We start from the raw sequence: 144179 nt of genomic DNA, 5'->3' as shown, positions 1-144179 counted from the left end.
GCAGGAGAATGGTGTGAACCCAGGAGGCGGAGGTTGCAGTGAGCCGAGATTGTGCCACTGCACTCCAGCCTGGGTGACAGAGCAAGACTCCATCTCAAAAAAGAAAAAAAGAAAGAAAACAAAAATGTTGCTGATTTTTATACGTTGATTTTGTGTTCTGAAACATTACTGAAGTCATGTATCAGTCCCAGGAGCCTTTTGACAGTGCTTAGGATTTTCTAATTTAATAAACATTTATGGAAGACCCACTACATGCAAAGTTTAAAGAACATGAGGCCGGGCATGGTGGCTCACGCCTGTAATCCCAGCACTTTGGGAGGCCAAGGCGGTGGATCACCTGAGGTCATGAGTTCGAGACCAGCCTAGCCAACATGACAAGATCCCATCTCTACAAAAATACAAAAATTAGCCAGGCGTGGTGGTACGTGCCTGTAATCCCAGCTACTTGGGAGGCTAAGGCAGGAGAATTGCTTGAACCTGGGAGGCGGAGGTGGCAGTGAGCTGAGATCGTGCCACTGCACTCCAGCCTTGGCGACAGAGCGAGACTCTGTCTCAGAAAAAAAAAAAAATCACCTCAGTCACTCAGAGTGCAAAGTGAAGAGAAAGTGCCTGAAATTTTAGAGTTTATAGGAGATGTGACAGTGTCTAATGCAAATCAGCAATAATTTGGAAAGAGTTCAATAAAGTATTTTTATCAAATGCAGAGTTGCCAAAAATCTGCCTTTCTGCAAACCCATCCTCCACACTGTCTCTGGAATGGTTGCTAGGTGCTAGTTGTATCAGAAGCAAAGACTCACTCACTCAAACCTTTTTAAGAGAAAAAGGTTTTGTGGCAAGTTCACATGGACTGGACCTGGATCTAAGGCTGGTCTAGGGCCAGCTCTTCTGTCTGGATCCCACGGTCTTCATGCTCCCACTACAGTACCCTGGCCTCCTCCCTCTACCCAATGGACAATGTTGTCTTTCTTTCTTTTTTTGAAATGGTCTCACTCCTGTTGCCCAGGCTGGAGAGCGTGGTGCAGTCATAGCTCACTGGACCTCCCAAGTATCTGAGACCAAAGGCATGTGCCACCATGCCTGATCCAGTGTTGTCTCATCCTTGCAAACTTCAACATGGAAGGAGCCAGGTTGGCTGGCTTAGTAATGACCATAGTCCCTATTGACCAGAACCATCCTTTCAGGCCACCTCAAGGTCCTGCCCTGGATCAGATCCTGTGGTCCCTCTTCCCTGATTATGGTCAACCTTGTCCAACTCAGTCCAAGGCAGCTTCCCAGAGCAGGGTCTGTAGGCAGGTTGGCTTCATGTAAAAGGGGAAGTTGGTGTGGAAAGTCCTGTATCTACCCGACAGACAGGTTCACCATATATTTTTTAAGACAGAAGATTATGTCATGGAGCCAGGTGTGGTGGCTCACGCCTGTAATCCCAGAACTTTGGGAGGCCGAGGCAGGTAGATCACTTGAGGTCAGGAGTTCAAGACCAACCTGGCCAACATAGGGAAACCTTGCCTCTACTAAAAATGCAAAAATTAGCCGTGCATGGTGGCTCACGCCTATAGTCCCAGCTACTGGGGAGGCTGAGGCAGGAGACTCACTTAAGCCCGGGAGGTGGAGGTTGCGGTGAGCTAAGATTGTGCCATTGCACTCCAGCCTGGGCGACTGAGCAAGACTCTGTCAAAAAAAGAAAAATAAAGAAAGAAAGTAAAGAAAGAAAGGGAGGAAGGAAGGAAGGAAGGAAAGAAGGAAGGAAGGAAGGATGGAAGGAAGGAAGGAAGGAAGGAAAGGAAGAAGAAAGAAATAAAAATTATGTCATGGTACTCCTTTCTCAGCATCTTTTGTTTTTTCTTTAAGTCTTCTGGGTTTTCCACCCATCACCTATGGTTATAGTTTCCAATCAACAATACTTGGGGTGATGCTTTTTGACTCCACCAAATCAGTGGCCTGAAGAATAGAACCAAGAGCTTGCTTTCTTTTATTTTTAAAGCAAAGGTCCCAAAGTCTTAAAATGCATCTTATTCATTTTCAGTGGCTAGCATGCTGGCTGGCAGAATTGACAGCCAATAAATGTTTGATGAAAACAGAACAAAACAATAAGGCTTTATTAATCGATCATAACACAATAGACTAAGTAGGTGAAAACCTCCGCCTACTTCCTTGTTCTGAAAAATCTTCCTCATTTCCATTCTGTTTTCTTCAGTTCCCCACTTGAGAGCCACTGATAGCTCAGCCCGGGGCTGCCCATCCCATTTTCCTCGTCTTGCCCTCAGCACAGGTAGAGATAGAGAAAGGATCAAAGCCCAGATCCTTCTCTGTCCTCACATCTGCACATACCTGCTGAACACACTCAAGTCCGTAAAATCATCCTGCATCTATTAGCCTAGAGCCAGCGAAATCCAGAACTGGGGTAAGCGAGCTCCCTAATGGAACCATAACCTACTGGAGCATGGTTCTGCAGGAAGAGAATGTGGAGCACGTTGCACCTCCTTCTGAAGCATCACCTTCATATCTTCCCCAAGAATGGTAGAGATGAAAGAACCCAAAAGAAATCACAGTTTCTCCACAGTCATCTGTAACAATACAGTGTTGATAATAATAACCTTTTATTTAAAAAGGCTTTCAGGGCCAGGCACAGTGGCTCAGGCCTCTAATCCCAGCGCTGAGAGATGCTGACGCAGGAGGATGACTTGAGCCCAGGACATCAAGGTTACAGTGAGCTATGATTATGCCTCTGTACTCCAGCCTGGGCAATAGAGGGAAACTATTTCAAAAAAAGAAGAAAAAATGCCGGGCGCAGTGGCTCACACCTCTAATCCCAGCACCTTGGGAGGCCGAGGTGGGTGGATCGCCTGAGGTCGGGAGTTCGAGACCAGCCTGACCAACATGGAGAAACCCCGTCTCCACTAAAAATACAAAATTAGCTGTGCCTGGTGGTGGGCACCTATAATCCCAGCTACTTGGGAGGCTGAGGCAGGAGAATCACTTGAACCCGGGAGGCGGAGGTTGCAGGGAGCCGAGATGGCACCATTGCACTCCAGCCTGGTCAAGAAGAACAAAACTCTGTCTCAAAAAATATGAATAAAATAAAATAAAATAAAATAGGCTTTGGTGGCCCTGCATTGATTAAATGGCAAACTTCACACTTTTGTACCTTTCCACGTGGTAGAGTACCACCTTCCTTCTCTGACTGGGAAACTTCTTACCATCCTGTCCCCTCCAATACTCAGCTGGCTGTTCTGGGCTTCCTTCCTAGGCTCTCCAGGAAGAACTGGCCCTGGTGTTCCTTTTGTTGTTGTTGTTTTTAATTGAGATGGGGTCTCACCATGTTGCCCAGGCTGGTCTCCTGGGCTCAAGCGATCACCCTGGGCTCAAACTCCTGGGCTCAAGCGATCTACCCATTTCAGCCTCCCAAAGTGCTGGGATTACAGGCGTGAGCCACTGCACCGGCCCATGGTGTTCCTTTTGTACCCGCGGGCACAGCATCACCACAGGGCCCTACTGTTGATCAGCAAGATGGCAGGTCTGGTCCCATGGTTGACTCGCCATGTTACTCTGCATAAATTATTTAACACCTTTGTGCCTTGGTTGCCTTATTTGATAGCGATGTAGAACTTGTGATATGGTGGATTATATGAACAAAGTACTTAGAATGGTGCCTGGCACACAGTAAGTATGGACTAAATGGTAGCTCTCATTCGAGTATCTCTACCATAGCTTCTAACGTAGGATAAGCAAGCGTCATGGAATTTCTTCTGGAATAACTATGTAATCATAGGTTTTATCTAAGTAAATTAGTGGTGGAACTCCGAAAACAAAAACAGAAACAAACCCAGGGCAACTGCTTTTTAAATCAGGGTTTCCAACTTTTCCCAGCGGTAGGAATTGTGCTTTTAGCAGAAGGAGACCCTACCTTCCATTCAACAAGACGGCAAAGGCCCTAATGCAGTTGCTTGTAGGTGTCAGTCTCTCGTTATTCTTTTTTTAAGACAGGTATTTTAGTAAAACTATGGGATGCAGTAAGAATTATTTGCATTTTAATAGGCTTGGTCATAAAAAGTATTCTTCTGGCTGGGCGTGGTGGCTCATGCCTGTAATCCCAGACCTTTGGGAGGCTGAGGTGGGTAGATCACCTGAGGTCAGGAGCTCGAGACTAGCATGGCCAACATGGTGAAACCCCATCTCTACTAAAAATACAAAAATTAGCTGGGCATGGTGGTATGCGCCAGGAATCCTAGCCTACTGGGGAGGCTGAGGCAGGAGAATCACTTGAACCTGGGAGGCAGAGGTTGTAGTGAGCCGAGATTGTGCCATGGCACTCCAGCCTGGGCAACAAGAGTGAAACCCCGTCTCAAAGAAAAAAAAAAAAGTATTCTTCTTCCTGTGCCTTCCCTTTCCCTAGAACACAAGCTGAGATTTGAAGTTATTCAAATTTACACTATGCTTCTGACCTTTGGAGAAATAAACCATGGAGACAAGCGCAGTTTTCAAGTTGTCTAGTTCCTCTGAAATTATAATGGGTAGGTTTGGTTCTAGAAGAACTGTCAGTTGAGACATCCTTTTTTTTTTTTTCCTGCAGCATGACTAATAATGGCAGTTTTTAAAATTGAAGCTAAAACACCTAGAATTAAGATTTTGGCAGAACACACTGAGACATTCCATGGTTTTGAACATTTTAACTATATGCCTTGATTAAATGTTCACTTCTCACTTAACAGATTTTAAAAGCAAGAGGTGGAAATAAATGATAGAAATCAAAGTTATATGACAAATGTACTTCAAATGCTTCTCCTTCAGTGAATTTTAAAAGCAAAATTAGGATTTAAAAAAAGGATGAGGCCGGCACGGTGCCTCATGCCTGTAATCCCAGCACTTTGGGAGGCCGAGGTCAGTGGATCACCTGAGGTCAGGAGTTTGAGACCAGCCTGGCCAACATGGTGAAACCCCGTCTCTACCAAAAATACAAAAATTAGCCAGTCTCAGAACCTGGTCTCAAATAAATAAATAAATATTTAAAAATTAAATACAATTTAAAAAGTGTTACTATGTGCAAATTGATGTTGAAAAATTATACTGCTGCTTAAAGCAGGGGTTGCTTTATTTGGGACAATTTTTGTTTCCATTTAGTCCATAATCATTCGAGTCCCAATTCTTACACCCTTCCTTACCACTGGCCTTGCTTGCCTTAGTTCCCTTCCATCCACTGATCTCATGTGGCATGATACGTTTTTCTGTTATCCTTACAGAAATTTTGGGTTTTATCATAATAGCTATTCATCAGTCACCTTCCATTGTTACTCTAATTTTTCACGAAAATTCAAAGCATAATACTTCTTTAAAGATTGATCCATTCCCAGTGCCTACTTCTTTCCTTTATCTCAAGTGAAACAAAGATTCTAGTTTTAGACTAATAAGAAAAATGCGCCAGGTGTGCGGTGGCTCACACCTGTAAGCCCAGCACTTTGGGAGGCTGAGGCAGCTGGATCATGAGGTCAAGAGATCAAGACCATCCTGGTCAACATGGTGAAACCCTGTCTCTACTAAAAATACAAAAATTAGGGCTGGGCGTGGTGGCTCACACTTGTAATCCCAGCACTTTGGGAGGCCGAGGCGGGCAGATCACAAGCTCGGGAGATCAAGATCATCCTGGCTAACACGGTGAAACCCCATCTCTACTAAAAAAAAAACCAACACAGGCCGGGCGCGGTGGCTCAAGCCTGTCATCCCAGCACTTTGGGAGGCCGAGACGGGCGGATCACGAGGTCAGGAGATCGAGACCATCCTGGCTAGCACGGTGAAACCCCGTCTCTACTAAAAAATACAAAAAACTAGCCTGGCGAGGTGGCGGGCGCCTGTAGTCCCAGCTACTCTGGAGGCTGAGGCAGGAGAATGGCGTAAACCCGGGAGGCGGAGCTTGCAGTGAGCTGAGATCCGGCCACTGCACTCCCGCCTGGGCGACAGAGCGAGACTCCGTCTCAAAAAAAAAAAAAATAATAAAAATAAAAAACCAACACAAAAAATTAGCTGAGCGTGGTGGCGGGTGCTTGTAGTCCCAGCTACTTAGGAGGCTGAGGCAGCAGAATGGCTTGAACCTGGAAGGCAGCGCTTGCAGTGAGCCGAGATCGCGACACTGCACTCCAGCCTGGGCAACAGAGTGAGACTCTGTCTCAAAAAAAAAAAAAAAAAAAAAATTTTGGCCAGGCGTGGTGGCACGTGCCTATAGTCCCAGCTACTCGAGTACCTGAGACAGAAGAATCTTTTGAACCCAGGAGCAAAAAACAAAAAAGACAGTTTTAGGCCGGGTGTGGTGGCTCAAGCCTATAATCCCAGCACTTTGGGAAGCCGAGGCAGGTGGATCACAAGGTCAGGAGTTCGAGACCAGCCTGGCCAACATGGTGAAACCCCGTCACTACTAAAAATACAAAAATTAGCTGGGTGTGGTGGCAGGAGCCTGTAATCCAAGCTGCTCGGGAGGCTGAGGCAGGAGAATCATTTGAACCCGGGAGGCAGAGGTTGCAGTGAATCGAGATTGCACCACTGCACTCCAGTCTGGGCAACAGGCAGTCTGGGCAATTCTGTCACAAAAAGAAAGAAAGAAGAAGGAAAGAAAGAGAGACAGAGAGAGAAAGAAAAAGAAAAAAAAGAAAAGAAAAGAAGCTTCAACTAGCCCAGGAAGTTTTAAAAAAATTAGCCCGGCATGGTGCAACAGACCTACAGTCCCAGGTACTTGGGAGGAGGAAGTGGGAGGGTCACTTGAGACCGGGAGGTCAAGGTAGCAGTGAGCCTGATTTTGCCACTGCACTCCAGCCTGGGCAACACAGGGAGACCTTGTCTAAAAAAAAAAAAAAAAATAATAATAATAATAATAAAAAGAAAGATGCTTCAGTGAGAATGAGAATATCTAAGAGAAATTCTTTCTTAAAAAGTATCTTCAGAAAGTTTCCCTAAATTATGCAACTGATAAACTTTTTTTTCCCCAGCAAAGCTCAATATTAGAACAAAAGATGCAGACAAGTCAGATATCTAATATTAAAAGATGCCTGTACAATGAACAATAATGAAAATAGTGGCCAGGCACAGTGGCTCACTCCTGTAATCCTAGCACCTTGGGAGGCTGAGGCAGGCAGATCACTTGAGGCCAGGAGTTCGAGACCAGCCTAGCCAACATGATGAAACCCCATCTCTACTAAAAATATTAAAATAAATAAACATTTTTAAAAATAAAGCAAATGACTGAGTGTGGTGGCTCATGCCTGTAATCCCAGCACTTTGGGAGGCTGAGGCAGGAGGACTGCCTGAGCTCAGGAGTTTGCTACCAGCCTGGGAAACACAGTGAAATCCCATCTCTACTAAAGTACAAAAAATTAGTCTGGCATAGCGGTGTGCGCCTGTAATCCCAGCTACTCAGGATGCTGAGGCAGGAGAATCGCTTGAACCCAGGAGGCGGAGGGTGCAGTGAGACGGGATCAAGCCACGGCACTCCAGCCTGGGTGACAGAGTGAGACTTCATCTCAAAAAAAAAAAAAAAAGAAAGAAAAGAAAAAAGAAGAAAGAAAAAGAAACAACTTTTGGCTGGGCGAGGTGGGTCACGTCTGTAATCCCACCACTTTGGGAGACCGAGGTGGGTGGATCACAAGATCAGAAGTTCAAGACCAGCCTGGCCAACATGGTGAAACCCCGTCTCTACTAAAAATACGAAAAGTAACCAGACGTGGTGGAAGGTGCCTGTAATCCGAGCTACTCTGGAGGCTGAGGCAGGATAATTGCTTGAACCGAACCCGGGAGGTGGAGGTTGCAGTGAGCCAAGGTCATGCCACTGCACTCCAGCCTGGGCTACAGAGTGAGATTCCATCTCAAAAAAATAAAAGCAAAAATGAAACAATTTTTAAAGGAACATAAAAGAATCTTCTCTCTCTCTCTCTTTTTTTTTTTTTTTGACTTTTCTGAGTTTTATTACCTTTTCTCTGTTAACTTTTTTGCAAATGGCTATTAATGTCATACACCAGTAGAGGGCGATAAACCATTACTTTTAAGTATTATCTTAAAACCAGAGTGGAAAAAAAATTTTTGGATAACTTTTCTTTTGCCCCTTCACAAAAGAAAACGATCGAAGACACTGACAAGATGGAGAAACATAGTTCAATTGGAAGATCAAAAGTAACAGACAGATTACCATGACCTAAATTTGCAGAAGAGAGAATCATCATCTGTGTAAAAACTATCATGACAGCTCTGTTTAGAACGGTTTATGTCTCAGGCAGACAATCTTTTGTGCTAGCTCGCTGACACTGCATAACAACTGTGGGCAATTATGTATGGAAATCCTTCAAGCTGAAACAAATTGCAAAACTTAAGTGCACCTAGTCTGCTATACCTTTTGTGGATCTAGAATACGTAATTTTAAAAATCTAGATCGCAATAGCTTCTAGATAGATGATAGTTTGGGCGTGAACCATTTAGCCATCCACTCGTGGCGTGGCAGGAGTATATGGTGAGGAGTGGCCAGTTAACATTCTCAGGGGTCGGGGTGCCATGTTTACATGGGCAGGCTTCATTCCTGGAGGCCCAGCTCATTTACCAGAAGGGCAGCCAATACCATGAATAAATCTGGTCCTGAAAAAGTAAATGCTCTGTTTCTTGGTTTATTTCCATCAGACAGAGGGGGACAAGAAAGCTTATGTCTTTCCCTGTGGCCATGCAGCACAGCTAGAGAATGTGCATTGCGGCTGGCGGGTGGCTCACGCCTGTAATCCCAGCACTTTGGGAGCCAAGGCAGGTGGATTACCTGAGATCAGGAGTTCGAGACCAGCCTGGGCAACATGGTGAAACCCCATCTCTACTAAAAACACACACAAAATTATCCGGGCATGGTGGGGGCGGGTGCCTGTAATCCCAGCTACTCGGGAGACTTGAGGCAGGAGAATTGCTTGAACCTGGGAGGTGGAGGTTGCAGTGAGCCAAGATCGCGCCACTGCACTCCAGCCTGGGCGACAAAAGTGAAACTCTGTCTCAAAAAAATGTAAAAATAAAAAAGAGAGAGCAAGAATGTGCACTGTATTTAGCCTAGACTGGCATTGTGTTTTGCAAATTTTAGTAGTATGGAAGTAAACTACCAACACACAAAAAAAGAAAATTCCTATGGTTCTGAATATGTTAGGATTTCTATCAAACACAGGGCCCAGCTCAGCCAGTTCCCAGTGGGGTAGGCTTGGCCCTCGGTCCCTACCAACACATTAACTGCTCTCCCCACAAAGTGATTTCACTGCACCGGGCGCAAGATGAGATGGTTTAGATGCTGGCATTGGAGCAGCTGCAGTAATATGAGCTGAAAGGAATGCAGTTGTATGTCGAGAGTGCCAATTTCCAAAGCAGGTTCTTGAAACGCTGTTTCTCTCCTTATAGTGAGGGACCTGTGCTGTTATCAAGACTAGGAAGGAGATTCATTAAATGTCATCATCAGCCTGAACAGGTGGTTGGCAAAGGAACAGAAAGCACTGAGATGAAGTCTTAGAGATCGGGGTGATTGCCTGCAACTAACATTATCAACTGTGATTCCAAGAGGCCCCAGCTGTGGGAGGCCTGGAGGAAGCCACAGAGGTTATCTGGAGGGCCAGAGCTCACAATCTGGATGGACTGGATCCAGCTGAAGCCATCTGAGGCCAGCTCCAGGAAAGGCAGGTCTGGTATTAAGTTGTACAGCAGACCATGGCGGGTGGGGAGCTCAAATTGTACTTACGGGCAACCGGGTGTGGGGAGGACGGTGGTACGGCTCTGCAAGCATAGATCAGGTCCTATGGCTATCCCTCCATGACATAGTGGGAGGATATCCTTATGGGGGTTAGCCATAAGATCTGGTCTAAGCTTAACTTGAATTTGAATAGGCTGCCTTTTCCTTTCAATGAGCCCTCCTCACGAATACTTTCCATCCAAAGATTCTCCCCTTCTAATGTTCTAAGGGCTGCCAGCAGCCTAGTGCAGGCTCTCCAGAAGCCTAGGGAAGAGGTAACAGGGGTCAGGGAAGCGTGAGTTGGGACCTCTTTTTTCTCCCATTCTTACCTGTGTTCGGTCTGGTTTACTGAAAGCAAGAGGTAATGCGCCTTTGTGGATGAGTGTGGCTGAATCATTGTGCATTACAGATACAAGATGATCTGGAAGAAGCCCCTGATGGAACCTAAGGCCCTGGTGGAGTTTCTTTGAATATCATCAAATGGAACTTGGGATACAGAGGGGACTGCAAACAGGCCTGCATCGCCTGGGGCTGATCCCACAGGCAAGCACCTGTATCATTATCTCAGGTGACCCCCACAGCAGGAAGATATTATTATGCCAAGTACTTAGATAATGAAACTGCCTGGAGGAATAAGGAGTAGAGCCTGAATTTGAATTTACCACTTTGTCCTGCTGAGCATTTGGTTGGTAAGGGAGGGGTAATAAGCATTAGAGCTATTAACTAAGGAAGCAGCATGGATTACTGGTTAGAAGCAAAGCTGTGGCTCTAGCCTGCCTCGGTTTGTATCCCAGCTGTGCAAGTAACACAACCTCCCTGTGCCTCAACTGCCAATAATACCTGTCCAGTAGGGTCTTGCGAAGAGTAAATGAGTTTATACGGAAAAGTGCTTAAGGCTGGGTGCGGTAGCTCATGCCTGTAATCCCAGCACTTTGGGAAGCCAAGGCCAGCAGATCACTTGAGGTCAGGAGTTTGAGACCAGCCTGGCCAACATGGTGAAACCCCGTCTCTACTAAAAATACAAAAGTTAGCTGGGCGTGGTGGCATGTGCCTGTAATCCCAGCTACTAGGGAGGCTGAGGCAGGAGAATTGCTTGAACCTGGGAGGTGGAGGTTGCAGTGAGCTGAGATCGCGCCACTGCACTCCAGACTGGGTGGGTGACAGAGCAAGACTCTGCCTCAAAAATAAATAAATAAATAAGCTTAGAACAATACCTGGCACATAGTCAGTTTTCCTGTACGGTGCTGACTGTGCCGCTTTGTTAAGCAACCGTGCATTAGGAGAGTGGGTTTGGTTGAGACTGCCTCTAAAACTAGTGCTTTATTTGCTTAACTGCCTCCCTGAATTAGGGTCCTTTCATTCCTCATGTGAATGTTAAAAACCTAACTATGTTTGAAAAAACGTAATTGATCATACAGTCATTGTAATTTGCGAGGGCTTCCCTAACAAAATACTACAGACTGTGTGGCTTAAACAACAGAAATTTATTTTCTCACAGTCTGGAGTCCAAGATCAACGTGCCAGCAGGTTTGCTTTCTCCTGAGGCCTTGCTCCTTGGTTTTCAGATGACTGCCTTCTCCCTGTTCTCACGTGGTTTTTCCCCCGTGCAGGCATCCTTGGTGTGTGTGCCTCCAAATCACCCTTTCTTATGCGGACAGAGGTTTGATTGGGTTAAACCCTCAGCCTAACGGTCTCATTTTCACTTAGTCACCTTTCCAAAGAGCCTGTCTCCAAATACAGTCATATTCTGCCTTAGTGGGGGTGAGACGTTCAGCATATGAACTTGGGGAGGAAGAACACAATTCAGACTAGAATAATCAGGTTCCTCGAGGAAAAAAAGAAGAATTTCGATGTGCTAACATCAATCAAAGAATGACAAGTATCACTGAAAGGAAGAAGTTGAGCGCCTGGGAGCAGCCTGGTCACTGGTGGGTATCAGAGCTCATGATCATGTGTATGTATGAGAACCACAGCACGCTTCGGGTTTTCAATTGAGTAAGAAATAATTATTCAAAAAAATTTCCCTAGCTTTTTTTCTTGTTCTTTTTCTCAGCCAGCTAAAAGAAGAGGGAATGTGGCACAGGGCTCCTGGAGGGAGGTAAGTTAAGTGTCTTCTGTGATCCAGCTCAAGAAAGGCCCCTGAATAGCTCCAGGAGACAAAAGAAAGTACTTTATCCATTATGACCATTTTAATAAAATCTCCATCACGACCCATTTAAAAATAATTTTTCATCCAGGCAGAGCGACTCACGCCTGTGATCTCAGTACTTTGGAAGGCCGAGGTAGGAGGATCACTTGAGGCTAGGAGTTTTAGGCCACCCTTGGCAGTACAGTGAGACCTCATATCTATAAAAACGTAAAAAAATTAGCCCAGCGGCCTGGCGCGGTGGCTCACACCTGTAATTCCAGCACTTTGGGAGTCCGAGGCCGGCAGATCACGAGGTCAGGAGTTTGAGACCAGCCTGGTCAACATAGTGGAACGCCGTCTCTACTAAAAATACAAAAAGCAGTCACGTGTGGTGGCATGCGCCTGTAGTCCCAGCTACTCGGGAGGCTGAGGCGGGAGAATCACTTGAACCCGGGAGGCGGGGGTTGCAGTGAGCCGAGATTGCACCACTGCACTCTAGCCTAGGAGATACAGCAATACTCTGTCTCAAAATAAATAAATAAACAAACAAATAAATAAAAATAAATAAAAAATAGGCTGGGCACAGTGGCTCATGCCTGTAATTCCAGGACTTTGGGAGGCAGAGGCATGATAATCACTTGAGGTCAGGAGTTCTAGACCAGCCTGGCCAACACAGTGAAACCCCGTCTCTACCAAAACCAAAAAATTAGCCGGGTGTGGTGGCATGTGCCTGTAGTCCTAGCTACTTGGGAGGCTGAGGCAGGAGAATCACTTGAACCCGGAGGCAGAGGTTGCAGTGAGCCGAGATCACGCCGCTGCACTCCAGCCTGGGCGATAGAGACTCCATCTCAAAAAAGAAAAAGAAAAAAAAATTAGCCAGGCGCAGTGGTATATGCCTGCAATCCCAGCTACTCTGGAGACTGAGGCAGGACAATCACTTGAACCCTGGAGGCAGAGGTTGCAGGGAGCAAGACCACACCACTGCACTCCAGCCCGGGCAACAGAGTGAAATGCATCTCAAAAAAAATTTTTTTTAATAAAAAAATAAAAAACAGGCCAGGCTCGGTGGCTCGTACCTGTAATCCCAGCACTTTGGGAGGCGGAGGTAGGTGGATCACTTGAGGTCAGGAGTTTAAGACCAGCATGGCCAACATGGTGAAACCCTGTCTCTACTAAACATACAAAAAAAAAATTAGCCGGGCGTGGAGGCATGCGTCTGTAATCCCAGCTACTCGGGAGCTGAGGCAGTAGGATTACCTGAACCCGGGAGGCAGAGGTTGCAGTGAGTGTAGATCATGCCATTGCACTCTGGCCTTGGCAACAAGAGTGAAACTCAGTCTCAAAAATATAAATAAAAATAAAAAATAATGCTTTCATTATGACCTGTTTAAGAATTGATCACCAAAGGTAGAACTAAGAATGTCCTTGCTAATTAAGAAAAAAACAAAACCCTTTCACACCTTTAAGTGTTTTTTTGGTAACATTTACAATATAAATTTTTACCTTGACTGTGTAATTTTAGCAGCTTCTTTTGTTTTTAAATTTCAGGTTTTCCTGGTTTCTAATTTAAGACGTTTCCATGGTTCTCGTCAATTTGTGTTTATTAGTGACTGAATTTGTTGTATGTTTTAATTGGGCTGTGAAAATAAGGTGGCATTTATGATATCTTTTAATAGAATTATCGTGTGTACACATAGTTGACACGTGGTTTTACAGTACAACTGCCAAGAATAACTAATCTAGGAATAACTGCAGAATCTGCCTTGTTAGAAATAATTCGTCTACATGAAAAGACATGAGTACTTTTTAATTTTAAAAGTGAACATTAAAATTAGGCTATTGCGTTCTTCCTAAATAAGAATTTAACTAGTCTTAAAAAAAGAAATCACGGCTGGGCGCAGTGGCTCACGTCTGTAACCCCAGCATTTTGGGAGGCTGAGGCAGGTGGATCACCTGAGGTTAGGAGTTCAAGACCAGCCTGGCCAACATGGCAAAACCCTGTCTCTACTAAATATACAAAAAATTCGCTGCCTGTGGTGGCAGGTGCCTGTAATCCCAGCTGCTTGGGACGCTAAGGCAGGAGAATCGCTTGAACCCGGGAGGCGGAGTTTGCAGTGACCTGAGATAGCGCCATTGCACTCCAGCCTGGGCAACAAGAGCGAAGCTCCATCTCAAAAAAAAAAAAAAAAAAAAAGAAAAAAAAAAAAAGAAATAAAACCCAGAAAAACAGATCCCAGACTTAGAAGCCATTATATTTCAGTTCCCTTCAAGTCATCTACTTTTTGTTGTTATTGCTGTTCTATATGTTTTGCTTTTCTTATTTGAGTTAATTTTGTTAAGATTTTAAAATGTTTATGAGACAGTCACTTGTCTCCAATATTTGTTTCTCCTTCTTCTTCTTCCTCCTCTTTCTTTTTTTTTAATTCAACTCCCAAGCTTCAATGATCCTCCCACTCCAGCCTCCCAAAGTGCTGGGATTACAGGTGTGAGCCAATAAGCCCAGCCCCAGTTTTTATATTTCTTAAAGCAACATCTAACTCTTACAAAAAGCCTTGGGGTATCTGAGTGGGTTCAGTTTTTGAGAATTTTGTCCAAAAGAAGAGCCACAGAAAATCAAAGGATACATTGTATCAATTCTCTTTTGCAATTGTTTTAGAGAAATTTGCATGATTGTTAACGTTGTTGTGCTGCTTTCTATGATAATATTATCTGTCAAGCTGAAGCTACCAGTACCATTGTCAGCTAAACTCCTGAAATGAGTCAGCTAATTTTATTTTTAACTGCTTTTTAATTGCCTGCTGAGACTATCAAGAATAATATGAGGATTTTTAAAGCTTTTCTAGCAAAGTTTTGGCATATCAGATCATATAAAAAGATGGATCAAAGATTCAAAATTCTCAACTTACTTCCATGTAAAACTCATAGCAGCTAGGTGTGATGGCTCACACCTGTAATCCCAGTATTTCGGGAGGCTGAGATGGGGTTTAAGGCCAGGAGTTCCAGACCAGCCTGGGCAACATAGGGAGATCCCATATCTACAAAAAATTTAAAAAATAGTTGGGCATGGTGGCAAGCATCTGTAGTCTTCACTCCTAGGGAGGCTGAGGTGGGAGGATCACTTGAGCCCAGGAGTTTGAGGCTGTAGTGAGCTATGATCGGACCACTGTGACTCCAGCCTGGGTGACAGAGCAAGACCTTGTCTCTAGAAAAAACAAACCAAAAAACCAACCATAACAACAACAACAAAAACCCTCAAAGCTGTAGGGCATGAATAGGTAGTAACAATCCCTGAGATTAGAGGCCTTCCTAAATTCTTGCTACGATGTGCCATGCTTATACATATTCTCTCTAAATTCACAAAGGACCGGTTGGATTTGGCAACCAATGTGCCTAACACGTGGATGTGGAGAAGCTGTGGTACAATTTAGAACAAATATCAGTGATTTAGAAATCACGTATTTACCAGAGTTAAAGTAATTTGTATACTAACAAAAACCTACCCACGAGGTTGTACTAATGTCAGAGAACAAACATTTTATCCCTGTTTCAAAGTGCTTTAAGACATTATTTTAATCCTTACAATACCTCTTTGAGGTATGTAGGTGGCAAGTCATACCAAAATAAAAATTCAAAATACAAAATAAATGGAACACTACTTAGGGAATAAAAGAGGTTCTAGTTGATCATGCGTTGTTGATTTTCTGCTTTTCTTGGAAGATCTGTTTGTGATTTCACTTTATCATATTTTGCATATAGGACCAGCATCATGGCAAACTTGATGAGGGGTTGCTATGATCTGTAAAGAGCCCCTGTGTTCCCATTGCCTTCTCCTCACCCCAGTCATGGCTGGAGATGACCGAGGGACTCAGGGTGTGTTGTCATGTCCAGAGGACAGCAGGGAGGAGGAAGCATTCTTTTTTTTTATTATTATACTTTATGTTCTAGGGTACATGTGCACAACGTGCAGGTTTGTTACATATGTACACATGTGCCATGTTGGTGTGCTGCACCCATTAACTTATCATGTACATTAGGAATATCTCCTAATGCTAGCCCTCCAGGAGGGGGAAGCATTCTTTTCCTTCTCCACCCTACTTCCCCAGACCTCTGTCAGGCTCCTAATTTGGCTATGTCTACAATGAAAAGAGAAAATCAAATCATGAGTCAAATACGTAGACATTAAAGAAGAGAGATAATATATGGAGATGCTTAACTGGTTTTGTTTTACTGGGTTATCATATAACGGTTGGCGTTCATCTTCAGCATCTACTGATGCCAACATCAGTGGATGCACAGGCCAATGGCCAATGGGCCATTAAAACTAGCACATCTCCTGGAGATGGAAAAACACCAAGGAGTGATTTTCCTTTTGTGATTTAGTGGCAATTTCAACTGTTCCCACCTGAAAGGAAAGTGGCTGGAGATAAGCTCTTCTGACTAGGGCTAGCCTCTTGTCTGTGATTGATGGGGGCTTTCCATGCTTCTCTGTGATGTGAGGCTGAAGGAAAGAGAATACAACCTCAACTCTTAGCTGAAGGAAGTTTTACTTATGCTTTTCATGAAAACTGGGTATACTGACACCTGATTCCACCCCATTTCTTTTGAGACGAATTCTCACTCTCTCGCCCAGGCTGGAGTGCAGTGGTGCGATCTCGGCTCACTGCCTCCCAGGTTCAAGCAATTCTCCTGCCTCAGCCTCCCGAGTAATTGGGATTACAGTTGTGTGCCACCACACCTGGCTAATTTTTGTACTTTTAGTAGAGATGGGGTTTCACCATGTTGGGTAGGCTGGTCTTGAACTCCTAACCTCTAGTGATCCTCCTGCCCCCGCCTCCCAAAGTGCTGAGATTAGAGGTGTGAGCCACCTTGCCCAGCCTCCAGCCAAGTTTTTCTTTTTTGAGACAAGGTCTTGGTATGTCGAACTTCTGGGCTCAAGTGATCCTCCTGCCTCAGCCTCCCGAGTAGCTGGGACTACAGGCGCACACCACCATGTCTGATGCAGTAACTTTTTCTAAAGGTGCTTTAAAAATATTTCTGATATTTTATGCCCACTTGGTGGGAGAGAGGGACACTCTGCAATTCAACTTTGAAGCCAGCTTCGAAATAGGAACATAAGGGCTTTGTTTGTTTGCTTCAGTTTATCGCCTCATGAAAGTAAACCTTATGGCTCTGCCGAATTCCCCAGGAGGTCCAGGGAGTGGGGTGGGTTACATATTACTGGAATAAGGCCCACCGTCTGAACTGTAAAATACATGTTCACTTGTTCTAATCTAACTCCAAGCTTCTGAAACTCAGCTGAGGACTGGCTTTTTGATAAACATCCAATGCTAGTCCCTTTTTTTTGATGGAGATAGAGCTCAATATGGCTGTTGAACTTGGTTTGATGTGCCTTTATTCAGGATAAGGAGAGATTTGGAAAGAGTTCCAGATAAACCAACCATTCTGGAAGAGCTGGCTGCTCTTATTGTATATGGTCTTAGGCTGGTTGTTTAAATAAGCAAGTGCTAATGGCTTGAAATCCCCTTACATGGTTTGTCTTATACACATGCAAACATCAGCATTATTATTGTTATTTATGTTCTGTCTCTGGGCTTCTATCATTAACATAAACTGAATTGGCTTTAGGCAGAGATGACTGCTGACATAGATTACCCCCCAAAAAAGTCAAAATGTCAATTTTCTGGAAAAAAAAATTGAAACCTTAAATTAACCTCTCCATTTCTTGTCCTCTAGAAAAACCCAACATTTTATAGAGGCAGAAAGTGTCATGTTAAACAGGAGATGAACTCTGAATTTGGATAAGAAGTCTGATTATAATTAGATAAGCTTCTAAGATAAGACCTCAGGTAAGTTTCTTAGCTCTTTGTACCTTAGTTTCAATTTCTATAAAATGTGAGTCATAATAACTCTTATATTATTGGGTGACTTGGAGGACTGATTCGGATAATAGCTGTAAAGTGCTTGGTCCATAGTTAGTGTTGGGGAAAAAAAAGCAGTTTTTATTAACACTGGAGCATAAAGAAAACTTTCATGTGTATATTCTCATTCTGGGTGAAAAATGATTTACAGTTTATAACTGAAAACATCTTGAAAGTAGACTTACATTTATTGACTTATAGCTCATCTTGTGTCAGATGATCTGTAAATCTGAAAAATGAGGAAGAGAGCTTCTGGAGCCTAGTCTTGGATTATAGAAAGAATTTTTCCAGGTTGGAATGCTCTAGAGCTCAGGCATGCAACATAGCCGTCAAATGTTCTGTTTTCAGTTTGTTGTTGAAACACAAAATTATTTAAAGTACACATGGCATCACACGAGACAAATTAATCTTTCCTCCAGCACTATATCAGTAATCAGCTAATTAGGAATTCCATTTTTAAATGTTAAACCTTAGAATATAGAATATTTCAGTGTGTTTTAAAGGCTGTATTCACCACAAAGTAGAAACCTGATATCCCAGGGAAATACTCACTATTCATCTATGTTGACTCTTTGCCAGAGTAGACTTTGCATATGGGTGGGCCCTGTGAGTCAGCCAAATCTGAAATGTGATAAACTCTTGCCTCCTGTTTTTATACCCTAGCTGACAGTCAGTGACTGGAGGTACCATATGGAAAACACATGTACTCTGACTACACAGTTATTACCTCTTGTTATTGATTTTTATCAACGAATGACAAGCAACTTGGTTAGTTACTATAAAATGCTAACAGTTTCTTCCTTCATTCCTATCCTGGATTCTCTTAGTCAGTAGTTTATTTACAATCACAGTTGACTCCCTTTCTCTGCTATCATGGTATGGAAATAGGGCGATTAGATTGGAAAAACTGATTATTGTAAAACAGCAATTAATTTCTTACTGCTTTACTTGAACATTCATGCATATTAGTTTTCCAAGTAAATAAGTTAAATGCCTTGTTAAACTTCCTTTCTGCCAGAAACGTTCTACCATCTGTGTTCGACATGGCAGCATTTTCTTATTTAATACATATGTCCCCCCTTTTTTGGAAGTGTGTTAAGAGCTTTAATATGACAAGAAACAGAAATAAAATAGTGAAAACACATTGTATTTCAAACATGAATGTAAGATTCAGATTTGTGACATTCAGAGAATTTGGAATTTCATGTACCATCATTAATGTTATGGCAATTCTATGAGTTCTCAAAATTAGAAAGAATTTTAATTCGAATGTGTATCCCCTTTGCGGCTTGGGAAGGCTATTTTATTTTATTGTCGCCTAGGCTGGAGTGCAGTGGCATGATATCAGCTCACTGCAACCTCTGTCTCCCGGGTTCAAGTGATCCTCTCACCTCAGCCTCCCTAGTAGCTGGGACTACAGGCTTGCACCACTATACCTGGCTAATTTTGGTATTTTGAGTAGAGACAGGGTTTCAGGGTTTCACCATGTTGGCCAGGCTGGTCTGGAACTCCTAACTTCAAGTGATCCGCCCGCCTCAGCCTCCCAAAGGGCTGGGATTACAGGTGTGGGCCACCCTGCCCGGCCCAAAGATTTTATTTTAAATGGTTGTGTGAAATTCCACCTTATAGATATGCCATTATTTATTTAACCATTCTGTATCGTTGGTCATTTAGGTTATCTACAAATATGTGTTAGTATTCCTACAGAGACCCACAAGTAGTCTCTCACTAATACATAAAGTGAAGGACTAGTTTATTGAAGTTGACAAACACTGGCCCTTCACAACAGAATTGACTAAAGAAGTGGTTCACTGCTTCCCTTCTGTTACAGGTTAGTAGACAGATAACCAGAAGTAGTCTCGTCTTTTGTTTGTTTGTAATAAGATCATCCCGACCCTGGGGCTTAGTGGTCAGAACTCATACTCCCAGTGCCTGTGGACAGTGCATTTTTAAATCTTTTCCACCTCATCTCATTATTTTCCTCCAAAATGGTGACTAGATTTCAATTTTTCCAGCCTTAGCATTTCTTTTATCTATTGAAAACCTTTTTTTTTGTAATTCCTCCAAATAAATATTGCCACTCTGCATTGCTGATTTGAAAAGAACAGCGTTCTTAACTCTGATAGCAAATATCATATCAGGGAAAATAAACCATTTTGGAGCTCAAGGAATTTTCCATCAAAACAATGGACTCTAAGATGCACAGCACCTGGCATATATGTAGGAGGTGCTCTGTAGATATTTGTGGAATTAGTGACAAAACCCAAAGGAAATTATCCCTTAAGAGAAACGAATGGTTACTTCTAATCTTACTACAGCGACCAGTTAATATGCCAGCTTTCAGGACATTGGTTTAAAGACCCGAGGCTATATATATATATTTTTCAGATTATTACTTTCTATGGGCTAAGTGAAGAAAGGCTGTTTCAGGTTGATAGCAGTACCTCCTAATAATTCAGACAAAGGTTTGGAAACGGAGAGTTGTTGGGGAAAGGGAATGTGAAATACGAAGTGAAGTGCCCTGACTGAAAAATCAGCATCTAAGTTTTTCACTTACTCATTAAATAGAATTTAAATTATCTATTCGACAAATAAAAATTTAAACCAGACATCCATCATGTGTTACTGAGGGGTAAATGTAGAAATTTCTGCCTGGGAATTGATCAAAGGGAACCATCCCTCAGTCTTCCTGTTAAGGACGAGGCAATAGTTACCCTGAAAACCAGGCCCAGAAAAGAACATCACATAGTTTTGTGAGATGGGCTTTATAAGGATAAATTTCCTTTTTCATTTTAATTGTCCTTACCTGACATGAGACATTTTTCTTCCCTATTTTCTTCCCAGTTCAGACACATGCAGCAGCTGAGTGATAATCAGTAGAAAATGCCTTCAAAGCAAGCTGCAACCACAAAACACAAGGAAGGAGAAAAGAACTTTTTCTCTTAAGCAGAACCAGGGATGACCTAAATACTTTGTCACCCTTCAGAGACGGCAACGTTTACGTTTTTGACTAAAAAAAAAACAAAAAACTTCTTTTGTAATCTCTTCTTTCAATCTTATTATCACTATCATTGTTTTATGTCTGTTTTCTTGATCTTTTATTTTTTATTTATTTTTATTTTTTTGAGGTAGAGTCTCACTCTGTCGCCTAGGCTGGAGCAGTGGTGTGATCTTGACTCAATGAAACCTCTGCCTCCGGGGTACAAGGGATTCTCCTGCCTCAGCCTCCTGAGTAGCTGGGATTACAGGCACCCGCTACCACGCCCAGCGAATTTTTGTATTTTTAGTAGAGATGGGGTTTCACCATATTGGCCAGGCTGTTCTGGAACTCCTGAACTCAGGTGATCTGCCTGCCTCGGCCTCCCAGGGTGTTGGGATTACAGGCACGAGCCACTGCACCCAGTCTATTTGGTCTTTTAATTCAAACCTTGATTTGGTTCAGTGGAGTTCGTCTAACTATGATTACTAAGATCTGCGCGTTGACTGGAAGGAAATACACCACGAAGTTATAATGGTTATTGTTATAGTGGGATTACAGGATATTTATAATTTTCCATCTGTGTTTTGAGAAGGTTACTGATAGGAAAGCAAGAAATTAGAGCTATGGCCCTGGCATGACCCCTTTTATTATGGGAGCTGGGGCAAATCGGCCTCTCTGCACCTCTCTTTTTCTAAGTTAAAGGGGGTCACCAAGGTGATCTCCAAATTTATTTTCAAGTTTAACATTCTGTGGGTCTAATGGAAAAGAAAGTTTAGCTTGATATAACCCTTGTGGAGGGCAATTTGGCTGTGCCTTTCAAAATTACGAATGGGTATACCTGCTGACTCAATGACTTTCATTTCTGGAAATTCCTCCTGTATATATACTTCTACAGACATGAAATGAAGTTATGCAAGGTTATTTCTTACAGAATAGTCTGTGATAGCTAAAGACTGGAAACAAGTGAAATATTCAACAACATCCTGGGGTTCAGTAAATTGATATTTAGATACAACAGTGTGGTGGTTAGCTGTAAAAACCCTTCAATATATATTTTTAATCCTTTGGACCTATGTGTCAGGGACATTGGTATTATAGGTTCTCTGTGCCTGCCTCGTCAATTTTTTTAAAGAAAGACCAAATAAAAGTAAACTATCACATCACATTTGAAGAAATAATTGGGCAGGAGAGCCTCAAAGATTTCAAGGATTTGGGGAAAGTCTGTAGGAAGACTCCTTTAACCAAATAAATATTCTTCTCTGATTGACGCCCTGAAAAACCGGAATAGAAATGAAGGCAAGGCCAAATTTGAAGCTGGCTTCCTTTGCCAAGAATTATCCACTAGGGCACCGCCTATTTTTAGGGTGCGGCTGTCTGGATCAGGGGCTGCTTCTGCAGAGTGTAATTGGAAAGGATGGGGGAAGCAACAGCTGTACTTTGGAGCCTGCCTTTGAGCTCATCATCTGGGTTACTGAGGTCCCCTAGCGGCTGGCAGAGGAGGCCCAGATTGTCCAAATTTGCTAGTAAACGTGAAGAGACCACAAGACGAGGGTGGGAACCAGCCTCCGCCTGTCCCCAATCCATCCGGCTCAGGCTCCCCACCCCACCCATCCCCAGTATCAGCAAGAAGCTATTGTGATAAATGGATTATGAAGAAACAGGAGCCCAGACTACAGAGACGATAGTTAGAATATAAATGAAGAAACAGATCTCTCTCTAAATCTTTTTAACTTTTGTAAGAGGCCTCATTTTTCCCTTTTTCCCCTCTTTTCTATTTTTTCAACAACCTCTTGTCCAACAGACTAATTTTCTCTAGATGCTACTTTTTCCATTGCAGAATTACTTGTAAGAAAGAAAGGGGAATTAAAAAAAAGAGTTGGAAGCTGTCCTTTTGGACAAGATATTTAAAACCCTATTGTCCATCTTCCATCCTAAGTGGTCCCATCTTTCTAAAAGGAAATGCCTTCGATATTCTTCCTAAAAAAGCAAAAGCATAACAAAACAAAACTGGAAAACTGTTTCTTCTGCTTGAGACACAAGGGCCATTATTTTCCTACCTTTGGCCCCACTGATCCTCGACAGGATGTCCTGGACCTGCAGCTCAGACGAGGAAAGGTGGGGTGTGGGTGGGGGGTTGATTGACGCACACAGCAAGTAGCCTCAAGGAACTTGGGGATGGGGCAGGCTGCGCCCCAAGGCTTTGGTCCTATCCCCCGCCCTTGCGTTTTAACTTAACACCCGATCACTTCCGTTGTAAATAAAAAAGAAATAACAAACTGTTAAATTTAATTAGGGGTAAGTAATAAAGTGACCTGGTTCTCGCTAACTGCGCTCCTGAGCCCTTCGCTGCCGGCCCTGGACTCAGTGGACGAAGCGGGAGATTCCCGCCCAGGGGAAGAGGTTCCCACGGAGGGCATGCGGTCGCGGGTGCCTTTGGATCCGTGTGTGCGGGGAGGCGGGAGAATCTCCTCCTCGCGCGGGGGCCCCTGTTCCTCATTTCTAGCCTTTTAAAAAAGGTCAAGAATACAGTGAATCCGGTTGGGGGCTGCCTGGCTGGGTGACGCGCCTCTGGCTAGACCGAATGGCACAGGTTGAGCCTGGGGGTGCGGACAGGTGGGCACCGGGCGCGGAGAAGGGTCTCTCAGCGCGGACTCGACTGCAGGAGCCGCGGCGCCAGGGGCGGTGGTCTTGTGCCGCCCGTGAGCGGGCCGGAGGACTTGACAGATCGCAGCGAAAGAAAACACTAAACCAAAACAAAACCCACCGATTCCCCACGTCGTTTAGCAAAGACATCGTGGGTGGAGCCAGGAGGGAACGATTGAGTAGAATTCCGCGCGGCCGCCTCCACCCACCCACCCCGCGCCCCGGGTCCCCGGCCCCCTGCCCTGTCCGCCCGCCGGGCTGGGCCCGCAGCAGAGGTCAAGGCGCAGCGAGCGCCTCCTCCCACCCGGGCTTCCAGAGTACTCGGCTCTGCTCCTCTGTAGTAAACAAAGTGTCGCCGCCGCCTCCACGCTGCTTTGCTTCCTAGCAATCAAAACACTGAGAAGGCGAGAGAATCACAGAAACACTCGAGAATTACCAGAAAATAATAGAGATCCCAAAAAAAAAAAAAAAAAGGAGGTGAGTGTGTGAAAAAGAAAAACACTCTACTACCCCCCACCAGCCCACCGCCGCCTCCCCGTGGAAAACCGGGCCCCGCCCAGCCCGGCGCCCACTGGCTGCCCTGGCGGCGGTGCCGCATGCCCATTGGCCGCGCGGGCTGTCGGTCAGGGGCGGGCCGGCGCGCGCGCCGGCGCGGGCGGGGGGCGGCGGCAGATCCCGTAAGTCGGGCGGCCTGGTAGTCGCAGCAGCCGCTGCCGCCGCCGCCACATTCAACAGGCAGCAGCGCAGCGGGCGCGCAGCCGGGGAGAGCGAGCGGCCCGCGGCATCCGTCTGTCCTTCCGTCCGCGGCCCTGTCACCTGGAGCGCGGCGCAGGCTCTGCCCCGGCCCGGCGGCTCCGGCCAGCCGTCCAGTCCGTGCGGCGGACCCTGAGGAGCCTCGATGTGGATGGCCCGGCGAAGTTAAGTTCTGGGCTCGCGCTTGCACTCCGCCGCGCTTTCCTCCCAGTTTCCGTCCGCTCGCCGCACCGGCTTCGTTCCCCCAAATCTCGGACCGTCTCTTCGCGCCCCCTCCCCCTCCGGCCCCCGTGCTGCGTTCTCCCCTTCTTGGCTCTCCCGCGGCTGGGGGAGGGGCGGGGGTCACCATGGCCGAGGCGCCTCAGGTGGTGGAGATCGACCCGGACTTCGAGCCGCTGCCCCGGCCGCGCTCGTGCACCTGGCCGCTGCCCAGGCCGGAGTTTAGCCAGTCCAACTCGGCCACCTCCAGCCCGGCGCCGTCGGGCGGCGCGGCTGCCAACCCCGACGCCGCGGCGGGCCTGCCCTCGGCCTCGGCTGCCGCTGTCAGCGCCGACTTCATGAGCAACCTGAGCTTGCTGGAGGAGAGCGAGGACTTTCCGCAAGCACCCGGCTCCGTGGCGGCGGCGGTGGCGGCGGCGGCCGCCGCGGCCGCCACCGGGGGACTGTGCGGGGACTTCCAGGGCCCGGAGGCGAGCTGCCTGCACCCAGCGCCGCCGCAGCCCCCGCCGCCCGGGCCGCTGTCGCAGCACCCGCCAGTGCCCCCCGCCGCCGCCGGGCCTCTCGCGGGGCAGCCGCGCAAGAGCAGCTCGTCCCGCCGCAACGCGTGGGGCAACCTGTCCTACGCTGACCTCATCACCAAGGCCATCGAGAGCTCGGCGGAGAAGCGGCTGACGCTGTCGCAGATCTACGAGTGGATGGTCAAGAGCGTGCCCTACTTCAAGGATAAGGGTGACAGCAACAGCTCGGCGGGCTGGAAGGTGAGCGGTCTCGGCGCGCGGCCGGACCTTGGGGGCGCGGTGGGTCAGGCGAGGGCGCAGCTGTGCAGGTTTGCTCGGCCTGAAGGTGCGGGCCAGGAGGGCAGCGCGTTCCCAGGAGGGCGGGCGAGAAGCGGTGGTCGCGGTGACCTCGCCCAGGTCCGGTCGGGGACGGCAGTAGGTGTGCGCGCGCGCCAGTCAAGAGTTCGCGTGGGACGCGAAAAGGGGAAAAGGGGCTCGTCGAGGAACTAAGTAAAGAAAGTGCGCCAAGAAGTGGATATCAGAGCGGCCGAAAAGTTTGCCAGTGAAAGGAGAAACGGGTTCGCTGGGAGGGGCACTCCCCCGGCCCGCGCTGACTGCTTCGACTGCCCCTTCCCTCCCGGACCTCCGCGGGGGGAGGGCGGGTCCTCTCCGGCCGCGCTGCGGAGCTGTTTCCGCCGGGCGCGGCGGGGGAGGGCGCGGCGAGGGGCCCCGGAGTCTCCCTGTCCCGGGACCGGGCTGCAGGTGGAGGGGACAGGCAGGGCGCGACCGGCCGTGGACGGTGCAGGGCCAGCCAGGCAGTTTCTGGAGGCGGTGCGCATTTTGCTTTGTTTTGGTTTTCTCTGGAGTGGCCTCGAGTGCCGGGGGCCGGGCGTCCCGAGCCCGAGGTGGTGCCTCCGACACGTGCGAAGGGGCGGCCACCGCCTGCGGAGCGCCGGCGCCTGGCTGCGCTGGGCGAGCTAAAGTTCAAGTGTGACCCTCGGCGGGGGCGGGCGCGGGCGGTGGCGATGGCGTGGGAGGGGCCCCGGGCGCAGGAAGCCCGCGCCTTTAAAGGGCCAGCGCGTCCGGGCCGGGAGCCGTGGGGCCAGCGTTTCTCCACGAGGGGAAGCGCCCGAACTTGGTCTTGCCCCTGTTAGGAGGCTTTTATTGAGAAACACAGAGGCTGCCCTGGGGGGCCGGGGGCTGGGAAGTGTGCGTCTTTTCCTGCCTTGCCACCCTGTTCTTGAGAATGGAGGTCCAGATGAGGGACCAGGCGGGGGGCTTTGCGACCAATGTTTTGAGGGAGTCGGAGTGGCGATGGGCGTCGAGGGAGCGATGCCTCAAAGGAGGATTTTTGCCATTTTTGCCTTTTAGAGAGTGGCCAGTAGAGACTTACCGTGGGGGCAGGCATTTCCCGACTCCGAGGAGAAGGCCCGGGGCGGGGGTGGGGTGGCCTCGGCCCCGGGGAGGCTTCCCGGGGGCGGGGTCCAGTCGCCGCGCGGCCTCCCCAAGCTGACAGTTTCTCTCTGTCACCGGTGGCGGAATTGCTGTAAAGGCTGTCTAGTTGAGCTAAACACCTTTTTTTTTTTTCATCCCCGCTCGGAGACGGAGTCTCGTTCTGTCGCCAGGCTGGAGTACCGTGGCGCGATCTCGGCTCATTGCAACTTCCGACTCTCTGGTTGAAGCGATTCTCCTGCCTCAGCCTCCCGACTAGCTGGGATTACAGGCAAGAGCCACCACGCCCAGCTAATTTTGGTGTTTTTAGTAGAGACGGAGTTTCACCGTGTTGGCCAGGATGTTCTGGATCTCCTGACCTCGTGATCCGCCCGCCTCGGCCTCCCAAAGTGCGGGGATTACAGGCGTGAGCCCCTGCGCCCGGCCGAGCTAAACATCTTTTTAAACAAACCTTTCCTCGCCTCTCTTATTGACTCCACAGCATAATAAAGATTGGTCTTTGCTGCGCAGTTGTTAACACCAAGGTTATTTTACATACAGTGTCATCCCTGTGGTTAATGCGTGTCAAAGAGGTTAAGTTACTCACACCATATTGAAGTTCCTGGAGAAGGAAAGGAGTTCAAGATTCATTTTATTTTTTTCCAAAGTGTGTTTTAGAGTAAAGGTATCACTTGTCGCTTCATTATCAGGCATTGCATGCAATTTTACCAAGTGTTTCAAAAGGTAAAGTGCCTTCTTACCTTTAAGCTCGGCATATATTCTATTAAGTCACAAAATCGAAATTGTCTGCTAAATCTTGTTTTACTTAACATTTTAATTTAAGTACTTACTTGCTCATCTATCAATTCCACTTCAACTGTTACAGAGTATTAGCCATTTAAAAAAAAAATTCCCCCCCCTTTTTTTGCATTGAAAGTACAGTGTGTACTTACACCATTCTTCAGTCCTTGGAAATGGATACAACCTACTTCAACTTGCTGGAGTGCCTTTCTTTAAAGATAAAGGCAGTGTTTTGGGATATTTTTAGTTTTGCGTCTCAAATGGCATTGTCAGAGTGTTAATCTTAAACTAGGAATGTGACTTACACTTTTTAAGATTTAGGTTTTTAAAAAATAGATTCTGATGTTAAATCATCTTTACAACCATTTTATCAGGTTCTTGTTCTGATTCTTTGAAAAATGCAAGAATAATGTAGTTTTTTTTTTTTTTTTTTTAAATTTCTTTGCCAGAGCTAGGAGACCTGTTAAATTATCTGTCTGGAATTGGAGGCCCTTGGGCAGCTCCCAGTGGGAGCCTAATGGGGCTTTGCTTTGGAGTAGGCTGCTTTTCTCAAATGAGTAAATGTTTCAGGTGTAATGTCAGTTGGTTTAAGTCGGATTACAGCAAGTGCATTTTCAGTTTGAGTAAGAGGGTATTTTAAGAAGAAAAGAAACAACCTGAGCTGTTGTAACTCATAACTAGTCTTCTGGTTAGAGTTTCATAAAAATGAGTTACTTGTTAAAACTGAGTTTCACTCTCAGATCTGAAAGACTCCTGTTCTAAGAGTCATAAAAGAGAAATTTTACTATGACTTTTTACTTAAATCCAGTTTTTAAATGCAAATCAACCAAAACTTAACTGTTTTAGGACTGAGGAGACGTTGCTTTGGAACAAAATATTTCCTGTGATTTACTACTGGGAATTAGGCTGAATCTTTAATTAAATAGTTTCTTGTGTGCTGCTTCCTGGGGCCTGCCTGAAAGTTTGAGTCATTTGCATAGGACAAACCAGTTGGAAAACTGTTAGTGAATTCAAAAACTTTTAATGTCATTCTTTAGATAGTTAAGTGCTGGTTATATTTGAAGGATATGCATTTCGTGTTTGTGGGGATGGTATGTTAAATGTCTTACACTTGTTTTAATATTGCCTAGAAGTGCTATAAGGTCACACACAAAGTGGAACCTAAGACTTTGGAAAACCCGGGATCTTCTAAATCTAGTGCAGTATTTATAAATAGTGAAACTTCATTTCCATGACCTGTTTTCTCACATAGAAAGCCTTCTAAAGCTTGGGAAGTGGTATTGTGAACTCCGATTTTTTTTAATAAATGGCAGTTTTGAGTTGACTCTTCTGTTTTAATATTATTTAGAACAGTTTAGATTAAAAGAATGACTATACCACTTAACTCTTGTTACATAAATTTTTAGATTGTTTTATTAGAGGCATCCTCTTTGATTTTAATTAAAGATAAATATTTATTTTATTTATTTATTTTTTTGAGATGGAGTCTCGCTCTGTCGCCCAGGCTGGAGTGCAGTGGCGCAATCTCGGCTCACTGAAACCTCCGCCTCCCAGGTTCAAGCAATTCTTCTGCCTCAGCTTTCCAAATAGCTGGGACTGCTGGCACGCACCACCACGCCTGGATAATTTTTGTGTTTTTAGTAGAGAGGGGTTTCCTCATATTGGCTTGACTGGCCTCGAACTCCTGGCCTTGTGATCTGCCCGCTTTGGCCTCCTGAGGTGCTGGGATTATAGGCCACCATGCCTGGCCCCAAAGCTTTTTATTCTTAAGATAAATAATTGGGAGTGATGTTTCTTATTTGGCCTATGAACTGACAGTGGATTTGCTTATATTTTGAAATAAATATTTATTCTGTAATTTGGGTATAATCTGTAGGTGAGTCATTGAACCAGCCACAGAGATGCTGTTAGAAGGATGGCTGCTTTTCTGTTGCATGGTCACATTTGACTTAGAGAATCCTGGTGAGACCGAGTGGTTAGAGGATCTGAGGCATCTTTCCTACTTCTGGATTGTTACTGAAATTACCTTAAAGGAAGCCTTGATAATCCTGTATATGTACCTGGGGAAGCAAGAATGAGGAAATAATTTAAAATGGATGGGGGGATTATACAGCTAAATGTAGCATCATATTAAAGGCTGAAAGTTACCTGAATATGTCTGACAGCTAAAAGATTTTGTTCAGAAATTCCAGAATAGATGCCAAATTGGAATACTTTGTTTCATACTCCCAAGAACTTTACTTTTTACCAGGGTTTTGTGGCAAGTCCGTGGTTTAGGGGATGGCGAGAAGAGTGGCCTCTTTTTGAATGATACTAAGTTTTTGTTGTTGTTGTTGTTTTTCTGAGATAGGGTCTCACTCTTTTGCTCAGGCTGGAATACAGTGGCTTGATCTCAGCTCACTGCAACCTCTGCCTGCCCCTGGCTCAAGTGATCTTCCCACCTCAGCCTCCTGAGTAGTTGGGATTACAGGCATGAGCCAATGCTTATGGCCTAGTTTTTTTTTTTTTTTTTAAGTGACAAACACTGAAATACTGAAAATAAGGCATTTTAATTCTTATGTAAACTTAAAAAAAGGTAAAGGTCTTCAAGACCCCAAAATCGCTGAAAAGGTGTCACATTGGCAGCAGACACATAGATTTCATGCTCCGCACACACAGGGAATCTTCTCAGAGGTGATATGAAATGGGGATGAAGGGGAAGAATATTCAGTGGCAAGTTAGAATCCCTTGTAGACTCTGAACATGTTGCCTGTCCTTGTGCTTCTAACCCCTTCATCCAAGCATCTAAACTGCAATTTTGTATTAGACTTTCTAAGATAGCAGCTGTATTTGGCTGGAATTTCTTTGGGGAAGCATGAATGATTTGCATTTTTCTGGAACACTCTGCCCTTGGAAACTACCCAGTTCCCTGGCATCATGGGAATTTACCCAGCCATTCTTTTGTCCTATATGTGCTGTAGCTTTGGGACTTTCTGGGGATCCTCTTGGAAGGGCAGTGTAAATACCACATAGTGATTGGGGAAGGCAGAATTTTCAATTGTGTGGGAGTTGGTCTGCTTCCCTGCAGTTCAAGATTTGCCTTTGCCTTTGTGGCAACAACTTGCAGAGACTTGCCCAACCCCCCAGGATCTCCCTGGGGTGGTATAACCAACCACCTTTTCTTGGTGCATACAGAATTCTGTTGCCTCTGGTGGTGTTTCAGCTGTGAAACAGAAGACCACATGTACTCGAAAAAGTAGGTATTTTGGTGCCTAAGGGATATGCTGTGTACAAATACTTAAAGTGTAAATTGTGGAAGACATCTTCCTCTTTGCCAGTTGCTGATGAGGATGAACAAAAATTAAGTCAGTGGCACAGAAATTCTTTGTAGGTATGACTGCTTGTTATTTGTAGTCTTGTAAGGAACATATGAAACATGAAAAATACATTTTTGTATGTTGACTATTTTATATGGTTCAGCCTTTTAAAAAACTTGCTTTATTTATTAGCATCCCAGTTTACTCCACTCAGTCTTCTCCCTGTGGTTTATCAACTTGTAGGTTAAGTACCGCCAATAGTTGAATCTTGGGTTGACTTTTTCTTGCCACTTGGCAGGAATTTGGGCTACTTTTTTTTTCTTTCATCCATTTTTGTATAGTTTTGATAAAAGCTAAAAAGGAAAACAAAAAAGCAAGTTAGTTTTGATATTAAGCCAAATACAACTGAAAAGGTATATCTGCAGCTCCTTATCATATAATTTAGTGAATTTTACCTTCACTTACTACTTTAAAAGGGCATAAATTCAAAATGTGTCCTTTATTTCAAGCCATATTGATTACAGGAAAAAAAAAAAAATCAAGGGAGAGCTGTTTAGGGAATTAGCCTATGTAGCCCCCAATTCTGGTTTTTGTTCTGATGATCCCTGAAGCTGCAGTCTTTATGGGAGTTGGGGGCATGTGTGTCTAAGTCTTTCTTTTCTTCTTCTTCTTTTTTTTTTTTTTTTTTTTTTGAGACAGAGACTCGCTCTGTCGTCCAGGCCTGGAGTGCAGTGGTGTGATCTGGGCCCACTGCAACATCTGCCTCCTGGGTTCAAGTGATTCTCCTGCCTCAGCCTCCCGAGTAGCTGGGATTAGCGCCACCACACCCAGATAATTTTTGTATTTTTAGTAGAGACAGGGTTTCACCATGTTGATCAGGGTGGTCTCGAACTCCTAACCTCGTGATCTGCCTGCCTAAAGTGCTGGGATTACAGGCGTGAGCCACCGTGCCTAGCCTGAGTCTTCCTTTTCTTTTTCTTTTTTTTCTTTTCTTTTTTTTTGAGATGGAGTGTTGCTCAGTTGCCCAGGCTGGAGTGCAGTAGCGTAATCTTGGCTTACTGCAGGCTCCACCTCCTGGGTTCATGCTATTCTTCTGCCTCAGCCTCCCGAGTAGCTGGGACTACAGGTGCCCGCCACCACGCCCAGCTAATTTTTTTTGTATTTTTAGTAGAGATGGGGTTTCACCGTGTTAGCCAGGATGGTCTCGCTCTCCTGACCTCGTGATCCACCTGCCGTGGCCTCCCAAAGTGCTGGAATTATAGGCGTGAGCCACCGTGCCCGTCCAGGTCTTCCTTTTCTTAACTTTGCTTTCAGAAATCATTTCTTATCTTGGATTCCATTACAGTGGTCCTCCTGCCATTTGGCTTCTCCAGTGGGTTCACTTATTTTCCCTTCTCCTATCTTCATTCATAAGTGTACCTCAGGACTAGTTGTGGACTTTTTCTCTGTTATTTTCTTAGATAACTTACTCTCTGTTGCCTTGTGTATCTAGTTACCTAAAGGCTCTGGATGTCCCACTTTTATCTCAAATCCAGTATATCTAAAACTGAACATACTGTATTTCCCCCTGCCCTCAGATGGCTCATTTCAAGGTCCCCAGTTGGGTTAATCGTCTAGTTAGGTCTCCCTAGTTTTCAAACCTTGATGTCCTCCTGAGCACTCTACTGGTGTTTAGTGTTCCCAAGTCTGTTAACTCTTCTTTCTCAGGGTCTGTTGAGACTTTCAGTTCCTACCCCCTAACCATTCTCCTAGTTTAGCTTTTAGTATTTCAGGCCTAGACTCTCCTGTCCCCAGAGCTTAGATCATCTTGTGCCCCAAAATTCTGCAGATCTTGCTCAGTCTGCAAGGCTCAAGTCAGTTCACCAACTTGCAATCTTGGCTCCTACCCAGAGGAATTTTTGTCCTCTGAGTGAATATTTGGTTATCTTTTAATTCATGCTGCTGTGTATTATATATAATTTAACTTTAATGTCTGTATGTCTTGGCTTCTCAGTTATATTGTAAATATGTTAGGAAAAAAATTCTTTCTTGAAACATGGGTCTTTTATATTTCAGCTTCCTGTGTGTTGAGAATATCAGTCTGTATCATGTGAGAATAATTTAAGAAGTAATATAACTAAAGAACAGTTATTTTATTTTCAACAGATTGTCAAAGTACTTTTTTTCCATTTATTTGTTGAATGATTACTGTGTACAAGATGTGCTAGGTACTTTTGAGTGGTAGCGATGACTCAAAACATAGATCCAGTAGGAAGACTAGATGCAACGTGTAAATAACTATGATATGCAGTGGGAAGAGTTAAGTGTCTTAGAGAAAAATGAAGTTCTGTATTGGCCATTGAAGCAGGCATTGAAAATGGGAGATTGGGCCGGGCATAGGGAGTCACGCCTGTAATCCCAGCACTTTGGGAGGCCAAGGTGGGCAGATCATTTGAAGTCAGGAGTTAGAAACCAGCCTGGCCAACATGGCAAAACCCCATCTCTGCTAAAAATAGAAAAAATTAAGTGAGTGTGGTGGCATGCATCTGTAGTCCCAGCTACTTGGGAGGCTGAGGCAGGAGAATTGCTTGAACTTGGGGCAGGGGGTTGGGGAGGGCTGAGGTTGCGGTTAGCCAAGATCCCACCACTGTAGTCCAGCCTGGGCAAGAGGGTGAGACTCCCATCTCAAAAAAAAAAAAAAAAGTGGCGGGGATGGGAGATTTTTCCCTTATGATTTTGCTATGAAAATTTTCAAGCATTCAGCAAAGTTGGAAGAATTTCTGCTACCTTTTCTACTAATAACATTTCATTATGCTTGCTTGATCATATATCTGTGTAAATGCACATCTTTCTGTCCATTAGTTCATCTTATTTGCAAGATACATTTTTGGGATGGTGGACTGGTATTCATAAAGGCCTGAAAATTCGAAAAGTATCAATTTCTCTGAGTGCGAGGTCGGGAGATCGAGACCATCCTGGGTAACACGGTAAAACCCTGTCTGTACTAAAAATACAAAAAAAATTAGCCGGGCCTGGTGGCAGGCGCCTGTAGTCCCAGCTACTCGGGAGACCCAGGCAGGAGAATGGCGTGAACCCAGGAGGCGGAGCTTGCAGTGAGCTGAGATGGCGCCACTGCACTCTACCTTGGGCGACAGAACCAGACTCCGTCTCCAAAAAAAAAAAAAAAAAAAAAAATTTCTTGAGTGATAGGCATATGAAATACACACAAAGTTTGAGAAGTATAGGTAGGAAGGACATGTTATGAAAATAACGCTGTGTTACAGACCAAATTTATCAAATGATATCTTTGTTTTTGCCAAATAAGAAATTATGAAAATATGATTACATTAAAAAAATTTTAAAATGCAACTTCTTGAGAACACACTTGTGTAAATATGGAGTCCTGTGGAATGCAGTTTAAAGCCAGTGTACTGCAGTTGATTTTGAAACTGACATACGGAATTTGGCAATATGTAGAACAGATTATGTAATTGACTTAATGTGAATAGTTGGCATTTATAATGTATTTAGCTTTTTGCTTGATCTTTTCTTTAAAATTAACTTCAGTGAGGCCCAGTGTCCTGGTAGCAGAGTGATTCAAATAAATATTACTGTTAAATGTAAGTCTTGCTTTTTTGAAAAATGAGAAATTCTGAATTGAAGTTAGCAATTTCAAAATATATTTAAGGCAATTGTGAGAGAAGGTTATATTGGCTTGAAAAGATACTTCAAAATGTAAATGTCAGTTCTAATATTACATTAGCTAAATATTAGATGTCCTTGATAGCTTTCTCATTGTAATATTTATCTTCTCACTAACCCAAATGCAAGAATGAAGATTATAATGGGGTATTTCAGTAGATCCAGAGGAGGTTAAATTTGGATAGGCCAAACCCAAAATTGACACCATGCAGTCCAATAGGACTGAATATATTCAGTGTTAAGTGTACTTGGAGTGAGTCTGACTAGCTCATGTTGAACCAAAAGGTTTATGCAGTAAAAGCGGCATTGTGGCACATCAGAAGGCACAGATGCAGATTAAATAACACTCATCGGCCATTTAGAAATGACAAGTGTTTAGGAAAGCTGTCTCGGCATGGTGGCTCACACCTGTAATCCCAGCACTTTGGGAGGTTGAGGTGGGTGGATCACTGGAAGCCAGGAGTTGGCCTGGCCAATATGGTGCAATCCTGTCTCTACTAAAAATACAAAAAATTAGTCGGTGGTGGTGCATGTCTGTGGTCCCTGCTGCTTGGGAGGCTGAGGCACAAGAGTCCCTCAAACCTGTGAGGTGGAAGCTGTAGTGAGCTGAGATTGTGCCACGACACTCCAGCCAGGGCCTGGGTGACAGCAAGACTCTGCCTAAAAAAAAAAAAAAAAGAAATGTAGAAAATTATTTTACTAATATGTTTATCCCTATAGAAACAGACATTTTATTTAAAAGGTACACTGCTGATGAGGGTCGGGGGGACAGTTAAATAAAAGTAAATGAGAAAGCCCACTACCATGAAGTTTTATTACGTGTCTAAGTTACCTTCCACGTGGAGAAAATAGCTTTCAAAGCGCACCAGGATCTCATGCTTGTATGATTGTTAATGATACCGGGCAAAACTAGTCAAAACCAACCAGGAAACAATATGGAATTGGCCAGTCTAATTTTTTTTTTTTTTTTTTTTTTGAGATGGGGTCTCACTCTGTCACCCAGGCTGGAGTGCAGTGGCCTCATCTTGGCTCACTGCAACCTCTGCCTCCCAGGTTCAAGCGATTCTCCTGCCTCGGCCTCGCAAGTAGCTGGGATTACAGGCACACCTGTAATAGTAGAGACCACCAGGCCCGGCTAATTTTTGTATTTTTAGTAGAGATGAAGTTTCACCATGTTGGCCAGACTGGTCTCAAACTCCTGACCTCAAGTGATCCGCCCACCTCAGCCTCCCAAAGTGCTAGGATTACTGGCATGAGCCCCCGTGCCCTGCTGACCACTATTGATGTTTGTAGATCCAGTGAAGTTCAGAATTACAGCTCATCTTTGGTCTTTTACTTTCTGTAAGTAAAGATATTATGTAAAACATATTCATCCTTCAACTCCTTTCTCATCTTGGTTCTAATTTTGAAGGGAAGAAATGTAGTAGGGTCTTATCTCCCTCAGGGAAGGGAGGTAGATCATTTCTTTCAAGATAGCCTATCTCTGCTGACCTTAAGTCATAGGAGTTCTTTAATTCTTAGAGACCTCTGCCTTCTCAGAGGCCAGTACCACCTCTAAAGTGTTGTGGCCCCTTGGTCTACACTGTAGCACCCCTCATCTGGGAAGTGCTGTTACTTCCAACAAGCCCCACTGTATCCTTTATACATCTCTGGCCAACCACATAGAAAACTTTCCAGGCTGTCAACTTTTTCAGTGTGACTTGGTTCCAGCATCTGTATACAGATCTTCAAGACCTAAAAAAATCTTTTTTCTGCCTTCATGTATTTTTCTCCCCAGATGATGTTTGTCTTAATAACAATGTCATTCATTCTTTGTGCAGTTGAGTTACAGGGCTGGTCCTAATGATATACCCCATGAGCTTAAGAGCCCTGGAGCCCCTACCCATCATATCTGATTAAAGCGAACCTGTGATGAGAAAGAGGGTGAAAGAGAGGCCTTCCCTTGTATCCTTTTGTTCTTTTTTGTTTAATTAAAGATATTTCTTGGATAAACAGTTTTTCTCAATTGCTGTTCTAACAATCTGGAAAATATAGGTCATGGTTTTGTGAATCTCTGCTCTTACCATGTTAGAGATATGATAAAGCATCCAAGTTGAGGGGAAAATACATGTTTCTGTTTACAACCATGGTTTCCCCATCTTGAAGGTGTTAGAGTACTGCCTTTGCAAGTACTGCTGAGTACTTACAAAGTACTTACAAATCTTAAAGTAGCTAAGTGAATCTGGCATCAGGAAAGGGAGGGAAGCTCACTGGTTGCATTTTGTAACTGCAGTAAAAAAGCCAATGTGCATGATTAATCTTCTAAGTCTTATTTGGGCATAATAAGGAAAGGAGGAAGAGGGAAACCAGTTTGGATTATGTGGGAAGATAAAGATTTCTTCAGTGGTTTGGTATTCTGAAGAGTTAGCTGAGGTCTGGAGGCACTGGGCTTTGTCTCTTCAGTGTTTCAGCCCTCTCCTTTCATATTGGTTTTCCTTTTTTAATTAAAAAATTAGTGCATTTCCTCTGCGGGTACCAGGCGCAGAAGCCTGCCATGCGAGTGGCTAAGGGAAAAATCCCTTTTTGAGTGAGGAATTCCCATTTTTGCAGCAGTGGCAAGGGTGAGAGTGAAAAGGCATCCTGCCTTCTGTGTCTGAAAAGAAATGCATTTAGAGGTTCAGCATGGTGGCTCATGCCTGTAATCCCAGCACTTTGGGAGGCTGAAGCAGGTGAAGCAGGTGGATCATGAGGTCAGGAGTTCGAGACTAGCCTGGCAACATGGTGAAACCCTACTTCTACTAAAACCACAAAAATTAGCGAGGCATGGTGGCACGTGCCTGTAATCCCAGCTAGTCAGGAGGCTGAGGCAGGAGAATGGCTTGAACCCAGGAGGCGGAGGTTGCAGTGAGCTGAGATTGTGCCACTGCATTCCAGCCTGGGTGACAGAGCAATACTATGTCTTGGGGGCGGGGGGAAGCATTTAGATTCAAATTAAGTTTGGAGAGATAAATTATAATTGAATCACCTAATTCCCAGGCTTGTGTAAATATTGTGTCCTTCAAAGCTTGAAAACAAAATAACCACATAAATATTTGGGAGTGGTCCATACAAGTAAACTTCAAATACTTGAGACATTTTGGTTGCTTGGAAGCAAGGTCAAAGGAAATGGTTTGCATATGGTTTAGCTAGAAGCTCTTATTTTGGCAGATTCTTGAGGTAGTAATAGTCACAATGTGGATTTTATTCTATTTTGACATGAGAAAGTTTTTTTCTCTTCTAACCTTCAGCATAAGGTTGCATAAGTAACATCAACATAAGTATGTTCGGTCACCATAATTTTGTATCACAGATGATGTGCCTTAATGAGCTGTGAGGTTTAATTTGCAGAATCATCAGTTTGGGCTGGCACGGTGGCTCATGCCTGTAATCCCAGTACTTTGGGAGGCCTAGGCAGGTGGATAACCTGAGGTCAGGAGTTTGAGACCAGCCTGCACCATATGGTGAAACCTTGTCTTTACTAAAAATAACAAAAATTAGCCAGGCATGTTGGCGGGCCCTCAGGAGCCAGAGGCAGTGAGCCAAGATTGTGCTGCTGCACTCCAGCCTGAGTGACAGAGAGAGACTCCATCTCAAAAAAAAAAAAAAAAAAAAAAAAAGAATCGCCAGTTTGTCACACCAGTAGCTTTCAGCCTGCCATCATACTGTACTGTGATTTGAATATAGGAGAAAGTGGACTCTCTTGAGTTACAATTACCTCGTCTGTTTGCGGCAGAACTCTCTCTCTGCAGGGCTACCTCCTAAACGGGGAGGGAGGAGGGAGGAGAGGGGAACTTGCAAAACTTGTAAATATCAACTGGGGTTGTTTGTGTACTTGGCACCAAGCTGGTTGCATTGGAAACTTTTCTCTCTGGATGGGTAGGTATGTAGGCCATCATGAAATTTACATGTGATGAATGGGAAAGCTTCCTGTGGATCATCCTACCCTGAGAGTTCTGTAATCTGTATGACTGAATTGGTCTCTCCCCTTCAACCTTTTAGGATTTAATTTTCTCTTCAGTGGCCCATTATGACATTTACATACGCTGAATTTGAAAGATTCCCATACTCCCAGTCTCTTCTGTTACCGGTGTGCCTGGAGCAGTTTGTTGAACTTGTGAAATTTGTGAGATAGAATGAATTTTGTAGGACCTGGATTTACTTATAATAAATTATATTTATATTATAAGTAAATGTATATTTATATGTCATATATTTGTATTAATATGAAGGCTTTCTGATGATAAAACACTTTTTAAACATTTAGCAGTTGATGACTACATTTTAGAGGTTATCAGAATGTTTTTCTTACTGTTTTTTTCTCTCGAAGTATTTGGTATAATTAAAAAAAATTCATGCGAAGGAAATTTATCAGGGTTAAAGATTCCTGTAATTAGGCATGTTTTGATGTTACTGACGTCCTCCTTTCTGGTTTTGGAGTGGATACTTTCCCTGCTGTGACCTCTGTGCCCTGTAGTGGTTCTCCTAGGGAATTACATTCCAGTAATTGTGGATATTTCTTTAAGGTGCTTTGTATTTCTTGAAATGCCATTTTGATACTTTCAATGTTCTGAACTATACCTAGAATGTACTTTTTATATTAAAAAAAGCAGAATCCGTCCAGGCAGAGAGAGTAGTGTGTCTGCCTGTAGTCTTGCCTATTTGCAAGGCTGAGACCAGAGGATCCCTTGAGCCCAAAGGCCAGGCTGGGCAACACACCGGGACCATGTATCTTCTAAAAAAAAAAAAAAGCAAAACTAGGCAAGGCGCAGTGGCGCACACCTGTAATCCCAGCACTTTGGGAGGCCGAGGTTGGCAGATCACTTGAGGTCAGGAGTTTGAGACCAGCCTGGCCAACGTGGGGAAACCCAGTCTCTACTAAAAATACAAAAATTAACTGGACGTGGTGGTGGGCACCTGTAGTCCCAGCTGCTCGGAGGCTAAGGCAGGACAGTTGCTTGAATACAGGAGGCAGAGGTTGCAGTGAGCCAAGATTGCGCTGCTGCACTCCAGCCTGGGCGACAGAGTGAGACTCCATCTCAAAAACAACAACAACAACCAAAGCTAAACAAAAGCAGAATCCAGATTATTAAAATAACAATTTAAAAAGCATGATTGTCACAGGCTTCAAGAATTACCTGCCTGCTCTTGAGTGTTTGGTTTGGAATCGACCTGTCCCTGTGCTTGAGGAGTAGACCCTCAGGGTGTCACTGCCCTTCTTTGTGATCTCTTTTTAGCCTATAGTTCTTCGTGTGGTGCCTAACTCAGAAATAAACATTCTTAATATGTTTAGCTTTTTTTTTTTTTTTTTTTTTTTTTTTTTTTTTTTTTTTTTTTTTTTTGAGACGGAGTCTCGCTGTGTCGCCCAGGCTGGAGTGCAGTGGCGCGATCTCGGCTCACTGCAAGCTCCGCCTCCCGGGTTCACGCCATTCTCCCGCCTCAGCCTCCGAGCAGCTGGGACTACAGGCGCCCGCCACCACGCCCGGCTAGTTTTTTGTATTTTTAGTAGAGACGGGGTTTCACCATGTTAGCCAGGATGGTCTCGATCTCCTGACCTCGTGATCCACCCGCCTCGGCCTCCCAAAGTGCTGGGATTACAGGCTTGAGCCACCGCGCCCGGCCCATATGTTTAGCTTAATTGAGATTCAAACCTCTTAAAAAGTAGTTTTGTCAAGAAGCATGTGAACCAGAGAAACTCCATTTTGAATAGGAGCTGGGTAAAATGAGGCTGAGACCTACTGGGCTGCATTCCCAGATGGTTAAGGCATTCTAACTCACCGAATGAGATAGTTGGTCAGCGCAAGATACAGGTCATAAAGACCTTGCTGATAAAACAGGTTGCAGTAAAGAAGGCAGCTAAAACCCACCAAAACAAAGATGGCCACGAGAGTGACCTCTGGTTGTCCTCACTGCCACGCTCCCACAAGCCTCATGACAATTTACAAGTGCTGTGGCAAAGTCAGGAAGTTCCCCTATATGGTCTAAAAAGGGGAGGCATGAATAATCCAACCCTCGTTTAGCGTATCATCGAGAAATAGCCATAAAAACGGGCAACCAGCAGCCCTCGGGGTTGCTTTGTCTATAGAGTAGCCATTCTTTTATTACTTTACTTTCCTAATAAACTTGCTTTCACTTTACTCTAGGGACTCGTCCAGAATTCTTCCTTGCGTGAGATCCAAGAACTGTCACTTGGAGTCTGGATTGGGACTACTTTCCTGTAACAGTTTGAACGTTAAAGTTTGTGCCATTGCATTCATTGGTGTGATTGCTTTATTTTGAACTAGGGGTGGAGAATATAGGGATGTGGAATAAAGTGAAGGGAATATATCAGTACAGATGGAGCCTATAATTTATTGTGAATTCTGCTTCCTCACAAACAATTGGAGGGTATATGTTTGAAGTCAGTCAGTTTCTGAATTTATTACCTAATTTGATTGTATGCCTTATACATTATATTTCTAAGAAAAAAATTAAAATAATTACGCTCTGCGATCTCATTTAACGATGTAGATGATCTTGGGTCATATAAAATGCTGAACATATAGGAGGACCCTACTTAATCATTTCCTTTGTGATGAAAATAGGGACACATTTCAATCAAAGACAAGCTGTTGATGGTTATGTTTCTTAGACTAACCATGACTTCCGCCTGTGTTTATGGCAAGAAGGGACAAGAAAAACACTTTCATCCACGGAAGTCATCATCAATTCTGTCATGATTGACAACTTGGGGGCCTCCAATTAAGCCTCATTTACACTCCCCACCCCCCCATTTTTGTTTTAGAGAATTCATTTTAAAAAGGGTATTGGGAGGAAGAAGTAATTAAGTCAGAGAGATAAAATGAGAACTTGAAACACTTCAGATTCTAGGGTAATGCATCAGATTGATTCTTTTCAAGACAGAATTGTCTGTGATCCTTAACTGTGTGAATACACTCCTGGGATTTGAAATGAAGACACCCCCTTTCCACTTAGTCATGTGCCCTATGAAGCTTGTTTCTGTGTGGCTTGCTGAGACTCACTTAAAATGACATTGACTTTTATTAAATCTTAAGGTTTGTGATGGGCTTTTTGCACAAAAGCCCACTTCTCCAGGGGACATCCCTGCTCCCTCAGTTTGCTGTCTTGTTACTCTGGCCTGAAACAAGTTAGCCACTTTTCCGCAGACCTGCACAAGGCACATCACATGAAAGGCTGTTGATTAGAGCATAATGACTCGTTTGGTCATATTTATTGTGCAAATGAACCTGAATGTTACTAGGACAGCATATCCATGTAGGCTTAGAAAACTTAATTTTTAATGCCTGTTCTATCTTTCATCAGGCTAAAGCTTTTGGATTTATGGTTATTCATACTAGCTATAAATATATTAATAGTATTTTGGGCTGGCCAGATATGGGGTATGACCTTTGACATCCTGCTTGGCTATGCCTGGGAATTTGACATGCTTAAATTTAGGTGGAATTCCCTTGTTTTGTTTCCTGTGGTAGTGTGGGGAAATACACATTTTGGCTCCTTCAGCAGAGGAAGACAGGAAAAAAGTAAAATTGGAATGCACTAAGAAAGTATTAATGATTTTATTTCTGCTGTGTATAGTTGAATGCACATGCTTTTTATGGAAGCCTGAGCCTATGAAAATAGTGCACAATAATGAGAAAATGCTAACAATCATATTTAGGTTTTGTGTTTTTTATTTGGATTTATTTTTTGACTAGTTTGACATTTTAGTGTTTTTGAACTGTTTTGCATCTAAGTATACATGGTGGAAAGAACTTTTTGTGATGCCTTTACTAGTATTGTCAGTACAAAGTATCAACAGTTGGGAAGAGCTACAGAAAGGAACTCTTAGCCAGTTTGTATTTTGACCTGAGGAAGGGAGTGTTCTGCTGCTACCAGCTAAAAGTTTATGAGTGTGCTTCTGTTTCCTGAATGTAATCAGAACCTCCATCAATAATTATCCCTGTGGGGGAACACAAAATGGCTTTCCTCTACTCTAGGTTCTTTGACTGAGCCAATAATTAAATTGACATAAGGCAGACTTAACAGGATAAAAAAAATTGTAGTTTCGTATGCATTGGTGACTCGAAGAAGAGTCAGATGATTGAAGCTTATAGAGCATCTTCAGCTATAAGTTAATGGGGATTATACAGATAAAGGCAAAAAGAAAAAGAGACTCTTACCACTCTTGCTTTGAGCAGACTCTGCAGGCATAGATGTGGGAGCCCAATGTGGTAAAAAGTTTTAGCTGCAGCTGGTGTTTGTCAGGGTCTCAGGATCCTGCAGCTGGAACAGTCCTGGAGCTAGTCGTGTCCCAGCCAGTGAAGGATGCTCCACATTGGGCACCAGAAGCTATATGTTAGGGAAAAATGGCTTCCCCCCATACTTCTAAGTTCTTTGGGCTGGGCCGTGATTTAAATTGACACTAGATAGCTGGGCGCGGTGGCTCATGCCTGTGATCCTAGCACTTTGGGACGCCGAGGCAGGTGGATCACTTGAGCTCAGGAGTTGGAGAGCAGCCTGAACAACATGGCGAAACTCCATCTTCACTAAAAATACAAAAACTAGCCAAGATGTGGTGGTTCACGGCTATAATCCCAGCTATTTGGGAGGCTGAGGCATGAGACTTGCTTGAACCCAGGAGGTGGAGGCTGTAGTGAGCTGAGATCAAGCTATTGCACTCCAGCCTAGGTGACAGAGCAAGATTCCATCTCAGGGCAGGGGAGGGGAAGAAATAAATAGATTGATACAAGGTAGACTCTTACAGGAGAAAATGTCATTTTATTTATACTTATGTTTGCACAAGAGTCCCCCACAATATATAATGCAGGTTCCTTGATTGAAGCTTATATTGTATACTGAGCTGCAGAAAATAATTAGGGTTTGAGGTTTTTGGTGGAGTGGTGGCCACACAAGTTATAGGAAGATGAGGGGAAGAATTATATGGTGAATAACAATTGTCTTGCTCTTGGGGATAAAGTCTCTCAGGTAATAAAAGTTGTCTGAAGCAGCCCTATTCCTGGTACAGATACTTTATTAATGTAGATTTCCTTTATGGATGCAAATTTCTTTTACAAAAGGACAGCTTTTCTTGTCTACTCTGGTGTCTGCAGTTTCTCAGAATAACCAGCTCAAAATACGCCAAGGAAGTATATTTTGGGTGGCATATTCTGCTCTCCTACAGTCATATTTTGGGGTAGTGTGTCCTGGGTCCCAACATCCCTTTTGAATTGTTACAAAGTTCAGGCCGGGCACGGTGGCTCACGCCTGTGATCCCAGCATTTTGGGAGGCTGAGACAGGCGGATCACTTGAGGTCAGGAGAGCGAGACCACGCTAGCCAACATGGTGAAACCTGTCTCTAACTAAAATACAAAAAATTAGCTGGGCATGGTGGCACATGTCTGTAATCCCAGCTACTTGGGAGACTGAAGCAGGGGAATCGCATTAACCCGGGAGGTGGAGGTTGCAGTGACCTGAGATTGCACCACGGCACTCCAGCCTGGCGACAGAGCGAGACTGTCTCAAAACAAAACAAAAATGAATTGTTATGAAGTTCAAATATCCAAAAGTCGATGAAGCAGAGGGAAATTGCTGAAGCTAGAATTTTATAATATTCACCTTTTAGAAGTCACAGTAGTTGGCTGGGTGCCGCGGCTCATGGCACCAGCGCTTGTAATCTCAGCACTTTGGGAGGCCGAGGTGGGCGGATCACAAGGTTAGGAGTTTGAGACCAGCCTGGCCAACATGGTGAAACCCCATCTCTACTAAAAATACAAAAGTTAGCACTCCAGCCTGGGTGACAGAGCGAGACTCCGTCTCAAAAAAAAAAAGTCACAGCAGTCAACTTTTGCTTTAAAAAAGAAAACCGTAATTCCCTCACACCCCCCAAATAATCAATTAATAGGCTTGCTTTTTGTTCATTAATTTTTTTCTTTCTTTTTTTTTTTTTTTTGAGACGGAGTCTCGCTCTGTTGCCCAGGTTGGAGTGCAGTGGCCAGATCTCAGCTCACTACAAGCTCCGCCTCCCGGGTTTACGCCATTCTCCTGCCTCAGCCTCCCGAGTAGCTGGGACTACAGGCGCCCGCCACCTCGCCCGGCTGGGTTTTTGTACTTTTTAGTAGAGACGGGGTTTCACCGGGTTAGCCAGGATGGTCTCGATCTCCTGACCTTGTGATTCGCCCGTCTCGGCCTCCCAAAGTGCTGGGATTACAGGCTTGAGCCACCGTGCCCGGCCGTTCATTAATTTTTTCATTTCCCATCTAAGGCTGATATCCATCATAGACTAGTTAAAAATGTAGATTGTGGGGAGTCTATCTGTTCTTTTCTCAATTATTCACTAAATGAAGAGTGCTATGACTTTTTTTTTTCTTTGATACAGAGTTTTGCTCTTGTTGCCCAGGCTTGAGTGCAGTGGCGTGATCTCAGTTCATCACAACCTCCGCCCCCTGGGTTCAATAATTCTCCTGCCTCAGCCTCCCGAGTAGTTGGGATTACAGGCATGTGCCACCATGCCCGGCTAGTTTTGTATTTTCAGTAGAAATGGGGTTTCTCCATGTTGGTCAGGCTGGTCTCAAACTCTCGACCTCAAGTGATCCACCCGCCTTGGCCTCCCAAAGTGCTGGGATTACAGGTGTGAGCCACCGCACCCGGCCAGTGCCATGACTTTTGAGGGTGCACATCTAAATGGCTGACGTTAAAAATGAGTACTTTTTGATAACCTCCTACTCCCCTTCCCTAGTTTTTCATCTCTTCTTTGCTTTCCTTCTCATTTTCAGCCACCTCATTTAAAATATTTGACTTGAATAAATTTCTCTAACTTTAATTAGATGAAAAGTTTTTTTAGTCATTGCTGGTTGCTGGTGTGAATTTTAAGTTTGCTACAACAACCCTATTTTACTTATTACTGCCTTTAGAAATAGTCATTGTTATTAATAGAACTGATCCCATTTAGAAATATTTGCAGGTGGTGATGATACACTTGAGCCTGGGCATGCAAGTCACCTTAAGGCCCGTAAAGAGGAAATCCACAAGGAGGATGACTTAGGGGAGTGAGCTAAATAGAAGTTACCTCTGTGTATTTTCACCGTTTAAACTGAAAATATGTAAGTATGTGTTTGTCTTACCGTAGTTTTACTACCTTCATTGTGTCCTGGTAAATAGGACCTTTAAAATGGGCAAGGAAAGGGAGGGAAACAGTTTTTCTGGCATCTGATAGTCTGGAGGTATAGATGTAAATTTCTACTGAAACTGCACCTACCCAATCCTTTTCCTACTGTGACATGTTGTTAACTCACACTTGACTTTTGGGAGGAGATAACTACAAACTCATGCAGAAATACCAAGGTGTGAGGTAAGAAATCATAGCCATTTCAGTATTCTAGATGTGCATGTCACTGGCTATTCTCATTGAGCTAAATGCCTTTGTGTTTTCAGTGTTGTCTCGACTCTGTCGCCAGCGGTAGTCTGGTTTACCAAATTCTGCAACCTTCCTGCATCATCTGTGTTGAATGCTAAGATTAGTAACTTTGAGATGAGTAGTGTTGGCTGCCTTCACATTCTGAAGTTCTTTTTTTTTTTTTTTTGAGACGGAGTCTCGCTCTGTCGCCCAGGCTGGAATGCGGTGGCGCGATCTCGGCTCACTGCAAGCTCCACCTCCCGGGTTCACGCCATTCTCCCGCCTCAGCCTCCGAGTAGCTGGGACTCCAGGCGCCCGCCACCACGCCCGGCTAGTTTTTTGTATTTTTAGTAGAGACGGGGTTTCACCATGTTAGCCAGGATGGTCTCGATCTCCTGACCTGGTGATCCACCCGTCTCGGCCTCCCAAAGTGGTGGGATTACAGGCTTGAGCCACGGCGCCCGGCCTGAAGTTCTTAATTTTAACTTCTAGCTTAGAGAATATGAGACCATGGACTGGATGGAGAAGTCTCTTAACGTTAGTAAAAGGAGTTAAAATTCTCAGGGTGGTTTGGTTTTTGTGCTTGAATGAGGATGGGAGAGAATACTGCCGTTCTCTGTGTTTGGGTGAATAATCCCAAAGACATTTTATATGTTGAGAGTATAGAGGTTTGACCCAGTCAGACCGGGCATTGTATAAGTGGGATGTCCAATACCAAGCTCCTGTAAAACACTTTAGAAGTTCCTGAGCCATCATTGTATGTGTGACCTGGTATATCTCACTGGACTCATGTGCAGATCTTATGTTGTGATTTTTTTCTCCGGCTCTGGTTAGATTTGGCTTTTACTCTTATCTCTGGCTTCTAATCGGTCCTCCTTTCATTCTCCCACCCCACTTTTCTCTCCCAGTAAATTTTTCCTTTCTGTTAGAGGCAGTTAAGTCCTCACTCTTCCTTGTCAGTCCACATGGAAACTTTGCCTATTTGGCTCCCCTTGGGGTGTGGTGAGGTGAGAGGAAGAGTCTAGTCCTGTGCTAATCGCAGATTGTTGGGGATGTGTGTTTCAATTTCCTTTTGTCTCAGTTTCCCCACCTGTAATTTTGGAGCATGATAATGGGCCATCCAGTGCTAGTGTCTGCAAAACTTGCTTCGAGATCACTGGATGAAAGGTGCTGGTTAGATGTATTTACTGGCATGCCCTGGGAGGATGTCTTTAGATCACTACGGTATTTCAAAACCCATGTTGGGGTCACATCAGAACTATCGGAATTCCCTCTAGCATTTGCTCTTTATAATGCCCTCATGAGCCTAACCTAGATCTGTAATTTTGCAGTAAATATTAGGAGTTTTTGGTTCTGTTTCTACATTGGTAACCAGATAATTCATATTTAGACAAGTCACATCACTGCTGTACTAGCGTCGTCATCTGTAAAATGGGGATAATGATACTGCTGGGAAGTACTTGTAGGACAAGTTGAGGTGCTGAAAGGAAGGAGCTGTGTAATTATGCTGTATTGCATATTTTAGCACTAGCCAAAATACTTGGACTTAAAACTTAGCAAACCTGAGATTCTGGGGCTTTCATTTTTTTTTTTTAAATTTATAGACATTAGGATTATATAGAACATTTTTACATAAAAACATAAGATCAGAACCAAAGAAAGAATCAAAACCTTTAGACCTATCTTTCCTGGCATTCCTAGTAATTGTGTAGCAAGTTTGATGAGGGTGCTCTGGCAGACTTACATTGTTTTTGTGCTTTGAAAGAACTTCTGATGGGATGGGGAAATAACCTGGCAGCATGAGAAAGTGGAATATAAAATTGTATATCAACTGATTTCAATTATGTGAAGTATCTTAGGCTCTACTGTATAGCTACACTTGGGAGGAAATACACCCAAAGTTTGCAGTGGGTTGTATTTGGAGTGTGTAAATATGGGTAAGTTATATATGTATGTATGTATGTATCTCTTTTTCTTTTTTTTTTTTCTTTTTGAGACGGAGTCTCACTTTGTCACCCAGGCTGGAGTGCAGTGGATTGATCTTGGCTTACTGCATTCTCCGCCTCCTGGGTTCAAGCAATTCTCCCATCTCAGTATCCGGAGTAGCTGGGATTACAGGTGCCTGCCACCACACCTGGCTAATTTTTCTATTTTTAATAGAGACAGAGTTTCACCATGTTGGTCAGGCTGGTCTCAAACTCCTGACCTCGAGTGATCCACCTGCCTCGGCCTCCCAAAATGCCAGGATTATAGGCACGAGCCACCACGCCCGGTCCTGTATTACATTTGAAGTAACAAACACTTCTAATAGAAACATTAACAATTTTGAAATGAAAATGCTATTTGTGGTTTTCATACTCTCCTCCTTGAGAGAATTTTGGATTCAAGGAAGTCAAACTTGAGATTGTTTATATTTTTTATTTTTGAGACAGGATCTCACTCTGTCTCACCCAGGTTGAAGTGTAGTGGCATAGTCTCGGCTCACTGCGACTTGCACCTTCTAGGCTCAAGCCAGTCCTCCCACTTCAGCCTCCCAAGTAGCTGGGACACAGGTGCACGCCACCACGGCAGACTACTTTTTTGTATTTTTGGTAGAGAGGGTGTTTTGCCATGTTGCCCAGGTTGGTTTCGATCTCCTGAGCTCCGGCAATCCACCTGCCTTGGCCGTCCAGAGTCTTGGGTTTACAGGCATGAGCCACCCTGCCCAGCCTATTTATGTTGTTAAAGGGAAGAGCAGAGGGCTGGAATTAAACTTTTGAGGGTCTTTTATGGGATAGACAGTGAGACAGGACTGAGCTGATCATGTTAGGATTGCAAAGGGTAAGTTTGCCAAGCTTATATCTGTCATCTGATAGTCTGGATGTATAGATGTAAATTTCCACTGAAACTGAAATTTACATTTATATGTGGTGACAGGCATGAGAGATGCCTTTTTGGAGTATAGTTGCCAGTGCATAAGTGAAGACAGACTGGTTGAGGGAAGTACACAGTGTACACAATCCATTTTGAGAGGGCATTCGCTGACTGTATGTCTAGATTGAGGTTTGGTTGCACTTGATACACATCCTAGCAATTCTTAAGAATGTGAAAAAAATCTGTAGAATTAGACCTGTTTTTCAAAGCAGTGAAGTTACACTGTTTACAGAAAAGAAGCTGGTATTTATTGTGTGCTTACTGTAGCAGGCACTGCTATAAATGCCTTTTATGTATTATTTAGTCTCATAAATATATAATGTAGATATTCCCAGTATCCCCAGTTTGTAGATGAGGAAACTGAGATACGAAGTTGAGTAATTTGTTGAATGTTACACAGTAAATGGACTCAAGATGCCAATGGGTATTTATTTATTTATTGAGGTAGAGTATTGCTCTGTCTCCCAGACTGGAGTGCAATGGTGCGATCTCGGTTCGCTGCAACCTCCGCCTCCCAGGTTCAAGTGGTCCTCTCTCCTCAGCCTCCCAAGTAGCTGGGATTACAAGTATGTGCCACCATGCCTGGCTAATTTTTACATTTTTAGTAGAGAGAGGGTTTCATCATGTTGGCCAGGCTGGTCTTAAACTCCTGACCTCAAGTGATCTGCCTGCTTTGGCCTCCCAGAGTTGCTGGGATTACAGGTGTGAGCCACCACGCCCGGCTGCCAATGGGTTTTTAACCTAGGTCTCTGACTCTTAATCATTTCAGTTTGCTACATCAAAAAGAATAATTTGGAATTTTGGAGAGAAAAACTAGGACTTAAATTTGAAACTGGAAATAATAAAGTAAAATAAAATTAACAGATAAATAATCAGTTAATTAACAGAATCTAAGCAATTAATGCACATACTGACAATCCTATGGTAGAAGTCTTACTGGCTCATCCAGCTAGTTAACTAGACTCTTAAAGATGAAAGATAGATAGATATATATGTTATGTAATATATATATATATAAAATGAGATATGAGATTTATATCAAAGTATTAGTGAATTCTCTTGTTCGCTGAGGAGGAAAATTCAGGTGTGTTTGTGGTGATGATTAATGAGCAGTTGGGAGGAGTTGACCAAGTAGCCCTGTTGTGGCTCATGGTGTGGTGAAGAGGAGTTGCCTGTGGTTTCCTCACCAGATGGATAGGAAGGGCTCTGTTTAGTTGGCTTCACAGTTGGCTCTGTCACCCCCTGCACATACTGCCTAGAAGATGGAGGAAAAGAACCTCCTTTTACAGGGAATGGAAACTTGTTCTTGTTGATACTGTGTGTTGGCACATAGAAGTAACAAACACTGGCCGGGCACGGTGGCTCATGCCTGTAATCCTAGCACTTTGGGAGGCCGAGGTGGGTGGATCACCTGAGGTCAAGAGTTTAAGACCAGCCTGGCCAACATGGTGAAACCTTGTCTCTACTAAAAATACAAAAATTAGCCGGGTTTGGTGGCAGGTGCCTGTAATCCCAGCTACTTGGGAGGGTGAGGCAGGAGAATTGCTTGAACCCAGGAGGCAGAGGTTGCAGTGAGCCCAGATTGTGCCATTGCACTCCAGCCTGGGAAGCAGAGCAAAAATTCCATCTCAAACAACAACAACAAAAGAAATAACAAACACTGACCTGTTTGGACAGAAAAGACTTTGTTCTTGGGGTGAGATTAAGCTTCAGGAAGGCTACTGATCCTTCAGTTAAGGGACTAGAACAAAATGAAATCCTTAAGCTGTCATCCACATTTTACTAAGAACAGGTCAGCCCTTCCCATTAACTACTGTCTCTGTTGCATGCATAGGAAACTGAGACCAAGAGAAGCGAAGTGATCGGCTCCAGACTGGAGGTCTGAGACTCAGGACTTGGGGGATGCTAAAGCTGCCCTTCTAACTGGATCATCAGCTGAGCAGAGTGGCACCCAGGAGGGCCCTCATTGAGAAAGTCTTTTGGTTTTGCTTTGGACAATACATAGAGAGAGAGTGTAGTGTGTGGTTCAGAGGCGGTGGTAGCCAGGGCTGCCTTCAGAGCCAGACATTGCTTGGCTTAGGACTCTGCTTCCAAATAATGTTCATCCTCCCTCCCTTTCCCTTTCCTTATCCTTTAAAAGAAATCACAGTGGCCAAAAGCATTTCTTTTAATTCCCTTTACGTATGATGCTTGCATGAAGTGTGGCCCTTTAGCTTTTTCTTGAGTAAGTAGTTCCTAATAGACAGACAGGGTTTGTGCTATTTTAGTGTAGGATTATCTAGAGTTATTAATGTTTGTTTTATTCAAGGAGTGGAATCTGTGGCCCTTTGGGGGCAGAGTTTCTGTAGTGTTTAGAACTTTGAGTATTGTCACCAAATCCATTCAAGCTTTTTTAACTTAACCTTGGACAAATTAACATCTAAGTATAGGTTTTCTCACCTGTATAATGAGGATAGTACTAGCTGAGATTGCCGTGAGGGTTGAGGGATTAGGGTTGCCACATAAGGCAAAAGTTGCTCTCTCCCCTGTCCTCAGTTGTTTTATTTTCGAAGATTTTTCAGATAGAAGGGAGAAAGGAAAAAACTTCTATTTAGGTCTAAATTCTTCCTCTGCTGAAGACTGGGCTAGCGGTTCTCAGCTGGTCCCTCTGACATTTGGCAATTCAAGAAACATTTTTTTTGGTCACAACTTGGGTGGGGGTGTGTTGCTACTGGCATCTAGTGATTAGAGATCAGGGATGCTGCTCAACACTGTGCAATTCATAGGACTGACCTCCCATAACAGAGAATTATCTGACCAGTAGTGCTGGCCACTATGTATATCAGTAGTGTTGAGGTTGTGAAACCCTCCCTGCTCTAGACAAAATTATTGTCTATTTTTTTTCTGCATGAAAATGCCTTTGTTCCTTACTGAGTGATTTTATTTTTATTTTTTATTTTTATTTTTTATTTTTGAGACGGAGTCTCGCTCTGTCGCCCAGGCTGGAGTGCAGTGGCCGGATCTCAGCTCACTGCAAGCTCCGCCTCCCGGGTTCACACCATTCTCCTGCCTCAGCCTCCCAAGTAGCTGGGACTACAGGCGCCCGCCACCTCGCCCGGCTAGTTTTTTGTATTTTTTAGTAGAGACGGGGTTTCACCGTGTTAGCCAGGCTGGTCTCAAACTCCTGACCTGGTGATCCACCCGTCTCGGCCTCCCAAAGTGCTGGGATTACAGGCTTGAGCCACCGCGCCCGGCCTACTGAGTGATTTTAAACTATTGGAATAAAAAACTGAGAGAATTCCTAACTTAGTTACTAGTGTCTTTATTTACTGCACCTAAAACTAGAAGAACGATGTGTAGGGCTCTGGACTACTGACAGGCGACACTCTGGTAGGGCCGAGCAGGGTTAGACTGTCAGAAGGTCAGACCTCCTATTCCATCAGCCCTAAGGCTTGTGACCTCTGAAGAGATGACAGAGTCACTCTGATGGCTCTTGAACCTTCTCCATATCCCTGCTTCTCTTTTTTTTTTTTTTTTAAAAAAAAAAAAAAAAAAAAAAAAAAGACAGTTTCCCTCTTGTTGCCCAGGCTGGAGTGCAGTGGCTTTATCTGATCTCAGCTCACTGCAACCCCTGGCTCCTGGGTTCAAGCAATTCTCCTGCCTCAGCCTCCCAAGTAGCTGGGATTATAGGTACGCGCCACCACACCTGGCTAATTTTTGTATTTTTAGTAGAGATGGGGTTTTACCATGTTGGCCAGGCTAGTCTCGAACTCCTGACGTCAGGTGATCCACCTGCCTTGGCCTCCCAAAGTGTGGGATTATAGGCATGAGCCACCATACCTGGCCTTAGTGACTGTTCTTGAGTTACAGAGATGGTGTGCTGCCCTGTCCCCCTTCCTTCCATTTCAGAACTTCCAGTGATGGTCTGAAGTTTCTGCTGCCTTCAGTGCCTCATCACAGCATGAATACAGTGCCCATCCTTCTGATGACCGCTTCTCACCACTGTCATAAGCGGACATGGATTTTCCTAGGACCATTGCTACCTTCTGAAACCTTAGGCCCCCTCCTCCTCCTGGACTGCCTGTTTTGCTGCCTTTTTCATGAAGCTTGTTGTCTTGATTTCCTTCCCAGTTGAATGGGATATCTCTGTTTCCTTTGATTCCCCCCCGTAACAGGTGTGCTCTCTTTTGGAACTTTTTGTGAGTTAGTCTCTTGCCCCCAAATCTCATTGGACTGTAAGCTTTTAAGGGCAGAATTCTATTTACTTTTCCTTTCTGGTCCCAGGAAACATCTTAATATAGTTTCTCACATACAATGGGAATGAAACAGACTTTTAAAAATGACAAATTATAGCTTTTTTTTTGTTGGAGAAGCAAAAATGTATTCTTTCATATAATGTCTTCCTGACATCACTTTAACATTCCTCTATAAGTTATCTCATTATGGTGATGATGGTGATGCCAGATGTTCTCATCTGGCTTGACATGTTTTTCTAGTGCAACCTTTTAAATTACTAGGTCCTTAAATTAAATGATCTGGTTCACTGCTGCCATTGTACTAAACTGACCCTAAACCAATCCTTGCTATTCCTAAATTTAGAAATGGAAAGAACCTCACAACATTCCAGCCGTTCTGCCACTGGAGTCTACTGACAGAAAACCAAATTTCAAGAGTTTTTTGAAATACAAAAACTTTTAAGTGGGTAGACATATCACTGTTAACTCAGTAGTGGACTGTTGGTAGTAAAATGTGTACTGCAACTTGCAGATGACCCTAAGTGTGGTGCCTCCAAAATTTTAGTCTCATCTGTAATACAGGTAAACATGAACCTTTTCTGCAGTTTTGTATAGTATTGCTTATCTAAATAACCAGTTATTCCCATAAAGTGAGTAGTTGCTGAGGAAGTCATTGTAGTAGAGTGCTTAAGAACTTCGGTCTGCCAGTCACACTGCCTAGGTGGAGTCCTGCCTTCAGTGCTTACCAGCTTTATCAGTTGGGCAGTTGACCTCACTGTGCTGCTCTTTACTCGTGTGAAGAATGTAAATAGTAACTCTTATAGGTTGTTGTGAGAATTAAACAAAACATAAAATGTGTTCTAGAGCAGTGTTTGGTGTGTAGGAAGTGTTTTATAAATGGTAGCTATTATTATCATTACTTTGGCGAAGTACAGATTATATATAGAAAGTAGAAAATAGAAGACTGACATTTTTTGAGTTGGTTAAAATTTGATAGATAGGAAGACTTAAGATCAAGGGTGAAATCCCAGCATTACCTATTGTAACCTGTAACCTTTTTTTTTTTTTTTTTTTTTTTGAGACGGAGTCTCCGTCGCCCAGGCTGGAGTGCAGTGGCATGATCTCGGCTCACTGCAACCTCCGCCTCCCGGGTTCACGCCATTCTCCTGCCTCAGCCTCCCGAGTAGGTGGGACTACAGGCAGGTGTCACCATGCCCGGCTAATTTTTTGTATTTTTAGTAGAGACGGGGTTTCACCATGTTACCCAGGATGGTCTCGATCTCCTGACGTCCTGATCCGCCTGCCTTGGCCTCCCAAAATGCTGAGATTATAGACGTGAGCCACTGCACCTGGCCATAAGCTTTTTACATGGGATGAATTGCCACTGCTACCAGAAAGGCTGCCACAGTGTTGAGTTGGGGGATCTTTCTGTCAAGTTTGAATCCAACCTTCCTCCACTTGTGAATGAAATTCTTAATCTTCATGCCTCAGTTTCATCGTTTATAAATTGGCGCAATAATGATCAAGGGTTGTTATGAGAACTACTTAAATTAGTAATACATGGCAAGGTACCTAAAGAACAGTACCTGGTACATAGTATTCAGGAAAAGTCATTGTTTATAATTACAGTAGTTTATTCAGCCTAGCACTTGTACTCCACCAGGTACTGTGCTAGACTTCTTTGTTATTTCATTGTTTTAAAAAAGCATTATTATTATTTTTTGATCAGGTGCAGTGGCTCACGCCTGTAATCCCAGCACTTTGGGAGGCCGAGGCGGGTGGATCACCTGAGGTCAGGAGTTCGAGACCAGCCTGGCCAACATGATGAAATCCCATCTCTACTAAAAATACAAACATTAGCTGGGTGTGGTGGCACATGCCTGTAATCTCAGCTACTTGGGAGGCTGAGACGGGAGAATTGTTTGAACCCGGGAGGTGGAGGTTGCAGTGAGCCGGATTGTGCCACTGCACACCACTCTGGGCAACAAAGAGTGAAACTCCGTCTCAAAAAAAAAAAAAAGTTATTTTTTAAAAATAGAAATGGGATCTTGCTATGTCGACCAGGCTGGTGTTGAACTCCTCACCTTAAGCAGTCCTCTCATCTTGGCCTTTCAGAGTGCTGAGATTACAGGCATGAGCCACCGGGCCCATCTCATTATTTCATTCTTATAGTAGCCTTTCATGGTGTAAGTATCATCAACATTTTACAGGTCAGGAAATGGAGACCCAGAAAGGTGGAGGACCCTATCTTGTTTGAGGTTGTAGAGCTTGTGTAGAGCTTATGGTTGTGTAGAGCTTAACGGATCCCACTGGTTTTGTTTTTGTTTTTGTTTTTTTTTTTTTTTTTGGAGCTGGAATCTCGCTCTGTGGCCCAGGTTGGAGTAGGGTGGTGAGATCTCAGTTCACTGCAACCTCTGCCTCCCAGGTTCAAGCAATTCTTCTGCCTCTGCCTCCCAAGTAGATGGGACTACAGGTGTGCGCCACTACGCCACGCCTGGCTAATTTTTTGTATTTTTAGTACAGACAGAGTTTCATCATGTTGGCCAGGCTGGTCTCGAACTCCCGACATCAGGTGATCTGCCCGCCTCAGCCTCCCAAAGTGCTGGGATTATAGGCGTGAGCCACCGTGCCTGACTCCCACTGGTTTTTAGAGATGTGTGCTACTGTGGGTCTGTCACATGCATGCATCTGGTTCCCAGGGAGGGGCAGCAGGTAGAGTACAGCTCATCCTGTTGGCCGGGACCTCTGTCACGTCCCCAGAAGTGGGCAGGGCAGGCCCTCAGTGGAGGGGAGAGGACTCACTCTCCTCAGTGGTGTGCCTGACAGTCCAGACGCCTTTCCTGCACAAGGCATCAGCCTTACTGACTGTAGAGGGCAGTGATTAGAGGTGAGAAATTTAGCTTAAGGGATTGTCCAGACATGACATCTCAGTTTTCCTCTGTAAAAATACTCTTCCAGGCTCGTGGTAATGAAAATATTTTCATTGTAGTCTTAGCAGGATATTTGCTTGACAAGCAGATTATAAAGCTGAGTAAAAGCAAAACTGACCAGGATGATGATATTTTGAAAACTTACTCAGTGATGTAAACAGTGCCTCTACCTGGTCCCCATGGATGCAGTATTAAACTGGAAATTAAGTCCTTCAAAAGCTGCCCTTCTTGGGTTAAAGGATTCTTTATCCGGAGCAGTTTTTTTTTTTTCTCCTAAATGTTAAAAGAAGCTTGTAATGAATCTGTGATGCTGCAGAATTACAGCATTACTTGTAAACTTAGTAGTATACAGAAAAAAATTTATCTTAAATTTACTCCTGTGTTTCTTTGTAGAAGGAATAAACAGTGAATGGGAACCAGTATTTTTCAAAAATTTTTTTTGGTTAGTTAATAAAGAATTAGGTATTACAATTTCTTTGTCTGATATCTAATACTTTGTTTCAGGCAATAGTGAACAATGCCATATGCCTTACCAGGTAGATTTTTATATAAATGATTGCTTATGAATTATAAATGATATGAGTTAGGTTTAGAGGTTTAGAATGAATGATGCTAAATTGATGTTGAAGTTGTAGAGGGTGGTTTGTTTTGTTTTTGAAAATTGGAGCCGGGCATGGTGGCTCATGTCTGTAATCCCAGCACTTTGGGAGGCTGAGGTGGGTGGATCCATGAGGTCAGGCGTTCGAGACCAGCCTGGCCAACATGATGAAACCCTGTCTCTACTAAAAATATAAAAATTAGCTGGGTGGAGTGGTGGGCATCTTAATCCCAGCTACTCAGGAGGCTGAGGAAGGAGAATCACTTAAGCCCAGGAGGCGGAGGTTGCAGTAAGCCGAGATTGTGCCTCTGTGCTCCAGCCTGGGCAACAGAGCAAAACTCTGTCTCCAAAAAAAAAAAAAAGGTGTCAAAGCCACCTTTGTTGCTTTCTGTTTTTGTTGTTGTTGAGACAGGGTCTTGCCCTGCTGCCCAGGCTGGAATGCAGTGGCATGATGATGGCTCACTACAGCCTTGGCCTACCAGGCTGAAGTGATTGCCCTGCCTTAAGCTCCCAGGCACTTATTTGTAAATTTTTTCATAGAAGTGGGGTCTAACTGTATTGCCCTGGCTCACTTTTCTTACTAATACACTTGGAGAGACTTAAATTGTGTGTATTCTGCAGCTTCTTAGGTTTGTGTTCAGTTTATTTAATGTGGGAGTGTTCATTTGTTAATGCCTAAGTGAGATTTCATATTGCCTATTCAGCAAGGTATAATAATTATATTTTCTTGTATGTAGTCGTGTGGGTGTGGATCTGAACCAGTTAAATTGTTGAGTTCTCTGTTGCAGATTAGTCCGACACAAAGCAAGGCTTTGTGGTATCATTGGGAAAAACTAAAGGGACTTTGTCGTGGGCAGTTTTATTAGAAAAGGGAAACTTCTTTACATTTTACTATAAAATCACACAGCCTTGGTACCCTGTCATATACCTATCATGTGGGCTAACAGTTTGATGTTGAAGAACTATTGTCAGTTATTAGATTGTAAAGTACCTCATCCAGAGAATAGGCATGAAACTTCTCATAATTCAGTTTCCAACCTTGATAGTGAATGCTTTACTGGGTACAGTAATTTGTAAGTTTATTTTGATGAACCTGGGTGCTTGGCAAAATAAGAATATCATGCATTTCTATTGATGTGTGCCTGTGGTGAGGAAAGTTGAGTTTCTATACTTGAGCATAAGGAGACTTGAGAATTCTTTCCTTGGTCATTTATAAAGTTACTGTGACTATGTATCTTTTAGTATGAAATGGATAAAGAAATCTACATTCATACATATTTAATAACAGCTTTATTGAGATATAATTCAGATACCAGTTTACCCACTAAAGAGTACAATTCAGTAGTTTTTAGTGTATTTGCAAGAGTTTGGGCAACTATCACCACAATTTTCAAACATTTTTATCGTCCCCAAAGAAATCTACTACCAGTCACTCCCCATTCTTCCCGTATCTCCCTAACCTGCATTTACTTTCTGTGTTTATAGATTTGCCTGTTCTGGACATTTTGTATAAATGGTATCATGTTACAATATGTGATCTCCTTTGACAGGCTTCTTTCACTTAGCATAACATTTTCGAGTTTTATTCCGGTGGTAGCATGTATCAGTATCATTCCTTTTTATTACCAATTAATATGCCATTGTATGGAAATAGTACATTTTATCCATTTATCAGTTGATTTTGAATAATTTCAAAACCTCCCCAGATTTCAAAATTATTGCTGTTACTAATAATGTGATTATTCATGTATAGTTTTTCTATGTGCATATATATATATTTCATTTCTCTTGGTTTGGGTATATACCTAGGAATGAAATGACTGGGTCGTAAGAACTGTACGTTTGACATTTTGAAGAATGTCAAAGTATTGAAAAGTGGCTGCACCATTTTATATTCCTACCATGAAAGGTATGAGTATTCTCATCTCTCTACATCCTTGATGACACTTGTTATGGTCTTATTTTAGCCATTCTAGTGGGTGTGAAGTGATATCATTGTAATTTTGTTTTCCATTTTTCTGATGCTAAATAATGAATGTTAAGCATCTTTTTATATGCTTATTGGTTATTTGTATATCTTTGAAGAGATATCTACTCAGATTCTTCGGCCCCCTTTTTCTTCTTTGTTTCTTTTCCCTTTTTTTTGAGACAGAGTTTCGCTCTTGTGCAATGGTGCAACTTTGGCTCAGGTTCAAGTGATTCTTCTGCCTCAGCCTCCCAAGTAGCTGGGATTACAGGCATGCACCACTATGCCCAGCTAATTTTTTTGTATTTGTAGTAGAGACAGGGTTTCACCATGTTGGCCAGGCTGGTCTTGAACTCCTGACATCAGGTGATCTGCCTGCTTCAGTCTCCCAAAGTGTGGGATTACAGGCATGAGCCACTGTGCCTGGCCCTTTTTTTTCTTTTATTTTTTTTGAGACAGAGTCTTGCTCTGTCGCTCAGGCTGTAGTACAAATGGCACAATCTCAGCTCATTGCAACTTCCACCTCCCAGGCTCAAGAGATATTTGTGCCTCAGCCTCCCAAGTAGTTAGGATTACAGGTGCCCACCACCACCCCCGGCTAATTTTTGTGTTTTCAGTAGAGATGGGATTTTGCCATGTTGCTCAGGCTGGTCTTGAACTTCAGGACTCAAGTGGTCCCTTTGCCCATTGTTAAATTGCGTTATTTGTTCTTTTAGTACTGAGTTTTAAGAATTCGTCATATATTCTAGGTACTAATGCCTTATATATATGCTTTACAAATAATCGCTCCCATTCTGTGGGGTTTTTGTGTTTTATTTTTGAGATGGAATCTTTCTGTGTCACCCAGGCTAGAGTGGAGTGGTGCAATATTGGCTCACTGCCACCTCTGCCTCCGGGGTTCAAGCTATTCTCCTGCCTCAGCCTCCTGAGTAGCTGGGACTACAGGCACGTGCCACCATGCCTGGCTAATTTTTTTGTATTTTCAGTAGAGATGGAGTTTCACCATGTTAGCCAGGATGGTCTCCATCTCCTGACCTCGTGATCCACCTGTCTCGGCCTCCCAAAGTGCTAGGATTACAGGCATGAGCCACCGTGCCTGGCTGGGTTTTTTTCATTTTTTTGGAGGTGGTGTCCTTATTTTTAAAAAATTTGTGGTAAAATATACATAAAATACACTATCTTAACCATTTTAAAATGTACCGTTCTGTGACATTAAGTACTTTTATTTTGTTGTGCCAACCCATTGTAATCACCATTCATCTTCAGAATTCTTTTCATCTTGCAGAACTGTAACTTTGTGTCCGTTCGACAATAACTTCACATTTCCTCCTTCTTCAGGCTTTTGATAGTCACCATTCTACTTTCTGTCTCTATTAATTTGACTACTTTAGGCCCTTTATATGAGTGGAATCATATAGTATTTGTCCTTTTGTGACTGGTTTATTTCGCTTAGCACAATGTCTTCAAGGTCCATCCATGTTGTAGCTTATGGCCTATTCTATTCTATGTATATATCACATTTTGTTTATCTATTCATCCCTCAATGGACACCTTTTGGGTGTTGTGAATAGTACTGCTGTGAATATGGATGTACAAACAGTGGTGGTGTCCTTTGAAGCAAAAACATTTTTAATTTTGATGAAGTCCAGTGTATCTATCTTTTTTCTTTTGTTGTTTGTGCTTTTGGTGTCTTGTCTAATAAGAAACCATTGCCTAATCCAAGATCACAAAGATATATCCCTATGTTTTCTTCTAAGAGTTTAATGTATTAGTTCTTACATTTAGGTCTTTGATTCTTTTGAGTTAATTTTGGTATATGCCATGAGGTCACAGTCATAGTTTATGGAATGGCGGCGCTAAACTTAAGCTCTAGTTGTTAGTCTGCTTTGGTTATGCTGAAAAGTTGGAGCATAAATGCTTTTCACGGGGATCCCTCTCCACAATGCTGCCACTCCATCACCCTGCAGGACTCTAAGTTCAGCCTCTCTTGGCCCTGAATGATTGAGAACTCTGGAACAAAGACCTTGGCAATAATGTTTTTATATCCGTTTCATTTTTTCTCAGTGGTCATAACAGCTCTATTCTTTCTCACTTATCCACCCCACAACATAATTTATGTTAGCTGGAAAATTCCCCCTAACTTTAGTAAGCCTCTTTGGGGTGGGAAAAGCCTCACCTGTGTGGAGGCGGTGCCCCTTGCTTCTTGGTTCCTGAACCACATTCCTGCAGAGTGGTACCCTGCAGGAATCTTGGTATTATACCTTAAGGCAACTTCCTTCCCATTTAAGAAATTAAAAAGATTTAAACAAAGAAAAATGACAGAGTGGTGTTGAGGAGTGGTGTTGGCAAAGCTCGTAGTCTTCACAGTATGGCAAGGGAAAAAATAGTTTTAGGCTCTTTTCCTGTTTGCCAGGACAGTCATTAAGTGACAGGCTTTTTCTGGTTTTTCCTTTTTTTTTGAGAAGTCTTGCTCCCTGGCCAGGCTGGAGTGCAGTGGCGCCATCTCGGCTCACCCCAACCTCCACCTCCTGGGTTCAAGCAATTCTCTTGCCCCAACCTCCCAGGTAGCTGGGATTACAGGCGTGTGCCACTGCAACAGGCTACATTTTTGTATTTTTAGTGGACACGGGGTTTCACCGTGTTGGCCAGGCTGGTCTTCAACTCCTGACCTCAGGTAATCCGCCGCCTCAGCCTCCCAGTGAGCTAGGATTACAGGCGTGAGCTACCGCACCAGGCTAGTTTTTCCATGTTGACAAATGATTTTTGCTTTTCAGTGAGAACAAAAAGAATAACAAAAGCAAACAGCCCCATACTGTTTAGAAGGATCCCGTTGGCTTGCCCTGTGTATAAACTACACCCAGATTTTCTGTATAATCAGAGATTCTCAAGAGTTTCAGTTCCCCTTGCTGTTTAAATTAGCAGGACTTGAATTCCTAGAACAAAATGCCTAGCATTGTGGCGGGACTGGAGTTCCTGGTTTAGCTACTTATGTTTTAAACCTCCTTCCCTTATTTTTTGGACATAGAAAGGTAGAAGATATAATACTATCAATTTTTTTTGAAGTGGTGGGCATTATTTCGTAAATTAAAAATGTTAGATGTAAAGGTTCTTATCACTTGAGTGCTGAGCACAAGAAAAGCACAAACCAGGTTACTTGTTGCAGGTCCTCTGGTTTCAGAATGATTGATGCTCACTTTACTAGCACATATTCAGTTGCCTTGAACCTTCTCAACTGTAGCTTCCTCTTACAGAGCACAGTGCCCCACAAGGAAACTTTGAATCTGTGGTCTCCTCACAGGTTTTAGCCGAAGCCCACAACCCACCAAGCATGTGAAGTGAGGGTCACTGGTGGATGGGTCTTATGTCCATATACGGGTTGAATATTCCTAATCTGAAAATCTAAAATCCTAAATGCTCCAAAATCTGAAACTTCTTGAGTGGCAACATGATGCTCAAAGAAAACGCTCAGTGGAGGATTTTGGATTTTTGGATTAGGGGTGCTTAACTGGTAAGCTTAATGCAAATGTTCCAGAATCTGAAAAAAATCCCAAGTCCGAAATGCTTCTGGTTCCAAGCATTTTGGATAAGGGATAGTCAGCCTGTACTTGATATATCTCTAGAGGTTGTGAAATCTTAGGCAGTTCAAAAGTCATGTTGTTTGGCCAGGTGCAGTGGCTCACACCTGTAATCCCAGCACCTTGGAAGGCCGTGGCGGGCAGATCATCTGACGTTGGGAGTTTGGGACCAACCTGACCAACATGGAGAAACCCCATCTCTGCTAAAAATACAAAATTAGCTGCGCGTGGTGGTGCATGCCTGTAATCCCAGCTACTTGGGAGGCTGAGGCAGGAGAATAGCTTGAACCTGGGAGGTGGAGGTTGCAGTGGACCAAGATTGCGCCACTGCACTCCAGCGTGGGCAACAAGAGTGAAGCTCCGTCTCAAAAAAAAAAAAAAGAAAAGTCATGTTGTTTTAACTATTCATTGCCATTTGTTGGTTGGGCCTCTTCAACCATTGTGATCTAATCCTAGTTCAATACATTGTTAAATTCAAGTATTGAGGTCTTAGGATGAATGAGCAAGGCTTTGGGCTGGCACATAAAGGTGGGGCACCCACAGGTCCCGATCTTGGGGAGTTTGGGTAAGTATATTTTATTCATGAGATACACTTGTAAAAATATACATGGTAGGCTATAGGTGGTCTCACAGTTTGTCTGTAGTAGTACAGTTACTGCTCGATTCAGGGGAGTGAGAGATGAGTCTGTTTCAGAGCCAGGTGCCTGGGGGACAACCTGGGGAGGAAGGTTGAGCCTGCAGGGCTTTGGATGTGTGAAGGTAATGATTCCCAATAGTGTTTTGTATTATTTCAAAGTACTTCTATACCATTGTTGCCTCCTGCCAGGTCTCGTCTGCTTCTGTCAGTAGGTTGGCCATGTCCCCATTTCACGGATGAGGAAACTCGGCTTTGAGCATGTGGCTTGGTGCAACTGAGATTTGGGTCTAGATCATATGAATTGATTCTACTGTACATTTTCTAGGAAGTGGTAGTAGCATGAACAAAAAAGCTGAAGAGGACAGACTCAGCATGGTGAGTTCTTTGGGATTGGGGAGGGGAAGGGTGAAAAGTGCAGAAAGGGATGAGGGGATCCTACAGTGACAAGGTTTGTCCAGATACATTGCGAGAGTGCCCGGGAAGACTGAAACCCTCACAGGGGTGTGTGTGTGTCGGGGTGTGTGTGTGTCTGTGTGTGTGTGTAAACAGCTCTATTGAGGAATAGCTGATGTATAATCTGCACATATTTAGAATGTACAGTTTGGTAAGTTTTGACATGTGTATACTTGTGAAACATCACCACACTCGAGAATGAACATTATTCATCACCCTGAAAAGTTTCCTCCTGCCCCTCAGAAGGGCTTCTTAAAAAAATTTTTATTTTGAAATTTTTTCAAGTAAGTTTGAAGAATAAAAAAAACTTTTATGTCCCCATTACCCAGATTCACCAGTTTTTGACATTTTGATAATTTGCTTGCATCCTTTATGTATGTATATATGTATATATGTGTATATGTCTATATAGGTACATACATTTGTGCACACAGACACGGTTCCCCTGCCAACCCAGTCAAGGGTAGCTTTTATGAGTGGTGCTGCTGTAGTCATTAATGCTTCAATGTGTATTTCCAAAGAACAAGAATAGTCTCTTATGGATCTGTAGTATAGCCATCACATTCAGGAAAGTTACTGTTGTGTTTTTGTTGTTGTTGTTGTTGTTGTTTTTGAGTCTCGCTCTGTTGCCCAGGCTGGAATGCAATGGCGTGATCTCGGCTCACTGCAACCTCTGCCTCCTGAGTTCAAGTGATTCTCCTGCCTCAGCTTCCTGAGTAGCTGGGATTACAGGCACCTGCCACCATGCCTGACTAATTTTGGTATTTTTAGTAGAAACGGGGTTTCACCATGCTGGCCAGGCTGGTCTCGAACTCCTGACCTTAGGTGACCTGCCCACCTTGGCCTCCCAAAGTGCTGGGATTACAGGCGTGAGCCACTGCGCTTGGCCAGGAAAGTTATTGTTAATACAATATTTTTTATTTCATGTTCCAGTTTTGTCAGTTTCCTAATAATCTCCTTAATAGCAAGGACATTTTTCTCCTTGTACAGAATCCATTCCAGGGTTGTACAGTGCATTTGAGCATTACCTTTCTTGAGTTACCTTTGCTTTGAACATTTCCTTAGCCTTTCTGAGTCTTTCATGCCATTGACACCTTGGAAGAAACCAGACCAACTATTTTTAAAGTGTCCAAGGGTTTTGAGTTTTGAGCCAGTGTGTGAATGTGATCTGTCTGGGTTTGGGAAAAATGAACAGTTGTGAGTGAGGTGGATACAGTTGGTGGGGAGGAAGTTGGAGGCAGTGGCCTTGTGCTCTGATTCCCACAGGCTTAGGTTGGTGGAAGCCGTGGTTGGGGGAATTGTTGGTAAAATTGCTTGGATAGGGATGGACCTGGAAAAGAAGCAGAGGTGATGGCCGGGTTCTAATGCTTGTGTTCTGGAAAATTAAAGAAGTAAAGAGCAGGGAGGATTAAAGATAAAACTGGGAAAGGGCTGTTTTATGTCCAGGAGTTGTTATGCATACATTTCTTCTTTCTGCACACTGTGATAGCCCTGAGGGTAACTACTTAGAAAAAAGGTTGTGAAATTTTAGGAGTTTGGGACCCAGTGGCCAGATTGAAATTCAGTGCATGTAGGGCAGTTGCCAATAAAGTCACCCTTGGGTACTTGTTCAAAGCTTTTAGATGGAGGAATGTTTGTTCTCCAGCTTTAAGGGATTGAGAGTGTGGTGGACCTAATTTAGGGGAAGTTCATGGGCCAATGTCTTTGCAAGTGAAACTAGGCATCTTTCCCCAAGGAGAGAGCATATGAAGACATTCACTTTAAGGATGGGTTTTGAAAGGGGAGGTAATGGTACAACTTACCAACTTTATTATGTTGCCTAGTTATCATTTCTGTAGGTGTGTAACATTTTATCAAGTGTAAGGAGTTACCTCTGAATCTTCTATATAAGAAAGAAAATTTAGGCATGTTTAGTAACATGCGGTAACCTCTGGAATGCAAAATGCATTTATACTTTGTTTTACTAAGTCTGTGTAGAGAACATTTCAGTGTGGGACGTGAGTTGTCTCACCAGTAGTACAGCTTTAGAAGTCATTAGGCTTTCAGTGTTGTAAACTGTTTATCAGTTATATTAAAACATCACAACCTCCTGAGACCAGTGCTCTTACTTGGTTGCTTTGTCAGGAGACTTGCGAATATTGAATCCTTTAAAGTTTTTACAATGTTTTGAGAAGTGGAATTAGTTGAAAATATATCCTATTATCAGAATGTCTGCTGGCTAGGATTTGTTATTCTGTTGTTCTATTTAAATAGAATATGTCATATATTAGATGTTTTCTTAAATAGCCTTAGGTTTTAAATAAAAAGTAAGGCTGGGCATGGTGATTCAACCTGTAATCCCAGCACTTTGGGAGGCTGAGGTGGGAGATTGGCTTGATCCCAGGAGTTCATGACCAGCCTGGGCAACAGAGCAAGAACTTGACTCAAAAAATAAATAAAATAAGATAAGGTAAAATAAAAGGTAGTGAAGACAAAGATGACTTTATCCTCATCCCTGGTCAGGGACCTGGTTCATAATTTAAAACTCTTGCTTCAATTTGAGAATCTATAAAGTAGGATTGATAAACTGTACTGCCTTGGATTGATTTTGAAAATGTATGTGCCAGGGCCTGCTTTCACATGGTAAGAGGAAAGTCATTTACCTATCATACGCCATGTTTTTCTTTAACTTATACCTAAAGTATTTTAGAGTACTTATTGCCTTATGTAAAATTATAAGATCATATAATCACATTCCCCCCTGTGGAAAATTAAACTTTTTTTTTTTTTTTTAAGTGAAAGCAGCTTATTAAAATAAGGGAATGTAGAAGGGCTACTCCAAAGGCAGAGCAACCTAGACTCTCTCTGTAATTGAGTCTAAGCTAATGGAGAATGGAAAAAAACTCTGTTTTATAGCAGAATTTTCTACCTGGCCATACATGAATTTTCTGCTCTTGCTGTCTTGAGTGTTAACAATGGGAAATTGTGGACACTTACACTGAGCAGTACTTAGAATTTGCTGGATTTGCTGAAAAGTAATCCATCAGCATTGGAAGCCGTAAGCAGTATAAAATCGTTGATGCACATATTTATTTTTATTTTCTTTAGGTGGAGAAAGAGACCCTTGAGTTAAGAGTTTTTGGATGATGAATTTAGTACTTAATCATTAGTACATTTGTGCATGTCATATTCTAGGTCAAAATAAATTATCAACATGCCACATTTGTGGTAGTTAGATAATGCTTTTATTTCCTCTTTTTTCCCCACTTTGAATCCAGATTAACATAACATGTTAATTTGTGTTTTTCTCAACTCAGTGTGGTCATTCCATTGCATTAAAACTTTAAGCACTTTCGTCTTCACTAATAATCCACTTAATCTCTCACAATAAAAAGTACTTTCATTTGTACTGACTTAAATTTATCCAGTCAAAACTTTATATATTACTAGACTTTTTGTTACTTTTACCTAGCATCCAAAACCATGTTTTATGATTGGTTCGTAAAGAGCTATAGAAAACAGATTTTATTTATTTATTTATTTTTTTTGAGACGGAGCCTCGCTCTGTCTCCCAGGCTGGAGTGCAGTGGCCGGATCTCAGCTCACTGCAAGCTCCGCCTCCCGGGTTCACGCCATTCTCCTGCCTCAGCCCCTCAGCCGCCCGAGTAGCTGGGACTACAGGCGCCCGCCACCTCGCCGGCTAGTTTTTTGTATTTTTTAGTAGAGACGGGGTTTCACCGGGTTAGCCGGGATGGTCTCGATCTCCTGACCTCGTGATCCGCCCGTCTCGGCCTCCCAAAGTGCTGGGATTACAGGCTTGAGCCACCGCACCCGGCCTAGAAAACAGATTTTAATATTGCAATGTATATTGTTAAATTTTCTATCTAATGGATTGCCAGAAATACTCTGTTATATACATAAAAAACTATATGCATAATTCCTAGTGAGATAGTTATTTTCATTACTCGAAATACTCTCATTGAAACTTGTAATTCTGTGTTCCATTACATGCTTACCAAAAATGATTCCAGGTTGGGGGAGTGGTTGATTCCATATACTCTCAAAATTTCCAAAAAATTTAAAAAGTATTAAATTCCTATACGGTATCATCTGTCACCTCCCTCTGCCAAGTTGCCTGCCTAGCCACCATTTAATTTATGATGAGATGAGTACTCTGGCCCTGGGGTTCCCATCCCACCCCCTTTAGTCAGAGTGCTGTTCTTATATTGTATGAATCAGAACTGACCACTTATAATGCATGTTATAAGTGATTGGGTAAGATAGGCAAGCACAATTTTTAAATATTACAAAGCAAAGCATTGCTGCAATTTCTGGGTAAGTTTTCATGAAACTCATGTAGTACCATATGTCTCTTTGCTCTTAGGAATGTCCTGAGTGATTTTTTTTTTTTGAAAGCAATATTAGTTTTTAACAGCTTTGATTACATTCCTGGCCTGTTTTCTGTTGGTGGTACTATCAGGCTATGATATGATAATAGTCCCCAGGTGCATGAAATCTTAGAATTGGGACTAGACCACATACCTCCTTTTGGCTTCTTCTGCAGAGGGTCCCCTAGGCTTTGTTTATCTCCAGAGATTAGGAGTCTTTTATTTCTTATTTTTATTTATTGAGACAATCTCACACTGTCACCCAGGCTGAAGAGCAGTGGTTTGATCACAGCTCATTACAGCCTCAAACTCCTGGGCTCAAGCCATCCTCCCACCTCAGCTTCCCAAGTACCTGGGACTACAGGCGTGCGCCACCATGCCTGGCTAATTAAAAAAAAAAAAATTTTTTTTTTTTTAAAGAGCTGGTGTCTCACTTTGTTGCCCAGGCTGGTCTCAGACTCCTCCTGCCTCAGCTTTCCAAAGTGTTGGGATTACAGGCATGAGCCACCATGCCTGGCCTGGGGAACTTCTTGACCATGGTCCCCGGAACTGGACCCCTTTCTCATTATGGGATGCACTGTAATTTATCAATGTTCTTCTTAAAGTGTGTTAATAAAGAACTCATCTAGTTCTCTAGATATAGTGTGGCCAATTCTGAGTGTAGTGAGACTTTTATTTCCTGTGATCTGGAAATTGTACATTTGTTAGTGCAACCTAAGACTACCACACCTTTTTGTCACTTACAGTGGTTCATATGACACAGTCAGCAAACATTTCTGTGCCTGCCTCCAAACACATTTCCCCATTAAAAAGAAAAAAAACTACTGAACTTCCAATTTTATGTTGATTTTTAAACCCAGCATTCTAACTTGTCAGTGTAATTTAATTCTGTTGTTGATTTTATTGGTTATTTTATTTCTTGTTGTTGGCAAGTTTACCGATCTGTCTTCTGGGTTGTCATGTGATACAGACGTAAATGCAGAGGAAAAAAGTTGATTTTCATAGTAGTCAGCAACAGTAATAACTAATGCCCCACATGGTCCCCCGTGTCACTTTTGGAAAAAAGCCTTTGTTCATAGAGCAGCCTTACCAAGGGATAAATGTTTTATGGCCTGGAGAGAAATGCATCTCAATATAATGGCTGTGTTATTTTTCAGAAGCCAAGTTTGTTTTCTTTCCCCTTTAACTGTATTTCATTTTTTTTTAAAAAACATTCCCATTGGAGAACTTAGAGAAAGGTGAATAAATGCAAATCAGGTGGTTTTATTTTGATTTATTCGTACCTTTGATAAAAGGAATTGATTCTGCTGAGAATATGACTGTTTAAGAGTGTTGCTGTAGCAGACTTGCTGTCATAAATTGATTGGCATGGGCTTAAACCTTTGAATCACACCCTGGAAGCAGATAGTACTTTAAGAAATCTCTAGTCTGGAATTGTTTCTTACAGAGCAGGACTCTCTTCTTCTTCCATGCTTACTTATAGTGATCCTTAGGGAATGGGCAAAATAGGAGTAAATTTGGAAAATAATTTTTAGGGGATTGGAATCTGAGGAATAATGATAAAAAATAGTTTAACTTTGAAAAACCATGTTATGCCAGTCATAGAGCCATGTGCTTTCTGTGTACTATCTCATCACAGGCTCAGGCAATGGTGGAATTATGTCGAACAGGCAGGAGGCTTGGTGATTTTTGTTTGGATTTTCTTTGGCTTGGGAAAGACAGATTTGCCTTTTGCCAGAAAAGAAACTCCTTCAGTGAGCTAGCACTTCAAATGATGTCTCAGAATGTGGTGGAGATGCAGCCAGTTCACCTGAAGGTAGTGGTGGTGGTTAAATAAACACCCCCTCTATAAGTCTAGCTTTTCCTACAGTTACGAAATTTGAGATTTTTTTGTTTGTTTTAATGTTTATTGGTAGAAATAGATCATCAATGCATTCTTTGTGTTTATATAAACTGCATTCTCTTAAAGGTTTTGTTTTCATTGGAGATTTTTAGCCTCCAAGTGAACTTAACATATTATCTATGCAATTGATTCTTTATAGACTTTTTTTTAGATCTTAAAACTAAATTTGAGAAACCATGCATATTGTATACCTTATTTAATAATCCAAAGAATTGTTTGCACTTTCAAAAAAGTTACAAAAAGGCTGAACACAAGTTAAATAACCTGTATGTCCTAAATTTTCCATTACTGAATAGATGCTTGTTCAGTGTTATATATTGCTTGCTTTCTAGTGAGTCAGATTGTCAGAGATGCTTCAGTAAATTATCTCTATATTAAAATGATATCTGAATCCCCTTTCTCTCTGAGATGATCTTGCCAATATTAAACATTGTGCCATATGCAGTTTTAGCCGAAAAGCTTAAATAAGAACCAGACTTGTAGACTGAATCTTTTAACCTTAAAATTATATACCTATATATGCATACATGATATGCTGTATATTAAATTTAACATTTCAAGTAACGTATGGATAGCAAACATTCAGCCAAATACTCTTTCATGAAAAGGTATTATTCTTAAAAAGTTAATGAAAAGCTTATTTAGATAGAAATGTCTAGACATAAGTACTAAGCCTGTGAAACTTGAAAGTAAAGTCTGCTGTGCTATTAAGAAAAAGAAGATTGGTTTTTAACCTATTGAATTGTGCAGAGACAAAAGTGCTTAGCATGACAAAATTACCAAAATAAAAACATTTTAGACGTTATTTGGTTCTAGCAATGTTAATTATTTTGTGTTTCTGGATAATTTAACATTTATATTTTTAAATTTTATATAAATTTCCTCTTTATAGCAAATTGTAAAAAGCACACAAAAATAGTTCCAACTATGTATAATCGGTTATTTTTCATCCTAGTTAGCTCATCACAAGTAACTAAGCAAAACAATGCTTAAACATTCAGTTCTACTAAAATACAATATTTGAGTAGATCCCATCACTTTACCCATTGTTTGCTATGTTGGACCCTAAAACAGGCTGTTGACAGATCGGGCAAGTGAAATTCTCTGAGAGCCATCGGTCAGTACAATGAATATGAAATTCATGCATGCAGGGTAATTGCCTGAGCTTGTTTCCAGTTATGTAATCACTGATAACAAGCACTAAGGATTTTACGTAGTTCACTATCAATACTGTTATGCTCTAGCACCGGGTGGAAAGATTATCAGTCTGCTCTTTGGTTCAATCATGTATTCGGGCAGGCGTGATGGCTCTTGCCTGTAATCCTAGCACCTTGGGAGGCTGAGGTGGGTGGATCACCTGAGGTCAGGAGTTCAAGACCAGCCTGGCCAACATGGTGAAACCCCATCTCTACTAAAATACACAAATTAGCCAGGCATGATGGCGGGTTCCTGTAATCCCAGCTACTAGGGAGGCTGAGGTGGGAGAATAGCTTGAACCCGGGAGACGGTGATTGCAGTGAGTCGAGATCGCACCACCGCACTCCAGCCTGGTTGGCTGAGCGAGACTCACATCTCCAAAAAACAACAACAACAAAAAAGAGAGAGCAAGGGGAAGAATAGGTAGTGTTCCAGTTTGACTAAATCATTTGAATTTTGCAACTACATGCTACCCCTATTGTCACTGTTTCAGGTATGAGGTGAGTGGTCTCATTTACACCATGCATTTCAGTGCTATCTCCTTGGGCCTGCCTGTCTTGAGAGGAACCTTCCCTGTGCTGGCTGCTGTCTAACTGTAGCTAAGTTACTCAGTTCTGAGTGCATCTCTGGTAAATGCTGACCATTTCTCTGAAGCTCTGACTTGGAGAACTAGAGCTTCTCTCTAATGGTTGAGTCCTCCATTAGAGTACTAGGTTCTCCAGACCCAGTCATAATCTGCCTTAAAATTGACCAACAAGCCACTGATGATGGCTCAACAAGCTCATTCTCAGAAATCCTAGGAAGAATTCTGATACTAACATAGGTTTGAATACATGACCGCTCTAAACAAGAAGTGATTTGGCAGAAGCCCCCATTATTGCTTTGAATAGTGACCGTATTTTCTGTTAGCCCTACTCTGGATGAGTTCTGTCTGTAATACTATCCCGATCTCTGTTTTCTCCAGGATGGATCCTTCTCACTTGAAGGTCTAGTGTGATTGTTGGATGTTGTGGTACAGCAGTTGAGGATCTGCTGGATTCTTCTTCTCTACTGTTATTCTTGACACAAGTCTTGAATTAGAGAATGGGGTATATGCAGTACCTCTGTGTTCTCTATCTTGCTCTAAAAAGACTTGAGTTATACCCCTCCTCCTAACAGATCTTCTGGTGGTTTGCTGGTATTGGTCTACTTTCCCTTTGTGAATGATGATAAACAGTGCCACTCTGTCTCTTGAATTGGTGAACGACTTTGGCTACTGAAGGTAGATCTTATTGGCCTTAATCTTTGGTTTGTATTTCTTACTGTAACATTACCTCTAGCTCCATTTTCCCAAACATGTGCTGCTTTAAACCGTTGCGCCTCCCTTTGCCTGAGTTTGCTACCACCTGACTGGTTTGTATGACTACTGAAATTAGTGTGTGAAGCACTAGCTCTGGGAATGCCAGCTGATCCCCCAATTCCAGTTCTTAATCTTCCCAATGTTGAGAAAAATCCTTCAGCTGAATTTTTCCCCCTTGAAGCAAGACTAGTCCTTAGAACGTTGGAACTACCACCATTGAAATTCACTGAAATTTGGCTTCTTGTTTGCCTAGCCACAGGACTAGTTGACTTTTGTTGCCTATTTGTAGTATGATATCTGTTACTATCTGAAAGTGGAATGTTTGTATAATCTCCATGAATTTCAAATCCTTTATTTTCTTGATTTATGTGGATTTGCAGACTAAACTGAAACTCTCCACTGTTCGAGTTTGTTTGACTCATAGCTCTCCAATTTTGACTCTCATTTTGTCCATTTCGAGTTGCATTTCCTGTGCCCTGAAAGGTGTTCAACTATTCTGGAAGAGAATATTCATTTGAACTTTCTCCGGGAACTTCTGAGTCTCTGTAATTTGTTCCTTTTATTTTATTTTATTTTATTTTATTTTTTTGAGACAGAGTTTCACTCTTGTTGCCTAGGCTGGAGTGCAATGGCACGATCTTGGCTCACTGCAAACTCCACCCCCCAGATTCAAGCGATTCTCCTGCTTCAGCCTCCCGAGTAGCTGGGATTACAGGCATGCACCGCCACACCCAGCTAAATTTTTGTATCTGTTTAGTAGAGATGGGGTTTCACCATGTTGGCCAGGCGGGTCTTGAACTCCTGACCTCGTGATCCACCCACCTCAGCCTCCCAAAGTGCTAGGATTACAGGCATGAGCCACCACGCCCGGCCAATTTGTGCCATTTCTCAAGTCAGGCTGAGATACTAGTTGTTCGTTGACCCCATCTAACCGCTGTTGCAGTTCTTCTGATAATTATTTCTCTGGGGGAGCCTAAAAGATTATGGTCTCTCATAAACTGATAATCTTCGTCATTGAGTTAATTAATAAACTGCTAATAGGCCTTTTCTCTGTGGAGATGCTCTTGCTGCCATCTTCTCCTATTTTCACAATGATTACAGTATTGAGATAAGGTTTCTTCACCACCACCATCTGATCTAGATCTAGACTGATTCATCCTGAGATTCCTGGCTTGCTTATTTTCCTTTCAACATTCTTTTAACATAAGCCATGGTATCCATCCTTCAATTGTTTGTGCCTTTTTTGAGAGCTGCCCATCTTTTCCCAACTCAAATCCAGGCCTGTTGGTCTTCAGGGTTCTTAGTTTTAACTACTGTACTGTTCTTGGTTTCATAACTCTGCTGTTCAGTAAAATAGCAATTATTGTCCTCTCTGCCCTTATCACTCGGCTTAGCCAAGTCATCCACCAGAATACAATCCTGTTCTGTGGAACAGCTCTTAGGAACTTGGAAGAAGAAAGTTGAGTGGGTATTTTAGTATGAATTGATAGTATTCCACATGTACATCTAAAGTTTTCAGGGCCAGGTGTCATGGCTCATGCCTGTAATCCCAGCTCTTGGAGGGGAGTGTAGGGTGAGATGGGAGGATCCCTTGAGTCCAGGAGTTTGAAACCAGCCTGGGCAACATGGTGAAACCCCTTTGCTACAAAAATTAGCAGGATGTGTGGCACATGCCTGTTGTCCCAGCTACTCTGGAGGCTGAGGTGTGAGGATCACTTGAGCCTGGGAGGCGGGGTTGCAGTGAGCCGAGATTGCGCCACTGCACTCCAGCCTGGGTGACAGAGCCAGGACCATGCCTTAAAAATAAATAAATAAATAAATAAATAAATAGGCCAGGCGCGGTGGCTTACACCTGTAATCCCAGCACTTTGGGAGGCCGAGGCGGGCGGATCACGAGGTCAGGAGATTGAGACCATCCTGACTAACATGGTGAAACCCCGTCTCTACTGAAAATACAGAAAACTAGTCGGGCGTGACGGCGGGCGCCTGTAGTCCCAGCTACTCGGGAGGCTGAGGCAGGAGAATGGCGTGAACCTGGGAGGCGGAGCTAGCAGTGAGCCGAGATCGCGCCACTGCACTCCAGCCTGGGCGACAGAGCAAGACTCCGTCACAAAAAATAAAAAAATAAATTAAAATGAAAAATAAAAGTTTTCAGGTCTTGCACTACTGTAGAAGAAATATCTAGAAAGGCAGATGATGTGATTTTGGCAAGCGTGTCACCTGTTGATTTCTATTTTGCCAGTGAATGCATCAGGCCTGAGGTATGTGTGAGATCTGGACTTCTCCATTTCTTGTTTCTGATCACCTGAGGCTTGCACTCTGGAGCTTTTCCTTGTCTTCAGAGAATTTTTAGTGTGGTACATCTCCTTTGTTGTATTACAAACAACGTACAGAACACTTAATGCTTTCATTGGTTAGGAATCTCTGAAATTAAAAAGGAAATACCATGTTAGTTTTTGCCTTCTTATTTATTGTTCAACATTGTTACTTAAAACTTTTTCCCTATTTTCAGGTCATGTCCGCCCCCTGCCCCCCAACATGTTTGGTATTCTTTCTATCCACCTGTTCCTTCACCCAAACATAGTTAGGAGAGGAGTGCTGACCTATTAAGGCTTGTGTACTGTGGCTCTGTGTTTCTATTAGATGAGACTGAGTTCCTTTTCTGGCTCCTAGATGCTGGGGACATATTACCTGGTCACAAGAACGTGAGTTCTGAGTTCTGATGATTTCCCACCCTTCTCTCTTTTAATGGTAAACATTCTTAGTAACTTTTCACCTTTCTTTCTTTTTTTTTTTTTTTTGAGATGGAGTTTTGCTCTTGTTGCCCAGGCTGGAGTGCAATGGCCCGATCTTAGCTCAACGCGACCTCCGCCTCCTGGGTTCAGGCGATTCTCCTGCCTCAGCCTCCCGAGTAGCTGGGATTACAGGCATGCGCCACCACACCCAGCTAATGTTGTATTTTTAGTAGAGACGGGGCTTCTCCATGTTGGTCAGGCTGGTCTCAAACTCCTGACCTCAGGTGATCTGCCCGCCTTGGCCTCCCAGAGTGCTGGGATTACAGGTGTGAGTCACCGTGCCCGGCCTTTCACCTTTGTTATTGGTCAGAGATAGATTGTTCCCTAAACCGTCATTTCTCTGTTATCCCATTAGAAATTCATGCAGAAATTAATACTTTTGTATCATATTTTAAACTATCTGTTCAGTTATTTCTATTTCGAGTGACTTGTATCCAGCAGGGTGGGTGTGGGGAGGTTTTGTTTGTATTTGCATGTTGGCATAAAGATGCTAAAGCGTGAGGGCTATCCATTGAAAAAGGAGCCCCAGGAAGCTCACAGGAGGTGAGTTGCAATAGAGCGTTGTTTCCTGGTTCCTTGCTCCTTTCTCCATCTGTCCCTTTTGCTCTGGCTCCCAATCTAGACTGCCATGTAGTGCCAATTTTTCTTTTCATTCCTTGGTCTGCTTCAGGTCTTAATTTTATTGTGCCGCCTTCCCTTCACACCCCTTGCACGCAGCCTCACGGATCAACTCTGTCCTAAGCAGAGAAACACAGCTTTGTCTCCCTCTTGTATTTCAGTCTTGTTCTGCCCTATAGTAGCTTCTGATACCTCCAGCATAAATACAATTGCTCATCATGGCCTTTTCAGGCCACTCCTGCTGCTGCTTCCTGTGAGTGTACCAATAGACTTCTCACTCTTCTCCACATGCGTTTGTCCCTCCACGGTCCCTCTTCTTCAGACCTTTTTCCTGTCTGCTTCATTAGATGAGCATCGTCTCATCCTTCAGACTCATTTCCTTTACAGAACTTTTCAGAATACCTGGTTTAGTTCTTGTCTTTTTAATTTTTTCTCTCTCCTTCATACATCTTTAAACATTAGTCCCTTTGCAGCGCTCTCTGACTTAATTTTCTGTTGTGTGCCAAGGCATTCAATATTCTTTTTTTGTGTTTTAATTTTTTTTTTCATTAAAAAAAAAAAAAACCCTCCTTACTATCATTCCCAGATATTCTTGTCTCAGCTAAAGATACTTGTTTTTCATTTTGAGTAAATATTCCAAGTAACTAAAGCTCTTTCAAATTTAGGAAGAAAGTGTTTTTCCTTTCCCTTCCTATCCCACATCCGGTTTATCAGCAGTGCTGTCATCTTTATCTTCAAAATATATCCAAGTTCCTTTACTTCTTACTGCTTCCACTTCTGTGTCTGGTTCAAGCCCCTGTAGTTTCTCTGCAGGTTGGTTGCTCTGTCTCCTAACTGCTTTTCCTGCTTCTGCCCTTTCTTTTGCAGCCTGTACTCAGCAAGGCCAGACGGATCCTCTGCTCCAAACTTCCCCTGGCTGCCTACCTCCCTCAGCCTGAAAGCTGAGGTTCCCGCAGCAGCCTGCAAGCCTCTTTATTATAGCCCAGCCCTCCTGACCTCATTTTCCTCTCTTTCATGTCTCTCTGGTCACTTGGCCTCCTTTCATGCAATGCATCCTTCTGCCTCAGGGCTTTGGCAATATCCCTTGCCTCTCTTTGGAACACTGTTCCCCAGGTGTCTGCCTGGCTACTTCCTTCACCTCACCTTGCTCACTCAGATGTCACCTTTTCAAAGCAATTTTCCTTGACTTCATTGTTGATAATCACAGCCTCCCCGCATGCCTGGTGTATGCTATGCACTGTCCCCTCTGCTCTGCTCTGCTCTCTCTGTCTGACTGACTGACTGACTGTCTATCTGTCTGTCTATCTATCTATCTGATCTATCAATCAATATATGTATTATGTATGACGGAGCCTCACTCTCACCCAGGCTAGAGTGCAGTGGTGCAATCTTGGCTCACTGCAACCTTCCCCTCCTGGGTTCAAGCGGTTCTCCTGCCTCAGCTTCCCGAGTAGCTGGGATTACAGGTGTGCACCACCATGCCCGGCAAAATTGTATTTTTAGTAGAGATGGGGTTTCACCATGTTGGCCAGTCTAGTCTCCAACTCCTGACCTCAGGTGATCCGCCTGCCTTGGCCTCCCAAAGTGCTAGGATTATAGGCGTGAGCCACTGCGCCTGGCCCCCTCTGCTTTTTTCTTGTAGCACTTGTTGACACCTACCCCCAGTGTGTATTCTTGTCCATCTCCCCCACCATAGAGCACAGGCTCCACAAGGACAAACATCCTCTATTTTTTTCATTCTTTTGAACCCACATGGTAGTAGGTGCTCAGCAGTTGTTTGCTGCATGAATGTGCTTTTTACCTACCTCTGCATTCACTGTGTGCTTTTCTGCCTTACTGGAGCGATGGGAGTGATCATTGGGATCTTCTGGTTTTTTGCTTACCACTTATGCCATGTCTTCTGGAGCTTGGCAAAGACCTTCTCTTACTGTGTACGTTGCTTTGCCTCCTAGCTACTTCAGCATGGTTTTCAAGCTAGGAAGGGGTGAGCCTTTCAGGAGAAGCTTTATAACAAAGTGTGTTAAATAACTGGTCTTATTTTATACACAGTTTAAATCCAGCCAGGCCCTGGATGAGGATTTGAGAGGATCTCTGTGCTCTGTAGTTCTGTGGATTAGCATTTGGCTTTCATTGTTTTCTTTTAGCCCTGACTTTCTGGTTCACGTTTGTTTAAATAGTCTTGAGTGTTTCAGAGGCTGAGGTGGTTGGAAGGTTGGCCACCAGATAAGGGGAGCAGCATCGCTATTCTTGTGCTTTCTTCTCTGCAGGGCCAAGAGATCTTCCACTGTCTGTGCAGTGTGAGAAAGTTGCTAGCGTTGTTCTCAGTAACAAAATCTTCTATGTGAAGGTTTGCTGTCCCCTCAGTTTCTTAGTTTTCCTCTTTACAAAATGAAACGTCATTGACCATATTTTCAGGCTGCTTACAACTCCAGTGACCTTGAGTCCTGTAGGTCCCTCTTGCTGAGTAGAAAATTCAGATGAATTAAATTGTGTTGCAGAATCATGCTTTGAAAAGAGGTCCTAATCCCTGCAGTGTTCTTGACTTTCTGAAGAGGACTGAGCTCATGGTCAGCATGTTTCCTGATGGTTAAACATATCTAGCTTTAAAATTTCCAGCTGCTAGAGGAGATGAAGATGATGAGAAGCAAGCACACAGCAAACTGTTTGGCTTTTAGATGCATCCTGGCCTGGCTGGGTGGACTTGCACAGAACTGCTGGTGCCAGGTTAGTTCCCTGGGACTTTTCCAACATTTGTCTCTGTATTGAGTTTTGTCCTTATTCCTGAAATAGAGTAGCCACTGGAATCAGGAACCAGAACTGCTGGAAAATACCTTTGCAAGTCACTGTGTTGCATGGTAGAGGAAAGGCAACTGCCAGTAGTTAAAATACCGGGTTGAGTGCTAGTTTTTTCACCCTTTATTTTTTCTCTTTAAAGAGAGGTCTGATTTACTTTCTTCTGTCTGTTAAAGCTCTTCACAGGCTCTTAGAAAAATAAGCCATTTAATGGTACCAGCTGTGAGGACCCAACTTCAGTTCCATGAAAGCCGCCTGGTAGTTCTGGTCACAGGGTCCTGATGGAAGATCGTGTAACTGCTGCTAGGCAGTCAGCTGGAGGGCTCTGGTGTGGCTCACGCTCGTGTTTGTTCAAGTGACCTGAATGTGCTTCCTCTTTGGGGACCTGTTTCAAATGCACATGCTGACGCCGTAATCATCCACTAAACCAAATGAGAGTCAGGAAATTCAAATTCGTGGGGCCTGTGACTTGGCCACAGTCCCTGTACACATAAAACAAGGTCTTAAATCAGAGAGACCACCATCTAGATTAACACTCAAACTGCAGATGGGGGCCGGAGCGGCTCTTGGTGTGGGAACTGCAACTTTGAAGTTCCAGACTTTGATGTGATTAACATTTCAGACTTACAGTCCTTTCTGTGTGGTAACTTTTTTGTTTTTTTTAAACACCAAACTGAAAATAAAAATTGATTTAGATTAGGGATGTTGGAGAAGCAGATCGTAAAGGGAGAAGGCCTCTTGCAAACCACATGTAACTATGTCACATCCTTATGTGCCTCGGGAAGAGAGAGATGACAGACTACTGACCTTTCACCATATCTCTTTTACTTCTAACCGTTCTCACAGAGACCCTGCCCTCCAACACGTACACCACCCCCAAAAAGAGGACACTTTTGACTTTGCTGTCTCTTATTGACCAAGTGATAATCCTGATGGAGAAATAGGGTTTACAGGCATGAGGTGTTCTTTTTCACCCAGATTTCAAGGTTTAAATACTGGAGATCATCTGACAGCCTTCAAATTGTGGCTGATTAAAGTTTAGTTCTTCACCTCTATCTTGCTGGTGAAAGGAATACGAAGACAGGGAGAGCAGTTTGTGGGTCATTCCTCTTTTAAAATGTTGCTGTTAAAATCGTAGATCAGCTGATACACAGTAGCCCTCCTTTACAAGAGGGAGATAGTTCCAGGACCCACAGTGAGTGCCTGAAACTGTGGATAGTATCAGACCCTGTGTATACTACATTTTTCCCTGTACCTACATACCTATGATAGTTTATACATTAGTCAGAGTAAGAGATTAACAACAATAACTAATAATAAAACAGACCAATAATAACAGTATACTGTAATAAAAGATAGATGAATGCAGTTTCTCTCTCAAAATATCTTACCATATTGTACTGCAAGTAACAAAAAGGTGGAAGGTGAGAACTCAGGGAAGGACCACTGTACATGGAATTGACATCAAGGAAACAAGAAATGTGCCTGGGATGATAAAATTTCTTGGCCACTGAAATTGTTGGGCCAGCCTTCTTTTTGAAAGAAATCTCCCTAGGCACGCTTGCGCGCGTTTGTGTACGTACATATGTGTAACACACACATAAGTCTCTTCTGTTTTCTTCCTTAAGGTTGAAAACCTGAGGTGTCATCCTGATAATTTCATGGAGACCCTGCAACATTTTTTCCATCATACATGGCACTTTCTCTTCATAGCTGTGTCTATGATATGCTGTCTGCCTGCTGTGCTCTGTCCATTTGAGCTTTCTAAAACCCTGTAGGAGAGGTGGGGAAGCCTGGATTTTGTTGGGGAGATCCAAGGTCTCCATGGCATGACAGCTGATAAATGGAAGATGGATAACTGTAACCCTTGAGTCAGTGCATTTTCTGCTGGCCCTCTCAGTCTACTGACCCTGTCTTCAGTAGGCCTGTAAAAAGGCAGGGCAAAACCTAGCCCTCTAGTAGAGTTTTTATTTTTATTTTTGTTTGTTTGTTCATTTATTTATTGAGATAGAGTCTCACTCTGTTGCCTACGCTGGAGTGCAGTGGCGTGATGTTGGCTCAACCCACGACTCCTGGGCTCAAACAGTCCTCCCACCTCAGCCTCCTGAGTAACTGAGACTAAAGGCATGCACCACCACGCATGGCTCATTTTTTGTATTTTCAGTAGAGACGGGGTTTTGCCATGTTACCCAGGGTAGTCTTGAACTCCTGGGCTCAAGTGACCCACTCAACTTGGCCTCCCACTGTGCTGGCATTTATAGGTGTGAGCTACCGTGCCCAGCCTCAGTTTTTATATTTTACTGTTGACGTTACTGTAGCTGTGATGGGAGGAGGGAATTAACAGGGCTCATGAGACAGTGCTGAGCACCATCCTCTCTCCCAAACACAGCTTCCGTGTGTTTTAGATGTGTTCTTTCCCTATCATGCCATCCATGTTTAGGGGCACAAGACGAGTCAGGTGAGGAGGGAATGGGCAGGTAAGTCCATGTGAACCCCTCTAGCAGGATTTTGCCCTGCATCGCTGTTTCAAGGACATAGGATACAATTATGACCTAACTCTTTTAATGTACGAAATCAGCAGAAACGATGAATATTTTTAGCTTCAAATTTGTATTACACACTGAGAACCTTATGTATGATTCTAACTTTATTGGTCGGTCATATCCTGAACTATACACCGTATGTACCTAGCAACCTAGTATTGGTTACAGTGATGCTGTCTTAAGTTTGTTTGTTTTAAATAATGTCTGAACCCACCATAGTGGTAGCACTCTAGCACAGTTTTGGGTAACGAATAAGATTGCATTCTGACATGGTGTCATAAATCATATCTAAAACCCGTGAGGTCACATAGAACTTGTTTATGTAACAGGAGAGAACAAAACTCATTGTTCTGAGAATATATTGCTCACTCATTTTATCCTCAGTCATGATGAGTTTTATAGCCTATGTGCAGTATTGATGCCACTGAATAAGCATTTATTTTTGGTGAAGATATAACTTTTCTCCTAACATTCAGTTGAGAGGTTACAACAACTAAAACTTTGCATTCTGGAATTTATGTACACGTATGTGTATAGATACATGTGGTTTTTAAGGCCTGGCAACCTTAATGAATACTGGTAGAAGATTTTGGCTGTCTTTTAACAGCATTACCACGTGGTTGACCATTTAAATAAGCAGCACTTTATCTTGATGTAGTGAATGCATTTCACTGGTTATTTTGGCAAACCAGGGTATTTGTTGGTTACAAGCATAATTTTCTCAGTTTGTTATTTTTCCTTCTAGATATTTGTGAGTTATTGTTTTTATAGCCTGTATTGAAAACATGCTTTTTCTTTTTAAAATGGATTGTAGAGCTTTGTTAATAAAAGAATTTAAAATAAAAATGGTAAGGCAGAATGGCTTAGTTATTTTTATATTTTCCTGTAAAAACAGCCTCAGTTAAGTGAGCCACAATGAGCCATGATGTATTTCCTCCATCAGGATGGAAAATAAGCCATTTATTATTTCAGGTCTGACTCACAGTGAACCTGCTGACACTGGGATGTTTTAAAATCATAATCATAAGGAACAGGTTAGGGCAGAAACTTGGACGCTGGGCCTAGGATTACCTGCTTATTACAATGTTTTACAACTTGGATGCTTTAGGTTTTCTGGCACAATGTCCTAAACCTCACACACTAAACACCCCCTTGTTGTACAATTATTGCTTGCTGGTTTTAGATGGTGCCAAATAGACAGATGCCTCATCATAATTACCATTTTTAAAAATTTCACTGTTATAGATATATATAAATAGGTTGTTATCTCCTCTCCCTTCCCTCAGTACAGTATGCTCATGCTTCCACAAAAAGCACCCCGGATGTCCTTAGTTAATAAAGACGGGCAGCTGAGGAGTGAGAGTGTGGCAAGTGGATGCAGCGTGTCCTCAGTGTCGCAGGGTACATAATATTAAATTACATGCGATTGCAAAGGAAAGCAGTTACATCGAATACAGTTGTCAAAATTGTCATAGGGTAATAGATGTGCTTCTTTATCAATACATTACATACTATTTAGTGGTGGGTCACTATAATTTCGAGGTGGAGATGAATAAACAATATTTTGGGTTTTTGACAGCAACTGTAATGTGAAGGCATCCAATTTCTATTGGTGTCAAAGTCACAGGTACTGCCAATACTGTGATGTGTTGCCTACATTCGTAATTGGAAGAAATGCTACATTTTAATGAGTGACTCATAAAAATGTGTTTTTTCCTATCCAAGGTCATGAATCCCTTGAGTTCTGTCCATGGGCTCCAGGTTAAAAACCCTGGACCTTGAGGAATTTTTTTTTCCCACCCTGAAGAATTTCTTTAGGCATGAATTTGAATATATGCAAATAAAGTTTTCCTTGAAGACAATGCTATTCTACTAGCTTTGGTTCAAAAACAGGAAGACATGTTTACTTCTTGTTTTTGTAGTCAGTTCTAATTATCTGTAGTCCAGAATTGAAGAAATTAGCTTTCATTTGCCTGAGAAAATCATTTACTCCTTTGGCATCAAAAGGAGGATGCATTGAAACCTGTATTTTCTGTGGTTTTGAGTAAACAGACTTAAATTTACAAATACTCATGCATAATTCTATGCACACTCTAGTCATATTAATACAGTGTAGACTGATACATATATAGAAATTACATCCTTTCCAAAGTAAGTGTATGCATCTCCTTTGTAAGACAGAAGGAAGAATAAAGAAAGCAAACAAATTAACCTTGTCATGGCAAGCAGAAGGAAAAAGAAGCAGTAGGCTCCCAGTTTGGTATTCTACCCTCCAGATGACTTTATTGCATAATGTGTTTTGTCATCCAAACGTAATTTTATTTCGGGTCTACTGAGCTTCAAAAATTACAAATGATAATGATAATTAATTAAATTTGAGTAGTTTTAATGACATTGAGCTGTGTGCTGGAATGGGAAAATGGCACAATTGAAGGGCATTTACATTGAGTGTCATTGTTTAAAGTTACCCTGATTTGGAGGCCCTTTAAAAATACCAAAAGTCATTGTATTTTAACATTTATTTCAGCTGAAGGTTTTAAAACAGCTTTTAAAAATCTTTAGTACTTGCAGTGAAGGAAGATACATGTAACCCCTTCCCACCCATCTCTAGGATCCATCATATGAGTTGAAAATTATCTTTTAATAAATTAACCATGATCATGACAAATCTTACTTTACTGCTTTGAAGGAAAAAGGAGGCATTTTGTGACATGACACTGAAAGGATAACATTTTCTGCCACCCTCTTATATAATACCTACCTTAAGAATCAGGAAAAGCCTTGGAGATGACACTTCAATTTGTAGACATTGTTCTTTTCTGAAGAGAATCTGAAAAAAGATAGCCTAGAGAAATCAAGAAAATGTAAAATAGAAAAAGAATAAGGTGATCGCTACTTCAACAGCGAGCTAATACTCTGAGGGGTTACAGCAGTGACAGATAAGGAGAAATATGCATTTTTGACTTGAAGGATAACACATTGTGATTATCAGTCAGCTTTTGCTCCATAACAACCCCCAAAGTCTCAGTGGCATGCAACCGTATGTATTTATTTATTGCTCACATGTATGAAATTCCCTGCAGCAGCCTACTCCATGTGTCTCACTTTGAGGCCTTGGCTGGAAGGTGAGTGACTAGGGTAAGTTCTTCTCATGGTAGTGTCATGTGCAAGAGGGCAAGCCTGACTGCATGAGTATGTTTCAAGTCTTTGCCAGCATTAGATTCCCTAGCATCCCATTAGCCATAGCATCTCTGGAATCAAGAAGGAGGAAAGTGTGCTTTACCCACAAGAGGCCATAGAAATACAGTTACCAGAGAGTGAAGAATTGGGACCAATAATTCTGTCCTACCACAAATGCTAAAAATGTTAGCAGCTGAGGGTAGCTTTTGGTTATGAGATTATATGGTGCTGTCTTACTGCCTTTGGCTTTTGTCATTTCCTCTGCCCCAAGAAACACTAGTTCAGTTTTTCATATGGACGTGGACTGAATTTAACACACCATGAGAGACATGTTACTATCAGCTAGGTAAGGGACAGGAAAGAGGGTGCATGAATTGAGCCAAGACTTAAGAGATCTGGATTCAAAATCTGGTTCAGCAGTGTACCTATTGGGGGACTCCAGGCAATTCATGTAACCTTTTTCTGCCGTGGGGCCTCTTGTTCTGTAAAATGAAGATACTGGGCTAGCCCATCTTCTTAGTTATTTCTACTACTAGAATTGAGATTTGATTTCTTATCTGTTGATACAGGTTTCATTTATTGGCACCTCCATTCCCACCTTTAGGTTGGTGTAGGCTCAAGGCAACAGAATGACTTTAGTAGACAAATGGGGTTAAAAACATTGAATGTATAGAGATGTACTACCTATGTGTACAATACTAAATAGTGTGGAGTGATGACTGTTGAATGCTGTGTTTGGGGTTATAGAATCTCCCCTATAGGCTTTAAGCTCCCTGATAACTTTATTTCCTTCCCTCCCTCCCTCCGTGCCGCGCACCCACCCACCTACCTACCTACCTACCTACCTAATACAGTGCCTGACTTGTAGTATAGCACTCTAGGAACAAATGGTTGAAAGAAGAAACCCCAAGTGGGAAATTAGTAGGGAAACAATTCCCTAGCCTGAAAGTGTGTCCAAGAAGAATGATGGTTTTCTGGTGGTTATATTTATTGCCTAGGATGGACAGCTTTCTGCTTCAGAGGACTGGGAGTGTTCAAACAAGATTGACATAGACATTTGACCCCTTGCTGTGTCCCCAGCATTTTGCTAGGCACTCAGGGTGTAGCACGAGGAAGCATGGTTGCTGCCCTTCGGTTTTTGTCTGGGAGACAGATGTGTAAACAGAGTTGCACTGTGCCTTCTGTACCAGAGGCCCAACCAAGGCATAGAAGGGCCACATGGGAGACATAGGGAGATCTCACTTGGAAGAAACCTGGGTCTGGTCTTGATTGAGGAGTGGGGAGAAGTTGGGCGGATCTGTGGGTTTATAGAGAACTTTCTGGGAAGGGTGAAGTGGCACAATATTTTTGGGGGGCCTAACTACAAAGTCTGAAGGGAAAGGCAGGGTGAGACAAAGCTTCAGAAGCAGACAGGGTTAGATCTGAGAGCCTTGCATGACATAACCTTGGTCTTTACCTGATGGAAAAAGGAAGTTACTGAGGAGTTTAAAGCAGGGGCAGGGATGTGATGAGATAGGAATGGCAGTGAGGAAGTTGGATGTGGGAGCTGCAGGGACCTGCAGGCTGTACTATGACTTGGGGAGGATGGAGGGACAGTGGAGGGGCATGAGCTGGGCTGACATCCGGCAAGTAGTGTCCAGTATGGACAATCACTCTTATAGTCCTCCTCAGTCCCTTTTGGCACCCTGCCTCTCCCCGAGCCCCACCATAGAAAATAACATGCTGTGCTGTCACTTAAAATCCCCTTTTCATGGCCAGGCGTGGTGGCTTACGCCTGTGATCCTAGCACTTTGGGAAGTCGAGGCTGGCGGATCACTTGAGGTCAGGAGTTTGAGGCCAGCCTGGCCAACATGGTGAAACCCTGTCTCTACTAAAAATACAAAAATTAGCCAGGTGTGGTGGTAGCACGTGCCTGTAATCCCAGCTACTCAGGAGGCTGAGACAGGAGAATCAGTTGAATCCAGGAGGCAGAGGTTGCAGTGAGCCAAGATTGCGCCGCTGCACTCCAGCCTGGGTGACAGAGCGAGACTCTGTCTCTAAATAAACAAACAAACAAACAAAGAAACTAACCAACCAACCATGTTGCTGGTCCTTGAAATAGTCGGTTTTAGGCTATATAGCTCTGGGTGATGAGATATACGGTGTAGTCTGTGTTGAAGAGTGATAGAAACTCAGTTTGGAAAACTGTCAACTTGATAGGTTTAAAACCACCTTGGTCAATAAAGTGATGGAGGTTATTTTGATCTTCAATTTTTACATTTGCTCTATCTTGCTAGATAACATTTGGAAAAATTGTTTTTCCACAGTATTTTGGTTAAGTAGAACATGCCTTTCAGTAAATTCCACTACGTTATTGTTAGAATATGTTTTTTGTTGTTCCAAATTTGTTGATATTTTTATTATTGCTTGGTCAATGTATGTTTTCTAGATTATTAGGCTCGTACCTACTACTTTTCAATACTTCTCAGCTGATAATCAAGAGGTATCTCTTAGTGGTTAGTGTCAGCAGCATTACTGGTATAATTTGTGGCCTTCTTTCACACACTAGCTTTCCACACCTCTGAGCAGGTTCAGGGCTTACGTAGCTACTAATACATATGTACTGCTGGCAAGTGACTAGAGAGGTGGAAAAGGGAGTACCTTGGGGGTTTAGGGGCTAGAAAAGGTCACCATTGGGTTGGAACCAGGAAAAAATAGAGCGCACACCTATGATGAGCACTGTAGTATAGATAGAATTTCAATAGGCTGAGGCTGTATTTGGGCCAGATTGAGAGGAGATTCGGGGAGGAGCAGCCTGGACAGTGGGGAGGAATTGAGAAGTACAGGTGGTTGGATTTGTGTGATTGGAGTTAAGGCTGGAGAAATGGGAGCCATGTCCCCATCATTTCTTTTTGAGGGTAGGAAGCTATCGAGTAGGAAATGTGTGTGTGTAATGCTGCTAGGTTACAGTTTTAAGCACCAACTGTGAGCACTGGAATGCTTAGTGTTGTAACAGAGCATCTGCAGGTACTCTGGAATTCTCTTAAAATATCCTGGAATTTTCCTTGATCAGGAAAAAAAATGACATGGTTGAGCGGTGAATTTTAAGAGTTTTATTTTTCTATTTTTTTACTGCTATAAACATTTGTTAGTAACTGTGTTTTATTATTGAGTTGCCCACACAGTGTGTGGTTTTGGTGACTAAAAATGAAGACTGGATGACCATTGACTAAAAATACTTATTTATATGATATTTTATGTATATATCAACATGTACATATATGATATATATCAGGTTTTTAAAAAGTAAATGATGAAGAACATCATTACTGATTTACTCAAATCAAATATGTACCAGTTTTTCAGTTCTGGAAACAAAGATTCCAGGTTTCTATAGCATTTAACAAATGATTATTCATAGCAAAATCTACATTCCTGAGGCTGGGAATTAGAGGAAAGGGTTTGTGTGAAATAGGAACCAATTGAATTTTAGAAAGGATGTTAACATATAGCTGTTTTACTGTCTATAATGTTAAATGAATACACTTTTGGTTTCTGTCTGGAAAAAAATTAACATCTTAATCTAGTGTGTGATTCTTATACATAAGACTTTTTAGGGATGACAGTAATATTTACAAATAGGTGAAAAAATACAGAGTTGTCTGGTTTAGACTCCTGTTGTCATGGCATGTTTAAAGAAGAAAGCTTCCAGGAGAGAAAGGCTTGTGATGAAGTAGCATCACCTTTCAGTTAGTTCTCTGTAGTATAGATTATGTGTATGTGTCTGCCTGGTCATAGTTGCTGGTGGCTAGGTGTCCTTGCCTGATGCCAATATGATTCTGGGCTGAATGTACATGAATCAATTCTAATATAAGTGTAAATAGCACACGGGAAGATAAACATACCAAGAGAACCACGTACAGATCATATGGTTTATTCCAGAGGCAAGAATAATAATTTAAAAAATCTGACATTAGACTAATTACGAAATAGTTGAGTGAACTCAGTCATACGTGCACATTAAATATCATGTAGGTACATACACATACATATACAGTATCACTAACTAGATTTTTCAAAAGATTGCCTTGTAAGAACAAGTAACACTCACACATTTAAAGTGTTAATAGTGCTTTTAGGTGGCATGTCTTGTCTTTTTTTTTGTTTTTTTTTTTGGTCGAAGTTGCAAAATTTAGGCTAATTCTGTCACATTCAGTATAAATCACACAGTTAAAAAGACGCTCTGTAGTTTTCCTAGTCTTTGGCCCATTTTGGCACATTAAGTGTTCGGGGTAAATTTCTATGGCGACACCATCATCTCCTCTAGCTTTCTCACCTGACGTTTGCTTCCCCAGCACACCACATCAACCCCAGCTCTTAATTCCCTTGACAAAACACGCTTCGTGATTGTATATGGCACTCTGACTGCTAAAGCTAAGCTCTATTACAGTAGTTGAGTTACAGTTTTCTTGAAACTCAGTTGTGCTTTTTCAGATGTGTTTGTGCAGTAGTGCTTGTTTTCCTAATAAAAAGTTAGCTGTTAAATATGAATGTGAAAATAATTATCTTTAGAAAGAACTAAGTTGAACCCCTTGAAAGACTTAAGCTGCTGATAAATTATTTGCAGTCAGACCCTGTAAGTTTGGGGGAAACCATGGAGAACTTCTGTAGTTGGATTGATATGAAAGGGGTTCAGTTGGATTCCTCTTCCACTTGAAAGAAATGCAAATTGTAAATCTGTGGTGACAATATACTGTGGGTTTATAAGAAAGAATGGAAGCCTAACCAGAGTATCTTGATTCAAAGGTTTGCTGTACGTCAAGCACAGTTACCTGTATATTTTTAAGTCAAATGTTTAAGGAATACATATTACGTATACACACGCACAACACAAACACACACACACACATATAAGGTATACATACTTTTTTATTTATAATATATGTATATATTTAAAATCCTTGCTGTAACTCAACCTTTTTTTTTTTTTTTTTGGATTCATGTGCCGACTAGGGTCTCCATCTGATTTGGGTTGGATTGGGATTGGATAACACCTTTCCACCTAATAGTCAGCAGCATTAAGAGCATTGATTGCCAAAAGGCCATAGCTAACCTACTTTTTTTAGGATACATATTGTTTCTCCTCATTACCCTGTAATAAAATAAGATTTATCTTAAACATGTGCTGAGAGAAGCCTAAAATGGAAATACACAGTACAGGCGTAGTAAGCTGGGAGAGACCTTAAGGACCATTGCCAACTCCCTAAATTGCAACTGAGGAAATGACTTCATCAGATTGAGATCTTCATTAGTGGCCTAGCTGTGCAGTGATGTAGGCAGTGAGTGCATGAGCAGAGCATGTGTGGTGTTCATTCCCATCCATCCATCACTCATCCCACATGAAGTTGCCTCTGGATTGGGACCTTGAACTCTTACTAATTTTATGGTAGTGTAACTTGGAGAAGACTTATCAGGTAGGTGAGCTTGGTAGTGTGTTTTGCTTTGTTTTGCATTTGGGTCATCTTCACATGTGTCAACTGAGAAGGATTTGCTGCTAACCTATACCTAAATCTCTGACACAAAACCTGGAAAAGCCTTAAATGATTGGCAGGTAGTGTTGAAAGGTGCTGTATCAGGGCTTTGTAAATCATGCCATCTAGATAGAATGCATTGTGTTGGAATGAAATTAAAATAACCGTTTTAAAAAATGTAAATGACCTTGGGTAGAAAAACACCAGCATTAAGAAAGCTGTAGCAGCTTTCACATTAGCAGGTGAAGATCAATCTCTCCCCCTTCATGTTTGAAATAATCTTTTACATTGCTTGTGTGAATTTCTTTCTTTTTTTCAGGTACATTGATTATGCATCTCCTCCCACCCTCCACATTTATTCCCCTAAGGGATTGATATTAATGAGTTTTATGCTTTGAATTTTAAAATTTTCTTGTCCTCAAAAGTGAGACTGGGGAGAAAGAGAAAAGACTTTAAAATTTTTCTTTGAATGCTTTTAGTTATATACCTATTCCTTTTAAAAATTTCTCTGTGGATAACAGGATTAGTTTCTTGCAAATGACTAATTTAAATGCCATAGAATATGTTTAGATTCACTGTCCCATGGTTGTCCTGCCACATTTCTTTTGCTCAGATTCACCTTCAGAAAGTGAGGGAAAGGGAAAGCATATTAAGCATATTATGCCTGCAATCAAGGCATAGGTTGGCTACTTAATTTGTAGTTAGTAAAAAACCACTGTGATGGAACTGAAAATATTAATAAATTAAGAAGAAAACCAGATGCTTGTCTTTTGCTTTAATGGTGGGACTAAGGTTTACATGAATCTTTCTATGTGTGTGGTTTCAGCTAGTGCCTCTTGGCTCTGAAATGTATGCATAGGTAATTTCATTATTAATGATAACGTAGGTACCTCTCTAGAGAGTTCTAGTTGCCGTATTTTTAAAACGCTAACATTTGAAAATGTAGATACAATTCTATTTTTTAAAATTAATAGGTCTAAACTGTGATCTTTGGTGATATTTCCATTTCGAAGTATTTATCAAATCAAGTCATTAATGGTAAAACAGTACTAGTACAAAGATGCTTAGATATTGCTCTATATTTTTCAAAAGAATGACAAGGCAAGAACAACATCTTTTAGAAACGTGCCTAAAAAGGTGCCAATCTGACCAAGAAACCCATTTCGTCACTGAGAATTTTAACAGAAATTTTAAAAAGTATTATGTTGGAGAATCAATGTTTAGTACATTGGACAATTCAGAAGATTGATTTATTCAGGTTTGCTTGGGGGCTTGAGAACAAATACGTGTTTAAATTTGTATATATAATTTAAAAATATTAAAGCAAATTTGAAAAATAGGGAAGAGTCAGCCATATTGTTTTAATTAAACAAAATTATCACTACTTATTTAGCAGTGCTTCTACTTTGTTTTCTATGCATTATCTTTTTGAAGCCACTGGTGAATGTATGTATAAAGCTTGCCGGCTTTTTTGATTAACAAAGTTCAGTCAGTGAATAATGTAAAATACTATTAACGTTATTGACAGCATAACTGGAAAGTGACTTGAGCACATAACAATCACCTTTAAGTCAAAAGTTAAATTCTTGTTTTTATGTTATTTATTGTTTTCCTTTAGAGAAGAGATACATGCCTCATCTTAGGAATTATTTAATATCCTTCAAAGACTGGACTTTAATGAACAAATTTGTCGTGTGGCAGAAGTTACTATAGTCTGATGAAAGGGAAAATAGCTGCAAAGAAGAGAAAACGGGTGGTGGGGGGTGTTGAGGTATAATAATCTGTGGCTGTGGGATGGTTTTAGACAGACCAGGCATAGCCCAGACTCATGTTTCTAAACATACATTAATTGCAAACCTTGATCTCAAGTTTTATGTTTTTCCATCACTTTTTAGCTTTAATTTGTAGTAGATTGCTTGAGGAAAGACCCCTGTTGATTGGTTGTAATCACCTAAGATTTATGATGATTAGGAAGTCTAAATAAAAGTCTATTGGATCCAATTTGGACATAAATTTGAATTCCCAGTTTATTGGATTGCCTTGAAATTTGCATTGGTAATATGCAAATTGAGTTAAGAGTCTTGACTATCAAAAGCACCTTAGGAGTAAATTAGACAGTTTGGAAGCTCCATTAACTCTTTCAGAGTACTAAGCTACTATTTAGTCTACCCAAACAGTAATTTACTAAGTTTAGCATACCCAGACAGTAATTTGCAAAGTAATACCTTGAAGATGCTGGAAGGAGTTAATGAAGCTTCTGAAATACTGTGTTTTTTGGGAGAATCTGACTCAGCATTTGCAGTAGTTGGAGTTGAGAAAAGGCGACTTTAAATTTTGAATGCCTAATTGGCAGGAATTTTTGCTAATGCTACAGTCTTTGATTTTTATCATACTCCTACCCTCTTCCTGTCAGGTTGCACACTCCTTTTACTAATTTATGTGAGTGCCCCCCAAGGTAAAGCCCCCTGTGCACTTCTGTGGTGGTGCCTTCTGACTGGTTCAGCCTGTCACCTTGACACACACACAGATGGTTTCTGGAGGCCCATTTAGTTCCAGCTGTCTTGTTCTTCACTTCTCATGTCCATATCTCTCCATCTTTTCTCCTGAGCTTTGGTCTAATTTGTCACCTCAGTGAGGACCAGATGGCTGGCTGTTGTTTTGAACTTGTCTTCCTCTTTGAAATGGGTTTCTCCTCCTGAGGTCATCAGGTTTTGAACAGCACTTACCATTATTTTTTAGGTGAGGATAGCTTTCAGTGCTGGATCAGTGGGAAAAACTCCAATTCAACTCTTTTGCCTCTGCAGTGGAGCATGGACTTGAGGCTTCTTGGAGTTTTCCTCTTTCCCTTCCCCTAGTTGGCTGGAACCATTTCATCATTTCATGCTTGGGTCACTACACTGGTCTTTTCATCGGCTTGCTGCCTCCAGTTCCTTCCTTCACTCTGCTGTGGGCAAGATGACGCATCACTTTAATTATAACATTTCACCTCCTGAAACATCTTCAGATACTGTGCTACTTTGAGGATAAAATCTAAATCCTTTTCCTGGGCATCAAGACCACTCACCATCTGAAAGGCCCATCTTTCCAGCTTCCTTTCTTACAGATTCCTCTACCACCCCTCCCAGGCCCGAGGAGGGGCACTCCCTCCCTTTGAGGTATTTTACACTTTTCTGTGCTCCTTAGCAGGGCATTCCTTTTCCCTACCCACCCTATCTAGAACCACTCAATGAAAAAAGCCAGGCTCACAAAGACACATGCCACACAATTCCATTCGTATAAATTTCAATAAACAAGCAAAACGAACGTAAGTGCTAGTAAGTGACAATACCTGTGGGTGGTGATTTCACAGGGTACACATATAAAACTTCATCCAGCTGTACACAGCCCATTTGAGCATTTGGCTGTGTGTAAATTAGACCTCAGTAAAGCAGTGCCCATCATGTAAGGCTGTGGTGAGGCTTAAATTATATAATGTAGTATGTAAAATGCTGAGGGCAAGGCCTGGCATGTGGGGGAAATCCCATCTCTTTTAGACAGAAGCAGTTGCTCTCACTCTGAATTGTATGGCAGATATATTCTTCCCTGACAAGAGTAACTCTGCAAACAGACTTTGTAAGCTTTTTTTTTTCCCCCAGTGTGTTTTTCACTTTTATTGCCATGTTTTGCTCAGTTGGTATTTTTGGTTTAATATGGATATACTTGCTTTTTTTCTTGTTTATAGTGTACATTTTTGATCAATAGAAATAATGACAGTAGGGTGTGTTGTAGAAGGCTGTTAATGGATTAAGCAATTCCCCCTTCCCCCAAAACATTGCACATATCAAAAAAGAACTTTATCTTAAAAGTATTTCATACAACAAACAAGATTTATTTTCCCAAGTCATCTAGTTACCAGAGAAGCATCCATAAATGGTACTTATTAGGAAGGCATATGACTAAGGAAGACTTTCTTAATTGAGCTGTGAAAATGAAATAATAAACCATTTTGCGAGATGGCAAACTTTAGTGTATGTATTAATCACCTGGGGAATTGTCAGTTCTGATTTAGTAGGTCTGGGCTGAAGCCCAAGGTCTTGCATTTGTAACCAGCTCCTAGTGATGCCAGTGCTGCTGGCCCCAGAACCACACTGGGAGTAGAGCAGAGCTAGGGGTGTATTCAGGTTCAGAGATGGGACATTATGAAGGGCAAAACAAGAACTTAGCTCATAAAAACCACCCCACAAATTTGGGTGGGTAGTGACCTTGTGAACCACATTTATGTAAATATTCCTGAAAGAATCCGTTCAAGAAAGCATCAGCTTGTCTTTTAACGTTTTGATGTTGTGTGATTTTTTTTTAAAATGCTAGTGGAAAAGACTGGTTGATTTCATTAGTTTGTTTTTTGTTCATTCGTTTGTTTTTGTTCCCTCTTGCAAATAATATATCAGAAATGGTCATGAATTTGATCAGAATTTTAGGGAAAGAAATTTATTTGTGTGAATGCCCCTTCTTTAAAGAAATAGTAACAACATTAACAAAAAAGCCCCAAAAACTGAACTAAAGAGTACCGTCCTGCCCATTTGTTACTTTATTTCATGCATAGTACTTGACAAAAGTTGCTATTCCGTGCCATATGCCATCTGAAGAGCCAGTTTCACCGATGTTCCGTCTTCTCACTTAACATGAGTAGATTTCCATTTCCCTCCTCTGAACTGGGTCCTCTTTCTTTCCTTTGTTCCCTTTTGCCTATCACAGTCTTGACTTGGTAGAGGATATTATGCCCTGTCAGGATCTTCAACCTCTGTTAGCCTATGATTTGAAACTGAGAAAAGTCCAAGTTGGAAATTGCAAATGAGAGCCTGATGCTCTGTGGCGGGGAAAGCCTCTGAGGACTTGGCCCGAGCACCGCCCCCACCATAACAGGTTAACAGGAAGAATGTGGCTCTGCCTGCCGGCTCCTGGGCACATTCCTTTCTGTTTGGGGACTGAAGTACTGGACACATACATTATTAAATTACTTAATGAAGATTTTGAAGCACACCTCTAATCCCTTTGAAAAGGCCCTTTGAGCTGGAGAAGCATGTGGGCAGTGAGAGAGGCGCCTTCACACTGGTGAACAGGGCCCCTTAGAAGCTCCCAGGGTGCGAGTCAGCAGCACTCCAAGGCTGACCATTACTTTCTGCCCTGAATTGGCAGAAGAGACTTAGGGAAAAGTTCTTTCTAAGGCAGGACCGTTTACCGAGGGAAGATGTAGGGTTTAGGCTCCAACCTTGACTCAGCGTTGTCATTTACATTTTGACACAGGGGACCTTGTTGAAGCTATGACTAAGGGCCTCCAGGTGGTGGGCTGTCATTTATCGGTCCTGATCACAGTTAGGGATGCAGCACAGACTGATAAAAATGGGCCTTGGGCTCTGTCAGAAATGTGCGCAGTTGAATTACATAGGTGATTCTGATAACAAAGATGTTTTTGTGTTCCCACTACCCTCTTATTGGGAAGATGTCTGCCTTAGAGAGTAAGAGAACAGGCTCCAAGGCTGGGTGACCAGGAACTCATCTCTGGCAACAAACTCCAATAGCCTTTGTCTTTATCTTGGTAATAATAATAATAGTCCTAATAGACTCTGGGGTTATTGTGGTGATTGATTGAGAATGTATAAGGAAAGACTAGATATTAAAGCATTAATCACGTGTGACTAGCTGTGAACAGCGGTTTTGTAGGTTTTTGCTTTTAGTAAATAGGCTCCCCCATGTGATCAATACTAAACTGACAGCAAAAGAGCAGTCCATTCTTATTACGCCATGCTTGGGGAGATGAGTTGCTGCTGGCTCATGAAGGACACATTTTTCTTGATGTAGGGAGGTGGAATGAGAATTTAGGTGCTGTCTTCCTCCCCTTTGGGGTACCTTGCTGTCTTTTGACAGAATGAGGATGAGAGGAGGTGGTAGGAAGGTAGGGGAGGATCAATGATGAGATGGCATTGGGGACAGTGGAGAGAATGGTTGTGCATATGATTTACGGTCTTTTCTGTATACTGTAGTGCTTAGATGAGTATGCAGAAATCAAGAGTTATCAGTGATATTTGAACATTAGATGTTGCTGGCATGGAACTTCCGTTCTCATTGAGAACAGAGCCTGCTCAGTGACATGTATATTTAGTACAGTAAGACAGTTGCAGAAGGATGGCCCTGATGGTGACAGTGATAATCCTAACCCTAGACGCTCACTGGCTGGTCACAAGTACAGGATCTCACTGGAACCTCACTGGTATCTATCGTACTTCTTTTATAGTTGAGAAACAGAAAGCTTATGTAATTTGCCCAGGGTCATGTAACTAAATAACTGGCAGGGATTTGAGTCAAGATCTCCAAAGCTACATCTCTTCCTAAAGCTAGTTTAAAATTTCTTTTGTCAAATATGGAGTAGCCCACAAAGGCTGTATGCAAGGTAGTCTTCAGAAAGCTTACATCTTAACCAAGGCACGTGAGACTGCAGAAAGAAGCGATGTTAGGCATTCCTGATAATAATGGCCTGGATGATGGCAGTCCTGCTCTATGGTCACAGACCCCAGCTTTCCGCCAGAACATAGCTCAGGACTCCTGAAAAGCATCCCGTTTGGGAGCAAGTGGGCTTAATTTCCTTTTCACGGAAGGAAAGATTAGCTTTCATGCAAACATTCGGTCCATTTGGCCATTTAATAAGAAGAATGAAGTCTCATGTTCCATAACTTTATCTACCTAAAGTCCCTTTGTTGTATGACAAACACAAAGGCTGAAACCCCTGTCCTTCCAACTCAGAGCAAATTCTGTTGTATTAAATAACCATGCCATGTACCAAATGCTTTTACACTTATTTATTGGACTTGACTCCTATCTCCTTCCCGCAAAGGAAAAAAAAAAAAAATTAGCTGACATTTCTACAGGGCCTACCACTAACCAAAGGGAAAAAGACTCACATGTCACTGTTTGTAGCTAGCAGTCCAAATTGTGAAATAAACATACTTTGAAATGTGGTCATAAAATACCTCCTGTATTTTATGGCCCACAGAGAAATGACAAATGTTCGAGGTGATATGCTCAGAAGAGCATAGATGTGATCAGGGTGGGTTATTTTGTTAACTGTTCAAGGATGGAGATTCTGTGTTCAAGGAGTCAGAGAGGAAATTGTGAATTTAGTTGAATTTCTATTACTGTTCACTTGATAATTTTATAGTTGTCTTAGAGGCCCTTCAAACAGAATATGTCTCTTTATTAAATATTACCACCCCTGCCCCATTTTACCCGGATTTGATCATTATACACTGTATACATGTATCATAGTGTTACTCAGTACTCCATAATTATGTATAATTATTATGTGTCAATTTAGATAAAATTGTAGCATGGACCATTGACATCAGTATCACCAGGAAATCTCAGGCCTACCCCCAGACATACTGAATGAGGATGTGCATTTTGACAGGATAGATAGATCCCTGTTGATACCTGTGTATGTTCAAGTATGAGAAGCACTGATTTTTATGGTACTCAGTCTCCCTCCAACTTACTGGTTACGCTTATAGAATGGAGGCTTTATTCTTCTTTACAAAGTGTGTCAAGCTCTTTTAAAGCTAGGCTTTAGAGAACAAAAATCTCAAGTGTACCTGTTCAGCATCGGAGGTGTTTTGCCATTTCTAGCAAAGTCTGACTTATTAAACCTCCTAATCACTCCATCTCAGTTTTTTCTGTTTATGTTGTATTCCATTTGCAATGTGAAGCTATTAGGATGTTCCTTTTCTGGGGAAAAGGGGGGCGGATTCCATCTTAGTTCTCATAAAAGTATAAAAATCAAAACCAAATACGCATATAAAATCTACTGTATGCTGGTGCAGTGGCTCATGCCTATAATCTCAGCACTTTGGGAGGTCAAAGTAGGAGGGTCGCTTGAGCCCAGAAGTTTAAGACTAGTCTGGGCAACATAGTGAGACCTTGTCTCTAGAAAAAATAAATTAGCCGGTGTGGTGGCGTGTACCTGTAGTCCCAGCTACTTGGGGGGCTGAGGCAGGAGGATAGCTTGAGCCCAGGAGTTGGAAGCTGCAGGTGAGCCATGATTGTACCATTGCATTCCAGCCTGGGTGTCAGAGCAAGACCCTGTCTCTAAAACAGAATCTCCTGTAAATGGTGTGGAGGAGAGAAGCCCGTGTGTATTATTCAGAACCCTCCCTCCCTGACACCTTTTCCCCTGTCCTCATCTTGTGGTCTTTCTTGGAGAAAATCATGAGGTGAATGCATAGAAAGGTGCCCCCTATTGTGGTTGTTGGAACGTTTGTTTTTGTTAATTAATGTCGGTGAATTCTGCTCTTTCAGTAACTAGATTTAGGTATCCTGGGCCTGTTTCCCATCACTTCCTGGCCTTGTACTTTGGGCAAATAACTTTGTCTCCCTGGGCCTCAGTTTCCTTAACCCTGAAATGAAGGAGTTAGATTCCAGCGCTCTGTGCTCTCTGGCCAGCTCTTGAGGACCTGAGACTCCTTCCTGCTCTTCTGTTCTTCCTCCATCCTGGCTGACTTTTACCTGGCTCCCCCTGCCCCCATGGGCCCCCTTAAACTCCAGAAGAGCATAGAAGTGATCAGGTGGGTCTTTTTGTTCACTATCCATTAACTTTTCAAGGAGGGAGATGCTGTGTTCAAGGAGTCAGAGGTGAAATTGTGAGTTTATCTGATTTTCTGTTCACTTGATAATTATATAGTTGACTTGAAAGTGTTTCAAACTGAAGATATTCTTTAATGAAATATGACCTCCCCACTGCCCCATCTTTAGGGAATGACATTCACCAAATCCTTTCAAATTCAGAGAAATTAGGAAACCTTGGATCATTTTAGTATTAAATTTAGTCTTAAAATTGCAGGTGGTTATCAAATCAGACTTTGTCTAAGGGGACCTCATTAGGCAGTTCTCTATAATGGTGACAGGGTGGCTTAAAATGTCTAACTGAATGCAAATTATCTCAGAGCCAAAAGTTGAGCACTTGAAAGCCAATGAAATATCTAATTAAGGAGCATAGAAGGATGTCAGAGAAGGATCCAAAGTCCTGATTTTTTGTTTTGTTATATTGGGGTAGATTTACTGTAAGCCAGAGGATTCTTTATCTAATTAACTCCCATTTGCAAAAATAGCAAATAAGGAAACTAATTTTTTTTTCTTTACCTTTGGTATAAATAGAACTAACCCATAGGTTGGTATGTTCAGTAAGTAATATGTATTGAGTAAGTAATATGTATTACTTACATATTACCATAGTTCAGGTGTGAACTTGAAATATTTTTAAAGCACAGTCTACAGCGGTAAGAACTTTTCTTTGCTGCAGTTTTAGATTACCTAGGAAGAAAACAGTGACATCTTGGAATGATTGTAAATTGGTGCCTGACACCCTGGAATTTTTCCAGTTGCAGGGTGACATGAGGTTTAGTACTTCTCCCCTTTGAGTCTTAGATTTTAAATAGTCTTAATTCAAAATGTTCCCTTAGGCCAGACATGGTGGCTCATGCTTGTAATTCTGGCACTTTGGGAGTCCATGGTGGGCGGATCACTTGAGCCCAGGAGTTCAAGACCAACCTGGGCAACATCGGGAGACCCTGTCTCTATTAAAAAACAACAAAAATTAGCCAGGCGTGGTGACGTGTCCCTGTGGTCCCGGCTACTCAGGAGGCTGAGCTGGGGCCATCACTTGAGCCTGGGAGTTTGAGGCTGCAGTGAGCAATGATCACACCACTGCACTCCAACGTGGGTGAAAGAGTGAGACCCTGTCTCAGAAACAAAACAAAAAAGCCCCCAAAACAAAATGCTTCCCTCTATTCTTGAGGCATAGTCGATGTTTTAGTGGTGTTATAAACATAATAATTATCTTATATAGGCTGTGAAGTGATTGCCTATATAAGATTGGTTTGGTAATATAAACCATATACTTTTAATTACTTTTGATTGTGTGAGACCCAGAAATGCCTCCTGTACACGCCTTTACCATTTCTTGGGAAGACAGTAGGGGCCTGCCATCACTGTGAAGCAATGAAGTGTAAAGGATTGGAAAATAGGGATTGGGATTATTGAAACTGGAAAAAGTGAGGGAGTAATATAAATTCTTTTGTAGTTATTAAAAGTCTGGTTTCCTGACTGTGCTAAGTACTGCAGAAAGACAAAGTGTGAGAGAAAAGATTTATATCTTCAGGAGCTTACATTCAAGACAAGGTTAACCTGACGCTGTAGTTTTGGTTGTGTTCCTCCAAGAGGCAGGAGAGGAGAACTGGAGATATTCAGAAAATGTTCGGGAGGAATGTAGTAATCAGGGCACCCTTCTGGTTTAAGTCGTCTTTTCTGCTTCACTACTATTCAGAAAGTGAAAAGCTTTGTTCTGGAACTTTGAGATATAGATTGGTCTTTGCTTTTAATAATTTCAGGTAACTCCTTCTAAGATATTGCAGGCCTAGTTCACAAAACAAATTGTACAGTGAGCCGGGAGCAACTTTCTCTGTCCTGAGTTTTGATGAAGTTTTTTTTTTTAAATCATGGTCAGGATACAGGTCCTCAATTAATATGTCTGGAATTTAGTAAGCAGAGTGCTGGAGATTGGAAGAGATCAGAGTAGCATGAAGATTGAATAAGATGGGGATTGCACATTCTGGTTTACCCAGTTTGGAAGAGTAATGCATAGGTAGTATACAGGTAGTGTTGACGGGTGAGGATACAGATGTCACAGTTTGTGAGAATTCAGCAAGCGTAGAAATTTATTTCATTTAATCTACTTGTAGAGCTCTAATTTACTTACTGAGCTGTAGAAACAAAAAATTTCTAGTAGGGCTGGGTGCGGTGGCTCACATCTGTAATCCCAGCACTTTGGGAGGCCAAGGTGGGTGGATCACTTGAGGCCCGGAACTCAAGAGCAGCCTGGCCAACTTGATGAAACCCTGTCTCTACTAAAAATGCAAAAATTAGCCTGGCTTGGTGGCACACAGCTGTAAAAATATCCCAGCTATTCAGGAGGCTGAGGTACGAGAATCGCTTGGACCTGGGAGGGGAAGGTTGCAGTGAGCCAAGATCGAGCCACTGCACTCCAGCCTGGGTGATAGAGTGAAACTCTGTCTCAAAAAATATATATAGTTTTAGTAGTTTTTGCTATAGTTTTATGAAAGTAACAAGACTAGTAAAATTATAAAGCAATTGGCCTTTATGGTCTAAAGCGTTCTCAGTTTGTAGCCACCCAGAATGTATCGTCTGCTAGCCTCCACTCTACTGTCTGTCCTTCCCATCATCCCTCTTGGGCACCCTACCTGGCTGGCCTGCCCACCCAGTAAGTATGGCACCAGGATTCCTGTTCTGGGCCTCTGGCCGCTTTGTACTTCTCCATTCCTAGAGGTCTCTGGACCTTCAGCTGCTCAAAATTCAATTGCACCAACTTTGACTGAAGTGCGCTGCTGATGACCCTTCTTTTTGTGAGCCTTGCTTCTTCCCTGTGAGCTGCTTTCTGCCTGGACCTCCTCCTGGTGCTGTGTCCAGAAGGTGAGAGCCACCCAGCTAGGAAACTCAACACTGCTGCCCTCCTAGCAGTAGCAGCAAGCTATAGCTTGCCCTCTTTCAAGGTGTTTGACTCTCTTGGATTTCTCATTACTCCCCTTCTTGCTTTGTACTTTTTGGCAGGAAGAGTCTCTCTGTATTGCTGAGCTGATTTGCAGATCAGAAGCGATGGACCTCTGTTGAACTCTGAAGCAGTCCTCCCTCTTGGGACTGCTAGCCCTCTTGCCTTTGGTATAAAGGGGTCCTCCATGTGTCCCCAGGCCCATCCCCCGAGAGGCCTTCCAGAACCTGAGTACTGCGTTTTGTTTTGTTTTTTTTCTAATACTTCAGTACCTTAGAAACCAGAAGGTGATAAACGAGGAGGGTAGGCATGAAGTGGAAGAGGATTTTGATGGCCAGCTCGTAAAGAGGAACGTTAAGTGAAACATTGTGATGTGAACAATTTGGTATTTTTGAAAGTCCTAATGCTACTGTACCAGGTGAAATGTTTAAACTAAATCTCTCTCAAGCCCCTAGCCTTTTGATATTCTTTAAAAAGAAAAAAAGCCACACAGAAGGCATTAGTTCAGCGTGGTATGTTATTGAGACTGGAATGATATTTCAGCATATCTCCACATCTCCCATTGATGGCACAGCTGAGCCAGTGAAACAGGTGTGAGCCTTTGAGACTGCTGTGATAACCCATGCTGTGGAGATGGAAAACTAAACTTTATCTGAGTGAATTTTCTGGTTTATTTGGATTCATCTTTGGTATATCAGCAGTTGTGGTTTCAAGGTTCCATATTTTAGTTCTTGTTCCACTTGATGGAACACTTGACATCTATCTGCAGCTCTGCGAGAGGGGCTTTTGGTTAATGGTCATTTTGGAAAGAAAGCTATTTTGGGGGACAATAATTGCCTGGAGTCTTTATGTAAGAAGAGTCTTAGCAAGGAGAAGATTTCTGTTTGTGGCGTTTGGCCCATAGTATAGTACACATTCCTCTCATGTTGTTTTGTTTGCATCATTGGGCTTAGATGTTATTAGATATTACTAGTCTAATCCAATTCCTTGTTCTTGGAAAATAGGTTTCTTGTTGATCTGAATGGCTTCTCTTTGCGTCACTATGCCAGAATAGTCATTCTTGGACAGAAATGATAGTTTTAAAATCTCTCTTACATTTTAAGACCTGCTCTAGGGGTTGTGAAATAATACTGTTGTTATTGGGAGGAGTTGGGTAGGGGCCACAGCAGCAGGGAGAGAGAGGCTCCCATCTTACAAACTTGCAGACTTTTATTAAAACGTATTTATTGATTGCAAATTATGTCAACAGAGTAAGGCTTTGGTAACTCTTTAAGTTGCTAGTGTTTGCTCCTTTGCATAGTTGTTTCCCATCACCCTTTAAACATCTGCTGCTTCTGGTCTTGTCCAGTCATGCTTGAGTGACCAGCCCCATAAGTCTGATAGCTCTTCCTGTCTCGACTCAGGCCAGTCCAGGACAGCTGAGCTCCCTGCACTGAAACAATGAGACTCCTGAAAACTGTTCTGCTGTTGACATGAGAAGCACATTTCCTCTTTCTTAACTTCCAGAAAGTTACTGTGGTGGCTTTGAAATTTGTTCTGAAACAATAAGCTCAAAGGATTCTGTTAATCTATTCTGATTAATTTAGGAGACAGCAGCATTCATTATTTGACTTAACGTTAGTGGTTAATTAACCAAACTAGAACATGTTCACTTTTTACAAATTAAATGCTGAGAGAGTAACAAAGACCAAATATTTTACAACACAGATCCTTGAATTTGACTCTGAAATATTCTGTGTTATTTTGCAGCAGCTTCCGGTTTTAGTGACACTTACATACTGTTTCTATTATTAGCAAGTTTTGAATTTAAGTGACTTGAAATGGATATGAAAGTTGTTTCTATAAATAATACAGACTGTACTCATGTGAGAGTTTTTTCCTTTAATTTCATTGTTGGCCTTGATTGGAGAGAAGATTTATATTTTATGCCAGTCTTGTTTCAAATTGGCAAGAATTGGATTGAGTTGTATTAAACTGTTTATGTGAATAGATAGGTACTTTTGAGATGTCTTTGAATGTAGAGTATTCTTGCAGCCATTTCATGATGGTCTACCTTGACTGTCTGATGGACAGTTGGCATCAGTGACACTTTTATTTATTTACTTGCTTATTTATTTTTAGACAGAGTCTCGCTGTGTTGCCCAGGCTGCAGTGGTGTGATCTCAGGCTCACTGCAACCTCTGCCTGCTGGATTCAAGTGATTCTCGTGCCTCAGCCTCCCAAGTAGCTGGAATTACAGACATGTACCATCATGCCTGGCTAATTTTTGCATTTTTAATAGAGACGGGGTTTTACCATGTTGACCAGGCTGGTCTTGAACTCCTGACTTCCAGCAATCTGCTCACCTTGGCCTCTCAAGGTGCTGGGATTACAGGAGTGAGCCATCACTCCCGGTCAATCAGTGACACTTTTAAAACACTTGTGTACTCGACTCTTTTTACGTTGACTTTATGAGGGACAGGCCCTATTCTACCAAGGGGGCCTCCATAGTTGCGCATTCTGAATTCTTTCAAGAAGATTTGGTTGAGGGTTGTTCTTATTAGGCTGGGGCCTCTGCCAGTGTGGGTTGAGGAGATTAGATGGGTAAGGGGGAAATAGTTATAGTGCTTCCCAGCCCCTGTAAGAGAGGGGTCTTCTTAGGGTTACTTTTTGGCTTGGAGTAAATGTCCCCCCCAAAAAATCTTAAACTCAGTTTAAGGATGAAAACTTAGCATATTTGTTCCTGGACTTTGAGATTCTGTGAACATTGTTTGCTTCTGTTAGTGACCGTTATGGAGGGTTTAACCGCCCACATTTTCACTAGGTTTTTAGCCCAATAAATGGAAAAAGAAAAGGTAGGCAGGGAATTTTGTTCACTTACAGCATCAGTTGGCCTGATCAGATTCAGGTGACTCAAGGTTTGTTATGAAGCTAGAGAAGTCTTGTGCAGATACACTCAAACTTCCTGACTCTGCAGTTCAGGGAATTGTAACTAGAGCCTGAGCAAGGAGCATCTTGATTATTGGAGAGGAAAGGTGGAAGATGAGCACTCCCTAACCCTCCTCTACTCAGTTGCTTTAGGGTTAAATGGGCATTTATTTAAATGTAGGATGCAGCTTGCCTGAACTCCCAAGGTTTTGTTAATTGAATTGAATCCTTTATATCCTGGGCTTCCTCCCGCACCATAGGAGATGTGAGGATATGGATCATAATGCAGTAGTGCTCTGTACTCTGTGTTATGCAATTTGAAAAGCGCTGTTCTAGCCTGAAAATGTCAGTGCATTGACTCTTTTTCACATGAAAGGCCTTAAAGTTTACCCCTGTAAGTCAACCTAGGGTGGCACAGGGGCAGAGACCCATTACCAGCATCAACCCTCTGACCCTCTTAAAAGGTGGGGAAAGGCTACTGTGAACACTGAAGACAGCACTTTAATTGGATGGACTTAATAGTTAATGTCTCATTAAGTGAAGACTTCTGTTTCATTTGCCTTTCCAGACCATTCGGTAGAAATGCAGAGGAATGGAGGGAGAATAGTGCATCTCAGTTGGCAGGCAGGAAGAGCAGATGTGGAAGAAGCAACAAAGATTTTTTCCAAGCGCTTGAGCCGTGCTCTAGGTATAGAAGGACTGTTTTTGGGGCCATCCTAGTAATCATCATGGTTAATGCCAGCTTCTCTCTCTATCCCTGAGTCTTTTTGCAAAAATAAGTTTTTATTTGACTCCTCAAGCAAGGGTACCCAGCCTTGGAGAGGAGATGAAATTAAGATAAATCTTTATTTTTTTTTTATTTGTATTTGAAGGGGAAGTTTAAAACTAGTCATGTAAATAGCTGTTTGGCTTATCTGGACTTTCCAGTCATTTTTGTGTTCCTTCCTCTCACGGATAATCGATCTTTCACTATCTGTTCATATTGCTTCTCACTGTGGTCTCCTGCTCCGGCCTACCCACCCCACTTTTTTTTTACTTTGTTCTGAGCCCTTCTCAGGCAGAGGAGGTCAGGCAGGTACATGTGCCTTTGGGAAGAAGGTGGTAGAAAAATATGGAATAATGAGCCCTTCTGACTCTGGATTCAGCAATTTAACATTGGTGCAGTAGGTGGAGTTATTCTTGGAGTCCCACTTTGAAGATTGCTGTGCAGAAACCCATCTGTGCTGCTGGTTGCCAACATTTCTGGTACAAATATTGTCATTTGCTCTTGAGGCAATCTGCTATTTCAGTCCTAGATGCAGTTTTGTAATATGCTGGATAAAATAGCAGACAAAAAATATCTTAAGTGGTGGTATAATCTTCAGTTTAAAAACACTTTAGCAATGTTTCCAGTAGAGGATTGTTCAACGTGTCTCCTTTCCTTGGCTGTAAACATAATCTAAATTCATTTTTCCTTGTTTGCCTGAGCCATGGTTCCCTTGTGCTAACTTTGCATGTCAGTAACTTCTATACCCATCAGAGAGGAAAGACAGAGGGGCAGTCTTGTGCGGGTAAAAGGTTTAACATTTCCTTAAAATTGTACCCTGTAGAGGTTTAGCATTCCATGATCATTCTGTTGATAAGAAAATGAGAAATGAGGAACTTGCTCAAAAGTTATTTGGTTGCAAAGATTGTCAAAAGTGATACTACACAATTATTTCCCATTTGGTACTTTTTATCCCAGACTGCAAGAGTCACATCTTCTGTGCAGGCTGCTGAACAGCTTCACAAGGGGTCCCTCTGTTGCCTGTGAGGAGTAGGTGTTCTTGAAGGGATTGGGGTCTCTCTGGAAACCCAGGGGTGGGACTGTGCTACCATTTTATTGGGCTTTTGTTATTAAGCCCTTCTTAGAGAGAGAAAGCATATCCTGTAGGAAGTAGTATGTTTCCTTCTGTTTCTGTGGCTTTCTCAGTTTCTTCCCATCCTGATGCATAGTGAGAAATCCATTTTACAGTATGACTCAGTGCACATGTGCACACAATGGTAGAATAATTTTACAAAATAGTACTGTACTTAGCCATTTATGTAAGATATGCTTGCTCTGTTTTATTATTCTTTACAGAAATGCTAGCCACAGCCGGGCGCGGTGGCTCACGCCTGTAATCCCAGCACTTTGGGAGGCTGAGACGGGCGGATCACGAGGTCAGGAGATCGAGACCATCCTGGCTAACGCGGTGAAACCCCGTCTCTACTAAAAAATACAAAAAACTAGCCGGGCGAGGTGGCGGGCGCCTGTAGTCCCAGCTACTCGGGAGGCTGAGGCAGGAGAATGGCGTAAACCCGGGAGGCGGAGCTTGCAGTGAGCTGAGATCCGGCCACTACACTCTAACCTGGGCGACAGGGCGAGACTCCGTCTCAAAAAAAAAAAAAAAAAAAAAAGAAATGCTAGCCACAATCCTCTCAATTGATTTCACTATTTTATGGATTGTGATCCAGAGTTTTAGCCTGAGGGCCTTCTCACATTCTTTCAAGACCTTTGTGTCATGGCAGCAGCCTTGAAGTTAGGGGAAACAGGTAGATGAATCCATATATGGAGAATTGGCCATATATGAGAAATGAGGAGGGAGTTCACAGGTCAGTCACTTGAACACACAATGATTTGGGCTGAGCTGATTTTTAAGTAGCCCCTCTCTGTATTGGTCTCAGACATGGAGCTAGTTAAAATTATGTACTTAATCAAACAGACCCAAAAGATACAGTTTGGTTTTTAAGTCCTGCTGGCACACACTAGCTAGGATAGGGTTTTTCACCCATCTGGACATCTTGTCATTTAGCTTTTGTGTTCAACCGTTGAAAATGGGCAGCTGCTGGGTCCACTTTCCTGGATGAGGTTTCATGCTTCTTTCTTTTGAGATTAACTTGAGTAAGACTCACCTGAATCAGTTATTTCCGCAGAAGCTTTGATCTTATAAAAGCACATTCCACTTTTCATGTCTTCAGGGCAAATACGAATTGCACGTCCACCCTGAAGTCAGAACTGTAAAGGAATTTTAGGTGTTATCAATGTTTGATAAGAAGTGATTATCCTTTCTCTGCAGAGCTGGAACAGCTGAAGCTGATGTGATCTGGCTTGGAGAAGGCTGTGCCCTGGAATAGTGTCCTTCCCACTGAGTCCATGACTTGCCTGTTGGCATATGGAGTAGTAATCTTTTCAAAACTCCATTGTGAAGTTGGCTGTGTGTGTGTGTGTGTGTGTGTGTGTGTGTGTGTGTGTGTGTGTGTGNGTGAAGTTGGGTGTGTGTGTGTGTGTGTGTGTGTGTGTGTGTGTGTGTGTGTGTGTGCGCGCGCGCGCGCGCACACACAAAGGAAATACATACTAAAGCGGAAAGCGGGGGAGGAAAATTCCAGGGAATTGGAAGGTGAGGTTGACATTCCTTATTCTCTTAATGCTTGCTTCTGTTTTTCTTTCTGAAAAACAGTGATGACTTAAAAATTTGATCCCAGAACCAACTGGCTTTTTATCCATAAGATTACAATTTTGTTTTTTAGACATCCTTTCATAAATATCTAATGAATTGCCTTTTATTATTTGGTGTTAGTAACCAAAAGTACCGCTAACATAGTGTTTCTCATATTTGCCTGTCATATAAGATACTTGTTAAGAATATTCTGAGACTTCATCTTCCTCTTGTTAAATCAGAATCTACCTGGAATACATGGTTACCTTATTTTCTTAGAATAGTAGAACTGAAAAGAATCTTAGACATGAAAGTAGTTCAGGTGTTCCCAAACCTGGCTCCAGTATCATGACTGTTTTAATAGATTGCCAAGCCCCACTTCATACCTAGTGAATAATAACATCCGAAGCTTCCTAGAAGAGTCTGACCATTAGACTGGAGTGATAACCACTCACTTATTCAGTTGCCTTCAGGAAAGGGAAATTTATGTACTTGGTTATTGGGCTGATTAATAGCAGGACAGGAAATATTATCTCTATAGATTCATCCAAATAATATATGTGTGTGTGTGTGTATACACACACACACACACATCAGCCTTATTGCTGATTGGGAGAAAGTTTTAGTGGTTTGTATAGAAGATCAAAACAGTCACGACATTCCTTTAAGCCAAAGCCACCTTCAGAGCAAGACCATAACTCTTAAATTCTACAAAGGTTGAGAGAGGTGAGGAAGCTGTAGAAGAAAAGTTTGAAACTAGCAGAGGTTGTTGGTTCATGAGGTGTAAGGAAAGAAGCCATCTCCATAACATAAAAGTACAAAGTGAAGCGGCAGCAAGTTATCCAGAAGATGTAGGTAAGACAATTGATGAAGGTGGCCACACTAAACAACAGATTTTCAATGTAGATGAAGTGGCATTCTATTGGAAGAAGGTGCCATCTAGGACTTTCATAGCTAGAGAAGAGAAGTTAATGCCAAGCTTCAAAGAACAGGTTGATTCTCTTATTAGGGGGTAATGCAGCTGGCGGTTTGAAGTTGAAGCCAGTGCTCATGGACCATTCAGAAAATTCTAGTGCCCTTAAGAAGTATGCTAAATCAACTCTATCCGTGCTCTGTAAATGGAACAACAAAGCCCGACAGCACATCTGTTTACAGCGTGGCTTACTGAATATTTTAAGCCCATGGTTGAGACCTACTGCTCAGGATGAAAGATTCAAAATATTAAACTGCTCAATGATAATGTACCTCCTCACACAAGAGCTCTGATGGAGATGTGCAAGCAGATTAGTGTTGTTTTCTTGCCTGCCGACACAACATCTATTCTGCAGCCCATGGGTCAAGAAATAATTTTGACTTTCAAGTCTTATTATTTAAGAAATATATTTTATTAAGGCCCTAGCTGCCATAGATAGTAATTCCTCTGATGGATCTGGGCAAAGTAAAATTAAAAATCTTCAGGAAAGGATTTAGCAATTGTAGATGCCATTAAGAAATTTGTGGTTCATGGGAGGAGGTCCTAATAGCAATATTAACAGAAATTTGGAAGAAGCTGATTCCAATCCTCATGGATGACTTGGGAGGGGTTCAAGATTTCAGAAGAGGAAGTAGATGCAGATGTGGTGAAAACATCAAAAGAACTAGAAGTGGAACCTGAAGGTGCGATTGAATTGCAGCAATCTCATGATAAAACTCGAACTCATGAGGAGTTGCTTCTTATGGATGAACAAAGAAAGTGGTTTCTTGAGATGGAATCTACTTCTAGTGAAGATGCTGTGAAAGAACATTGTTGAAATGACAATAAAGGCTTTAGGATATTACATGAAGCGGTGTCAGGGTTTGAGAGGATTGACTTTAATTTTGAAAGAAGTTCTTCTGTGGGTAAAATGCTATCAAACAGCATCACATGCTACAGAGAAATTTTTCGTGAAAGAGTCAATCAATGAGGCAAACTTAATTGTGCTGTTTTAAGAAATTTCCACAGCCATCCCAGCTTTTAGCCACCACCACCCTGGTAAGATTGCAGTCATCAACATCGAGGCAAGGCCCTCCAGCAACCAGTCACAACTTACTGAAGGCTCAGATGATTATTAGCATATTTTAACAATAAAACAGTTTTAAATTAAGATGTGTACATTGTGTTTTAAAAATAATGCTATTGCACACTTAATAGGCTACAGTATACTGCATACCTTTTATGCACAGGGAAACAAAAAATTTGTGTGACTCACTTTACTGTGATACTTGCTTTATTGCGGTATTCTGGAAGTGAACTTGAGGTATCTCTAAGGTAGGCCTGTATTTCATACATGAAGAAAGGCATAGGGGCCAATATAATTAGTACCCATATTCTACCTCTCTGTTTTAGCTGTAAATAGAATTCCTCCCCTCCTTGTCCCAGAGGTAGCCACTGATTCTGGAGTTGGTGTGTTGAAGGGCACCTTTCCTGCCAGAAGCCCGTCCCCCGGCTATGCTGATAGATGTGGTCCACAAACGCTTTGTAGGATCCCCTTTAAAAAAAAGCTTTACATAAATGGTATCATTTAAGGTAAACACCATTCTGTAACTTGGTTTTCTTAAGGAAAAGTCACCATTATATTTTTGAGATGTATTGTTCTTACATGACCAGATATGGCCCCATACTTAATAGTAAAATCAGGAAATTGAAGCCAGACTGCTTGAAAACCTTCTTAATGGAAAAAAATGCAAGAAGTGGGTGGGATAGAGTTTCTGTTGAATTTTTGTATAGAACATTGTCATTTGTGGGAAACTAGTTGATTTGAATTCTGTATTATTTTGAATAGCCTAATAACAGCTTAATGGGGATTAATTGCTTGTTGTATGGAAAGTTAATTGTTTTAATTTACTATGGGTGTAGTTACTGCAGTTTGGTTCAAACAGGTGAAAGTTAAGATTTGTAGCATAAAACAGGAAGCAGATGGGGGCTAATTAAAGTTCTGTTGATGATAAAAGGATGACTGATCAAGGAGCGAGCAGCTGGTTTCTCAATTTAAACACAATTTGTACTATTGTATGAAGACAGCCCTCTGCAAGTTCTCATGAGTATCTTTCAAAGGTGAAGGCATGTGTTCCAGCAACAAGTGTGAAGGCTGTTGTGGCCCTGTTTGTGCTCGCTCCCCTTTTTTTGCCTTCAAGCGGTGTCTCTTCAGGGTTTGTCCAAAAAAGGGTGTTAAGGGATCGCAGAACCTGGCCAGATTTTCAGTGATGCTCTCTGGACACTTGTAGTGTCCCAGAAAAGTCTAAAGTCTGTCTCCAAGAAAATGCCCAAGCATTTCCTTTTGTAGTTTTTCTTACTTATCTCAACTCCGTCTCTTGGTGGGCTTTCCAATGTTGTTGCCCTGACCATAACCCAAGAAGGCCCACATCTAGCTAGCAGAAGCACCGTGTATTTAAGTGTGTAGGCGAAGGCTAAGCAGTGCTGTAGACACTTTCCTGGAGCCTCACCTTGTTCTTCAGTGTCTTTGAGCTTCTGGCCATGAGATGTTAGGGACTTGAACTTATTTTGCTTGATTGTGTCCTGGCTGACTTTCACCTTCAAATGACAGTATCTTTTGTTGCTACTGCTAATAGTGGTTACGTGAACATTAAGGTCGACTGCCCTCTGTGTGTTTTGCTTAAGGAACATGCCAGCACTGGGTTTTCTTTGAATGTGTGCAGGGAGTGACATGAGGTCAGATGAGGTACGCCTTGCTTGGAGTCAGGGACTAGACATTTGCTTGAGATTTTGTGCCCATAATATCTAGTATTTATAAGTGCTTTGTAGGAGTATCATTTTAATCCTTAGAAAAATGCTTTGAAATGGAAGTTGTTTATCCCCATTTTGTAGATGAGGAGATTGAAGCCTGGAGAGGTAAAGTGACTCAGCCAAGGTTTCACATTTGCTAAGTGCCAGTACTGGATGTAGATTCCAGGTTTGTGTGACAACAAGCCCATGCTCCTTAGCGCTAGTTTTGTGTAAAACTGTTGCTCTCTTTCCCCTTCTCCTGCTTAAGGAAAGATAGGGTGTTTCGTGGAAGAACCAAAATGTTAGCATATGATTTGCAGACTACAAATTATTATTTGGTTGTGCAGGGGTGTGTGTGTGTGTGTGTGTGTGTGTGTGTGTAAATATTATGTATATTTCACTCAGATATATTCCACTTGATAGGAACTGCTTTATTTTTGAATGAATATATGAGAAAGGAAAATGCCTGGATTTTTGTTGGTTTCCCCAATGTAGCAACATTATGAAAGGTAAAATGCTCTTTAACAACAGCAGCAAAAAAGACAACATGCAAAGGTAATCTACAAAGTAAAAAGCCCCATTATATTCACCACCTGGAAGCAACATTATTATATTCATCAAAATTGTCTTGTAAAAGAAGTAATTGTGACCATACAGAGCTTGTATAATTGGTAATAAAGAGCACCCTGCATTTTAGTTGCAAATAGTGTGCAATAGGTTTCAGAGGTGTCATGATTGATGTTCATTGTCAGGTGTTGTAAATAAACTTTCCAGTTCCAGATGGCGTTTTTGCCTAGTTAGGTTCTACACTAATCCCACCACATATTACACTAATGGGGAAACCCTGTGTACAGGTTCCTCATCTTCCAAGCTCTATTGTGGTGACCCTAGAAACTGCCTCTGTGCTCACATCATGGCTCCTAACAGCATGAGTAGTATCACAGCCAAGGCTAGAGGGTTTTCCTGGCCTGGGAGAAGTCTTAGGATTGTGCCTTCCCTGCCCCACCTCTCCCACCTCCACCCCCACCCCCACCCCCACCTTTTTTTCATTCTGCTGCCTTCTCAGCAAATCAACTTCTGAATCACTCTTCTCCTGTCTTCTTTTCCCCTTCTTTGCTTGTTCCTTCCTGTACCTTGCTTGTCTTTTTACAGAAGCATTTAAGGAGGTGGAAAAGATTTAGCCCATTCTTCTCCTGTCGTAACTCTGCCTGTGTATTTTTGAAGATGATGTTGACTGTTGGGGGATGGGATGTAGGAGAAAGAGGTCTACTCTGGGTCTTGCTTCACATGGGATAATCCCACCTGGCTTGGATTGTCTGGTCTCCTCCTCCCTCCATCAAAGAGTAAGGCATGGTTCAATTACTTCTAGCAGCAAGTCCCACAGAACACCTGGACCTTCTGAGATACCTAGGGCAGGTGCGTTATTTGGTAGGAAGTTTGGGCAGCGCTGGGGCTTTCAGTGAGAGCCTCTCCTTCTACCTTGGCATAATCATAAAATCTCACCAATACATAGCACTTTATGCTTTTTGAAGCAGTTATACATACCATTACAACTCTGTGGGGCATTTAGGACAGGCATTGTTTTCCCACTTTATACAAGAAAGCTGAGACATAAAGGATATAAAGTTTGTCCAGTCAGAAGGATAGAGCCAGACTTAGATCTTCTTCCTCATTACCACCATCTTGCCATTAGATCAGCATTTTCTGAAATGTGTGCTGCTGAACATCAGTTTCTTGGTATATTCTGTCAAGAAGCGTGGGCAGAGAAATGTGTGTGTGTGGAGTGGTGTGCATGTGCATGCATGTCATCCCACCAACAAAACAAAGTCTTAAGTTAGGGAACAGTTTTGCTCTTGTTTGTTCTGCGTTGTTTTGTGTATTCAAGGCTCTAAAAAACTGTGCAGTTAGGAATGAATCCTGTTTAATTCTGTGTGGCCAGAGTGTCCCAAAGGTGTTTGTTCAGTGAATTCATTTTTTTTTCTCTTTTCTTTCTTTCTTTTTTTTTTTTTGAGACGTTGTCTCGCTCTGTGGCCCAGGCTGGAGTGCAGTGGCCGGATCTCAGCTCACTGCAAGCTCCGCCTCCCAGGTTTACGCCATTCTCCTCCTGCCTCAGCCTCCTGAGTAGCTGGGACTACAGGCGCCTGCCACCTCGCCCGGCTAGTTTTTTGTATTTTTTAGTAGAGACGGGGTTTCACCGTGTTAGCCAGGATGGTCTCGATCTCCTGACCTAGCGATCCGCCCGTCTCGGCCTCCCAAAGTGCTGGGATTACAGGCTTGAGCCACCGCGCCCGGCCTGTTCAGTGAATTCAAATCACCCTAAAAGGAACCATTATTTTGTGGAGCACATGCTGAAGAATGCTTTAGTAGGCTGCTTTGTCCTGGAATTACTTTGGAGGTGCTACAGGAGACCTCAATGGTTAGAGGAAAATGTGATCTTCAGGGAACCTGCAGGGAAGAGTCCAGAGGATGCTGATGCACAGTCAGTGGCTGGGGATGCTTTGGGAATAAAGACTGTCCCGAAGGTGGAGGGGGATGGGAGGCTGGCTGCAGGGAATCTTTGTCATCATGTCACTGTAAGCACCATGCCTCCAGGATTTCATACCAAGTAGGAATTTAACCAGAATGCACAAAAGTTCTCAATCTACAGGATCAGCATTCTAGGACCAGTTGTCAGCTTTGTTAGGTAAAGTTCCATGAACTGTAGCCTGAGTGACAGCTGCAGAATTTATTGGTTTAAGGATGGACTTAAGAAATTTGGACCCAGAACAGCCAGCATGCTACTGCATCTTAGCCTGGAGTTTGACAAGGCACATTCCCTGAGTGAGGCCATCTGCATCAACGCCCCCCCCCCCCCCCCCGCCCTTTCTTTAGTACTTAATGTTTAACGTTGCCTGCAATTTTGCTCTTACTAGATGGCAATTGAGGGAAGAGTGGAAGAGAGGTTGGTGGTGAAGGTGCCAGCCAGCAGGCACATTCTGCATCCGTCTCCTTCATCAGCTCTTCTGCTATCTTTTAGCAGAAATAGAACTTGATAAAACTCTTTTATTTTGAAGTAAGTTTGTTCCAGCCAAGTAGAAAGGATAAATTATTTTGCATTGATATCTGAAACTAAGGAAGCAAGTCTAACCTCTTAAGAACTGGTCACGGATATCACCCTTGATCTATCTTTTCTCCTCTACTGTTCCATTCTGTTTCATTCTTTTATGTTGTGCTCAGCTCTGTTCTGTTCTAAGCATTGAGTATAGATCAAAAAGTTCATGTACAGTATTTTTAAATCCCAACAAAACTTTAGATTAATGGAGGTGATTAGTTTACTTAGTTTGAGCTGGTGAGGAGAATGATCCTGGTAGGAGGAGTGACTGGAGGAAGTGCTATGAAATAGGAAAAGTTAATAACCTAAGGTGTGGTGTTCCTGTCTGCAGGTATCTCTTAGCCGTCATCCATAAAGTGGTTATATGTGCTTCATAAAGTGGACAGAGTATTAGACTCTGTGACCCATTCTACAAAATATTTGAGCTATCTGCTAAGGTTTCTTTGTTTGCTAGTAACTGTGACTTTTAGACCCTGTCTTAAGTTGCATGGCACACACCTGGTTTGTAATAGGAAGGAAAGGAAGCAGTTAGAGGTTAAGGCATCTGGTTGGTGGAAGAAGAAAGAAAGGAGGATGGGATCTGTTGAGGGTAAGGTTAACATCACATAAAATGTATATAATCGAATTTTGTTGTGGGAAGTGCTCATCAACCTTTTAAAAGTTAAGTTTTCAAGAATTGGACCACTTGCCTTCTAGTATGCGTTTGGTTGGGGGGGCGGTAATCATGCCTTTCACATTGAGGAGGAGGGGTGGGTGGGTGGGGGGAGTCTGATGCCATTGCAGCTTATCCTCATACCCCTGCAGCACGCACAGCCTTGACCCTGAATCTCCTGTGTGCCCACCAGGGTACTGACTAATGCCTGAGTACTTTGTTGCAGCTTTATCCATGTTTATGTGGAACAATCCATGGTTACATTGTAGGCCATTATTTCCTTTAATTTCCTTTTAGCTGTTCAAAACAACCTGAAAGATGTTATGGTTGAGCCTAGACAATGACCTCGAGGAACAAAAATAAACCTTCAAAATGTAAGAACCAAGTTTGTATGCCAAATGTTGTGAATGATGGATAAAATGTAATGAAAGCAGTCAACTTCATGGAGGGAGACTTTTAAAATTTGTTTTCAAAACAAATGGTCCTGGCCCCAGCATCCTGCCCTCCTTTGGCTATGAAAATATCAGATTATGCCATAAGTTTGAAAACAATCAAGTATCCTTTAAGTCATGAGACAGAAGCCAAAGCTTGAATCTAAAACCTTGTCATTTTCAGCGAGGGAGACAGAGATGAGGGCCTGAAGGTAACTTGTTTCTGGAGGCCCCTTCTCTCAGCACTAGCTGCAGCAGCCTCCTGTTAGGTGGGGGAAGAACCACAGCCAAGGACAGCAGCTCCTGGAGGTGCTTTTACTTATCAAGAGCAATGTAGATGTATGCAAAAATACAGACGCCCACACACAGTTACATTTGTGGATAATCAGAAATATCTTTCTGCTTTCCCAGCAGGGCCCGAACTCTCCTCCTATCATCCAGGTGGGAAGACAGGTTTGGTGCTTTGCTCTAGGTTCTGCATTATAACTTTATTCTGTTGTCCTCTGATCTTCCACTTGCTCTCCTGTGCATTGCATGTAGGGTAAAAAACATGCTCCTGTGTTAAGGCCCCACCCACCATACCTTCTCTCTCTCTCTTCCCCCTTTCTGTGTCTAAACTCATATATGGCCATACTGACCTCTTCTGTTTTCTCCAGATACCTTACTAGTGTTTTTTAAAAAGTTTCCTCACCAACACTAATAGTTCATATTTATTGGACATTCTGCGCAGTGGTCAGTAAGTACTGTTAGTATTTCCTTCTTGCAGACAAGGGAACCAAGCCCAAAGATCACAAGCCACTTATCCAAGAGCACTCAGGCGGTAACTGGGTTTGAATCGGGCTGGTCTGGTTCTAGCACACATGTTCTGCACCACCACATAGTTTGTCTGTCAACATTGGTTCATACTCTGCCCTACACTGAGAATTCCCATCCCCTTTTATCCAACAATCCAAGTTGTCCTTTGCTTCACGTCCCAATTCCAGCGTAGGGCCTTTCCTTTCTTGTTTTGCGTGTGCTGCACCTTAACGTTTCCGTGTTTTCAGCCTTCTGTACATATGTGTAAGACCATGGGAGGCAGGGAGAGCCTTGAGCCTTAATGCCTACTTGTTATTTCCACAGTACGTAGTATACAGTAGGGGCTTAGTAAATAATTGTTCAATGAAAATTACATTGATCAGTATTGATTTGGCCAAATCAAAAGATCCTAATTTATGTTATTGAAATGTGAATGGAAATAAAGTAACTTCTGAAATTGTCAGTGGATTGAAATAGTTTACACTAGGCCCACTTTAGCTAGGCCTTGCTCAGGTTCCCGATTAATTTTGCCTGGATTTTTCAGTGACAAAAATGAAGATAAAAATTGATCTTTGGTTTTGTATTCCCAATAAAAATGACTGACACAAGGTCCTTTGAGACCCTTCCTCCTTGGTGCCCTTCACTCCACCTATCCCCACCCCTGGCAAGTGCTCTAACACTGACTTGGGCAGGATGAACTGGACATGTTCTGTTTGAGTCCTGATTCTCTGAATGGTCCTTCATTTACTTATTTTTGTCACCCAGGCTGGAGTGCATTGTTGTGAACTCGTCTCACTCCAGGCTCAACTTCCTGGGCTCAAGCTATCCTCCTGCCTCTGCCTTCTGTGTGGCTGGGACTACAAATGTGCACCACCACACCTAATTTTTTAATTTTTTTTTTTTTTAAATGTAGAGACAGGATGGTCTCACTGTGTTGCCCAGCTGGTCTTGAACTCCTATGCTCAAGCAATCCTCCCTCTTTCGCCTCCGAAAGTGCTGGAATTACAGGTGTGAGCTAACAGCCTGGCCCAAATGGTCCTTTTAAAGTCATATTCATGTATTTCTATCAGAGACTTCATGAAGATAGACCTCAATATATTGGATAACCATGTTAGTCTTCAAAGTAGCTATAAATTAAGCTAGGAATAGCAAGCAATTTTCGATCAAAATATTTCTTTAAAAGAGTTTTCTAGGTTTGGTTATGTATTATGTGTGATAGATTTTTTAAATGTTTAAAATGTAAAATTTTTCTTTTTGGAGGTGATAGGGTACCACTGAAGAACGATTGTTTTACACTTTGTTCAGTCAACAACAGTTCTAAGTCATCCATTGCAATCTTAACTAGGCTGTCAGAATTTAAATTAGTTTTGTCAGTAATCAAAATGAAAGTAAATTGAAATATCAGAGACTACATGTTGGTTCAGTGAAGAGTGATCTTTGAGAGTTGAAATGCTGAAGTAATCTGTTAGGCTGACCTTACTGCTTATCTCTTTGTTATATAAGTATCTGTGACAGTAGAGCCAATAATTTCTTCTAAAAAAATCTTGCATTTTGTTCTAGAATATCGTGAGTTTATAGAATAATTCTCTAATATGCTTGAAATTGGTAGCATTCTTCATACGTGTAGTCTGTTTTTTGTTTTCCAAACATGTTCTCATTTAATCTTCACAATGCACCATTGAGTTATATGGTACGGAGGCACCAGCCATCATACAGCTCAGATTCACATGCGCAGTAACGATCTAACTTGGACACAGACATACAAGCCCTGACTTCTAGTACTCTTCCTACTGGACCATATTGGCAACTTTGTAGTTTTAAGAGAAGTAGAGAAAAGGCATCTCCAGATGTGCTCATACATACATTGTGGTGGAAAACTAGCAGCAGGTCAGGGTATCGTTTTTAAAAATTTTTTATTTTACTTCAAGTGATGGGATACATGTGCAGAGGATCCTTGAATAGTAGCTTGGAAGAGATACAAAACCTTTGTACTTGTGTGCAGGATTCTAGCCACAATGGTTGATAGTCATTTCCCTCTTGGAGGAAATTGAAAGTGAAGACGCTGAAACAACGAGGACTAAAATTCCAAAGAGGAGTTTAAGGTGTACCATGGCAAATTATTGGCTTGTGTGGGAGGTTCTAATTTTCCGTTGGTTTGAATCATCCTAAAAAATGGTTCATTTAATCATTCATTCCTTCTGCTTTTGCTAGTTTGTCTAAAGTTATTAAGATTAACTGTATATAATTATCTTTGTGTTTTCATCCTCAAACAACAAATGCGTATTGTGTGTAGCCAGTGTCTTTTAAAAGATCAAGACTTTTCTAAAAATAATGTCGATAACTTCCAAAGGCAACTGTGAGGTGTTTTTGTTTTTTTTTTTGTTGTTGTTGTTGTTGTTGTTTTCTTTTGTTTTGGTCTTTGGAGGTTTATAAAGATAGTCTTGTCTTAATTTATGACAACAATATCGTCCGTGTTTCCAAAAAAGACATGATTCGAACTGCAGTATTAGAATAAAACGTTTAACATTTAGTACAAGGAAAACTCTCCATATGGTAAGGTTTGCTCAGGTGGTTCAGGGATCCCTTTTGTCCTACCTGACATTCTCCCTTCTCTCTGGAGCCCAAAGAATTCCTAGTGGGATGTCCTCAAGTCATCTAAATGTGGTTCCAAGGCCGACTCATCTTGGAGCCTTCCAGAATTCCTTTAGCCCAGGCGTGATCTTGGGGAAACACATTCTTCCTGGGCTGGCTTGCTTTGACCTGAAACTGCATTTAAGCTGGAAGTCCTCATGGGTACCCCTGACACAGATGTGCTCACTTCTGGTGGAGTGCCAGTGAATGCGCAGTGGTGAAGGCTGCTCCGCAGGCTTCTTTGCTGCTCAGTGCGTGCCAAGTTTTCAAACAGACGTGAAAATGCGGCTCTCATACAGGTGCTTCCGTTGGGGTGGAAATTTGACCTTACAAATAAGCAAAATGTAGGCTTCATTCATGTTAGGTGTGTGCTGATGGAGATGTGTGGCGTTAGCGTGGGCACATTGAGGAGGGCCAGGAGGAGTCATGGAGGCTTTTAGGTATGTTAATGAAAGCAGCATTATTGAAACTTTTATGTGAGCTTCTTTTGGAGTCCCTAAACACACCTGGGCTTCTGGTGGTGCTGAGGGAGCAGCAGTTTGTGAGGGGACCATATCTTTTGTGTTATTTAGAAGGAAAGTGTGGACAGCAGGGCTGTTGCGCAACTGACCTACTGTGTCTTAGAGTGTAATTGTGCTCTGCCTCCTCAGGTGGATCCCTGATGTCTGTGGGAAACTGGGCCACAGCCCTGCCTTGGGCTCAGTCTCTGTGGTCGGGGGAGTTTCTCTTTAGCATAAACCTGGGCCCAAATAGTTTTGCTATTATTGGGTCAACCCATTTGGGAAGCTATTTGATTTGAGACAAACTTTGAATAATATTTGAGTGGTAACCACCAAACGATATATACTCGGCAGTCTCAAGTCATTGTTGCATTAGGCTTCCTAGACAGAATAATGGGCAAGATGGTGTCAAGATTCTGTGTAAACCCTGCAGGAAAACTCAACATTGCAGGTAGTGTAATTCAGCGTTACACTTTATTGCAGTTTGCTGCTGTTTTTGTAATCTGGATTATCATATCTAGGTCCCAAAATAGGAGGAAAAAACACATAAATCTAGACTTTGTACTCTGTTTACTAAGAATTCTTAGTAAACAGACTATGCATCCAATAGATAAATTCTTCCCTAGATTTTCCAGATAGCAAACATATTTAGGATAAAAACAGTTCTACACAGTATGTGCTATGGGTGGGATATTGTCCTAGGGATTTTAATCTGTCAAAGTTTCAGTGTTCTTGTTTCTGAATTTGTATCCATAAAGTTTTTCACTGGCTTCTGTAAACAATTCAGGAACATACCTTGAATATACCTAACATGAACAGGATTAGTAGGCTCATCAATATAATGCTGACAGAATACTTTAAAATTCACTTTAGTTCTTTAAAATTTTAGAAAGTTTTAAAATGGATCAAAGTATTGGTATGGTTATGCTTTATGCCTAATTTAATTTCTTCATCAGAAGAGAGTAGGTGCTAATGTGTTCTTTGTTTTTGGTTTTAACTTTGTTGTGCCTTAGTCTTCTGGTATCCAAATAGATAAGGTAGTTAATTGTGTTATTATGCTGTGCGTTTATAGGATCATTGCAGATTAGAAAAATTGCATGGCCTATAAAATAGACGAAGATTTTCATTAGGAACAGCAGAATTACTTCAGCGTCAAATGAGTTTCCTCTTAATATTCTCCTATGGTGGGGCCTTTTGCATCTGAGACAACCATTAGGGGGAAGTAGCAAAAAGCATGGATATTCCAGTAGTTAATTCAGTCGAAGTTTCAGGAAGGCCCCTTTAGGTGCCTGATGGGCAAAATGGCGGAGTTGTGGCTGTCTGCTGTGGATTTGGCAATGCCTGGCTTCTGTGCCTCCCTGGGGAGGAGCTGGAGAGTAGGTTAAAGGGTCCCCAGGGGTAACTGCAGACTGCATCAAAACTAAATCAATCCCAGGGGAAGCAGGCTCCACTTTGAAATCCTTGGTAGCCTACAGAACTCTTTTTTTATTTTTTTATTATACTTTATGTTCTAGGGTACATGTGCACAACGTGCAGGTTTGTTACATATGTATACATGTGCCATGTTGGTGTGCTTCACCCATTAACTCGTCATTTATATTAGGTATATCTCCTAATGCTATCCCTCCCCCCTCCCTCTACCCCACGACAGGACCCAGTGTGTGATGTTCCCCATCCACCTACAGATCTCTTAAAACAAGTCATTTAGAAGAATTTTAGCTAGATGAAATTTAGTCTCTGGATATATCCACCACAGGGACCTTATTAGCTAGGGTTGATGACATTCATTTGAGAGCTGGCCTTGTTTGGGTTGTGTGGTATCATTAAACCCAAGCATATGACAGTGTGAGATAGTTTCTGTTTTCCAGGCTTTTCTTAAACAGGGGTTCACATTAGTACCTGATACAGAGGGGTTATAGAAGGAAAGTGATTACAATGAATGCCTTGTGATCTGGAGCTAGTGTCTAAGGTTATTGCTCATTTTCGCCTCACCTGGATTGTTTTGGGGTTTGTCTTTTTGGGGTACTTTGTTTCTGATAGTGCATAGAGCCCATAGTATTGAATGGCATAGGAGACTTCCATTTCACTTCCTGAAAATTAAAGGGCTTTGCCCTTCCTTTCACAAAACTGTAACTTCCTTTATTACAGGGTTCTCATGTGGGACACAGTGAAATTTTGTAGTGCTTCTTTTTAATTACTACCTTCTGAAATGCAAAAGCTTTGGTATGGTGTAATATCATTAAGTACATTTTCTGTTCTGTCCCTGAAGAGTTTTTCTTCAATCCTAAATGTGTGAGGTTATTGGCTGCAATGTTACTCTGAAATATTTAGGCCTTTGGCTAATAAAGATCAGACAAACCACAGAGCATCCTCCATCGTAAAGCTTTCTGCCCCCCCGTCTTGTAGGCTAGTGGTAGCCCCCTTCTTCCTTCTTTGTTCCTTAATACCATAGTCCCATTTACTTGTAATGCACCTTTTTACCAAACATTTTGTCCTGTAGTATGTTCTCATACTCCTTGACCTCCTCACATCTTAGGGCCTTTTTTTTTTTTTTTTTTTTTTGAGACAGAGTCTCACTCTGTTGCCGGGCTGGAGTGCAGTGGCGTGATCTTGGCTCACTGCGACCTCCACCTCCCGGGTTCAAGGAATTCTCTTGCCTCAGCCTCCCAAATAGCTGGGATTACAGGCACCTGCCACCACACCTGGCCAATTTTTGTATTTTTAGTAGAGGCGGAGTTTCACCACATTGGCCAGGATGGTCTCCATCTCTTCAGCTCGTGATCTGCCTGCCTTGGCCTCCCAAAAGTGCTGTGATTACAGGTGTGAGCCACCGCGCCTGGCCTAGGGGCTCTTTTAGAATTTGTTTTCCATAAAGTAAATAGTCATGGGTGACTAGTATTTGCGAAGAGATGAGAGAACATCATTCTAATAATCGCCATCCTGGATATAATTTGTCATCGGGTCAGGTGCAGTGGTGCAGGCCTGTAATCCCAGCACTTTGGGAGGCTGAGGTGGGAGGATTAGTTGAGGCCAGGAGTTGGAGACCAGCATGGGCAGCATAGCAAAACCCAATCTATTTAAAAAGTTGTTTAAAATTAAAAATCTATTATCAGACAACTGCTGCATCTCCCTTAACTTGAACAACATCCTGGACACACGTGTTCTGACACAGGTCACCTCAAAATATGCTAGTTAAATGCTCAAATTCTTTCATTTAAAATTTTCTTAACAGGGAGAAAATGCGATTTTTCTGTAAATGAAGGATTGCAGCTCAGTTGTGAGGACATGGAAATAAGCCTGAGGAAGGCTGGCCGCCTTTAAACAGGAGGTTTGTGATGGGTGACTTTTAATCAAGTTACAACCATTCATAATGGCTTAAAAAATTGTTGTTTATGTATTCTTTCACTTCCTAAAACAAAATAGCCAGCATTTATTGTCTTTGTGTCAGGCAATGCACCAGGCAACTTCATGTATATCATGCCATCTGTACATATAACTGTTTTACAGATGTGAAAACAGGCTTAGGGGTGAGATCCAGGGCTTAACTCAGAAGGGCCCAGAGGTAACTCTGCCTCCAGAGCCGGCACCTCCGGTTCTGCCTCACAGTGTACTTCCCAAGTCCATGAAGCTTCTCCTGACACCTGTGAGTTCTTCCATTTGTCTTTTTAGTACTGTTTGACATGCAAGCATAATCTCCTACATTCCTTTTACAGTGGATAGTCATATTTTTCCTTCCTTTGGAATAACTAGAGTCAGAGATAAAACTGTGTAGAACTAAATTTGTGTCTATAATGGTTTGAGACTATAGGTAAGGATTGGCTTGGCTAGGGGAGGAATATTGCATGTTCTTGGTACTTGCTTTACATTTCTTCCAGTACGAAAGCTCCATGTGGTTCTATTTTTTGTAAATGAACACCCATAAGTTTTCCATCTGCATTGAAATCTCTCTGAACTTTGTTTCCCTAGTATAAAACAAGAGTGTTGAACCAGATGACCTTGGGAAGTACCTTCCGGTTTTATCAGGCCGCGAGTCTCTGTCCACAGCCCTGGGATCAGTGGAGACACTTTAAGACCTCTGCACACTGCGGGTAGTAGTGGGGGCTATAGTGGTCTTTGAGGATATTCAGGCAAGAAGGAAACGATTCTGGGAAATGAACCAGCCTTATGGAAGGATCTAGGGTGTAAGCATGTAGATTAGCTGTTCTCAGCAGATCTTGTGTAAAACACTTTGTAAAATTGATTTACATACTGTCTGTTGCTAACCTGTGTCTACTGACATCTCTTGTAAAAAGAAGGGTGGGCAAAAGGTCATGTTTTCCTTCTGTTTGCAAACAAAATGGATTATTTTAAAAAGTTGTTGTTTTATTAGTAACTCTTAATGGGAACCCTGTTGAATAGATTTTCCTACTTTAGTTTGTTTTCACTTGTGGAAGTGCAGGAAGAGATGGTGTAAAAGAGAGGAAGGAGGAGGAGGGAATAAAGACCATGCCGGGAGCCTGCGTTAACAATTGCACACATTGAGAAAGTTCACATAAATTAGATAAAATGCTTTGGAAAAATCTAGTTCGTCTAGCATTTTGAAAGAATTTCTAGAATTTCTGGGACAATGAGTTCATTTAATCATATGTTCCAGTTTCTGAGTGTGAAGTTCTTTTTGTTGGATTTGGTGGCTGTTGCTCACACCTTCACGCAGGGTGGTAGGCAGTTCTAGGTAGCTGGGGGTCTCTGGGGACCTTTCTGCTTTGCCTGTGAGTCCCCACAGTCTTTCCCTAGGACGATGCTCACATCTGAAATGCACACTTCAGCTGCTGTGGATTCCTGCCATAAAGAAGAACCCACTAGAATAAAAGCAAATCACATTGTGTAATTTTTTTTTTTTTTTTTTTAAAGACAGAGTCTCACTCTGTTGCCCAGACTGGAGTGCAGTGGCGTGATTTTGGCTCACTGCAACCTCTGCCTCCCAGGTTCAAGTGATTCTCCTGCCTCAGCCTCCCGAGTACCTGGGACTACAGGCGACTGCCACCATGCCCTGCTAATTTTTGTATTTTTAGTAGAGATGGGGTTTCACCATATTGCCCAGGCTGGTCTTGAACTCCTGATCTTGTGATCTGCCCGCTTCAGCCTCCCAAAGTGCTGGGATTACAGGTGTGAGCCACCACACCCGGCCACATTGTGTTAAGGCAGAAAATGAGCTTTGTAAACCAGTGAACAGAATTATTTCTGCTCCCCCAAGGTGCACACATGTAACCTCAGCCTTAAGTATGTTCCTTTGATTCCTCTTAACAGTGGTGAAGCCAAGGGGATAGTTTTTTCAGCCAGCAGTGGGGTTGCAGGTTGACTCACAGAACTTTGCTTTGAGCCCTAACTGGACAGATCATTTTCTGAGTCTTAATTTTTCCCTTTCCATTTCTAAAGTGAGGCCAGTAATACCTGCCTTATAGGGCTGTTGCAAGGATGGAAGGAGATGTATTGACAGCAGTAAACTGTAAAATACATAGTTTATATAATAAACTATAAAATAAATAAAAAATATAAAACACTGGATATGAAGGCCATCTAAGGGTTTCATGAGCAAGGCATAAGTTGCGGTTTTGCATTGTTTTTGGTTAAATATAAAGACCAGGGTTATCATAGAACTGCCAAGCAGAAAGAAATGCAGCATGTAGCAGTGGTGTGGAGATCACTGGCTGACAGGTGGTGGTCTTCATATAGGCTGAGGGACAAGCTAGATGCATGTGAACTGGTAGCTCAGGTTGGAAGGCAGGATTTGGGGATGTGAGTCTCCAGGCCAGGGTGAAGAGAAGTGGCTGGGAAGGCGGCCAGGCTCAGTTCTGAGGAGGTGGAGAGCTGCAAGCAGAGGGTGGGACCAGGTCTGTTTTTTCAACCCAGTCTTGAAGGATGGGGGCAAAGTCAACTAGACTTGACTTAGAGCTAGTTCTGCTGGTTTGATCATCTTTATTGGGGCCTTCAGGCTCCTAGAAGGCTACTGTGATAGACTGACTAGTGGTCTGTAAATGGTTTTTATTAAAAAAATCACATACCCTTTTTGATAAAACATACTTGTTTATACACTTTAAATATATTGTGGGTATTACATGATACATTCACAAATAAGAATTTTAAAAGACTGAGATAAAAAATTTACAGTAGGCCGGGCGCGGTGGCTCACGCCTGTAATCCCAGCACTTTGCAGAGGTCAAGGCAGGCAGATCACGAGGTCAGGAGTTTGAGACCAGCCTGGCCAACATAGTGAAACCCCGCCTCTGCTAAAAATACAAATAATTAGCTAGGCATTGTGACAGGTGCCTGTAATCCCAGCTACTCGGGAGGCTGAGGCAGGAGAATTGCTTGAACCTGGGAGGCAGAGGTTGCAGTGAGCCAAGACTGTGCCACTGCACTCCAGCCTGGGCAACAGAGCAAGACTCTGTCTTTAAAAAAAATAAATAAATAAATAAAGTAAATGAAAGTTGTAAAGATTTCATCCTGCACTTCAATGGCTATCTGATGATTGCCTTAGACAGCTGGGAGCATCCTGTGGAGGGCATTGTGTCCTCAGGCATCTCTGGGGACCAGCCTCAGCACCTCACTTCTTCCAGCCACAGAGGCAGAACAGTGAGAGAATAGAATAGCAGTGCTCAGTTGGAACCATCCCTCGTGGAGCCTCCCAACTGGCCGGTTGAGGTCCCTGCTCTGCCAGCCCCTGCTGCTGCCCTGCACATGCTGACTGTGTCCAGAGCTTGGAGGGCCCTGGCCCCAACAATATGTAATGCCTGCACATGTGGCTTGGCTGCAGCACCTTGAGAAGACTTAAGTATTCTAGTGACACTGGCTGACCAGCATTGGCAGACTTACCTTAGTATTTGAATCAGTTCTGAGGCAATATCTAGTGTGAAGAGAAAAATAAACTGTTTTTCCCAAACCAGTCAATCTTTCCAGTAATTAACATACCAAAAAGCCTCATGTTAAGTGAGAGCTGCAATGTGTGGTTATAAAGAAATAAGACTAATGTTTATGACATATATAGGTCTGTAAAACACAGACATATGTTATTTTATGGCTGCTATTATGCCAGTAGTGATAACAGTAACATTAGCTAGTAGAGATTAAGGTAAGCCGTTCGTTCCACGCATACTATCTCATTTAATCTTCGCAACAACCCTGTGAATGTGGGAAATACTAATCTATTCAACTGTTATTTGAGTGCCCATATGTTGGTGCTGTGAGGATACAGTGTACAAGAAGACAGACAAAGGTCCTGTGCTCACTTGAGCAGCTCACAGTGTAGTGGGGAGCCAGGCATGCCCCCCACCAGGGACCCGACATAGTGGAATCATAAAGAGGGGTGAGTAAGCAAGGTCCCATGTTAGAGCTGTAGGATGGGATGAGGTCATCAAGAAATGCTTCTGGAGGGGACAGATGGGCTGAGACAGAAACTGGGGCATGGAGGGCAGGGTGGCAGCCTTTGGAAAGGAAAGGTCCGTGCTTCTGGGCAGTCTCTGGGTTGTGTTTTCTGTCCTATTAAGTGGCTCTTTACGTGGACTCATTTTCTCCCCAGGTAGATCAAAAGCTTCTGGAGGGCATGTTCTGTGTCTCTTTCCTTCATGTCTTTCACTACTCCTAGCACAAAATAGTTTCCAGTAAATGTTAGTTGACATGAATTGGTACTCAAATGGATGGTTAAAAGATGTGTAGTGTTTAAGATACCATATCTTCCTTGTAATGTTTTTTTTGGGTTCAAGCAACAAACATTTATTGAGGCTATGATATTAGAAAGTAAAGACAAACTTTAGCCCCTTTGCTCTTTAAGGAGCTCAGAATCTGAACATAGAATAGCTAGCAGAGCAGGTTGAACAAGCAAGTACACCATGTTGGGGTTCCCCAACTCCCCCATTTGTGGAGCTCATTGGGTCAGGCTTCCCAGGAAGCACATGCTGCACGGCTTGGGGTGGCCAGGCACGCGGATGGCAGACGAGGTGTGTGCAGAGACTTGTGAGTGGGGCTGCAGAGAAACAAGCTAGTGGAGAGGATTGGCTGGCTTGTGTTTCTCTACTGTTGTCATGTAGAAACGCTGGATTTGGGCAAGTGATTGACAGGGCATGAGCCTCTGTCCTGACACCCTGCCTCTGTCCTCAGGTAATATTTGTTGAGAGTTCAAGGGCATAATATCTCAGAGCCCAGCAGTGCCACGCGGCTCTGCTGCGGAGTCCCTCTGGTGAACTGCTCTTTCATCTAGCCTCTCTTGTGGCCGGTAGAGGAGTGCAGACACAACGTCGTTAATAGCAACACATTTTTACAAGATTTACCTTTTCAAACCCCACCCCCTAGAAACCGTAGCTTCTTTAATGTCCTGCTGGCTGTGTGAAAAACAGGAATTTATGTAACAAGCCCTGCACAGCAAACCTTTTCCTGTTCGGAAAAAATTTTAATTGTTGGCAAAGTTAGGAGACAGCTCTGTTACTCAAAGAGCGACCTGAAATGTCCTCTTAGAAAAATATGTAATATGATGTTTTGATAAGTAAGAGACCGCTGTGGCTTTTTTTTTTTAAAGTCTAAATTAGTGTATGTCCCACCTGAGTTAGTGAACGCTTCTTGACTATTTTAAAGATTTCCTTATTATGTCTCCTGTAGTCTTTTTAAATATGACCCCCAGCTGCGCTTGCCAGTGATCTGACAGGCTTATCATGAATGTTAGAGAACTTCACCTACTCTCCCCAAGTCAGTGCAACAACCAGGAAGCTTCTATCTGGGAAGATCTTTCTTCCCCTTTTATCATTAACTAAATGTGACAGGGGCAGGAGTCAAGCTTCCTCTCCTCCGGAGATTTCATCGGAGCTTATCTGTGTGTCTATTGTGTTCAAAGAACAAAACTGTCATGATGGAATATTGTGCAAATGCCTGGACTTCCAGCGTATAGAAAACGTCAGGGTCAGAGTGCAGGGCTGCATTCCAGCGCTACCCCAGGGGCAGGCCTGCTGATATTAAGGAGGAATTAAGAACTCAGTTCTGCTGGGATTGGTGAGTATAGCAGACAAGGCTATGGCTCTGTGAGAGCATGCATGTGTGTGTGTAGCGCCTTCCTATAGGAATTTGGGAATCTCAGGGGAATGAAATAGGATGGGAGGGAAATGTACTCCCTGGCCTCTTTTAGGGATTCTTGTACCGACTTTAAGCCCCTGGCCCTCCTCACAGCATGTCTCAAGGTGAGGGTAGACGTTGGGTGCGGAGGTAGGCGGGGAGTCTTGGGAACAGGGGACAGTCACTGCCATGCAGTCACACACCTGCTCCGCTCCAGCTGGGAATCTGGGGTTCTGGTGGTGTCTTCCCCACCTCACGCTCACTGTATGCTCTGGCAGGAGGGCTTGTCGTGTAGCTGCTGTGTTGAAATCTTTAGGCGGAATGCAGTACAGAGGTCAGAGGGCGTTTTGAAATGTGGATTTTTCAGCCGTGACTGCCGGGCCTTGCCCTGACTTTTGCATCTCCCTTTAGAAAGTGAGGCCCCTCCATTTTCTCTCTTCTACCACCTTTTAATGAGAGAAGACTTCTCTCTCAGTTCGTGTTGGAGCCAGGCCTCATCCTGCTGTGCAGAGGCTCTGCTCAGGCGCAGTGGTTGGCACTCGGGCCTGGGCGGCCCATGTCAATGGCATGAGGATGTGGGCGCTGTGGCTGCACCCCTGGGTGACCACAAATCCAGCCAGAGCCTTTTTGTGGTTGAGGAGAGGGCCCGCAGAGATGCAGGGGGCATGGTCAGCTGAGTCTTGCATCCATTTGGCAGATGAGGCCAAGAAAGCTGGGGGACTGTGCACATTCCAGGGTCTTAGGACACCCAGAATCCCACTCCTGGCCTTGGGAGCAGACCTCTGAGGAAACAGGCTGCTGAATGAACAAGTTGCAGTGGCTGTGTGCCCTGTACTGTGCTGGGAGCCAGAAGCTGTAAGACAAGGCCCTTCCCCTGGGGAGCTCTCACAGCGTTTCCCTCGTCTCCTTTTCCACGTGTCCCATGGACTCTCCTGAACACCGTCTTACTAGTGTGTTGTAGAGGAGGTAAATCAAACCGTGACTTTCTCATCTGCAGCCTGGCTCTGGTGTTTCTGCTGAAACTTGGAGAGACCACCTCTGGCCTCTTTCACCATATATTTGCAGTTGTGGGTTTGTATCTATACTACTTCTAAGCTCCTATACATGCCACACTGAATAGGAATAGGGAAGCAGGACTTTGGGGGCGCAGGATACCACTATTCTAAGTTGGGGTCTAATATTCCCTTCATGGTGACTGCTTACATGCCAGGCACCACTGAGCATTTTTATGTATCTCATTTAATACATGTAACAACCCTGATAAGGGTCTATAATTTATCCCTGCTTTACAGGTGAGGAAACTTAAGACACATTAGGGGCTAGGCAGCTTCCCAAGGTCACCTAGGTAAGTAAGTAGCAGAGCCACCCAAATACTCAAAAGAAAAATGGTTGGTTTTTCTTCCCTAGTTGGCCTACAGATGATAAACGTGGCATGATTAGTCATGAAGCTGCGCTAGCTTGAGTGTTAGAGCTCTTTGCATTCTTTGTCATTTCTTCCCATCCCAGGTTGTCTGTTTGGACAGTGTAGCCTCTGGCTACGTGGAGGTGTGTCATGGAGTTAGTTGGTGCATCCTACTCATACTACTGGTTGTTGGTAGAACTGGAGGGTAGGGGCACTACTTGAAATAAAACAAAAATTTCTTCTGGCAGATCAGCTTTCTCAAATACAAAAGCAATGACTCTGTTTTCCTTATATTCACTTGTATTTGCTTAATGGGCTTTAAAAGTATGAATGAATCCAAGTCTTACTAATTTGGGGGCCTTTAATTCTTGATCAGCTCTATATTCTTTTTTTTTTTTTTTTGCAACAGAGTGTTTAACTCTTGTCACCCGGGCTGAAGTGATCTCAGCTCACTGCAGTCTCCTCCTGCCTCAGCCTCCCAAGTAGCTGGGATTACTGGTGACTGCTACTACACCCGACTAATTTTTGTATTTTTAGTAGAGATGGAGTTTCACCACGTTGGCTAGGCTGGTTCGAACTCCTGACCTCAGGTGGTACGCCTGCCTTGGCCTCCCACAGTGCTGGGATTACAGGTGTGAACCACCATGCCTGGCCTATATTCTCTGTATTCTTTCGTCTTTTTTGTTTCTATGAGCATGTGGGCCCAGTAATATAAAATTTCTTTATGTAAAGGGCACATGTTCAAACTGAAGAGAATTGGCAGTAGTTTTAAGGATAGTAGAATGGAAGGGGTTTTTGATAGCACTTTGATACAGAGTACTATTGTAGCTAAGCAAAATTTAAGCGGTTATTAAAACCAGTTCCTGTGATTTTTCCATAAAATATAGCTGTATAAAAGAAGGTATTTCAATACTTTTTATTAAATTTTATCCCTTCATTAAATTAAAATACAGATTTTTTTTTTTTTTTTTTTTTTTTGAGACCGAGTCTCGCTCTGGCGCCCAGGCTGGAGTGCAGTGGCATGATCTCGGCTCACTGCAAGCTCCACCTCCCAGGTTCACGTCATTCCCCTGCCTCAGCCTCCCGAGTAGCTGGGACTACAGGCGTGTGCCACCACGCCCGGCTAATTTTTTGTATTTTTAGTGGAGACGGGGTTTCACTGTTTTAGCCAGGATGTTCTTGATCTCCTGACCTCGTGATCCGCCCACCTGGGCCTCCCAAAGTGCTAGGATTACAGGCGTAAGCCACCGTGCCCAGCCACAGATACTGTTTTTAAGATAAGATACTATTTATTCCTATGCTATTTGAGATCTTTTGTAGTGACTTCAGAGCCATTAGGACTGTTCAGATGAAAATCTGTACCACACACTCTTAAGATTTTTTACTTGTTTTCCATGTAATACATGTAGAATAGTAAGTTTTGCAAGCAGAGAAGTATTGTACTTCTAATAAGATGTTTTGCCTTACAGAATTCAATTCGTCATAATCTGTCCCTACACAGCAAGTTCATTCGTGTGCAGAATGAAGGAACTGGAAAAAGTTCTTGGTGGATGCTCAATCCAGAGGGCGGCAAGAGCGGGAAATCTCCCAGGAGAAGAGCCGCATCCATGGACAACAACAGTAAATTTGCTAAGAGCCGAAGCCGAGCTGCCAAGAAGAAAGCATCCCTCCAGTCTGGCCAGGAGGGTGCTGGGGACAGCCCTGGATCACAGTTTTCCAAATGGCCTGCAAGCCCTGGCTCTCATAGCAACGACGACTTTGATAACTGGAGTACATTTCGCCCTCGAACTAGCTCAAATGCTAGTACTATTAGTGGGAGACTCTCACCCATTATGACCGAACAGGATGATCTTGGAGAAGGGGATGTGCATTCTATGGTGTACCCGCCATCTGCCGCAAAGATGGCCTCTACTTTACCCAGTCTGTCTGAGATAAGCAATCCCGAAAACATGGAAAATCTTTTGGATAATCTCAACCTTCTCTCATCACCAACATCATTAACTGTTTCAACCCAGTCCTCACCTGGCACCATGATGCAGCAGACACCATGCTACTCGTTTGCACCACCAAACACCAGTTTGAATTCACCCAGCCCAAACTACCAAAAATATACATATGGCCAATCCAGCATGAGCCCTTTACCCCAGATGCCTATGCAAACACTTCAGGACAATAAGTCAAGTTACGGAGGGATGAGTCAGTATAACTGTGCACCTGGACTCTTGAAGGAGTTGCTGACTTCTGACTCTCCTCCCCACAATGACATTATGACACCAGTTGATCCTGGGGTAGCTCAACCCAACAGCCGGGTTCTGGGCCAGAACGTCATGATGGGCCCTAATTCGGTCATGTCAACCTATGGCAGCCAGGCATCTCATAACAAAATGATGAATCCCAGCTCCCATACCCACCCTGGACACGCTCAGCAGACATCTGCAGTTAACGGGCGTGCCCTGTCCCACACGGTAAGCACCATGCCCCACACCTCGGGAATGAACCGCCTGACCCAAGTGAAGACACCTGTACAAGTGCCTCTGCCCCACCCCATGCAGATGAGTGCCCTGGGGGCCTACTCCTCCGTGAGCAGCTGCAATGGCTATGGCAGAATGGGCCTTCTCCACCAGGAGAAGCTCCCAAGTGACTTGGATGGCATGTTCATTGAGCGCTTAGACTGTGACATGGAATCCATCATTCGGAATGACCTCATGGATGGAGATACATTGGATTTTAACTTTGACAATGTGTTGCCCAACCAAAGCTTCCCGCACAGTGTCAAGACGACGACACATAGCTGGGTGTCAGGCTGAGGATTAGTGAGCAGGTAAGTTCACCCCAATATCAAAAGACCTTTTGAAAAATAGAACTCAAAAGGGAGGAACACAGTAACTTGCCATGGTTAGCACATCTTTGATGTCAACTGACTGCCCCTTGCAGAGAGGGATCTTTTATCATTCATTCTCTGTCCTTTTTGCAGCTTATCAATTTTCCTTCCTAGCTTAAACAGAAGGAAGCTTCCTTTAACTGCTTTAAAGATTTCTTTTTGACAGTTCGATGGCTGCATCTTTTTAGTAGCTCTTCAATAAATGAATACATTTGATATAAATCAAATGCTGAAGGGTTTTTTGTAAAGTAGAATTTTCCCCATTGAATGATTTTAGAGCTGTTTGAGAAAGCTCTAGCTTTTTGCCCCTAAGTATGTCTGCCACTCTGAACATGTTAAGTTGAATTGATTTTAATTTGGCTATATTTTCATTGTGTATGTGTGTGTGTGTGTATGTGTTTTTTCCTAGGTTACACTTAAAAGTACTTCAGATTGTCTGACAGCAGGAACTGAGAGAAGCAGTCCAAAGATGTCCTTCACCAACTCCCTTTTAGTTTTCTTGGTTTAAAAAACAAAACAAAACAAAAAAAAAAAACGGAAAAAAAAAAAACAAAAAACCTTCCTTTTTTCCTTTCGTCAGACTTGGCAGCAAAGACATTTTTCCTGTACAGGATGTTTGCCCAATGTGTGCAGGTTATGTGCTGCTGTAGATAAGGACCGTGCCATTGGAAATTTCATTACAATGAAGTGCCAAACTCACTACACCATATAATTGCAGAAAAGATTTTCAGATCCTGGTGTGCTTTCACGTTTTGTATATAAGCAGTAGATACAGATTGTATTTGTGTGTGTTTTTGTTTTTGTTTTTTTTTTAAATATCTTTGGTCCAAGGAAAGTTTATACTCTTTTTGTAATACTGTGATGGGTCTCATGTCTTGATAAGTTAAACTTTGGTTTGTACTACCTGTTTTCTGCGGAACTGACGGATCACAAAGAACTGAATCTCCATTCTGCACCTCCATTGAACCATTGAACAGCTTTGGACCTGTTCATGTTGCCACAGAATTCACATGAGAACCAAGTAGCCTGTTATCAATCTGCTAAATTAATGGACTTGTTAAACTTTTGGAAAAAAAAGGTTAAATGCCAGCTTTGTACAGGTCTTTTCTATTTTTTTTTTTTGTTTATTTTGTTATTTGCAAATTTGTACAAACATTCAAATGGTTCTAATTTCCAGATAAATGATTTTTGACGTTATTGGTGGGACTTAAGAACATTTTTGGAATAGATATTGAACTGTAATAATGTTTTCTTAAAACTAGAGTCTACTTTGTTACATAGTCGGCTTGTAAATTTTGTGGAACCACAGGTATTTGGGGCAGCATTCATAATTTTCATTTTGTATTCTAACTGGATTAGTACTAATTTTATACGTGCTTAACTGGTTTGTACACTTTGGGATGCTATTTAGTGATGTTTCTGACTAATCTTAAATCATTGTAATTAGTACTTGCATACTCAACGTTTCAGGCCCTCTTTGGGCAGGAAAGTGATGTATAGTTATGGACACTTTGCGTTTCATATTTAGGATAACTTAATATGTTTTTATGTATGTATTTTAAAGAAATTTCATCTGCTTCTACTGAACTATGCGCACTGCATAGCAACAAGTGTTCTCTAGAGACCTCTGTAGTCCTGGGAGGCCTCATAATGTTTGCAGATCAGAAAAGGGAGATCTGCATCTAAAGCAATGGTCCTTTGTCAAACAAGGGATTTTGATCCACTTCACCATTTTGAGTTGAGCTTTAGCAAAAGTTTCCCCTCGTAATTCTTTGCTCTTATTTCAGTCCAGGTGGAGGTTGGTTTTGTAGTTCTGCCTTGAGGAATTATGTCAACACTCACACTTCTTCCCATTCTCCCTTATGCTGCAGATTAGGTTACTTAGCACACTGTGGAAGTTCAAGTGGAATGAGGGAATTTAAAAATGGGACTTGTGTGGTTTGTAGAGTTTGTGTTCATAAGTTCAGATGGGTAGCAAATGGAATAGAACTTACTTAAAAATTGGGGAGATTTATTTGAAAACTTCCAGCTGTAAATTGTGCATTGAGATTATGTTAAAAGCCTTGGCTTAAGAACTCAAAAATGTCTTTAGCCTGTAGCAACCTAAACTGTAATTCCTATCATTATGGTTTTATTACTTCCCAATTACCTGTAACTGACAGACCAAATTAATTGGCTTTGTGTCCTATTCAGTCCATCAGTATTTTCAAGTCATGTGGAAAGCCCAAAGTCATCACAATGAAGAGAACAGGTGCAGAACACTGTTCCTCTTGCGTTCTTGAGAAGGATCTAATTTTTCTGTATATAGTCCACATCACACTTGCTTTGTCTTGTATGTTAATTGCATCTTCTTTGGCTTAGTAGTTCCTAAATGTTTAACAAGAACACAAGTGTTCCTGATCAGATTACCTACAGTAAGCCAGCTCGATTGTAAGCTTCCCACTGTGATCTTTTTTTTGAAGATTCATTGAACAACCACCACTCTAACCATCCTCATTTTTGGGCACTCCAAGACATAGCTGGGTTTAGAAACCCGAGTTCCTCTAAGCACGGCCTCCCGGGTGTGTAATTGAACTTGGTGCCAAAGTACTTGTGTACTCATTTCTATTACTAGGTACTGTCACTTTCCTCCCATGCCATTACTGCACCATAATACAAGGAACCTCAGAGCCCCCATTTGTTCATTGAAGAGACAACTACACTTAAAATCACTGTTAAAATCTTACTTCATAGAGTAGCTCTTAGGAAAATGTTTCTTCCTCCTGAGTCTGGGTAATCACAGCTCCCCCAAGCCGCCATTGTGTGTTGAAATCCTGACATGAATCCTGGGTAGCTCTCTGACAACAGTGAGGTCCAGGGAAAAGCATCTGGTCTGTCTGGAAAGCAAACATTATGTGGCCTCTGGTAGTTTTTTTTTCCTGTAAGAATACTGACTTTCTGGAGTAATGAGTATATATCAGTTATTGTACATGATTGCTTTGTGAAATGTGCAAATGATATCACCTATGCAGCCTTGTTTGATTTATTTTCTCTGGTTTGTACTGTTATTAAAAGCATATTGTATTATAGAGCTATTCAGATATTTTAAATATAAAGATGTATTGTTTCCGTAATATAGACGTATGGAATATATTTAGGTAATAGATGTATTACTTGGAAAGTTCTGCTTTGACAAACTGACAAAGTCTAAATTAATGAGCAAATGTGTCCCAGTGAGAAGTAAATCAATGGAACATCCCAAGAAGAGGATAAGGACACTTAAAATGGAAATCATTCTCCAACGATATACAAATTGGACTTGTTCAACTGCTGGATATATGCTACCAATTAACCCCAGCCCCAACTTAAAATTCTTACATTCAAGCTCTTAAGAGTTCTTAATTTATAACTAATTTTAAAAGAGAAGTTTCTTTTCTGGTTTTAGTTTGGGAATAATCATTCATTAAAAACAAAAAAGCATTGTGGTTTATGCGAACAGACCAGCCTGGCATTACAGTTGGCCTCTCTTTGAGGTGGGCACAGCCTGGCAGTGCGGCCAGGGATGGCCATATAAGTCCCATCAGGATGTAGTCATGCCTCCTGCATTTCGCTACCCGAGTTTAGTAACAGTGCAGATTCCACGTTCCTGTTCTCCGATACTCTCTGAGAAGTGCCTGATGATGTTGATGTACTTACAGACACAAGAACAATCTTTGCTATAATTGTATAAAGCCATAAATGTACATAAATTATGTTTAAATGGCTGGGTGTCTTTCTTTGCTAATTATGCAGAATAAGCTGTTTATTAGGAAATTTTTTGTGCAGCTATTAAATACTTGAGTTAAGTCTTGTCAGCCATAGTGTTATGGTTGGTTCAAATCTGGTATTTCCTTTGGAGGAAAGGGGAACAGCCCCTCTGGGACCAAACCATAGTCCCCTGAGATGGGGAACAAGTACAATCCCTGATAACAATCCTGGAATACTTCATCTTCGGAATGTCTGAAACTACATCAATTTCAGTAATTACTAGACATATTAAGTCTTATGTTAGAACAGACTCTGCTAAAGGTAAAAATACCTTGAGGGCAAGTTAGGAGGGTCTGGCTAGGAGGTCACAGAGCAGATATGGTAGGTGGAGTGCCTGAACCCCATGGCTAAGGTCATAAGTGCTCCTCCAGTCTCTACTGCACACTTTGCTGAAGGGGGAGGATCAGCCCTCCTTTAAGTAGCTGTAGATGGGAAGTTTATGTTTGCCTTTTTCAGAAGATGTCTGAGGAATGAGCCGGGATTAGATTAAGATGGTTAAGATGCATTTTAAAATCATTGTGAAGCCTACTTTCTCTTAATTTCTGAGTTTCTGACCGGACAAGTGAATGAGCTGGAGAAGCAAGGAAGAAGATTATTCTGTTTATCTGTGTAGACACTGAGGGTCCATCCCGCTTTCAGAGTCTTTTAAAATTTACCCACATGTGGAAGTGGAAACCCTTTCTTTAAAAGACACGATAGCCAGAAGCCCAATGTATAGAAGAGATGAAAGCACCTACCCCCATCCCCTGGGGCTCATGCACAGTTCGGTGTGAATACTGCAGATCTAGTCCAAATTAGGAAAAAGCCCTTGATTATACCCCAGAACTCTGACCAGCTAGCCTTTCATAACTCCGCACATATATACAAAACTGCACATCCAGTGTCATTACTTGAGGCCAGTTTCCAAGTTTTACATCAATTGATAAGCAACATATAGCAGGAAGGTTTCCCTGGGAGGCCTCCCAGGAGGAGCTCGGTGTTAGCCTTTGTAGCCTGACGGGCTTCCTTCCTTGGACAGTTATCTAGGCCCTTGATGTGACAGAGCCAACGGTAGAATCAGGCTGTGTACCTAGGCTTGTTTCTTGACCTGTGAATCGGCCACACTGGAAGACCTTTGCCTTGGCTATTGTTTCTCCGTGTTTCAGGTGACCTATAACAAGGACACTGCGCTGGTTGGTGGGGTTAGGTAAGGTAGGTGGAGGGCTGTTCCACTGGATATACCATGCTTAACAGTGGCAGTCTCTGAAGCAGACATCATCACATACACATCAAACCCTGTATCAAATCTGGTGGTGCTCATTCTGGGTCCAGGTGTATGAAGGTCAATTCCTGGTAGGCTTCCTTATTACAGTTTGTTGTTTTGGTGTAAAAGTTGCTTTGGTGAGAAATAGTTTAACACTTAAATCACACCAGTTACATTTATTGAGAAAATTATTGGGAAAAAGTGGATTGGGGTACAAGTCCACTTGTCAAATCATAGACTCTGGGGTGTTTTTTAGTTTAAGTAACTAGAAAAAATGGAATTTCTAGTGGACTGGAAAGGGAGGTAGCTGTATGCAGGGATAAAGGAGAAGAACAAGTAGTCCTCGGTGGTGGTGGGTAATACATCAGGAAACCAGATGTGAAGCGGAGCCGTAGGCCTTGGGAGGAAGCTACGGAGTGTCGCAGGGGCATCCGAAAGCTAAAGAGAGTTTTTGAAGCCAATAGGGAGAAGGGGCTTTCTGTGCAAGTGCGTGGCTTTGGTGATGTGGCTGTGAGAGGAGGGAACTCTGTACTGAGAAGGCATTCACCTGTTAGAAGAAGCAAAGTAAAAAACGGTTGGGGCCAGCTTTTCCTGCTTGACTGGTGGCAGGACACTTCCACCCCCAGGCCTCGGCACCCATATTTCCACGGACTCCAAGGCTGAAGGAAATTTCTCGCCGTTAGTACCTTTCTCATGTCGTATCTCCCCAAAGTGACTCTCTTGTTTTCTTGGAAGCCACTGGTGGAAAGTAGAGATTTACATCTTTCAGGAAGAAGGTCGCTTGTTATTTGTCCTTTACATATTAACTTCTGTGAGCTTAAATCCCCGAACAAGCAACTTTGAGAAAGAATTCCTACAAAAACACATTGCAGGTGGCAGCATAGGAGCCCTGCTGGGTTCCTGCAGTTGCTAGAGTTTCTGCAAACATACTTGACTTGTAAAGCACTAAAATTGCTGCCCAAGTCGGATGACCTTGGATGAGATAGCTGCCTAGAATAAGGCTCACATTTTAAACCAGATTTTTCTCCCGTGATGAATTGGGATAGAGAGATAACCATTTGCACTTTAGCACTTGGTCCCAGAATAAGCCAGAGATGCCCACTTCTTAGTCTATGCTGGTGTCAGGGACACTTGGAGTGTGTGCCGAGTGGGAAGTTCTGATGCTTGGGCAGCAATTTCCCCACAGGGAAAATGAGGATACCTTCTGTTACCTGCCTCACAGGTTTGATAGGAGATTAGAGGGATGAGGTAATGTCTGCGAATGGTTTCCTGTGTCAGGGAGAAAGCCTGCACAGCTGAGTGGTGTCATCTTAGGTAATAGTAGGCCTTGGGATGTTTCCGTAGTGGGGCTTCTGACAGCGTCTCCCTGCAGGATAAGTGAGAACTATTTGGTACATCCCCAATGTTTTTCTGGTTTCTGTTTGTTTGTTTTGTTTTGTTTTGAGACAAAGTCTCACTCTGTCACCCAGGCTGGAATGCAGTGGTGCAGTCTCCACTCACTGCAACCTCCACCTCCCGGGTTCGGTTGATTGTCCTGCTCCAGCCTCCCAAGTAGCTGGGACTACAGGTGTGCACCACCACACCCGGCTAATTTTTGTATTAGCGATAGTGATGATGTTTCACCATGTTGGCCAGGCTGGTCTCCAACTCCTGGCCTTGTGATCTACCTGCCTTAGCCTCCCAAAGTGCTGGGATTACAGGCGTGAGCCACCGTGCCCAGCCCCCAGTGTTTTTCTGCATTGCTATTTGCTGTGTTTCATTTCTTAAGCAGGAGAGTGGAGACAGTTTACAGGCCCATTTCCAAGAGTGAGTGGGTCTGTTTTTCTTCAGCAACTCTAAAGTATTATCAGTAGTAAAACTGTAAACCTATATCTACCCAATAGAAACTAGTATTGATATTTATTCCCCAAGAAGTTCCCCAACATGAACCCGTACTAAGAGAATTTACAGGCATTTAAGCTTTCTTGACCTCGACCTCATCCGAGTCTAGAATACACTCTGTGGGACTCCATCTGTAAGATAGGGGAGAGGAGAGGAGAGGAGAGAAAAAGCCTGAGGTCGATGGGGCCACAGTGGTGTGTGTTGGAGCCCAGTCACCTGGTCCAGAAAAATGAATGGTTAAACTTGCAGAAGTTTTGTGAGCCAATTTTAAACACCTTCATTATCAACAAGTCAGATAAACTATTATATTTAAAAACAAAGATAGTAAGTCCTCAAAACTCCTCATTTTGTAATGATCGTATTTATGTTAGTCTTGTCCACCATCGAGGTTGTTGGCTGCGACTGTGTTGCATGGTGAGGATGCTGTGTAATGGTGTGCTACCATAACTGATCCCAGGTGTGGCTTGGCTCACTGCTTGAAAGCTAGATTCGAGAGACAAGGGTTGGTGGGAGGAAAAGCAGGATTAATTGGAGAACCAGCAAACCAAGAAGATGAGAAACTAGCCTTCTAAGGTACCATCTTAAGACAGTACAAATTTTAGGCTCTTTTTATGTTAAGGGCAGAAGGAAGAGGAGGGGATTGAGATCAAGAGGTAACAGATAACCACCGACATCTGGGTGCCAACAAGGGTTCAGGAACTTCTTTGTCCTTGGTCAGGTCACAGGGCTCCTATAAATCTTTAACAAAAACATAGTTGTTTACATATTTCTCCTGTAATCCCAGAGTTAGTTTTTAAAACTACATGATTGCTGTTTTTGCATATTAATAGTACTCTAAAATTATCCTTGCCTATGTGCAGAAATGGGTAAGGGCCACTTAAACCAAAATGGAGTGAGTTATGTTAGCTCTTTTGCTATTTCACTGTTAACACTGCTGCTGTGCTGACACTAAGCAGAGTTTCAGCTTCACTAATATAATTTGGGTGAGAGTGAGAAATAGTTTAACAGTTAAATCACATCAGTTTATTGAGAAAGTAAATCTGAGGAAAAAAATGGTTTGGGATACAAGTCCGTTCATCAAGTCCTGGTTGGATTGCCACCATATGTTGGCTATGGATAAAAGTACACCAAAAAAAATCAATCAGAGAATTCTGTGAGAATCAATTGACCTAATATAATTTACAGTAGAGAGTATTGTATATTTTATTTTTTGTAAATTGTTATTCATCTTTTATATCAGGAAATTCTTCATTTATGTACATATATACAGGCACACACTATTTCCCCACAGAGCAGGTTGTTAAACATTGGCCAACACACCACCGACTGGGTGTATGAAGGCATTAAAGGACTAATGATTTTGGTGACAGAATAACAGGCAGAATGGAAGTAAGGGAAAGATAGAATAGGAGGTTGAGGAAGGGTCTGGGGTAGAATAGGAGGTTGAGGAAGGGTCTGGGGTGAGGTCATGGCAGCAGGTATCTGAGAAGCTGTGAAGTCCAGGGCCCTAGAGGAGAAGAGGTTAGGGGATGGATGATAGGGCCTCAAGATTGAATGTAGCATGCAAATTAGATTTCAGAGCTAACCAAGGGACTTGGGGTGGAGAGGAGTCACATTTAGTGCCAGTGCCTTTAATTTGGGGGAGAAATGCGGAGCCAGTAGCCACTAGATGTCAGTGACTGGGAAGGGCGCACACACAGCAGGTTAGGCTGATGCCGTAAGCATGGACCCAGCTTTTAATATGAGTGTGCAAGAGAAAGATTCTGGAGTTGGAAAAGGAATGCAAAGAATGCCAGTTCTGCTTTTAGAGTCATTTTTGATGGGAGGAATTACACCTGCATACTGGGGTTACTGTGGAAATTAAATAACCCGAGTTAACCAACCCTTTATGGTAGTGATTGGCATATAGAAAGGGCTCACAAAATAAGAGCAATCAAATGTTCTGGTTTGCTTAGGAAAAGGTGTTGTCCCAGCACAGTTATGGTAAGTTCTTCTTGTTAGTGAAAGTGTTCAGGTTTGGGTGATTAATTATATGTTCACCCTATCAACAAATCACTGCTTTTTAATTACTTCCTGAAACGCTCACCTCACAGTAGACATACCAAGAGCACCCAGTGGGTGAGAGGACTCAGAGGCCCCCTGGAAGAATCTGTCACAGGCTGGAGGGTTATTCTTCTAAAGGAATGTTAGCCTGGTGTCTCAGCATAAACTTGAATCTATGACACATACTACCGTCCGAATGTTTGTGTACCTCCACCGCCCCATTCCAATGTTGCAAATGTTGAAATCCTGACCCCTGCGGTGATAGTGTTAGGAGGTGGGGCCTTTGGGAGGTAATTCGGTCATGAGAGTGGAGCCCTCATGAATGGGATTAGTGCCCTCACAAAAGAAACCCGAAAGAGGTACCTGTCTCTAGGTACCTCTTCCTAGAAAGTGCCATCTGTGAACCAGGAAAGGGAGGGGCCTTGGTCTAGGATTTCCCAGCCTCCAAAACAGGGAAATAAATTTCTGTTGTTTCTAAGCCACTTGGATTATGGTATTTTATTATAGCAGCCTGAAGGTACTCAGACAGCATGCAAGGACCTTCCCAACCAACCTTTGCCTTCGCATCTCCACTATATGCACCAGTCACGCTCCATTCCCTTTTATGCTTCCGGCCTTTTTGCATGCTGGAAGGTGTGTTTATCCGGAATGTCTGTTTATCTGGAATGTCTTGCTCCTCCCTTCCTTACCAAAGTCCAGCTCAAAGCCTTCCCCTATCATTAAAGTCCACCCCACCCCCTAGTATCAGAGCCATTACACAGGTGAACTGGAACCATTTAAGACTCCTTTCCCAAATACAGCCTTGTGGCTGTGTTTAGCCCTGGCTAAATACTAACAATCTCCCGAGGCAGCCATGTAGCCATCCTAACAAGAAGTTTGGAGCCAGGCCTGCCTGACTTTGGGTCATCAACAGCCTCCCACTGAGCCCGAAGCAACTGGCCAGTGCAGTTGACCACTGGACACAGCCAAAGACATTCTTCTTTGGTGAGCCAGCCCACATCTGCCAACATTCCACCAAATTAAAAGCAGACCAAGAACCCCCAAGTCTTTTGACAAGTCTGGAGCTGCTATTACTTCAACCGAGGCAAGTACAAAGGCAAGAGAGAAAGGTGTGGGCAATGATGAAATGTCTAAAAGGGATCATTGGCCTGCCCTCCAGCCATCTCCAGGGCTGCAGAATCCTTTCTTTACATAGAGGTCTTTCTCTGGGCTCCAGGGACAGAGGCAGCCCTTTCACTTAGTTCCTACTTCTGAAATTGCCATTAACAAGACTGAAATGCCAGTTTATCTGCTTTCCCCCAGAAAGGGTGGCATGTTCATAGGCAGAGCTAGGATGTGCTCGTCTTGGGACAGTTATAGTCTCTGAGGTTGTTTTTTAACAAAACAACTGGCCACCCTCAATTAAATAGATATGTGATTTGTTTTCATGCCACCTTACCTGAGAAGGACATTGCAGTGTTATTTGTAGTTTTTGCCTCGGTTGTGTGATGGGCGTGTCTCCATCTCTCCCCAGCCTAATGGGATTGGATAAAATATGTGGATTTCATGTTCTGACTTAAAAAAAAAATTAATTTGAAGTCCTTGAAATATTCGAATATTTTTGAAATATTTTGGAATTAAATATTATTTTGAAAGGAAAATAATTAATTCTCCTTTGCAAGACAGAAAAGTTTTTCCTGTTTTATTTCCCCACTCCTACCAAAACCATGTCTTGGTGAAAAGGAGGACCTCCTGAGGTCAAGCAATTCTGTTTAGAAATAATTGGGAAGTTGTGAGAAAACACACCCTGAATTGGTTGGGCACAGTGGCTCACGCCTGTAGTCCCAGCAATTTGGGAGGCAGAGGTGGGTGAATCACTTGAGGTCAGGAGTTCCAGACCAGCCTGGTCAACACGGCAAAACCCCGTCTCTACCAAAAATACGAAAATTAGCCAGGCATGGTTAATTGCACGCCTGTAATCCTAGCTACTCGGGAGGCTGAGGCAGGAGAATTGCTTGAACTCGGGAGGCGGAGGTTGCAGTGAGCTGAGATCGTACCACTGCACTCCAGCCTGGGCAACAGAGCGAGACTCCATCTCAAAACAAAACCAAAAACAAAACCTCTCCACAAAAAACCTGAATAGAAAACTTCATGTGTACTTGTAAATGCATCTTCTGAGACTCAAAAGTTCTAAGAGTCCTATGAGCTATATTTTAAGTCAATATTATCTGTAAGTTTCTAGTTCCCCTCTGACTCCATTTTTCTGTCTTCAATAATTGTTGTTCCATTAAAAACGTGGCTATAATTTTCAAAACCCTGGATAGGGCTGGCTGGAAGCATTTAACAGCTGTATGGAATCTCATCTAACCATCATGTGCCTTTTTTTGGAAACAACAATCTGAGCAATTGTCCTTGTCTTTTGTAAGAAAATCACATGATTAAAAAAATAGATGACTAGCAATACTGTTGTCACTTGGTTACTGGCAGGAGTAGAAGAGAGGGAGGAAGACATAGGAAAAATGCTTTCTTGGATCCCTCAGCCACACCAATCTGCAAACCTGTCTGGAGTAAATAATTTCCTTTGTCATTTCTGGATAACTAAAAAAAGACTTTGGAATGTTTCCAGGCCTGGGCATTCTATCATGTAATACTTCCAGCATTTGAGTTACCTTTCCTTGTGCAAAGAGTTGGCTCAGATCTCAGCCATGTTCCCCGCTGCTGGATGTGAGTGTTGGGGAGACTGCTATGAATTGAATGAATGAAAATTCAGTGTTTGCTATGGACAATAATGGCCCCTCTGGGATTAGAAGACATGTGAATCAGCTCCCAAAGGTGCTGCTTTGACCTTAGTAAGCATTCTGAAACCAAGCTGCTCTTTGCCTCAAATGTGTCATCCAGAAAGAGAGCTGCAGGCTTACGCCTGACAGGGAGGTGCCTGTCACCTTGTAGGCTATAGAGAATAGAGGGCCCATGTATGAAACGTTTGGAAGCAGCAAGGCTGGACATTGACCAGCATAAAGCAAGTGTTGGAATTGGTTGTTTCTATGCAAAATAAGCTGATTTGTTTTTTTTCCAGGGCACTTCTAAGACTTGTAGGAAAAAAACTATGATT

At 42.6% G+C, this 144179-nt stretch overlaps 1 protein-coding gene and 1 pseudogene across 1 annotated transcript; one reads left to right on the top strand and one right to left on the bottom strand.

Moving 5' to 3' along the window:
- Window positions 1–24108: 24108 nt before the first annotated feature.
- On the top strand, window positions 24109–135971 carry FOXO1 (forkhead box O1). The gene is made up of 3 exons (XM_025364428.1): window positions 24109–25117; window positions 130724–132075; window positions 132545–135971. The coding sequence occupies exons 1-2, from the start codon at window positions 24488–24490 to the stop codon at window positions 132059–132061; spliced, it is 1968 nt and encodes a 655-aa protein (XP_025220213.1). The 5' UTR covers window positions 24109–24487; the 3' UTR covers window positions 132062–132075; window positions 132545–135971.
- LOC112610862 lies at window positions 70069–72722 on the bottom strand (annotated as a pseudogene).
- Window positions 135972–144179: the final 8208 nt, after the last annotated feature.

Source organism: Theropithecus gelada, chromosome 17 (assembly GCF_003255815.1).
Source record: "Theropithecus gelada isolate Dixy chromosome 17, Tgel_1.0, whole genome shotgun sequence".
NCBI classification, from domain to species: Eukaryota; Metazoa; Chordata; class Mammalia; order Primates; family Cercopithecidae; genus Theropithecus; species Theropithecus gelada.
This window is presented reverse-complemented; position numbering and strand designations above follow the sequence as displayed.

Coding starts and splice junctions, on each gene's coding strand:
- FOXO1 (XM_025364428.1), top strand. CDS start 24,488: ATGGCCGAGGCGCCTCAGGTGGTGGAGATCGACCCGGACTTCGAGCCG. Junction 25,118..130,723: donor ACAGCTCGGCGGGCTGGAAG/GTGAGCGGTCTC, acceptor TTTGCCTTACAG/AATTCAATTCGTCATAATCT.